General features: G+C 42.2%; 1 long non-coding RNA gene across 1 annotated transcript; it reads left to right on the top strand.

The window, feature by feature from the left end:
• The first annotated feature begins 36,340 nt into the window (after window positions 1-36,340).
• Window positions 36,341-121,674, top strand: LOC138513073 (uncharacterized). Its single transcript, XR_011281688.1, has 3 exons — window positions 36,341-36,992; window positions 38,187-38,325; window positions 120,870-121,674. It is a non-coding gene; the product is annotated as an uncharacterized lncRNA (long non-coding RNA).
• The last annotated feature ends 16,086 nt before the right edge of the window (window positions 121,675-137,760 follow it).

Here is a 137,760-nt window from a genome sequence, read left to right on the forward strand (position 1 = left end):
TTTTTGTAGACCAGCTGTCTGTGATTATGTGAAATTCTGGTGACATCCTCTGCATAAACTTGGGACCATCTTTGTCTTGATTTCACCTTTAATTTTATTATTTCAGGACATTTAAGTTATGCTAAAACAGCCTGTTTCTTGGCCAGAATTGTGGGGTGAGAATGTAGAGAATGTATAATTACTGGGTGTTACTGGGTGTTACTGGGTGTTAGATTGGGCTTGTCCACCTGATGTACATATAGGTACGGTAGCGTCCATGTAGTTATGGTTAAGTTGGTGTTTCCATAGGAAGAGCATTTTTTAGGCGGCTTATAACTTCGCTCCCTCTGGACGAATCCTCACCAAACTTTGCAATGTCATCTTTGATGTCCTGGGCGTTAGTGTTAGCAGTGCACGGTGGCGCGAGTTATGGTTGCTTATTTTACCATAACTGCCGAATTTCAGGGGTTTTTCGGTTTTACTTTGAACCATAACGTCCCTTTAACAAAGTTATTTTACTGAATTTGATAGGTTTTTAGTAGCGCAACTTAACCATAATGTCCCTTTTAACAATGTTTTTTCATTGAATATATCTATATATATATATATATATTACACGGCCACAGTAGTGGCCGTGTAGTTATTGTTGAGTTGCTGTTTCCATAGGAAGAGCACTTTTTGGTTTTTGGGCGGCCTATAACTCCGCTCCCCCTTGACGAAACCTCACCAAACTTTGGAAAGTTTGGTGAGGATTCGTCTAGGGGGGGAAAGTTATAGGGGGGTCCCAAAACGTCTTTTTTTCTATAGACATAATGGGAAAAAGCTTTGCTCACACCTACAGCCCAAACCACTGGACGGATTTTCACCAAATTTGTGGCGGGAGCGGCGGCTTGGTCCCGAAAGCATGCTTTTGTTAATTTGGTGTAAATCCGTCCAGTAGTTTTTTTTAAAATGACCAAAACATAAAGCAGAAAAAATAGTGATATCTATTTCCCCTCCGCGGTCACATTTCCCTGTTTGCTCCGTGGACAAGATACCGATTGGCTAAAGGGCTGACGTCATGACCGTGGACACGCAACGTCTCTGCCGATTGGCTGCAGTGAGCCGTGTTCTGCATCAGATTGTTTGGATGCGCCCGACATCTTGGATCCGCCGACAGCGCAGCGGCCCCCAGCAACAACATGCTATTTTGAAAACTATTTTGCTGTGTCAGAGTGCTTGGGGAGGTTCAGACAGTAAGAGATGGGTGAAAAACTGTATTTGTTTAGGCGGTAGGTCTTAATGATGTATTCCCTATGCCCGCCTTGTTTGGGATGTTTGTAAGTACAGAAAATGAGGGGTCTCATAAGGGTAGTATTTCAGTCTGTGCTGTGCGCAGGCAACTTGAAACTGTTCTAAGGACACGAGTGGTGTTAGTGAACATTGTAATTGAGTACATGCTGTAATTAAATTATTTTTTTTCTATGGGTGTGCTATTCATTTGTACGTCGCCATGGGTGTGACATGCTGCGGTGGTTGTGGCCAGGGCCTAGAGTCTTGGATGCATGGCCGTAGGCCATACTTCCAAGACTGTATGCCCTGGCCACAACCATCGCAGCATGTCACAGCAATGGATACACCTGTAGTATTGCTTATCGATCAGATGGTTGTTTCACGGGGGGAGTGTGTAGAGTCTTGGGCACTGGAGGTATAAGCCACTGCACACCCATACATTGTAATATCTATGGACATACAGCTAGGAGTCTAGCCTCTGGCCACAACCACTGAAGCATACCACACCTATAGATACACCCGTACTACCGCACATCACTCAGGTGGTTGTGGGGAGGGCCTGCAGTCTTGGGTGCATGGTGGTTGTGGGCAGGTTTCCTGCCACCAAATTCATACAGTAAAGTGGAAGTTGGTTCTCAATGTACGGAGAGCAATGCCTGAGTCTGTGTTGTAATGTTTTTAGATTAATATTGAAGTCGGACTGGCGTCCTATGTTTTGAAATCTGAGGCGGCCACCTGGAGTGTTTGATGGAAACAGTGGTTTACGCGCCATATGGGAGTAGCGGTTCTCATGATAGGATTCTCATATGTTGTTGCAAAGTGAGAATGTATTTGCCTTCTGAGTGAAGGTCAGTTGATTTGCTTTTTTGGTTGCAAGCTCAGTAGGCCCACGCATTCTAGTCAATTCATAAGGGGCTATTGTTTTTTGACCTTGAGCGAAAGGGGAAACTTTAAAAGCTACGCAAGGAATCCAAGCTTGGAAAAAAAATACTATTTGATAAGGTTATAGTTTAAAAAAGCTTGTAAGGAACATGAAATATCAGTTCACGAATATTCTTTGATGGAAACAGTTTGCTGTCTGACTTTGGCAAAAATAATGGAGGCTGTGAAGATGATGTAAGTTTATTTTTGACGACTGTACACTAATTGTGACAATGTAACTGAAGTATTATATTTTTGCGGAGTTGTAATTTTCCTCCAATAACAGAGAGTGTACATTGTTCGCATTTGCAGGCTAAGACTAGAGTCACCGTTGGTGACCATTATTTCTTTTTCTTTGAAATGTTATGCTTGCCCACATAGCTTTGTGTATCAGTTTGCACGTTCTTTTGGTCTTGTGTAACATTACGACATGTAATTTTTTCTTACTTGTCCATTCATGCTGCCTCCATAACTGAATTACCATCTCACTGTGTAGTTGTCCTTATTTTAACCTTTACGGCGAGTGCTGTTTATCTGCGTTTGTAGGGTGTCATTATATGTACCCATGGTGAACTCCAATATTTCTTTAAAATGTCATGTTTGGCCACTTACATTTGTGTAGTATTTTCCACAATCTTTGTGTCTGTTTTGGAAATGTTTCCTAAAGGTTGGGTATTGACACAGATTTTCTCTTACGTTTTCCGCCTAGCTACATTTTGCCGTACTGTGCGTGCCACGGTTTTCAGATGCCGAGTGACGGCTTCATTCCACGCCAGATGCAACTGCTGGTGACTGGGTGCCTGTCCATTATAATGTTATGGGATGACAGGCCAGGGCCGCTCTGTCCCTATGCTGAACTAGCGACAAGGAGCAACTTAATATCATTTATGGTGGTGTAAAGCAACGGTGATGCCGCCGTGTTGGAAATACCTGTGCAAACAAATTGAGTGCTTCAACAGAAACACATACTTTGGCTATGCAAAATTAACTGCATGTGTCTCTCCATGAACATTTTCAATGTTGGCCTTAGAGTCATTGCTACAACTTATTTGGAAATTGAATTAGTCTGTTCATCTCTGACAGTTGTTAAATAAAAGTACTTTCCAAATTCCAAAATGTTACTGTTTTCTTTTAAAATCCCCTCTATAATTTTGAAATGTAAAGTACCACGTTATACATCCCTGTATGTTTATTTACAGGTTCTGCGTCACGGTACATACCGTTGCTTTTTCTTTGCTGTCATGGAAAGCGAAGAGGGGCTATGTATGGAACAACCACCTTTCCTTTCGATGGTGGCCATCTTGAAAACTGATTTTGTTTAACCAGAAATCCTATTTTTCCATAGCACACGTTAATGCTTTGCACATCTATGCTCTTCCATATTCTAAAATGTTACTGTTTTCTTTTAAAATCACGTGTATCATTTTGAAATGTAAAGTACCACATTATACGTCGCTGTATGTTTATTTACAGGTTCTGCGTCACGGTACATACTGTTGCTTTTTCCTTGCTGTCATGGAAAGCGAAGAGGGGCTATGTATGGAACAACCACCTTTCCTTTCGATGGTGGCCATCTTGACAAAGGATTTTGTTTAACCAGAAATCCTATTTTTCCGTAGCACACGTTAATGCTTTGCACATCTATACTGTTATTGTCAAATCTTATTGTGTCTATGTCCTTTACTGTGAAAGGTGGTTCTTAACGCAACATTTACTTTGTTAACAGATGGCTTTCTTTTTTGGTAGGACAGCTAATAAGGCCATTTGCGAATGGAAATGAGGAAAGACGTATCAAACTAAACTAAACTGTGTATAATCTACATGATAGGATTCACGCGCAAAAATTATTGCTGTGTTTCAGCCCTGCTTCTTCCACTAGATATGTACCTCAAACGCTGCGATTACATTCTAAAGAAAGTAGTGTAAGAACATGTGCAAATAGCAACATTAGTAAATGTAATACCTTTTGAAAGTGAAGTTTCTGACTGTCAGTAAATAAACCCACCTGGCCTAGATATGGCAGTGAACAAAAACGAAGGGGCTACACATGTGATGTCATCAGTGATGTCATCAATGACATTTGTGATGTCATTTTTGATGTCCTGGGTGTTAGTGTTAGCAGTGCACAGTGGTGTGGGCAGTTATGGTTGCTTAGCCTACCATAACTGTCGAATTCCTGTCAACGAGTTCCCCCCTTCTCATCTGGGTCCATTCTTTGCTGGAGTCATTGGTCGCTGCCTTCTTGCGGACAGACCTGCTTTTGAACAATGCTGCCCGAGTCTCTTCCGACTCCAGAGTGCGTTCAGTTTCCGGGACGTGGGTCCTGGAATCCAGGGAACTAGGAAAGGTGCAACTAGCACACGAGTCCAGGAAATAGGAGGAAAGGAAGGGGCAAGGATCGGGTAGATAGACAGGTACAAGGAAACAATACTGCGAGCTATGGAACACACGTCAGATCGCTACTTTGCAATAGCTTTGAGACGCGCGGAGCTGCGGAAGGCGTGGTCTATTAATAGAATACGTTACATCCAGCGCGTGGAGCGAGAAAGGGGTTTCACGCTGGACGACCATGTTGGGAGTATTATGGAGTACAAGCCCCGTTGTGACAAGGACCAGGAAGTCCAAAAGGGACGTGTTCTGTAGTTCATGACAGCTTGCCTCCTCCGAAGACCCTTTCCTCCAGGTTTGCCCGGGTGTATGAGGTGAAATCTTCTGAGCAACTGAGGGGCCTTGATATTAGAAATAGGTTCCCAAGTTCTTTCACTAGGAGGGTATCCTTTCCATTCAACCAGGTATTGAAGCCGGCCTCGTTTATACCTGGAATCGCAAATCCGGGATACCTCATATTCCAGTTGGTTGTCGACCAGCAGAGGAGGAGGTCTACAGGATTTCCGGGAGGATGGAATGTAGGGTTTCAATAAAGAGGTATGAAAAACTGGATGAATTTTCTTCCAGGAGTCTGGTAGTTTGATCCGGTATGAGACAGGGTTATTAATTTCCTTGATGGGAAATGGACCATAGTACCGGGGGGCCAATTGGTTTGGTCTTAGATGTCGTGGTAGTAATTTTTATGACAACCATACTTGGTCACCGACTGCATAAGAGGGGTCTGGTCTTCTTTTGGAATCCCCATATCTCTTGGTCTGCAATCTGGCCTTCTCTAAGTATTCCTTGGCCTTCTGGTGTATGCTGACAAGGGTTTCGATCCAGGAGTCAACAGTAGGTACCAGTGTAGAATGAGGAAGAACAGAGGGTAAAACCGATGGATGGAACCCTTGACTACAATAAAAAGGACTGGTTTTGAGCGCTGAATGTTCGGAGTTGTTGTAGGCGAATTCAGCAACGGGTATCAGGAGTGACCAGTCATCCTGGACCTTGGTGGCGAAACATCGAAGATACTCTTCCAGGGTCTGATTTGCACGTTCTGTGGCTCCGTTGGTTTGGGGGTGGTACCCTGAAGAGAGGGCACGTTGAATTCCTAGAATTCAACAGAGATGTTTCCAGAATTGTGAGACGTATTGAGGTTCTCTATCAGATATGATCTTGGAAGGTAATCTGTGCAGGCGGAATATGTGTTCCAGAAAGATTCGAGCTAGTTCGGAGGAGGATGGTAGTTTACTGAGGGGAGTAAAATGAGCCATATGAGTAAACATGTCTATGGTAACCATGATAGTAGTGTATCCTCGAGATGGTGGTAGTTCCACAATGAAGTCTGTAGCGATGAATTCCCATGGCCTAGTTGGCAGTGTTGGTTGCAGTAGAAGACCCACCGGTCTCTTGTTATCATGCTTATTTTGAGCACAGACAACGCAAGCTTGGATGTAGTGCTGCACGTCAGTCTTCATCTTAGGCCACCAGAACTGTCTCTGTATAAGACGGAGCGTATTGGTGATGCCACGATGCCCGGAGTGAAGTGTGTCATGACAGAGGTTTATTATTTTCTATTGTAATTTCTGTGTAGGAATGAGCAGTGCATTGTCCTTGAATAAATATCCTTCCTTGGCTCTTAGATTCCATTGATTTTTCCTTGACATATCCTTCCATAACTCAGAGGATTGGGTTTGCGCTCGGATTTCTTCCAGGAGGTTGACTGCTTGAGCTATGAAGATCATGGGGGAAAACATCTTAGGATATGCCTTATCTTCAGTGGTTACGTAGTCAAGACGTTGAGACAAGGCGTCAGCAATCAGATTATGTGATCCAGGGACATGAGTGATGTGGAACTGGTACTGGACAAAAAAGTAGGCCCAACGCGCCTGACCACTATTTCTACATTCTAATGACTGTAGAATCTGAAGATTCCGATGGTCCGTACAGACTTGGACTGGATGTCTAGCTCCCAGAAGTAGATGCCGCCATTCAGTGAAGGTTTGGCGGATGGCTAACAATTCCTTTTCCAGGACAGAGTAGTGTGTTTCACTCTGAGTCAGGGTTCATGAAAGATAAGCAATGGGGTGTTCCAGCTTATCTTCTAATTTCTGTTTCAACACTGCTCCTATGGCGTAATTAGAGGCATCCGTTTCCACTAGAAATGGTCGGCTTATGTTGGGTTGGGCTAAGATAGGAGCTTGTGTAAACTTGGTCTTCAAACGCTGGAACGCTGTGTCTTGCTGTGTGGACCAGATAAAAGGGGTATCCTTCTTTAAGAGAGCAACGATCGGTTCAACAATCTCGGAAAAGGTGGATATGAACTTTCGGTAGAAATTGCCAAGTCCCAGGAAGGATTGAACTTGTTTCACGGACGTGGGAGCAGGCCATGCCAGAATGGCCTTTACCTTTGAAGGGTCCATACCAATTCCCTCTGGGCTAAGGTTAAATCCTAGGTAGTGAACAGAGGTAACGTGAAACAGGCATTTTTCGGGTTTGGCCAAGAGTTGGTGTTCACAGGGTCTTTGTAGTACTGCCTTTACATGTTCTTCATGCTTTTGAGGGTCTTTGGAAAAGATCAATATGCCATCAGATATACAATGACGAACAGGAACAACATGTCAGAGAACACCCTATCCATAAAACGTTGGAAGACTGCCGGGGCATTAGCTAGTCCAAAGGGCATGACTAGGTATTTGTAATGGCCAAAGGGAGTTCTAAAGGCAGTTTTCCACTCGTCTCCTTCCCAGATACGGATCAAATGATAGGCACCCCGGAGATCCGACTTGGTGAATATTACCACGCCTCTTACGGCTTCCAGGATATCTGAAATCAAGGGTAGTGGGTATCGGTCTTTGAGGGTGCATTGATTTAGGCCACGATAATCGAGGCAGGGTCTGAGTTCCTGGGTATCCTTTTTGGGAACAAAGAATAAAGAAGCACCTGCTGGAGATTTTGAAGGTCTCATGGTGCCATTTTCAAGGTTGGTATCCAGGTATTCTTTGAGGGCCTTTTTCTCGGGTTCAGAAAGGATGAACATCCTGCCGAAGGGAATCACTGCCGTTTCTATTGCGCAGTCTTCAGGCCTGTTTGGGGGTAAGGCCTGGACTATGGCAGTCGAAAACACATCAGCGTAACCTTGGTAGGCCTCAGGGACTTGTATGATATTGGAAACCACGAGTGGTGTTTCTTGGTCTTTATGCGGTTCCTTAGGGGGTGTTATAGAAGGTTCCAGGAATAGGCAGTGAAACATACAAAACTCTGAGCCTAGGAATAGTGATCCTGCTGTCCAGTTGATATACAGATTATGTTTTTGTAACCAGGGCATAACCAATACCATGGGGTAGTGGGCTGACTTAATGATGTCGAACCTAATCAGCTCTTGATGGTGATTTATTGAGAGCTGGATCTCCTTTCTCTGCAGGCTTATGGGCCCTGAAGTGAGGGGTCTTCCGTCGATGGCTTCCACACACAGGCTGCAGGGAACTTCTTGTCTCGTACAGAACCTGGTGACTAGCAACCCAATCATGATCAATGAAGATCCCCATAGCTCCGCAGTCTCAAAATGGGATAGGTCTTGCTCTTGGAGGGTGATAAAAATGCCTGTAGTATGACCAATTTGTTTTGTCCAGGAGAGTTCAAGGATGGAATTGATGTGGAGTAAACATCTCTCTCCCGAAGCTCTGCTCCATCTAGGATCGGGAGCTGGCGTTTCCCGAACGCCGAGGGGGGGCTAGAGGACATTCCCTAACCAAATGTTTGTCCGAAGCACAATACATGCACAACCCCGTATGAATCCTTCTCATCCTTTCTTGCAAGGATATGGGTCCACGTAAAGGGTCCTAACTGCATGGGTTCTGGTTCTGTGACTGAGCCTGGGTTTGTGTCCATTTTGACAGTGCTCTCAAAGGACACCTTGGAAGGATTTTTCCCTGGATTTCTTCTTTTCAGCCTTTCTTTCCTGGATACGGAAGTCTATTTGAATGGCAAGGCCTGCAATGAGTTTGGTCGAGCAACTCTGGCCAACTCATCCTTAATCTCATCATTCAGTCCTCTCCTGAACAGGGTGAAACTCGCCTCAGAGGACCAATCAGATTCCTTGGCCACTTGTTTGAATCGGGTGACATAAGTGAGCATATCCTGGGAACCCTGCTGAAAGTCTAACAGACGTTCCTGGGCACTAAAGACCTGCTCAGGGCAATCAAATATGTTTTTAAGGGCCTGTATGAACCCGTCATAGTCATCTAGGAGGGCGTCGCCAGAGTTAACGAGGGGTGTAGCCCAGGTTAAGGCATTCCCGGAAAGGTGGGAAATTATGAACCCCACCTTAGCCCTGAGAGTCAAAATGTAATGAGGCTTAAATGTAAAGTGGCAAAACAAAAGAGTTGATGGCTGGAAGGTTTAGAATAAATCTTGACCTCTGGCATTGCTCTGGGCAACCCTCCAGACCATCGTTCTTCGCCTGCCAAGCCATTACAAAAGGGGAAAAACCTAAAGACTCTGGGTAAGTCTCTCGTAACCCGGACTAATGTCTGGCAGAGGGACTCCCAGGACCCCTCTTGTTAATTTGCATATTTAAGTAGCTTTGGGTCTCACCCTAGGTTACTAGGGGAATCCAGACGTGGACCCCTTGCTCACTATTCTTAGAGACTATAAAGCATGAAAAAGGAAGGGAGTGTCGCTATGCCAAAAATAGAGAGCTAAAGTGGGGGTCATTTAATTCCTGGACCTCCCCTGAGTAGCTATATGTGCGAGCAAATAAATGCTGGGTTCAATTATTTAAAAGAAGAAAAATATATATAAGTGCTTTTAGTGCAATGTACAATCGTGAGGCGTTTTTCACATAACACACATTTTTTTAATATATATATCAAGCATTTAAACAAGTGAACAATCAACAAGGAACTAACAAAAAAGCAACAAAAAACAAAACTTTTTCGCAATTCTTTGAGCGTAAAGAGCAAATTTGTGCGGATTGGCACACACCGAAATTCGATCTGTTATTTAATCATAGAAGGAAATGCACTAAGGTCAAAACCGGTGGTGTCAAAAGAACAACAATTATATAAACCAATAAGGATTTGAAAGGCTGAAAAGATATAACCGGAAATCCGGTTGAGTTTGGCAGCAAAGTGGTAGGGCCTGGATATGTCTATCTGTCCTACCAGGGTCTCGGGAAAAATTCTATCCGGGACAAAAACCTTTTTGTTGTGCTGCTCTAATCAAGGAGTCTATCCCTAATATTCCCAGTGTGCGAATCTGAAAAAATAAAATCTAGACAGAAATGGCCTGGGATTATTGTTCAGATATATAATCTGTTTTCGAGATTTTGCCAACGCAGTGGGGGAAACTGTTCCAATGGAGGCGAAAGGATGTGTTGGTAGAAGAGAAAAGTCCCAACACTCCCCTCACATTCTAGCGTTTCGGCGGAGGCTGGTCCTAAAAAGATTAAGGATCAGTTTTAATGTTCCGCCTTCTTCAGGGCTGATAAGTTCTGTAAAAAAAATGAAGAAAAGGAGAAATTTAGGTTTAAAGCTGAAAGGGGACAGACTGTAGACAGGTGAGGTAAGAGTTCCCTATCATAAGTGTCCTAATAACTAAATAAAATGATTATTTTATAATCTTTTTATAAAAAGATATTTAGAGTGCAGTTGTGAAAGTTGCACTTGGCATAAAATCTCCACAGTCAAGAAAATAAAATGATAATACAGCTATTTAGAAAGTCACCAAGCACTTCCACCTGTGTCTGCCTAAAACAGGGAAGTGGTGGAAAAGAAGTAATGTGATTCTAATCCAGCATGCTCCCAAATAGTGGTGCCCCACAGACAAGAAATTCCCTGCTAATGTCAAGCATGTAATTAATTCAGATGGATACCTGGAAGGTTGAAAGGAAACACATCCAGTGTAAATGGTGGAGCCGTGAAGCTCCCGAGAGGAAGCGCTGTCCGGTTCCAGGCGGGTCTGTTCCAGTCAGCCGCAGTCAGCCGCGGGCAAGGCAGCCGTCAGCTGGGGAAAGACAAAAAGAAAAGAAAAGAAAGGAAAAGGGGGAAGGAAAGGGGGGGGGGAGGGGAAAGAGGAATGGGGCAGGGGGAGGGAAGAGACAGAGAAAAGAAGGGGGGGTGAGTGGAACGCAGCCACATGGAGAGTTGTGCGCCTGGATGGACAGCGTCTCACCTGTAAATTCAGTGTGTCGAGTACGCGTCGGAAGTGAAAAGCTTGCTTCGTAAACAGCAGGGCGAAGCCAGTCCGTGCCGGAAGGCGTGGATCTGGAATATGAGTGTTCCTAATGGGCGGGCCCAATGTAAGGGAAGACGTGTCAAAGCACGATTGGTAGTTGGTGCCGGGCCCCCATAGCTCGGCATGACTCAACCAATGGGTCGACGTGGTTCTACAAAAAGTGAGGCCGTAGAATTGCTTGGTTGCCAAGGACACTAATAGGATGTGCCCGTAGGCGGGGCGGCGTCGTGACTCAGGGCGTGCAGCAACCGCAGGGAGTCTACCTGCAGTCCCACAAGGGGGATAGATGCAAGGTCCGCAGAAACGGTACCGGTGGGCAAGATGATCCGGAGAGGGGGTGTGGAGGAGTGGGGGGGGGGAAGCAAACCCCACATGTGGATATCGAAAGGTTATAGGATAGTCTGATGTTGGGTTGTTAAACCACAAGGAGGGGACTACATAAAATGTACATGTAGGAAAGGGGGACAGTCCATAGGGGGCAATGGGCATGGATCGATTGATCTAAATCCAAAATGTATCTGTTTAGAACTGGGCCGTATTAAGTTCATTTAAACCATGTTCGTAAGTATCCAGACGATGTATCCATCTGGCTTCTAATGCGAGCAGTCTGGTTTGTACGTTGGGACCTGATTCGACCTTTTCTAGTACCCACCACAGGAGGTCATCTGGTGTATGTCGATGTTCTAAGTAATGTGTCACCATCGGTGATGTAGTAAGCTTGCAGCGGATCCTAGATCGATGTTCGGATATGCGGGTTCCCACTTTGCGTGTGGTCTGACCTACATACCTGTAACCACATGGGCATTGAACACAATAGATTACCTGGTTGGTCTTACAATTCGTGTGGTGTTTCAAGGTCCATGGTCTCCCATTGATCAGGAAGAACTTGGTTTTCATGGTAAATTTACATACTGAGCATGTTCCACACGGGAAATGCCCAGTGATTTTGCGTAAATTCCATGGTCCAGTGGTAAGAACGTCCCGTGTGTGCACGGAGTGTACTAGATGTTCTTTAATATTTCTCCCTCTCTTGGAGGCAAATCTAGGAAGCGGTTCCTCTGGTAACACTAGCCTCACTATGGGCCAAAATTTTTGAATGGATCTTTTAATTTGAAATGAATTAGGTCCATGTGTGGTGACACATGTGATCCTGTCTTCAGTTGTTTGTTCTCCTAATGGTTCAGGTGTCACGAGACTGTCTCGATTGGTGAACCTGGCTCTTTTCTGGGCATTAGATACCAGTTTTTTAGGATACCCTCTCTGGTGAAGTCTTTCCGTCAGTTGATCCGAGTGTGTATAATAATCTGGTAACAATGTACAGTTCCTTCTAATACGAAGGAACTGTCCGTATGGTAAATTCTGTTGGACATGATGAGGGTGGTCACTTCTGAAGTGGAGCAGAGTATTTCGATCTGTTGGTTTCCTGTAGAGATTGCATGCAAGTTTGTTGGTGGTATTGGATATTTCTAAATCCAAAAAATGGATAGTCTGGTGATCAGATTCCATTGTGAACTGAATATTGTTGTCACAGGCGTTAAGCCATAGCAAAAAATCCCCTAGGGAAGATTCATCCCCTGACCACAGAAAAATGATATCATCAATATATCTCTGCCAGTTGTGTATGTGTGCCAACCATGGATTAATTTGGTTGTACACATATTTATCTTCGAGAGGCACAGATCCACCCTACTGATGAGGTCCAACCAGACCGAAACACGTGTCTGGGGTTTCTGTTGGTACTCTTGTTCAGAGGAGAATTGCCTAGCATTTCGGTGCTGGACTGCCCCAGGGCAGGACAAAGACTGATATGTGTGGGATATTTCTTCTCTGTGAAAGATAGTGAGCTAACGACTCTGGGTAAGTCTCTCGTAACCAGGACTAATCTCTGGCAGAGGGACTCCCAGGACCCCTCTTGTTAATTTAAATGTAAAGTGGACCAAACATGAATCCAGGAATCCACGAAGGGTTTTTGCCAACCCATCGTATTTGTCAACAATGCCGCCCAACAAGGTGCTTTCTTTTGTGGCCGAATCCCGGGATAGGACCAATTGCTTGAGTGTGGCGATTTCCGCCTTTAGATTTTGGACCTCGGTTGATAGTTCTTGCATTCCACGCATCAGGTCCTGAACAGAGGCTTCCATGTCGCTATCGAGTTCGGTCGGGTGGCGTCTCAAACTGTCAAGGAGTTCCCCCCTTCTCACCTGGGTCTGTTCTTTGCTGGAGTCCTCGGTCGTTGCCTTCTTGCGGACGGACCTGGTTTTGAACAAGGCTGCCTGAGTCTCTTCCGACTCCAGAGTGCATTCAGTTTCCGGGACGCGGGTCCAGGAATCTGGGGAACTAGGAAAGGTGCAACTAGCACACGAGGAGGAAAGGAAGGGGCAAGTAACGGGTATATAGACAGGTACAAGGAAGCAATACTGCGAGCTACGGAACACACGTCGGATCGCTACTTTGCAATAGCATTGAGAAGCGCGGAGCCGCGGAAGGCATGGTCTATTAATAGAATACGTTATGTCCAGCGAGTGGAGCGTGAAAGGGGTTTCACGCTGGACGACCATGTTGGGAGTATTATGGAGTACAAGCCCCGTTGTGACAAGGACCCGGAAGTCCAAAAGGGACGTGTTCTGTAGTTCATGACAATTCCAGGGGTTTTTCGATTGTAATTTGATCCATAATGTCACGTTTATAAAGTTTCTTTAGTGAATTTCACAGGTTTTCAGTAGTGCAACTTAACCATAATGTCCCTCAAACACATTTTTTTCTAGTGAATATATATATATGTATCAGATTTCGTTCTGTCAAAAAACCTGTTGTCGGAAATGCCGCATTGCACAGGGTGGGAGTGAAACAAATATCAATTCAGGGTTTCCTTGAAAAAAAGGGGGTTGCGATCCATCTGTTTTGAGGTTAAAACATATTCTTTATTTCAAAAAGTCCATTTGCGGCTACAAAAAAGTAATTAAAATCATGGGTTCACAACCCTAGCCCGGCATCAAAACACGGGAGGCCAACAACGGGACGACGCGTTTCGCTACTTCCTGTATCTTGATCACATATATATATATATATAATTCAGTGAAAAACTTTGTTAAAGGGACGTTATGGTTCAAAGTAAAACCGAAAAACCCTTGAAATTCGGCAGTTATGGTAAGATAAGCAACCATAACTCGCGCCACCGTGCACTGCTAACACTAACACCCAGGACATCAAAGATGACATCACAAATGTCATTGATGACATCACTGATGACATCACATGTCTGGCTCTCCCTTTTTTCCCTTTACTGACATATCTAGGCCACATAGTTTTCTTCAGTAACAGTCAGGAAATTGAAAATGTACTATATTTGTAGACTTAGGGTCAAGTCACATCATATGAAACATATACATAGCGGAAGACACGGGCTTGAAAGAGAGCAATCCTTTCTGTGCATGAAGATAATCATTAGGGTTATCAGCACTTTCTCATAGTTTTATTTTTATTACTCTACCTTCCGTGTATATGCTCATATTTGTATGCATTGTACTCACTCTCCTTTCCTTTGGGTGCAGTCACATCATGTGATACACATACATATGGTAAGTAGCAGCTTTGAAACAGAGCAATAGTTTCTCTGCATAAAGACAATCAGTTAGGTTATGAACTCTTTCTGGTACTACTTCTGCTTTTTTGTTTCCTTCACCGTCCCGGTATATACTCATATTTGTATGTGTTGTTGTCTCTTTGTGTTTTGTCTGTAATAATTATGTATTAAGTGGGTTTTATTATCTACTTATTACATGTTTCACAGTACGCAAAACTCTAATAAGAAAACAGTTATCATTTCACTACTCAACATGGCAAGATTATGAATATGGCACCTTCATCATGTATGCTGCACACACTGCCTATGTTTCTGCATGAGTAGCTTAGTATACTGGATAGAACTTCATAATAGTATGCTATTTATATCAATGCATTGCTTAATGCACTAATTAGCTCATGAGATTTATCCCAATAATCCTTGACAGTTTTTGGTCAGCATTATAAGAATCCCTTGTACAGAGTTTTCATGAAAAGTAAATGCACATGTGATGTTATCAGTGATGTCATCAATGACATTTGTGATGTCATCTTTGATGTCCTGGGTGTTAGTGTTAGCAGTGCACTTTGGCGCGAGTTATGGTTGCTTACCTTACCATAACTGCCGAATTTCAGGTGTTTTTCGGTTTTACTTTTAACCATAACGTCCCTTTAACAAAGTTCTTTTACTGAATTTCATAGGTTTTTAGTAGCAAAACTTAACCATAACGTCCCTTTAACAAAGTTTTTTTACTGAATTTCATAGGTTTTTAGTAGCACAACTTAACAAAAATATCCCTGACTTTAAATACATGTAAAATAGAACATACTGAACCCCTAGCTAGTGATTTCGATGTCCGCGGACTACCGCCATGTCCGCGGACATATTGAAAATCTGAGCGTGGTGAATGTAAATTTAAATAGTGTGCCCCATTTCCCCTTTGAGGTTGGCTCTGAAAAAAGCCGTTTTTTTAGTTTTTTTGCAGATGCTTGACAGACAACTGTTATTTTTTATTTTTTATTTTTCTTACATTACTCCTAAAATCTTCACATAATCTTCTCCAAAGCAACCCTTACATTCCAAAACAGCATGGCATTCCCCATAAAAGATAAGGAAATGCCATCTTCTTTAAAATAAACAGCATTACTGGAATCAATATTCTCATTATTACAGAAGAACATACCAGCTCTCAGCATGAAGGCACACATGCCTCAGTTGATTACACACCTACCATTGTTTTGCTGAGGACAAAAAACTGAACTATTGTCCCATATTGCCCTAGGTAGTAATCCAGAAAAAATTACTTTGGCATTTGGAAGGATGTTCATTACTGCTTGAACCAAGTGTTCCAAATCTGCCAACAAAGTAGGGGCACTGACATAGCCCAAATGGAAAGCACCATAGTGCAAAACTACCACATGGGGACTGTTCATCCTGCCCATATCTTCACAAACTTGTACAATTCCCTGTACATTGCAATCAGGCACAGTGCTCCACACCACCTCCACTCCTTTAACATCAAAATTCTTTGCAACATGCCTGCATTGAGCATACTGTTGTAAACCATGCACAAACATATCTCCAAGCACCAACACCCTGACTTTCTCCACTTCTGCCATCATCACTACACACAGTCTCTTTCAACACAAATCCAAAACCTCAACATCTGATTGGCTGATCCCTACAGTCTTTTTCCATGCTGGATTTGCTGGAATACCCCGGATGTAGCACGCCCTGTCCACGGATAGCCGCGGTGTCCGCGGCCCGCGTAACTCTTGGACAGCCCTTCCACCATTTCCACTACACTCTCTGTGCCATTCCCTCATTGCATACAGCTAAGCAGTCACACAATACGGAGAACGTCCTCAGAACACCCCCATTTTGCTTATTTTCGAACATTTCAGGACACCGCAAGTGTTCTTTTAACACATGCAACTTGCCAGCGAACAATACGGACAACGTCCTCAGAACACCCCCATTTTCTTTATGTACGAACCTTTCAGGACACCGCCTGTGTTCTTCTGGCTCACTCTTTTTTCTTTTGCTGACATATCTAAGCCACATGGTTTTCTTCAGTAACAGTCAGAAACTAAAAATTGTATTTTATTTGTAGACGTATCCTACAAGTAGGTTCTTATAGTAATTCCCTTAGAGTCCAGTCACATCATATGAAACATACACATAGGGGAAGACACAAGCTTTAAAGACAGCATTATTTTCATGCAAATAAATGATGACTTCTCGGTTTCAATGCTGCTATTTACCCTATATATATGCATATTGGTATGTGTTCTTTTCTCTTTGTGTTTTCTCTATAGTTATGCAATTATGTAATACATGGGTTTTATTAGTTACTTATTACATATTTCACAGTACAAAAAAATCTATTAAGAAAACAATTATCATTTCATTATTCAACATATTAACATTACGAATATTATACCTTCATCTTGTACGCTGCACACAATGCTATGTTTCTGCATTAGTAGCTTGGTATACTAGATAGAACCCCATAATAGAATGCTATTTATACAATGCATCGTTCAAAGCACTAATTAGGGTATGGTATTTATTGAAATGATCCTTGACACTTTTTTCGCAACATTATAATAAGAATCCCTTGTACACATATTTCATGAAAAGTACATACACATATGATGTCATCAGTGATGTCATCAATGACATTTGTGATGTCATATTTGATGTTGTGGGTGTTAGTCTTAGCAGTGCACGGTGGTGGCACGCGTTATGGTTGCTTAGCTTACCATAACTGGCGAATTTCAGGGGTTTTTCGGTTTTACTTGGAACCATAACGTCCCTTTACCAAAGTTTTTTTCACTGAATTTCATAGGTTTTTAGCAGCGTAACTTAACCATAATGTCCTGTGGGATGTATTTACCCATGCATCCGAGCCCTACCTCAAAACTGTGCAGTACTGACATGGAAAACATCATGATGGCCAGAGCTTCCCAGAAAATGCACAGGGAAATGCATGAAGAATAGGCTGCCACTCATTTTTGCCGATGTTATGGGCACAGAAGGACACTGCCTAAAACCACCAGTAGACTACCCACACAGTAGTCTGAAACCATTGGGAGTGGCAATGCTGATTGCCAAAAGCAAACCCATAACTGTTGGGAATTCATTTTCTTAAATCCCAAAAAGGGGTGCAGTACCAGTACTCACCACTATCCAAAAGCCGGCGTTTTAAAACCACCAGATTTTGTAGAAAACTGAATAAATGAACCCAAAACATGCCAAAGAAAGACATTTTAAGAGGTGGATCCAATGTAAAGTTATATTCTGAAGTGACTTGAAGGTTTATAACAAGACTGGCTGAGCTGTGGATTTCAGCAGTTTAAGTAAATGTGGACTGAAAGACACTAAAAAAATCTAAGTGTTTAATTTGACTGAGTGACCTACTTCTGAGTGTCACATAGGTTGCAATTGTTTAAATGTCATAGTTTTAAACTTAGAATCAGCATTCTAGCTGCATATGTAAACATTGTCTTGACTTAAACTGGGTAACAAAAAGTGACATTTTATCTGAATTCTGGCTTAAGGAACTGGATTCTGCCCACCAGCCACCCCCATCAGGAGTGAAACTTGAGTCACAGCTGTATTCCCAGGCCTATCTGCCTTTTGCTGGCCACACTAAGGATATGCCATGTCTCTGATAATTGAATTAAGGGGAGCCCCACAGAATACAGGAGCTCTGAACAAAGCCCTGTCCTGACTCAGGCAAAGGTTTTATTCCGGGGGCTGTAAAAGTAGCTTCCTCCTGAAGCAAAGGGGAGGGGCACTGCCTGTGAGAGCAAGCTGGCTTGGCAGAACTGGAAAAACCAGAAATTCAACCTTGTGCTGGAGGAAAACCACACCCCTTTGGGGCCAGAACATAACTCTAAAAAGATGAATAACTCATAGTACGGACTTGTGAAAATTATTTAAATGACACCATAATTCTTGTGATTTTTCTGCCCACATTTTAAGAGGTTTTTAGAACCGGTGGTATGTTCAGGGGAGTTTTAGCGGAAAAGAGAATATTACTCAAAATGTGTGCATGTGAAAAATCTGACACTTCATCAACTAATGTCCATACTCCTTGCGCACATGTGTGTAAATTTGGGGTAATGTCCGGTATTGCAAACCAGTTAAAAAGTGCAAAATATTGCCATTTCTGAATGCAAGCTCCCAGGAAGAGCAGAGTTTGAACAGGGTGTACCTCCTGTGATATGTGATTGGTGCATGTAATTTCAAACCACTGTGTAGTTATGAAATATGTATTTGGTTCAAATCTAGATTTGTGTTCAAGTTGACAGGAGGAGTGGACTTTCTGCAGGCCGTAAAATGACATCACTCTGACACAACTTAGCTTCCCCAATCAGGGGAGAAATGAAAGCTTGGCCAATGATAAGTGGAGAAGGGCTGGCTAGTGATGCTGCTCACACACACCCATTTTCAAAACACATAAAAGCAGAGAGACAGGACGGATAGGGACCTTCAAATCCATTTGCAGCTGGAAGCTCTGCCGGGAAAATCCATACTTTACCTCCCTCAACCTTCAGAGAGCAGACATAGAGACTTCAAATCTATCAAATATCCAAAACCAGAGAGAGCTGAACCGGAGTCCAGTCCAAAACCTGACCAGATCCGTGGGAAGGCATATTTCTAAATATATTGTGAGTACATAGCAAATCTGTGCAGAACCCAACCTCTTAGTTAAAATAATCTAATGCAAGCTATTTTAACTTGAGTAAAGCGGTCACCTGTCATTTTCTAGTTGCAAGCTGCACTTGTCTTTTTGAACTTTAAAATTTCAAATCTGAAAAACGACCTTTATTTAATCGCTCATATCTCCGTGACCGTTTGTGCTAGAGACTTGCAGTAACTTTCCTCAGAAAGCTGAGAATCGTGGCTTTCCTACGAACCTAGAACCGCATTCCTACCCCCTATAGTTTTGCCGCAATCGTGAAAAACGCATTCGCAAATTTTGCCGCGATTTGCAAATTTCTCCACGTGTAAAAATCTGCTGCTGCTTGCGTTCCATTTGCCAAAAATTCGTTTAACCTGCTAGTTACACCCTAGATCCTTGCTAAAGTGAGCCTGGACTAATATTAACTAGATACCACTCACCCTGCACCCCTAGAGGGAATTAAAAGCATTTTAGCATATTTTTTCCTTCATTGCCAGCACATATCAAAGCATTTTGCCTGTGTTTTAAACTTCTGTAGTCTAAGTTGCTGGGTGAACTGAATTACATTTGAATTGCATTTCTGAGAATTGTGTGCCTTCCTTCCATTTCCTTGCATTGCATAAACGGGGGGGGGGGTAAACTGTCCAAGAAAGTGATTACATTGTCTTTTGCTGAAATCCTATCAAGTGATTTTCTGTACTGCATTTCATTCCACATTGCATCCATTTGAAACCATAAAAGTATTGTTGCTATCTTATCCATTTCATGTCAACTCCTTAGTGATTATAAAGAAGTGTGCTAGTACCAGATTCTCCGTTGTTAATCTTTATCATACCAGATTAAGTGTGATATTCAATTATTAATTTATTATAAAGCGTGATATAATATATATTGTTTAAATTATCAAATAAACCTTTAACTTGCAAAACAGAACTACTTCTTGGCTCAGTGGGGTCAGGAGGATTCCAAGAGAGGGTTGTTATATAGGGGTAGTCATCCAGAATGCATGAACTGGACATAAAGATATATCAATAAGGGTTTTCATTCAGTATTCTAGACTAGGCGTTGACTTGGCTGTAGTGCTGAATTGAATCCTCTTACAAATTGGGGGCTCGTAGCCGGGATTCTGGGTTAGAATACCACTTGTGCAGCTTAATACAGTGTGCTAACTGACGGGATACATACATCCAGTCGGATCACCACGCTGCATTACGCTGTGAAGCATTCCTCAAAAGGGACACTCCAAGAAAAGTTCTGTTCTGCAAAAATAAAATACTAACTTCTGTAAGTCAGGACAGAGACCAATCTCTAGAATGACGACCTTGGTAGATATGAAAATAGCCAGAGAGCACTTCTTACATAAACTATTTGTGAGAGGTGAATGGGCTGAGCAGGGCCAGGATGCCTGGTTGCAGGCCATCATGCGACAGGCCACTGAAACAGGGTCAGACTTATGGAGAGATCAGGGTCCATTACATGTGGCCCTGAGTGAACTATATATGGCTCCTAAGGCCAAAGATGAACACGACAAGATTGTTAGGATAGCGGCATATTTATATTTATATATGGGAGCCATACAGAATAAATGTGCTGAAGGCCATGATCTGGCAAAAAGGCAACAGATGGCGTTAGAGAAGGCCCAATCTGATCTGGACTCTTCTGAGCAAAGGCTGCACAGAAGCCAGGAGTCAGAAAATGAGACCAGACAGTACATCACTAAAATAAAGGAGGATATGGATGTGCTGCAAAAGGAAAAGTCAGAACAGGATACCAGATTTCTGGCCTTGCAGAAGGAACACAAAGAAGGTTTGGACTCCCTACTGCAAAGCCAGAAAAAGCTGGAGCAACAACTGGACTTCAACAGGGTATGTGCTGAGCAGGTAGTCACCCTGCAAGGCCACCTAGATAGGGAAAAGGCAGAAAGCAATAAACTGATTCTGAAAGACCTGGATACCCAGGCAGAGTTTGATGAAGAGCGCCGGAAAGCTGGTGCCCTTCAAAGGCAGAGGGATGACCTGGCGGCACAGATGCAGGCTCTTAGTCAGGAAAGGGACACCTTAGGCCAGGAAGTCTGCCAGTTAAAAAGAAAAACGGAAGAAAATCACTTGGCCCTCCAGGGGCTGGGTGATCTCCAAAAAGAGCATGCAAACTTGTTAGAGCACACCAGAAGGGTGGAAGATGCTCTGGCAAGAAAGGAGCAGGCCAGTAGGGATGGGAATCAGGAGGTAAACCTCCTGCAGCAAAGACTGGCCAAGTTCTCCAGGACCAACCAGGAAGCACAGAGGGAAAATGAGGCCCTCTGTCAACACAATGATAGGCTCCAACAACAGGTAGCGATGCAGGAGAGACTGATAGAGTCTAGTAAGGCCTTGACTGAGGAACTGAAAGCACAAATGCAGGCTCTTGCATTGCAACAGGGAGCAGGGGCGGATAGAGATGAGGTCCGCTGGGAAAGAGAGACTCCTGACCATAACCTCAGGAGCCCTAACACCAGGGGCCTTCATCTCTCCCAGTCCCTGGACTCTACCACCCCCATGTCCCCTGGCACACATGAGCACAGGGCCACAGGGATGGCAGATTACTATCCAGCTAAAAGTATGGGGCTCATAGGCCAGTACCACTCAGGAATGGAGGGGTGGGCATCCGGGTATGGGCACCCAAGTACAGTACAGTTCAGTGGGGAACCCCAGGAGAGTAGGCCCCTTAAGGGCATCCTGAAAACCTCTGCCCAGTTAGGTCAGTGGGGGGGGTACCCAGCAAATCCTGGCAGCAAGGAGGAATCTGAGGACTCCTCTGAGCACCACAGGAAACAGGAGACCAGGTCCCCACATTCTGCCAGCCATTCCCAGGCTCGCAGAATCCGGGAAAACCTGGAAGAACAGACAGGAACCTCTGGGAGCAGTGCCTCTGAGTCAGAGGATGAATGGACAAGGGTTACCCGAACCAAAAAGGCCAATAAGGCAAAAAGGGCCTTGCTTAAGGACCCCTTAAAGCAGATTAAGGCGATCAGCAGCGTCATCACGCCTTACCATAAGAACGCTAAGTATTCTGTTTGGGAGCACTTAGAGTTGTTTGAGCAAATGATGGAGACTTTCCATTTGAAGGACAGCCAAAGCTGTATCCAATATGTAAAGTGGACATTCTCCCCGGAATACTCCAGTTTCTTTGCGGGGCTGGAGGACCAAAATCATTTAAGATGGTCCACCTATAAGGCGGCCATCTTGAAACATTTTTCTGTTCACAGAAATCCTCAAGAGGCTTGCAAGGCAGCCTACAATTTACAATGTGGGGAGGATCAGGCCCCACAAGAATTTGTGCAGGAGTTAAAGCGTGCTTTTGCGCAGAAAACCAGAAGGGTGCGCACAGACAGTAGAGAATTCATTAATACATTTTTTCATGCCTTGCCCAAATACATAATGACCCAGCTCGTGAGGGATTTTCACGAGAAAATATCTTTAGACTGGGTCATTGAACAGGCTACCCGGATCTATGAGGTGCAGAAACCGGTAGATAGCAAAAGTAATGCCCAGAAAAACCCCAAAGCCAACAGCACCCCTGCTGCTGCCAAGGTGGCAGAGGTAAAGGTCATCCCCGTTTTGGATTTGGAGATGGGGGGGCCTAAAAACCTACCTGCACCTAATAATGCTAGGCCCAGAAGGTCCTCGGGCCAGTCACAGACAGGGAGCCAGGGAGGCAGCCCCACAAATGGGGTCCCTCGCTCTCCTGATTATGTAAGCCCCCGTTACAAGGGAAACAGACCCATCCTGGGTTATGTGTGGACTCCTCCAGCCCAAGGGGGGAGATCCAGCCAAGAACCTAATCCAGGGAACTTTCCTCCTAACTTCCCACCGGAGGGCAGAAATTCTCCGAATCCTGGGCAGAACTTTTTCCCCAGGTATCCACCCAATTTCCAGCCCCAAAATCCTCCACCCTTCTTTCCCCAATTCCCTGAGCCCAGACAACCTAATCCGGGAGAGGGGAGGCCAAGGGTGGAGGGGTACCCAAATCTTCCCAACCCGGGGTATTACCAGAGGAGGGACAGCTACCCTTCCCGGGATCAGCCCAGGGGAGAAAACAGGGCCCCGTATCAGCCTGAGCGGGTTTCCCAGTTAGAGCGCCAGGTTCAAAACATGGCGCGGGATCTGGGTCACATACTGAGGGCTCAACAGAACCCTCAGATGGGCGTGCCGGTGCAGAATGCACCCAACTCTGGACCTGGTGCCCCAGAACAATGACGGGGGCAGCACCCCGATAACTCACCGGTTCCCAGGGAGGAGGCACAAGGGGAAGGGGGGTGTAAAGCCTTGGAGGAAGCTTCCTTCCTCACTTGTAAACAGCCCCTGGAAACCCAGGAACCGGAAACAAAATCTCTTGCCCCTGAAAGTCTGCCTCCTAAGGAGCAGAGGGGGGGTAGGAGAAACAAAAGACCCACACAGACTCAGTTTGAGGAGGAGGTACAGATCTTCCAATTTGAGGGAGAGGGATCCTCAGAGGATCCTGGGAAAAGGATCTTCTCCTTCAGAGAGGGGGGAACTCCTCCCAAAGAAAAATGGGTCCCTAGGGATGCAAATCCAGACTGGGGAGATGTGGAGACTGAGCTACCGCCGCCCACCATCTCATCCCAGAAACAACAGCAAGAAAATCCCCTGGTTCAAACCCATCCTGGTGACTGCCTCCAAAAAGGGGGGGGCGGCCCGGAACCGGAGCCAGGGGAACCCACAATGGCTCTGATCTCCAGTTGCCAAATTTTTCTTTCAGATTCCCAGGGCTCTCCATAGAATTCTGCCCAAATGTCTTCGCTAGCGATGTCCAAAACCAGAAGGTTAGCCCACCAGTTGTCCAAAAATGTGCATTATCTATGCCCCCTTGAGGAGAAGGAGGGAAGATACTATGCCCCGGTACAAGTACAGGGGCAGGGTACAATTTCAGCGCTGGTGGACACAGGATCTCAAGCTACCCTTCTGTCCAGAAGGGCCTTTGATGAACTGAATGCAGGAAGGGGAGAGAATTACCAAATTCCTCTCACCTCACTTCCTGGACTACTCCAGAACTTTGACGGGAAGGAAATTCCCGTCGAGGGGACGGCAGACTTGGACATTAAAATTGGGCGACACAAGTTGAAACACCCAGTCATAGTTGTGACTCCAGAGGGCACCCCTTGTTTACTAGGGAATGACCTCCTGAGAAGGTTGTCACCCCTAATAGATTGCGTAGCCAAGGTCCTCTGGACCCAGACTAGCCGACCAATAAAATTAAAACAGAGTGTCAACCATGTTAGTTTAAACGGCACCTGCCACATGGTTGAACAAAAACCTGACCAAGTAGAATTTCACTTCCAGAATAGCCAAATTCCAGACGTGACAGTAATAGCAGTAGGACAAGAGACTGGTGATGGAGGGTCCTCTCTATTTCTGAAAATCAACCTTCCTTCCAGTCTAAAGTGGTACTCCACGCTGGAAGGAAACACTCTGAAATTCTATACTAATCCACAATCAGAAACTCCCACTCCTATAGTCCAGAAAGATGTGAAATCAGCTCAGAGCCTGGCTGATATTCAGCAAATTGGAGAGCAGTTGTTCATCCCTGTTCAGTTAAATGATGGGAAGGACTCTGTTCATGCTCGAGTGTGTGTGAACAACGGTAAGAACTTCATCAGCGAAGCCATGTTTCGCCAACTCCCAAAAGATCCAGCCATTCCCACCTTCAAACCGATAGACAAATGGGAAATGGACCTGGAAGCACCTAATTCCAAACATCTCCTGCCAAGCAGGTGTATGCTCAAAATCTCCATTGGCAACAAGAGCATAGTCCACAATTGTTGGGTCGTGCGAGACGTCCCTGCCGCCTTTTACTTAGGCAGTGACATTCTCAATCGCTTTGCCATTAGTTTGGACCTAATAAACTTCAAAGCTTGGTCCCGATTAGCGGATAATCCCATGGGCTTTGATGATCCAGAAAAAGCATTTAGGTCAGCTCAATTGCTACCTTATGCAGTTGAAATTCAGATCAAAGAGGAAGTCACCATCCCAGAAAGGACTCGACAATTCTCCCTGGAAGTGAAAGCTAAAAGAGGACAATATTTGCAAAACCCTGATGCTTACATACATCTAAATGCTTCTCTCCAACAGCAAGGGTTAGGGGTAAACCCAACACCATTAGTCAACATAGAACATGACACCATTCCAATAGAGGTGGATAACAACGACTTGAAGAGTATTACTCTAGCCGCAGGCACCATTATTGGAATGGCGGTTGATGACCGACATTTTTCCATAGACTTAGGTAATGAACTGTTAGGACCAATCCCCAAGGACTGCTTTGACAGTGACAGTGATGACAATACAACACCAGACAGGATTTTTACCCGGCATGGGGGGAACTTCCTGGTGTACACTTCCTGCCCCTATGGTAAGGAAGATGTGACTTGTGACTTCGGGAGGGATGAGGTGATTTTCCAGGTCCATGAGGGATGCCTTTCCCACCTGAAGCCTCCAGTCCAAATCAGCACTCTGACCAGGGACTTCTCCACCCAGCTGGAGGAGGCCGCTGAGATAGCCAAACCAGAAGTCTTTCCAGGCTTCAGGCAGATGGTGGAAGAGAGAGTCAACCTAGCTGATGCCTGTGTGACTCTGGAACAGAAGCAAAAGTTGAAACAAGTTTTCTTGGATTTCCAAGATCTCTTTGCGGTAGACTCATATGACTGTGGTCGCACCGACATCCACACAACAACAATCCCCACGGACCCTGGCATGACTCCTGTGTTTGTGAAGCAATATCGCTTGCCTCTCGCATCAATGGAGTCCCTTACTGAAATAATTAAGAACCTTGAGTCCCGGGGAATAATCCGTCCAGTCCACAGCACCTTCAATAATCCGGTGCTGGGAATATTAAAGCCAAACGGCCAGTGGAGACTCTGCGCCGACCTCAGGGAGCTCAACAAACGGGTCCATACTTCCCGATGGCCTCTTCCCTACATTGACCAAGGGCTGGCCCAGATCCAGGGGTCACAGGTATTCACTGCAATAGACCTGACCAATGGATACTGGACCGTGCCTGTCAGTAGGGGTGACCAATACAAACTGGCTTTTACCTTTGGGGGCCAGCAGTACACATGGACCCGGACTCCCTTCGGATACCTTAACTCCGGTAATGAGTTCAATATTTTCCTACATAAGGCCATGCCCGACCTGGGTGCGAGGGGTAACCTGGCTTATGTAGATGATGTCCTCATCAAAAGCTCAACTGTTGAGGAACACATAGCGGAGATCCGTTATGTTCTGACACAGTTGAGGGCCGCCGGAGCAAAACTTTCCTTTCAAAAAGCACAGTGGTGTAGAACCCGTGTTAATTTCTTGGGGCATGAGATTACTCCTCAGGGTCTCTGTCCCCAGGAAAAGAAAGTGGAAGCACTTCAGAAACTGAAAGACCCCACAACTCTGCGGGAACTAAGGAGCCTCCTTGGACTGACTAATTACAGCAGAAAGTTCATTGAGGGCTACGCAGAGATCACCAGACCCCTGATTCATCTACTGAAAGGGGGGGTCAAGTGGGAATGGGGTCCAGAACAAGCCGAGGCAGTAAGACAACTCAAAAGAAGCCTCTCACAAGCGCCTTGCCTAGCTTACCCTGTCAGAAACAAGGAGTTCTTCCTGGAGACAGGGTTCTCTAATACGTGCTTGACGGCAGTATTATACCAAAAGCATGACAAGGTCAATAAAGTAATCTCCTATGCGAGCAAAACTTTATCCTCTGTGGAGGAAAAATTCAACGATTGTGAGAAGGCACTCCTGGCAACGGTGTGGGCATTGAATAATTACCGCCCGTTTATCCAGGGGGAACACATCATAGTGGAGACTCCACACCAGCCTCTGCAATATCTCCAAAGTGACAGAATCCGGGCCGGAAATGTGAGTAATTCCCGAATTACTTTGGATTCTGTCAATGCAAGGCTTTCCTGTGGAGGTCAGATATGGCCAAAACAAGAAGAGTCCCCTCGCGCAAGGACTGGCTGACTTGCATGATTGTGCCAGAGAAAACTGTCTCGAGGACGAAAGTCTAAAAATCAAGGACAACATGGAGGCATACCTTAATTCCCCACACAAAGTCTTTGAAGAGGACAAGTGTGAGGGAATGCCCACTGTCTATGTGGATGGATGCTCGTACCATGTTGACAACAACGGGGAGAAAGAACTGGTGGCCGGCGTAGGGAATGCCTGGGTGAATGAGTCCCCAGGACCCTCCGCTGGATACAAAATCGGTCCCCGAAGTAGTCAGGTGGCAGAATTGATGGCTGTGCATCAGGCCATCCTCACTGCTGTCCAGCATCAACTCCACGAACTGGTCATAATCACAGATTCGGATTATGTACGGAACGGGTTCGTGGAGCACCTGGTTAATTGGAAAGCCAGGGGCATGTTATGTGCTAACAACAAACCCTTGAAACATGGGAAGTTGATCCAAAACATCGATGATCTGGTCACCTCGAATGAGATGACCATCTATTGGAAAAAGATCAAGGGTCATTCCAAAGTAGAGGGACCAGACAAAACTGGAAATGACTTAGCTGATCAGCTGGCCAAAACCGGGGCCATCCAAGGGGATCTAATTGAGATTGAGTCCCTGTTGGGGGAAATCCAGGTCACTGCTATCACTAGGTCCCAGACAAATGCTCACAACGACCTTTCAATTGCACAATGGAGTAAGGAGACCCCTGATGCTGATTTGATTACCGCTCAGAAGGGGGATCCAATTATTGGTAAGTTTTACCAGCACCTTGAGGACCCTGAGAACTTTCCCCTGACGGATACCGATTACATTGGGAAAGAGGACCTAAGAGTGTTGATGAAATGTCCAAAAATGTTCCGAATCCAAGTGGGTTTGCTGGTAAGGAAGTCCAAAGCTGGCCACGATCAGTGGGTGGTTCCTACCTCATTCCGAAGCCTGATGTTAAGTCACGCCCATGATGCGGCCACCGCCGGTCATAGGGGGTTTCACACAACATTGGAAATCTTAAGAGAGGTGGCATACTGGCCACACATGGGGCAGGACCTCGACCAATACTTGAAGGGGTGTCTTGTGTGTGCACAATTTCAGCCATCATCCCTCACGCACCGTGCGTCTCTCCAAAAGAGGGGGATGACCCTGCCATGGTCAGATTTACAAATCGACTTTGTAGGCCCCGTGATTCGCTCTGCTAGGGGGAATAAGTACATGTTGACTGTGACATGCTTGTTTACCAAGTGGGTGGAATGTCTCCCAGCCCCAAATTGCAAGGCAGAAACGGCAGCTGCCCTGATGATTAACCACATCTTTTCCCGTTTTGGTCTACCTCAAAGGATTGAGTCAGACAGGGGTAGCCACTTCACCAGTGAAGTAATGACAAAGATGTGGGAGATACTGGGGGTCAAAAGGAAGTTGCATATTGCTTACAGGCCAGCTTCTTCTGGGGCAGTAGAGAGATATAACCGGACAATTGTGAGCATCTTAAAAAAGTTTGTGGCAGATTCTGGGCCAAGTTGGGATATCCGATTACCTCTGGTCCTAATGGCCATCAGATCTACCCCTTCATCTGCAACCAAAATGTCACCATTTGAGTTGATGACTGGGCGCAAGATGGTGCTTCCGCAGCATTTGCTCTACAGGACCCAAGAGCAGACACTGATAAATGCCTCCACTACTCATGAGTATGTGGAGAATTTAAGGAAACACCTTCAACATGCTTTTGCTTATGCTCAGCGGAATCTAGAAAGATCGGCTGATAGCATGAAGACCCATTATGACCTGAAAACTTCCAGGAAGGAATATCAGGTGGGAGACCGGGTCTATCTATACAACTTCCAAAGGAACCAGGCCAAGCAGCGCAAATTTTTGCCTACATGGAAGGGACCCTTTGAGATCATCGACAAGATCTCCCCTGTGGCCTACAAAATCCACATCCCCAAAGGTCCTTTGGCAGCGGGGGAAGACAAGTGGGTCCACATAAACCAGTTGAAATGTTGCCATCCCAGGCACACTCTGCAACAACTGGAGGAATCCACTGGAATCCTAGCGGGTACTGTCTCAGACTAATTCAGTTCCAACCATAAAACATACCACATCTAGTCTCTAAAATATTGTGATTTGCATGAAACTGTCTCTTAGTTATACTGTTTTTTTTTCAAAATAAGAATGTAATGTTTCGTTATGATGAAATGCATTTGCTGCCCCACTATCTCAACAGTGGTGGAAGAAATGTCCATGAATAGGTATTGCCGCTCTTCCTTTGTCGTCCTAGGAGAAAGAAAACCTGGAGACGGGACAAGGAGGACGATCCGGAGACCGGTAGCAGAGACGCAACGGGCCCGGGGTACCGCCCAATCTTCCCATCAGGACCGGCGAGGAGAACCGATCGATCAGTACCGGATGGAGGAAAAGATGCTGAACTGTGCCATCTATTGGAAGAAGATGAGGAAACATCCCAGGTCTTGCGAGTCCCATTCGTGAAATAGAATGGCCATCGCAAGAGGGGGGCTTGTGGGATGTATTTACCCATGCATTCGAGCCCTACCTCAAAACTGTGCAGTACTGACATGGAAAACATCATGATGGCCAGAGCTTCCCAGAAAATGCACAGGGAAATGCATGAAGAATAGGCTGCCACTCATTTTTGCCGATGTTATGGGCACAGAAGGACACTGCCTAAAACCACCAGTGGACTACCCACACAGTAGTCTGAAACCATTGGGAGTGGCAATGCTGATTGCCAAAAGCAAACCCATAACTGTTGGGAATTCATTTTCTCAAATCCCAAAAAGGGGTGCAGTACCAGTACTCACCACTATCCAAAAGCCGGCGTTTTAAAACCACCAGATTTTGTAGAAAACTGAATAAATGAACCCAAAACATGCCAAAGAAAGACAGTTTAAGAGGTGGATCCAATGTAAAGTTATATTCTGAAGTGACTTGAAGGTTTATAACAAGACTGGCTGAGCTGTGGATTTCAGCAGTTTAAGTAAATGTGGACTGAAAGACACTAAAAAAATCTAAGTGTTTAAATTGACTGAGTGACCTACTTCTGAGTGTCACATAGGTTGCAATTGTTTAAATGTCATAGTTTTAAACTTAGAATCAGCATTCTAGCTGCATATGTAAACATTGTCTTGACTTAAACTGGGTAACAAAAAGTGACATTTTATCTGAAACCTGGCTTAAGGAACTGGATTCTGCCCACCAGCCACCCCCATCAGGAGTGAAACTTAAGTCACAGCTGTATTCCCAGGCCTATCTGCCTTTTGCTGGCCACACTAAGGATATGCCATCTCTCTGATAATTGAATTAAGGGGAGCCCCACAGAATACAGGAGCTCTGAACAAAGCCCTGTCCTGACTCAGGCAAAGGTTTTATTACGGGGGCTGTAAAAGTAGCTTCCTCCTGAAGCAAAGGGGAGGGGCACTGCCTGTGAGAGCAAGCTGGCTTGGCAGAACTGGAAAAACCAGAAATTCAACCTTGTGCTGGAGGAAAACCACACCCCTTTGGGGCCAGAACATAACTCTAAAAAGATGAATAACTCATAGTACGGACTTGTGAAAATTATTTAAATGACACCATAATTCTTGTGATTTTTCTGCCCACATTTTAAGAGGTTTTTAGAACCGGTGGTATGTTCAGGGGAGTTTTAGCGGAAAAGAGAATATTACTCAAAATGTGTGCATGTGAAAAATCTGACACTTCATCAACTAATGTCCATACTCCTTGCGCACATGTGTGTAAATTTGGGGTAATGTCCGGTATTGCAAACCAGTTAAAAAGTGCAAAATATTGCCATTTCTGAATGCAAGCTCCCAGGAAGAGCAGAGTTTGAACAGGGTATACCTCCTGTGATATGTGATGGGTGCATGTAATTTCAAACCACTGTGTAGTTATGAAATATGTATTTGGTTCAAATCTAGATTTGTGTGCAAGTTGACAGGAGGAGTGGACTTTCTGCAGGCCGTAAAATGACATCACTCTGATACAACTTAGCTTCCCCAATCAGGGGAGAAATGAAAGCTTGGCCAATGATAAGTGGAGAGGGGCTGGCTAGTGATGCTGCTCACACACACCCATTTTCAAAACACATAAAAGCAGAGAGACAGGACAGATAGGGACCTTCAAATCCATTTGCAGCTGGAAGCTCTGCCGGGAAAATCCATACTTTACCTCCCTCAACCTTCAGAGAGCAGACATAGAGACTTCAAATCTATCAAATATCCAAAACCAGAGAGAGCTGAACCGGAGTCCAGTCCAAAACCTGACCAGATCCGTGGGAAGGCATATTTCTAAATATATTGTGAGTACATAGCAAAACTGTGCAGAACCCAACCTCTTAGTTAAAATAATCTAATGCAAGCTATTTTAACTTGAGTAAAGCGGTCACTTGTCATTTTCTAGTTGCAAGCTGCACTTGTCTTTCTGAACTTTAAAATTTCAAATCTGAAAAACGACCTTTATTTAATCGCTCATATCTCCGTGACCGTTTGTGCTAGAGACTTGCAGTAACTTTCCTCAGAAAGCTGAGAATCGTGGCTTTCCTACCCCCTATAGTTTTGCCGCAATCGTGAAAAACGCATTCGCGAATTTTGCCGCGATTTGCAAATTTCTCCACGTGTAAAAATCTGCTGCTGCTTGCCTTCCATTTGCCAAAAATTCGTTTAACCTGCTAGTTACACCCTAGATCCTTGCTAAAGTGAGCCTGGACTAATATTAACTAGATACCACTCACCCTGCACCTCTAGAGGGAATTAAAAGCATTTTAGCATATTTTTTTCTTCATTGCCAGCACATATCAAAGCATTTTGCCTGTGTTTTAAACTTCTGTAGTCTAAGTTGCTGGGTGAACTGAATTACATTTGAATTGCATTTCTGAGAATTGTGTGCCTTCCTTCCATTTCCTTGCATTGCATAAAAGGGGGGGGGGGGTAAACTGTCCAAGAAAGTGATTACATTGTCTTTTGCTGAAATCCTATCAAGTGATTTTCTGTACTGCATTTTATTCCACATTGCATCCATTTGAAACCATAAAAGTATTGTTGCTATCTTATCCATTTCATGTCAACTCCTTAGTGATTATAAAGAAGTGTGCTAGTGCCAGATTCTCCGTTGTTAATCTTTATCATACCAGATTAAGTGTGATATTCAATTATTAATTTATTATAAAGCGTGATATAATATATATTGTTTAAATTATCAAATAAACCTTTAACTTGCAAAACAGAACTACTTCTTGGCTCAGTGGGGTCAGGAGGATTCCAAGAGAGGGGTGTTATATAGGGGTAGTCATCCAGAACGCATGAACTGGACATAAAGATATATCAATAAGGGTTTTCATTCAGTATTCTAGACTAGGCGTTGACTTGGCTGTAGTGCTGAATTGAATCCTCTTACAGTCCCGTTAACAAAGTTTTTTTATTAGCACGCAAACAATATACAAAGATGGAGTGTAAAAAGCAATTTCTAAGAGATGGCTGTACACAGAATGTTGCAAACTAAGAATTTATGGTCGTTTACAGTGAAGGTCAGATGCTTCCATTTTTTGCTCGCGTGCCAGAGAGGCCCACGACTCGCACTATAAGGTTCTATTGTTTTTTGACCTTGACAGACAGGGATTGTGCTAAAAGACTTCTTTTGAAGGAGTGTTGCAAAAACGTAAGACACGTTAGGATGAAATTTCTGAAACGAAACCACTTTTATATGATATATCACTATGAGAAAGATCGTTGGCACAGACGGAGTCGTATATTGGGACTGCACTACACTTAGACAATGGAAAATGCCAATATAATGTAAGTAACCCTTTAGATTATTTTATACCGGAATATAATAACAATAGCATAGCGTTAAAGCCCGGTTAAGTTGTACTTGTTCGTTCAATGTGGCATAGTGTTTTCTACCGCGCACTATCACCGCTAAATTGGTCCCCTGTCACTTAGAGGGCTCTGAAAAAGGCAGAGGACAGAGGGTGGGTTAATGGGAATAAGTTAACATACTCCGTTGCACTATCCTCGCCAGCAAATAGGTTCATGCCCTAATAAATAAAATGAATATTGTTAATGAAGATCGGCTGGTGAGACTTATTTATGTTTTTTAAAAAAGGTACGTCCTTCCCTACTGTCAATGCCACGATTTTCAGACCCCGGCCGACGGATTTATTAACTGCCAGGTGCAGCTACTTCTAAACAACTTCATGACCCTCACCATTTTATGGGACAATCGCCAAGGACCAATATGCCCTTACGCGGTACTAGCGGCTAGAAGCAACATACCAACCATTATGGTGGTCTAATGCCTCGTTTTTGGAACAGCCTTCTGATTATCAGTGCGACCATAGTGCTTCTTTTATCATAAACCAACACCCTGTGTACCGCAAAGGAACAGCGCGTGACTCAAGATGAACATTTGCGGATCGACAGCAAAGACAAATGCAAATCGCTGAATATTCTCTAAACATTTGATGTCAAATAAAAGTACTTTACGAAATGTACAATCTTGCTGTTTGCTTTTAAATCACAGTTTCATATTCCGAATTGTTGCACGCTGTGTTGTGAGATGATCTGTGTTGTTTTCCGGGTTCTGTGTAAAGTCGCGTAGGACTGGAGACGACTGGGCGCATTTGGCTGCGCACCCTGTACCGACACGGAGAGAGACGGGGAATAGGAATGATTTGATAATGTCAGGCTTAGGTGCGGGAGATATGATTTAGTGCCGCAAAAGCAGGTCAGCCAGGTCGATGGGGCAAGTGATAGGATTATCACATAATGTCGGCGCACATCAGCCTGATTTATCGTTTGTTTAGTGGACAAAAAGTCGGGTAAGGCCCATAGGAAATTGTAATGTCAACGGACATAAGGAGGGTTCTTAGAACACTTTCAACCTGACAACGAACAATACGAACAGCGTTCTCAGAACACCCCCATTTTGTTTAATTGCAAACATTACTTCCACGTCCACTCTTCCTCGTCCCAGTACTTACTTCATGAGGCCCCTGCCTCCGACACAGGACCTTCTTCTATTTCTTTAAATTCCTATAACTCCTCCCCCACATCCACATCACTCAGTTTCATATTACCAAGCTAGAGCATGGGACCTTCCCCGCAGGGAGGGTGAGGAGGGTCGTCAGTAGTGTGATGAGGTAGAGTAGGACTAGGAGTAATGAAGATTACCGGTAAGTAATCAGAGCATTTCAGGACACTGCAAGTGTTCTTAGAACACATTCAACTTGCCAGAGTACAATACGGACAGCGTCCTCAGGAAACCCGCGAGTGTTCTTAGCTCAATTTTAGCTTGCTTGCGAACAAAACGGACACATACTCCGTCCTCAGAAAACCCCACCATTCAGTTTATATAGAACATTTCAGAACAGCCGTGTTTTCCGCAGACAAATCGAACACAACAAAAGTGTCTAGCATATAAAAAAAAACAGAACATTGAACCTATCTCATACTCCCCCACCCTCCCCAAACACTCTTACACACCAACACACTCCACTAAATACAATTTTTAATCCAAATTTCACCGCGCTGTCCGCGGTCATCGCCGAATGCAAGATGGCGGGCGCCACAGAAAATCTGACGCACTTCACGCACCACGCCGTCCAATCAGCGAACACGTCGCTTGTCCGCGGACATCACGCAAGCTGCTCGGCCAATCAGGGCACTGTCCGCGGAGCGAACCGGGAAGTCCGTCCGCGGAGCGAAGGGAGATATCACTAATTTTTTTGCCTTACATTTTGGTCATTTAAAAAAAACTACTGGACGGATTTACACCAAATTTGCAAAAGCACGCTTTCGGGACCAAGCCCCTGCTCCTGCCGCAAATTTGGTGTAAATCCGTCCCGCGGTTTGGGCTGTAGGCGTGTGCAAAGTTTTTTCCCATTATGTCTATGGGAAAAAACAAATGTTTTGGGACCCCCCTGTAACTTTGCCCCCCTGGACTAAGCCTCTCCAAACTTCGCAAAAAAATTCAGACTTGGCCATATACTTTTTTTGCAAAGTTTGGTGAGGATTCGTCCAGACGGAGCGAAGTTATAAGCCACCCAAAAAATGCTCTTCCTATGGAAACACCAACTTAACCATAACTACATGGATGCTACCACGTCCATGTAATGACCAAAACATTTCTTCCAATCTCCAGCAGTACACTCATTAACACAATACCCTAAACAGTGCTTTGTCCATTATTGTCGCTGAAAGACATTTAGGAGGGGGTTTCCAAAGCTAGTCAGAGCTTCACTTAAGCGCTGCAGTGGCAGCTGGAATCCTGCTGTGTGGGGCCTCAAGCAGCAGGCATTATGATGCATCATTGCAGGTAAATAATTAAGTCACAACTGTAGTAAGAAAAGTAGGTAAATGTCATGTATCAAATGGGGTTATATCTACTACCTATTTATATATCGGTCAATCTGTCTATAGCTGAATCTATCTGCATATTCATGTGTGTGTGTATATGTAGAAGTGTGTGTATGCAGAAGGTAAGAGAGGGAGGGAGCGAGAGAGAGCGGGAGGAAGAGAAAGAGAGAGAGAGAGAGAGAGAGAGAGAGAGAGAGAGAGAGAGAGAGAGAAAACAAGGTAAAGTTGTCCTCTGCAATTTCTTTATGAGCTTTGCAGAAGGCAGGTTTATAGCTTCCAGACTGGTTATAGCACATTGACTTCTAGCCGCCCTTGTGGGGGAAGCAGGCAAGTGCTTGGAAGAGACGCACGTCTGCCTGCCATCTTTGCAGAAGCACAGAGAACAAAAGTGAGCGGCGGGAGAGCGTCTTCTCTGGGTGATTAATAGAAGCCGGGTGTGGAAGTGTCTGCTCGTTATTGCGTTCTGCAGCAGTCTCATCCTTCACACGCTGGGAGCCACCGTGCAGCGAGCCGCGCTATTCCGTGTTATTACATGAACAATGTTTTTAATAAAAGAAAAGTAGCTTGTTATAAACTGCCGCTGCGTTGCTCGAATAATAACATTGTTTCAGACCGAATTATTCTGCAATAAACTGAGCTATGTCTTGATACAGGAGAAGGAACACAAAAACATTTATCCTGGCCCCTTTTCGCAGCATTTATCGGCTTACATTACCTTTGGCAGCTTGCACTACTCATGGGTTTAGCCATCCTTCATATCGACAGTTGGGGGCATAAGCCTCGCAGCACACAAAGGACAGCGGCTCCACAGCCAATCTCCGGGAAGGAGAGTAATGAAATCTCTATGGTAACTGCTGCTGGGATGTAAAGGCATTCTGTATAAAGCATATGTCTGATGTCTGACTGTTGAAGCAAAACAGCCATAGACCCGTCTGGTCTCATAGTTTAGTAGTAAGTGCTGTCACTGAAAATGCTAAATCCGAAACTCCCTGTCCTGATCTCAACTGTGCTGCTTTTTTTCTCTGGAATGCAAGCTGGAGTGGGGGGTGGTGGCAATCTAACGTACTTGTGCCAATTTCCTTAAATCTGCAGGCTTGGGGAATGAAGAGCAAAGCGAATTCACCAGCGATGCAGCGACTCGGGAACGGCGCAATATCCAGGAAGCTCGGCGGCAACCAATTGCAGGCCAGCCTTTGATCTTGAACTGAGAATCTCCGCTCGGCTCCCTCCAATCCAGAGGCAAAGGCGGTGAAGGAGGGGAGGCAGCCCTCCTCCCCCCTCCCCCGCACGACGTGTGGGGCCTCCAAGACAGCGAAATGAAGGCGACTGTCATTATAAGAGCTCAGATGAACCTGTCTGGGTGTCAGACGGCAAGAGACGCCCGTCACTGCAGACCAGTGTCAAAGGACATCCCGGGTCTCCGGAAAGCAGAGGTGGGGATCTCTCCGAGAAGATAGCTGAGGTTTCAGTGAGTCACTGCCCTGCTACACACCTGCAGCCCCGGCTCCGAGGGGTCAACCCAAGAATAATGAATCGCTCCCATGTTAAACCCATCGCTTCAACGGACCCGCTCCGGCGATCAGATGGACGGGGCAGCGAGGTGAGTGCCGTCAACTCGCCGCCAAGAGCGTTTGCGGACCAATCTCAAAGGGCAATCGTTTTACTCAGATTGCATTTTGCGTTTTTCCGTCTGTTTTGTAAATGTGAAAACACAACTTCAAAGCTTATATGAAGTTAATATTCACCGTAATGCCCCTGCTCTGCTTCTTCTCTAAAATGATACCATTATTTACTTTTAGCTTTTAACCCATAGACATGTCTAGTCCCATTTTTAATGCAAGTTTATCAAATGTGCTTAACTACATGTCTTGGTAATGTATTGTAGGACATAACATTGCACTTACTACGAATCTGGAGGTGCTATTTAAACTTGATTGTTGCCCTTTAGAACTATTATATTTTGTATATTTGGTATAGCTCGGACCTGTGTCAAACAGGCAGCTGGGCACTTCACCAATAGCATGTATTGTAGCAGGTGCATTAAGCAGGAGGGGCTGTAGACAGAAAAGTAAGATGTGTGGGAGGTTCGGGCAAGAACCGCTTACAGAGACCGATGTGGGGACGAAACACCAATAGGCGAGTATGCTATTCCGTAGCTTCTACATCATGGATATAGACAATTTGGGCACCAGTTGATCCTATCATTTTCCCTGATTCACACAAGTTGCAATCAAGTTCCTCAGCATTGGTTAGAGCCAATCTTTCATTGTGAGTGCGTAAGTATCGAGATCAAATATCCCTAGAAAGACGAGCCACTGTTACTAACCCTGAAATCTTGACTTCAGTTGTCTTCTTTCAGGAGACATTTTCCCCAAACTAGTATTTGTTGCTTATTGAAACCCCAGTTTATTGAACGTATCCGAGATGACTAGACTATCAAAGCAAATGAATTGATCTGGTTGACTAAATAAATAAATAAATAAATAAATATATATATATATATATATCTTATGTACACACAGCACATCACTACATATAGCACATATGGACATACGATGCAAGTAGAATAACAAATTATACTTTGTCATTATGCCAGCATGATATCACCTCCTGCATTTACTGTAATGAAAAACTATTATGCATGGGCCACATCTGACTTTGCCGACTAAAATGAAATTGCCTTTTAAAGACTTCCATCAACATTTGAAGCTATGGAAATATCCCGTTATCTGTTCCACTTCGAATGAAAACAACTTTTCTCTGCTAATAAACCATTCTTCATTTTGACTTTCAGCAAAAGATGTCAAGGAGGACGACTGCATGCGGCATGATGATGCCACCGTGGCAGCGGTGGCCGTAGCTTTTCCTCCACCCTGCGACTCCACTCATAGGCTCCTGAGACGTTCCCTCCCGACAGAAGCATCGATACAGAGGTAGGTCGATGTATGCCTTTGATGATGGCATGTGGTTCTTCGATTTAGCCCATTGTGACCCTCCGTGCATGCCCATGCATGAAGAATTCATATATAGTCGACTTGTAGACCATTGCATGCCGCTCTTTTCTGTTGCCAACAGCCATGTTGTCCCTGAAGCAGCATTTGACAGATGACAGCAGCTGTGTGCTGAAGTCGCTGTATGAACTCTAATCACATCCTAGTTATTTAATTTCTCTTCTGTGACACACATTGGGCTACATTTGAAGTTGGACCACAATTCTGCAGGGTTACCCAAAGACTCCAACTCTATCGGTTACCAGCTTCCCTATCCTTGTTTTTCTTTTTCAAAACATTACAGGCTGGGTTACTTATTTGAAGAGATTAACCTTAAGCATCTGACTACAATGATTTCTGAAGGAAAATACCAGGACTGGAACAATAGTGTCCCTGTGACATGGCAATGCCTGGTCCCCTCATGCTTGACTCTGCAAAAAAGTGAACTATCCCTTTTCATTTCAGAATCGCTGCTACATTAAAGCCCCCAACCGCCTCACTAGGGGGTCTGTGTTGGAATGCTCATATCTGCCAATCTCAACATCTTGCACTGATCAGACCAACACACATTTTGATATCATCCCTTTTGATAGTGCCGATCAATCATGCCCGACATCTCTTTTACAGACACGTGTGGATGGAGTCCACCAAATGAATATCCAAGATACCCATTCTGCTTCAGTGGTTAGAGTAGTGAGCTGTCTCTCTTCACAACAAAATGAAAGTAGAATCAAACAATGCTCTCCCAGAAGCAACATGTTGAACATAATCAAGCCAGTGCATTTTCATTCCATACACAAACTATTTAAATAACATTCCTGCGTTGGAAGAAATAATTGTACCGGTTCTGTTTATGTACATCTTAATATAAAGCTCAGCTTGCTTTAAAGAGGTCCCTATTTGGTCTCAATGTTTTTTCTTTTTTATTTGGCCAGGGATCACACACCTAGCTTAACCAGGGAATCTGTCCCAAGAGGCCAAGTCTTTCTGCCCCATAGCTGACCATTTTGCAAATACACGAAATCTCGGCAATTATTATGCGTGATCGGCCATTGCGTGCTTTGGGATCATTGGTTTGGTAATAGGTCACAGTGACATGTGATATAAATGGCAGGGGTGAGTGTCACATTGAATAGACTCTCTGCTCAAATCCTTTTGCATCGCAGATGGATTCTCTGACATCAACACTCGATTACAACTCAAGCCAAGCAACACTTTATTTCAGCAAATTCACCATAAAAGAGCGATTTAAAAACAAGTCAACCTATGGAAGCAAGCGTGACTTCCCTCTGAAAATGTTAACTTCTCCCCTTAATAGTCACCCGTATCAATGAGTCGCAGCCTTAAGCGACTCCCCGCTGATTAGCTGGTTGCATTCGGAGGAAATGAAGCATTCAGATCTCGGACGCAGAGAGCCAAGCTATTTTGCACAGAGCCCTTTCCTCCAGTTAGACACTCTGCCTGTCTCCCTGAATCTCAGATTATTTACACTTTCGATCCCTCCTACTTCAGTAGAATACTTTTGCTTCAACACAATATCCTTCAGCTATGTGATGGCATACTTCTTTCCCAGACTAAGATCCACATGTAACACTAGATGCTGTGTTCAGATGACGTTGTATCTAATCAGCTACTGCAATGCATCAGTGTGCAGCACAATGCTTCCCCTAAATCCCACCTTACAGCATGCATGCGTGTGTGTGAGTTTCTTTTTTCAGAAGTGTTTTCACAATCACAGTTCATTGCAATAACGTAATTTACATCAATTCGTGATTTTCAGCTTTTGACAATAATGAAAAAAAAGCCTTTAAAAAATAGTCAGTGGTACCCGATTAATTGTGTTTCCTCAATGCTATCTCGGGGTTCCCGTAACCTTTGCACGCATGCATAGACACATTCTTGCACTTCATGTCTGAAATGTTGCTCTTGCATGATCACACAGAAGCTCTGCACAACACGATTTCACATTTGAAAAGCGGTGCAATCTTATGGGGAAATCATTTTCGAACATTTCAAATAAATGACTGCACTTTATATTTGGAGATCACTCTCCAGGACTTCTTTGCACGCATTCTCTTCATTTTACTCCTGCAGGTTTTCTTTTAACTTCAAGATCAAATAAATGTGCAATAAAAAGGTGAAAGCAGCACATACAAGCCAATGGCATGCAGGAATCGAATGTGGGCTTCCACAACGACGCTCAGTGCTACCAGACTGCATGGAGCACACCCTCATAGCTGCAGACAATGCTGTATGGAGCACAGCCTCATATCGTCAGCTGTAGGCTAAGCTGTATGCAGCATAGCCTCATAGCGTCAGCTGCAGGTAATGCTGTATGTAGCACACCCTCAAAGCGTCAGCTGCAGGTAATTCTGTATGCAGCATAGCCTCATAGCATCACTGCAGGTAATGCTGTATGTAGCGCATCCTCAGAGTGTCAGCTGCAGGTAATGCTGTATGCAGCAGAGCCTCACAGCGTCAGCAGTAGGTAATGCTGTATGCAACGCCCCCTCATAGTGTCAGCTGCAGGTAATGCTGTATGGAGCACATCCACATAGCGTATGGAGCACACCCTCATAGCGTCAGCTGCAGGCAATGCTGTACGGGGCACACTCGCATACCGTCAACCGTAGGCAATGCTGTATGGAGCATACCCTATAGCATCAGCTGCAGGCCAGGCAATGCTGTTTTGAGCAGACCCTCATAGCGTCAGCTGTAGGTAATGCTGTATAGAGCACGCCCTCAGAGCACCGGCTGCAGGTAGTGCTGTATGGAGCAGACCCTCTTAGCGTCAGCTGTAGATAATACTGTATGGAGCACACCCTCATTCTAATATGTAGCATCAGCTGTAGGCAATGTTGTATGGAGCACACCCTCTTAGCGTCAACTGCAGGTAATGCTGTATGGATCACACCCTCTTAGCATATGGAGCACACCCTCATAGCGTCAGCTGTAGGCAATGCTGTATGGAGCACACCCTCTTAGCGTCAACTGCAGGTAATGCTGTATGGATCACACTCTCTTAGCATATGGAGCACACCCTCATAGCGTCAGCTGCAGTTAATGCTGTATGGAGCAAACCCTCATTCTTATATGTAGTGTCAGCTGTAGGCAATTCTGTATGGAGCACACCCTCTTAGCGTCAGATGCAGGTAATGCTGTTTGAATCACACCCCATTAGCATATGGAGCACACCCTCATAGCGTCAGCTGTAGGCAATTCTGTATGGAGCACTCCCTCTTAGCGTCAGATGCAGGTAATGCTGCATGGATCACACCCTCATGGCATATGGAGCACACCCTCATAGCATCAGCTACAGGAGCACACCCTCATTCTAATATGTGTTGTCAGCTACAGGGTATGCACTTGGGTTGCAGCACTGAGCGCAGGTATGCATGTGGACTACTCAGCGGCTCGAAATTAAAAATGTAGAAACACACGTGTACCAAAACCAGCTCAAAATCACCTTTAAAAGAAATGGGTTTTGGTTTAGCAGAATTGAGAGTGAAAATTAGACGCATGTTTAAACTGTTTGTGAGACGCTTCCTAAATCAAAAGTGGCAAATGTCCATTCAGTTTAGACTTGGTTTTATTTAGTGACATGCGTCCATGTATTTCTGGGTCCCCCGCAGACACGGCAAGGTGGCCGTGTGCGAAGAGTTGAACAGAATGACTGCAAAGTGTCCACCTGAATAGCAGTAGCCGCATGCGGTGCACAGGCGACACAAGGCAGACACATATAGACACAATGGCCAACACGTGGTTTTAACCTAGAGCATTGTCTAGCCCACAGTCTGACTTCGTATTTCGTGATTTAACCTTGTTTTTGGTAATCCAGAAGCAGGGTCTTGGAATATATCGCCATAGTGTGGTGTGTGCAACACATTCTGCACTCTAGGGACTAGTGGGATATTGCATTTCCTAATGTCATTATTTGTAATGTAAACTAGGTATGTCTGAAAAGAACAGCAACAAATAGCTAGTTAACTGCAGTTGATAGACCACTCCAATGTATTGGGCTCAAGTCGATGGTACACGCAGGTGGACGGAGTCCCGCCACTTTTTTCAGAAGTTCCCTCACTTTTTTCAGAGGGCACCTTCACATTAAATTGGTATGTTAATGTACCCCCCCACTTTTTTTAAATGTGTTTTTTAGGACTTGACCCCTGGTATTACATGAGTATGTTGTAAGACCTGTTCTTATGCTTGTGCTTTATCCCTGTTCTATTGTTTTTAAAATTGCAATGCTCCTTTCTTTTTCTCTTGAATCTTGAATTCTCTCTCCTTCTTCCCCTCTTCCCTTTCTCTGTTGCTCCCTCTGTCTCTTCCCCACTTCCAACCTCTTCTTCTTTGACGGTCACCCTCTACTGTTCACTCCCCCCACTTGTACCTGTATTTCTCTTTTCTCCCCTTTTCCGCTGCCTCCCTCTCTCACTCATCCTTTTCTCTTTCTATCCTGCTCCTCTCTGTCTCACTTCACTCTTTCCAGTTTCATTTCGCTCCTTCTCCTTGCTCTGGCTCACAGTCTCTGCCTTTGAATCTCTGGTCCTTCTCCCGAATCGTTTCTATCTTTTTCTCCCCCACCCTCTCAAACCGTCCATCATTTACCTGTCCTCCCCTCTCTGTCTCACTAGTTCTCATCTCTTCACCCCACTTATTATGTCTCCCTTTCTGTTTTCATCTGTGTAGCCCTAATTTTCCCTGCATCTCTCCACACAGGCCTGCCCACATTAGTCGTGTACAGAGGATTCATGCCAAAACTAAAAGAAACCATTTTCAATGGGCCCTTCCGACCTGTCAGCGCCTGGGTTGCTGGCTCCAAATCTGCCCCCTACACAATGGGCACCTTTTCTCTGAACACACCGCTTTGGCAGGCCGCCCGCAGCCGGAGAAGGTCTGCTTGTGTCGGGCACTGCTGAGCGGCGATCCCCCGTGACAGGCCCAGTCTTCAGTGCAAAGCTCTCCCGTCGGCCCCCTCGACGAAGGGCACCGCTTTGATGCCTTTTCACTTGTCATTTCCATTCAGCCATGACTTGGCCTGAGGTTGGCTTTCCGAGTCTAGCAGGCAGCTGAATGCCCTCCCTTCCCCCCTCGCTCTTTGCTGGTGTGCAGACCTATTAGCTTCATGTCTGCAACCGATGCACCGAGCACTGAGCATACAGGAGCAGCATACAAGGTGGAAACCGGGGTTAGGGGTGAAAGCAGGCGAGGCGCAGATAGGAAAGGACACACGCAGTCATGATCAAGCATTTCTACGTATCTGGATACGTTAAAATGTCCGCGAAAAGGAAGCAGACACCACGTTGTACAAATGGCTTCGCGCCTCTGCGGTGTGCATGGGGTGGGGAGCACACACCGCCTCTTCTTGTTATAGCCGGTGCAGCGCCACATTGAGGACGGCCTCTGCCTCTTTTGCTCATGAATACTGCATGCAGCGTGCTCATATTAAAATGTCACCGGTCCCAAGTCTAATTCTAGATGTGAAGAAACATTCATTTTAACCGGCATAAATGTATGGATAAGCACAAATGTAGTGGGGCTGATAGTTCCCATGCAATATTAAACAGTGTTCTTCTCACCACCCAAATTTGTAATTATTTTTACACTCTGTTAACTGCGCTAGGGTCAGGGAGTTTTAAAAATTAATGAGCCTCCCTGCTGGCTTCAAATGGTGTTGTCTACACCGAGCCGGCGCGGAGCGGAAGAATTATCCAGCCCTCTTTTTAATGGCCAGTGCTTCTGCCCTTACTTGATATTCTTCTTTGAATAATGTTCCCGATCCGCAGAGAAAGTGTTCGTGAGGCTTTTTGCTGCGAGCTGGCAATGTTTAATGTTTTGAAAAGAAAGCGAGCGGAGCAATACGCGGCACCATATGGCCACGCTTTCTCTTAACCGCTTTGGACGCCAAACCCCCCCCCCCCAAAAAAGCTCATCACAAACAAAGCATGATATTTGCAGGAGATGGGCATGGCGGCGTTGCAGAATAAAACCGCCAACACTATTTGGAAATGGCGTACTAAGGAAGGCATAGAACATCTCTGGCATTGGGCATGGCCTTATGATCAGATCATGCAATATGCATTCATTATTGTAACAAGAACTTTGCCATTTTATGGGAAGTTATTGCTCCAAAAAATGCATTTGTGGCTCCTTAGCTAGCCTAGCGGGGAAAGTAGCCCGCCAATTTCACGCATTTCCTAAGGAACTAGGATATTTGACTCACAATGCACAGCAACAGGCCCCATCCCCCCAGCGCAGTCAAGAGCTTATCTTTGCAAGGTCGTTTCTCTGCTTCCCATGGCAAGTTGTTATGTAAATACACCGGTGCTAGGACAGGCAGTGCTGCAGAAATTCAATTTACTTTGAAAGTTGTTCCCCATCAAAGGGATGGACGTTATTTATTTGATGTGATTCAAAAGATGGACATTTCTTCTTCCTTGTAAAACCCTCTGTGATGGTGCCAGGGTGACCTAATCTTCTATTTTTCCACTTCATTTTGGCTTTCACAATGGATCTAAGTTCTGTTTTTCTAGCTGCTAGGTCGTTCCGGGGCCTAAGTGCTGTTCTTGGTTGCTATGGAGAGTGTGACCTCAATGCTTGCATTTCGAGTTGTTAAGAGTCCCTTTTCCTCAGTAAAAGGCACCTCGATGCATGTCCACATTTCTGCCCATACTTGATTAATGGATGTGTGTAATTCCCCAGTTTGCACAAGTAAACATTGCAGTCTTTCTACAAATATGTGTTGTTCTTGTTTAATGACACGGAACAAGGCTGTCTCCACTAATGGCTACTTTCATTTTATGAAGAGCCTCAGTAACTTGAAGTAGGAGGAAGTGGCGTACATTTTTCATGTGCAGTGCATTTAAAAATGTGCAATGCGATTATGTGTCTGCCTACAGATTGACACGGCATGTGCCATTTACTCAACTTCTCATTTTAGTCTTAAATGAAAAATGGCAAATTGAAAACAAATGGTTTGTTCTATGATGATAGTAAACCATGGAACGCACAAATTGGCAGAGTGCTCACTCCAGCAGCATAACAACATTTGAAGTGGGAAAGTATTTAATTTCAATTGCATAGCATCTTCTACTTGTCTGTTATGCAAATATATTCTTAACTGTATGTCATCAAAATTATCTTTAAGAAGGAGATGTTGTTGCTTTGCCTGATAACTTGCCAATAACCCTGAATCTTTAGTAAAATATGACATATTTCGGTGGAGCTGGTAGTCATTGTCTGCATGAAATCAATGACCTGTACATTTCTTTAATGTATACCACATATGCGCGTGCGCGGACACACACACACACACACACACACACACGCACGCACGCACGCGCGCGCGCGAGATAATGGGTCTTACGTGAAAGACAAACGGACACTTTAATTGTATCACTGACTTACATTTGCAAAAGGTCTCGATAATGTAGAAATATATTTTAAATATCAATTCTGATTCACAATGTTTGTCAAATAGGGATCAACCAAGACCATGCTGAAAAAAGTGCAGGCTTCTATTCCATGCCGAGATGTATTTTCTATCTCAAAGATGCCAAATCACTCACAATCAGCATTCGCTCTACTCACCTGAGACTCTCTCAAGTATGCACTGCATCTAAGTACTAGTGTTTCTACGTTAACCCATTTTTGACTTTTTCCTCACCTACATAATATGGGAACGCACTCTCTCAGATCACTTCATTGTCTTCAGGTATCACCTCCACACCATCAAAAATGGCCTCACCACCATCACCACCTTGATTGCCACCGACTTCCTAAAATGGAAACCCTCCAAAACTCAATACCTCCTCGTCAGATACCGCATACCTCACCCCCCAGATCAATGAAATCCCTGCAGATAACACACAAACATATCCCTTTTAACACCAGTAGAGTGCAGCGTATCTGCCATGACACCCTGCTTATCTTTCACAGGCCACAAAGCTGCTGCCACTAAAGCATGCAGCCTACAGCTACACATTCTCTGCAAGTTCAGACCTATCATTTCCCTTGATAAATCTACCACTGTAGTACAGCACTCATCCTCTCCAAGCTGGACTGGGGTAACACAACCCTCACTGGATTCACTGACAACACCCTCACCCCAGTGCATGCCATACAGAACAAAGGAGAAATAAAATGCTACACTTACCCCATTACTTACAGATCATCTCAACTCGTTCACAAGCTGCACTGACAGCCACAATCACAGAGAATTGATTTCAAGGGTCTCGGTATTGTATACAAGGCACCACAAAATCTCCTCATACCTCCAAAATAAATGTAAGCTATCACTTATACAAACACCAGATACGCCAACCAAAACCTCCTACACATATCCCACTGCAAGCTAACATCCACACAAAGACAGGCCTTCACCAATGGGCACCCAGATCCTGGAAAAGCTTCCAAGCCCACCTCCATGCCTCTGGGTAGGGCCAGTGCTGTATGAAAGCTAAATAATTAAACTTCAATCTTCAATGTTCTTGTCTCAATCACAACTTTGGAACCTGTTTAGAACACGGGTTTGGAAGTTTAGAGTTTGGAGGAAAGGCATTCCCCCTGCGCTGTTGCTGTGTCGTGCAGCCCGACACATGGTTTGCTTGGGAACCAAAACTCCAAAGTTCCCGGCGGTAATGGTATGCTGGTGGCTAAGCAAACTTTGTTAGTATCAGCGCTGGAAATTGGTAACAACCATGGTTGCTGTTGCTAGTAGAAGGACGTCAAAGATGACCATAGTTGTGTAGAACACCTTGATTTTTGCAGTTGAAAAAACATTGTCCTGGCACAGAGTGTGCTAGGTGCATGTGTGGCTACCTGGACCAGCGCTGTAGGACCGCAGAATCACTGCACAATATCTCATCACATGGCTACTCAGCCATCCTATTCAGGAACTGGCACTATTACAGCCACGGGCTGCAGATATCCTTAATGAGGGATCACCAACGACTCCTCCCCTGCCTTGACAAAGACTCAGGTCGAAATACGTGTTGGCTTTCTGACATGAACTCAAGGCGGGCTTTGATAGGTAGCCAATGCACTTGTCGTCTGGATGCAGAAATGTGGTTAAAGCAGCTCAGGCCCAGTGCATCCACAAGGGCTTTATTTTGGAGGAGTTGCAGTTTGGCTAGGTTGGTTGCTGAGGGTACCATGAGGAGCACATTGAAATAGTCAAGTTTGATGCTGAGGATAGCTCTTGCCTGCGTGAGGCAGTTAGTAGTTAGCAGTTAGTTTGTGACAGGAATTATCTACTCAGGGAAATTAGTTTCGCTGTGTAGGCAATGGAGGAGGCCAAAGTGTTGATATTCTTGGTCATAGTCAGCACAGCATCCAAGTAAACACCCACGGTTCTGGGATAACAGTGCCATCAATGGAGAAGGAAGAGTAGGCTACCTGGAGTTTAGTAAGGCAGAATAGGGATCACACCATGAGTAACTATTTTTTATCATCATTTAAACTGAGACTGTAGTTGGCCATCCAGTTTTGGATAGTGCTGTAAATCCTATTAAAAATGATAGTGTCCTCGATGTGGCAGCTGGTGAGGGGATGAGGATGTGCATGTTGTCTGCAAAATTGGTTTATGAGATATCAAGAAAGTCCAAGATGTCAAATAGCGGTTTAGTTTAAATGTGTGCGATAGACAAGAACCTTGCGGAACACCCAAGGGGACAGAAATGGGATCTGCAGCCGAATTCCCAGTGAAGATTGTAGATGTGCGTTCACCAAAGACTGACCGGCTTGTATGGTTCCTGTCCTTCTTTGTAAACGTTATGCAAGGATTTTATTGATTGGAAAACTGTAATTAAATCGGTCAATATGGGTCAGGCAAGTCTCAGATCAGGAAAGATCACAGGTGACTGACTGGTTTGTATGTGGAGTGCCCGCACATGTTTCCCCAGTGTGCTTCTTCAGGAGTTTATACGTTCCTTTGAAGAACAGACATCATACAATATCAACTCAATCATGCAATGGGTGTAATCATGAGCAAAACATGTGTCTGCCAAGCTCCTCCTTCCCCTCTCTGTTGAACCACCTAAACAAATCTTGTAATACCATGAAATAATATTCTTCTAAAAAATCATGATTTCTCCACTACTCCGAAATACCACACCTCCTTCAGCTAATTTTCTGGTCCTATCAAGAGAATTTCAATGCAAGTCAGCCCTCTGTTTTGAGCAGGTTTGGGTGATTTGTTACAGCACTTTTATCCTCTTTAACCACTGTTCCATCTATAGTTATAATCAGAAAAGGTCCCATTGTGATAAAACATGGATTGAAGCCAAAAATAGATTCATTTCGGCCCTTTAGGACATAAAAACATACAATATTAAAAACATTTTATGTGAAAACGATGCAGTCAGAGAAACAGTACAAACTCAGTGTTTGATATACAATATATCACCATATTAAAAACAAGCTATTTGTGATTCAAAAAGTATAATCAGCGTTTATGAAACTTCTTATCAAGATAAAAGTAATTACATTTAAAATAACAAATAACCAAAAAATCACGACTAAACCTATAATCCATCAAATAAAGTTCATTATGCAGGTATACATTGGGGGTCATTACGAGTTAGGAGGTAGCCATGCCACTATTAGTGGCATGGCTACCCCCTTACCGGGTTCCTTAAATGAGGAATTACCGGGCCATTCCAACCTTGGAGGGCCCGGTAATTCTTCATTCAAGGAACCCGGACCTGGTACATCCCCATTCCCATTCGAGCCCCCATAGGGCTCAATGGGAATGGGGAACATACTAACAACGGGCCCGTTAATAGCGCACCCGCTGTTAGCATGCTGGTCTCCTCGTGGGACCCGCTAAGGACGCCTGGTTTTACCAAGCAGCCTTAGAATGTCCCGCGAGGAGACCTCGTAGTAGGGTGATAAGGGGTTGACGCCTCCGGCACCTTTACCGGCACCATTAACCCCTTACCGCCCAACTCGTAATGACCCCCATTGTGTATATTGTGCGGAACTCCTTGCATGCAGCAAAATAATGCAGGTATTCAAGCAGTAATCACCTGGGCTTTGGAGAATATGCACAGTCTTCTCCTCCATGTCCATTTGAGGTAGTTTGTCACTGAGTGCACCGCTAGGTAGTCGTTTGATGTGCAACATAAAACAGTGGCTTTTGAAGTAGATCTAACTGCTATTATCAGGAATACGTGCTTCAGAAATGTCTTCCGTATCTCCCATTAGCAATTACAGATAAGAAAAACGTGTAATATTTTCAGACTTATCTCTACAAAAGGAACCTTTATCAGACACTACATTTGTGAGATAAGGCAGCCAGCGGTAATATACCCATACATATCTTGGTATAGAAAGTCCTTGTTCATTTGGGGCAGACTATGTCTAGGTACTCCTCATAACCTAAAGATTGTTTGATCTCCTACTATCCTCTCAGGCTTTCATTACCTGCCACTGCTTCCTTTACATCACGTTCCGTTTTACGTAGAAGAGCATTTGATAATAGACTTAGTACTGTGGTCTATACAGTATGGTGTAGTGCAGCATTCGCAATGGCCCAGGCTATTCAGCAATGCTTTTATGTGCACAGCCCAGGGTAGGGAGCGGCCACCGTCCTGGGATAGTATGTCTGCCATTGCCAGCCTATACTTCACAACCTACCTGTGGACCATGCCCTGATCCAATGGAATACTGGCTGTGATTTACAAAAATAATCTATTTTCTGTATGTTAGTCTCCAAAAAGACAGGAAGATTCGGGGCGTTAGTGGGTAGGCCTAAAGTGTTCCTAATATATATTTTCTCAGTTATTGCCAGATGACTAAAATTACATGCTCTCCACAACTCCACCCCATACAACGCGCCCTGTCTCACCTGGAGAATGTATGCATCAAGGAATACCTTAATGGCCCCGTTTCCATATTCACAAGCAAATCTGGTGATAGCCCCATTGCATCTGGGCAGGACTGCTTTAGCTTTGGTTGTTTGCACTGAACAGTTGGTGTTATCAGTAACTCTAAGTCCTAAATAATCGCATACTTTCACCTGTTCCCGGAGTTCCTTATTCAACCTCTGCTCAATCTTGCTGTTCTTTTTGTTCCTGCTTTTCTTGAAAACCAAAACCTTGCTTTTCTGTACATTAATCATTAGTCAATTTTCCGTGCAAAATTTTTAAAAGGCTAGTATTTGGAGTTTTGAGCCCGTTGGTGTCCGGGAGCTGAGCGCTGTGTCATCCGCGAACATTAATATATGACATTTTCCCCCTGCCAGAACTGGTGTGTCACATTGCAAATTCACTAATTTAGCTATTATACCATTAATGAAAAGACCAAAAAGTTTTGGTGCCAATATACACCCCTGCTGTACCCTCAGCTGGATCAGAACCTTTTGAGAAATACTGCCATCCTTAGAAAGGCCGGTGGGATGTCCATACTAACTAAAACACTCCACACCTGGCCCTTCGAACCCGGTCACAGGCCATTTTGAGCTCAATGAAAATTGCATACAAATTCATGTTTCTAAGTGACACATATTTGTCACAGAGCATTGATCATATAGGCGAGAGATGGCTTCTTAATCAGCTGCTCATCATTTGGGTGTCAAAAAACAAATGCTCCCATTGAGGCCTGAACACCATAGAAGCCAGCAGCCTTTCTTTGTATGCAGCCTAGTACACACTGAAGACTTGACAGCATTATCACTGTCATTTAATCTTAGTGTTTGCACATGTCTTCACTACCTTGATGTGGAATGTGCCCTTTGATGTACCTCTGTGATCCACCATTTGCAGTCCACTATCCATTGTGTTGTATTTGGACAATCAGCTGACACCCAAATGTTAGCCACCTGACATCTTTCTTTGACTATCTGATAACATTAAATATGTGTTCATTTGTTCTCAGAAGTGTGCCTTTCCTCACAGCACCAAGGCTTACCTTGATGCCTTCCTCTCAGATGTTGTTGATCATACCTACTAGCTTCCAAAATGTTTTCGGTCCTACTGCTCCCCTCTAGAATATGAATAGCCTTTGCCTTTTCATTTACACACCTCAAACATACTACTTCACTGTTTGTATAGATTCTTCTTGATTTTACAGGTGCACACTAGAGTTTCTTCTAAAGATTTGTATTTTAAGGTGAATTGGCAAAATTATTCCATGCATCGTTTTCAAATAATCCTTGGCAGATTTTTCAGAGAAAACTTGAAAAGATATTCTGTCACATTTTCTACCACTTACACTGTCGTCATTGTTCAAAAACTCTGCTAATCTTGTACGTACTGTTGATTTCTCATGCTCAATGTTATTTGCTTCTATTATTTGTTCCATCAAAGTTAAAGCTCTTCTCTTACAGTGTCTGATGCAATCTATTAACATTTTAAAAAAGTGAAATTGGTGATGTTTAAACTTTCTGATTGGGACACCCCAAAATGTATTAAATTAACACCCAGAGGAAAATCTTTTATTTGTGTGGTTTCTGCTTTAATTAAACACATAGATATCTAGATTTTCCTGAAATGTACTAAGTCCTATTGAAGAACAATACTTTGTTTGAAAGTGGGGCAAAAAGAAAGATATTGTGATGCTATGAAACATTGTCGATCAACAGATGCCATCACACTGTCTCTTAATGCACCTGACCCCTTCTTCTGCATATCTTGTTTCACTGTCCTGAGTGATTCTGAAAAACTTGGCAATCAATCAATCAAATTTGATTGCTTTAACATCTAATTCGGTGTTGATCCAATAGACTTCACTCTTTGATATTTTGACCAGTAATTTTTGAACATCCTCTTTCTGGTAGTTAGACGGGTAGGTCTTGAAAAACATTTAACCTGAGGATGAAACTAATGATGACCGTATATATGTTCCTAGTTAGGAAAGCCTGCCTATTTTAGTCTGTTTTAGCTTAATAAAATACTTTTAACCAATTGATTGGTTATATCTTTCTCACATTAAATGTGTCAGAAATTCCAATTTTAACCAAGAAATACACTCTTGCATGACCATCAATGTGCTATAAGACTCAGTTCCAAATCTCCTTGGTCTGCTGCAGCCACTTTCCGCTCACCCTTTTTTATAATTTCTCTTCCTCAACCGCGACAGGTGACCATGGTAGCTGGATGGTCTGTGCAGTATCTATTTACACTATTAATGATTCAATTGCATGGGTCAGCTGTTGAGCTCCTTCAAATCCTTTCTGGGCTAAGGTAAATATTTAATTAATTAATGAGGTAACTTGCTACATCATACGTTTGGCATACATTATATAGTCGTTGCTGAGGAGAGAAGTATGTCTGGCATATGAACAATGTCTATGGAATGTATCCTGTTTTAATAAGAAAGCAGTCAAGTCTGCTTGGCCAAATTAATCTGGTGGTGGTTCTTCTTTTAGAATTGCTTTCTCTATTTTGATTAACTAAGGAGATAAGAAAACCTAAATCTTGTATACAATGTGGTATTTATTTGGCCCATGCAGGGGCTTTATTTCTTTTCAACCCTATCATAATTCTTTGGAATTCTTCTTCTTCTGTAACTGGCTTTTTACAGTTCTTGTCTTTTCTGTTCAGCTACGCTCAAGGAGATTTCAAGTTAGTAAAACCCATTTTCAAATTTAAAATCTCCACAAATATCTTCTTCTTACTAAAAGGTCATTTAACATATTGTAAAAGTTTTCTTAGCTAAATCTGTACTTTACTTATGTCTGGATTATCTATCCTTTTGATAATGTTTTATTCTCTTCCACCTTTTGTCAGTCCAGATAACATTGAACCATTACACCCTCCTGCTTTAAGGACTGGGCCTGAATCACGAAGAAACACATTTTACAATGGGTACATCCAATTGAAAACCCTTTGTGATTCAGCCCCTCTTTCTTTGTTTATTATTATTCTTTTTGTCACTTTTTCCATGAATTTATTAGTATATTCATCCACTTAGTCTATATATATATATATATATATATTGACTTTCAAATGCTGCCACAATAATTAGGCAACACTCTCTGGACATAATATCCGGGAGATAATATAAAGTGGGCAGCCACATCTTCAGTCCAGAGATTTCTCGGCCAAACACTCTCCTTTTCTTTATTTGGTTGTCTGCTGCATCAAAGCTAACCCTGGCACTAAGGTACCCACAGACCCTTGCAAGGCCTGTCTTTTGTTCAAGTTACTTCTTCCAATATATTCCAGAATGGAATTTAACAATTTATTACTAATCATGATATTCTTGTTTCCTTATTATTTGTACTATGCTATAGTACTAAACGACAAGCCTCGTCATTGCCACATAGTTCATAACACAATTACTTTTGCAACATTTAGACTTGATTTATTTCATGTTCCTTTTCCATCCACATTTGTCAATCTTCAGCTAAACAGCTGTAAGGTCTCCTGCCTGTGTTCAATGCTTCCTGCTTACAGCTACCTACGTGATCCTTTCCCGCTCTCCTTCATATGGGTCTGTGGGTAAGCCAGCTCTCCTCTTCTTGTGTTGTCTAATAGCATTAGGCCTCAGTTAGGCTCACAGCATAAAAGTCCTGAACCCCTTCTTTAATCTTTTCTCTGTTGTAAACCATACTTTGTCTGTTTTAACTGTATATGTATATTTTTTTGTCATCCATCACATTTGATATGCCTAAAAGCTTTCCAATTAATGCTTCAATTCTTCTGCAAATCCATCTCCTCCTCCAATGTTCTTCACCCCACTTCTCTTCTGTATCTAAAGACAGTCATCAAAGTTGATTCAGTGCCTCATATTAATTTCCGTCACCTCTAGTTATTTTGCTACTTAGACTTCATTTTCATTCTGAGTAATCACCTATATCCTACTGTCTTTCTTTTCTATGTCAATGCTCTTCATTTTACATCATGTTAAAAACTGCCACCATCTTTACTCTGGCAATCCTCTAGAGTATGATCATTAAAGGAATAGTACACTCTAAACGTTTATTGGCTAAAAAGATGGCCTATAATCAAATATATATATAAAAACTATTTTTAAACAAAGTTCCTAACAAATGAGGCTCAAATTCAGAAATGTCAAGCACTAGGAGGCATCCATTTTGTGAAATGAATGAGCCTCCTGTGCTTGTGCTAAGCTCTGCTCTTGCGGCAATAATGAAGCAAAAGCCAGCCAGCTGTAATAAACAAAAGCTACCAACAGGTGGCTTTTGCTTCATTAGTGCCAGAGAGCAGAAAATGCAGGCAGGAAAGCTGCATCCTGGTATATTGTTATTTACAGTGTTTTCCTTCCTTTTATATTCATGGCAATTATAAATACAACTGTGTTGTATTTATGATTGCTGTGGTTTTCTTTCTAAGTTTCCCGGGCTCCTCCGCGTCAGAGGAGCCGGGAAACTTAAAAAGAAAACCACAGCAATTAGAAATACAACAGTGTTGTATTTATGACTGCTGCGGCTTTCGCTTTGAGTCTCCCAGGCTCACCCAGGCCGAGTGAGCCCGGGAGATTCAAAGTGAAAGTACCGGCATGTATAAGTACGACGTTGTATTTATAAATGCTGTGGTTTTCTTTTTACATTTCCTATGCTCCTCCGGCCTGGGGGAGCTTGGGAAAATTAAAAAGAAAACCACAGCTTTTATGAATACAACTGCGTTGTATTTATGATTGCCGTGGTTTAGTTTTAAGAGCCCGGGAGACTCAAAGCTGAAGCCACCGCAATCATAAATATAACGCAGTTGTATTTATGATTTCCTTGTTTTCTTTTTAAGTTTCCCGGGCTCCTCCGGCCAGGTGGGGCCTGGGAAACTTAAAAAGAAAACAACAGCATTTAAAAAATACAACTGAGTTGGCTTCAGCTTTGGGAAGCTGAAGCCACTGCAATCATAAATACAACAACGTTGTATTTATGATTTCTGTGGTTTTCTAACCATGGCAATAATAAATACAACAAAGTTGTATTTATAATTGCTGCGCCTTTTCTTGTAGGCAAATCCAGGCAATTATGAATACTTCGCCGGCATCAGCAGAGTATTCATATTTGCTGCGACTTTCTGTTCTAGTTACCCACATACAGAAAATTAGAAAAGAAAGTAGAAGCAATTATGAAAACTCCACCGAAAAATATTTATAATTGCGCTGCTTTTCCTTTTACATTTTTGTGCCTCCATGGGCTTGGGGAGCACAGAAAACGTACAATGAAAGTGAAAACAGCCTCCTCTGTATGTTAAACTCTGCTCTGGCTGCAGCAAGCCAAAGCTCCCAGCAGGGGGCTTTTGTTGCTTGATTAGTGCCACCAGAGCAGAGCTTAAAATGCACAGAGGAGCCTGCTTGAAATCACAAAATGGATGCCCCCAAGTAAACACTTGGCTTCCCTCTTGGAGTCAATATATACTCTTTCTTACCTTCTCCATACCACTGACATGTCTTTTTTTATAGAGTGTCTGATACACTGAAATCTGTGACTGCTGGGGTAGAAGGAATGTTGGTATGGATAATTGCTCTACTTTAGATCTAGTGAGATTCTCCTGGCAGGTAGAGTGCATGAACTCCTTCCAACTGAATGCAGTACGCATTACAAATATGCTTTATTCTCTTGAGTGAGTAGACATTTTGCAGTATAACCTTACATAATTGTCAGTGTGGCCTATATTGCAAACCCTCACTCATGTTCTTATTTTAAATATGTCCACTCCATTCTTAATAATAGCCACCTATTCTTTTCTCTCTTATGTTGCTCTTTTTCCCTTCTTCCCTTGAGTGATATCCAGCTCTTGTTATATATAGTCTTCACCGTCCACTATAAAATATTACTGAGGAGTCTTTCCTTAGTTGGTGTGGTACTTAAGGGTTCGGAAACCCCTACAATGTTAGCAATTTATATCTCCTCGTTGAGGACATGTTTCAGGTGCTAAGCTCAAGTGTGTAGACATTTTTCTTCCTTTGACCACTCCAAAGAATTTCATACTCAGCCTTTACTATAAAAGATTCTAGATACAGGTGATACATACTGACTAAGCTGTTTCTGGGTAGTCTGTGACCAGTGTTTACAGACAACGGATATCTTATAGGCATTCAGATGTTTATTAAATCTACCCATCACCACTGCCAAATTGGCCAATTTTGGGCATTAAGGTAGCTTCTTGCTGGAGGTTTGTCCACCACCTTATCCCCAAACTCTTAGTTGGCAGTGCAGTAATGAGGCGGCAAAGGTATTACCACCTCATTTTTACAGCACTGCCCACTTTATAATGAGGCCCAATTACTGACGTTTCTGGAAATACCACCTGCACTAGCACTAAAAACCAGAACTAAATGGGTTGCGTTTGAAATAGGGAACTATATCATGTCTATGATAAGTCTCATTATGTATTAACGGACAGGATTCATAATAAGGTAAAACATCATGTCCCAGCTTTAATATCAACACTGATGATGGAATTTAAATTATAGCCAAAAGTAAGCTTATCACCTGCTCAGGCACCCTTTGTCCTTCCTAAGTGGTCAAGGAATTTGCCCCCTCTCTTGACTCCTCTGATATCCAACATAACTCTTTTCACAAATGGTATTATTATCAATATCCACAGTGTTATACTTTGCACTCCTAAGCAAACCATTTTACATCCATCTCCAACAATACATTTCTCATGAAAACTCTGGTGAAGCTAGAACATTCCAAACCACAGTAATTAAATAGTCATAATCTGCTCAGAAGCAGGCAATTTAATTTCTGACCTAAATAGGTACAGAATCTGCTTAATTATGGTTTGGGAAAACATCATACACAAAGCAGATGTAACCGAAATTAGTATTTTGGCAGTTTTGTATTTATTTGTGACTTTCAGTGTCCGAGACCAGCTACATAATATGAAAAGAAAGGTACTGAAAAGCAGGCAGTATATCAAAAGGCAGCTGAAACTTAATTCTACAACTTTGAAATAGGTGTACAGCCTTGAATTACCAAGGATGGCACATTGCAATAAAGACACCTTAGGGATATCACAGTGTTCAAACCTATTGAAATATTTGTGTACACTTCTTTTAGACAATTCATGAAATTATATCCCAGGAAGGTGTCCGCCTCCTAGCCTAAGTGTATGATACACAGCCATGCAGCATCCTATAGGTCACTGAGATACTAGTTAGCAGATAATCAGACAATGCTCACATCCTTACAAAACAGAGGTAATTCTGCCTGGAGTCAATATAAGCAGAATCAATTCAGATGTGTAAACTCTGCATTTGTTTGAAAGACAACCTTAACAAAACCCAAAATGAAGCCAAAACCTTTGACTGTTACTCCAAAAGACAAATGCCCAAACCAGTGTCTAGATGATTTATTTCTGCAGCATTATCTTTTCCTCTCCCTGTCTCAGGCTCCTGGATATGTTTCCCAATACCCTTTCATCACTTTCTTCCTCAACAGGTTATCACATACCTCAGTGCTTGAGTAACTCTCTTGAACCTCTTATTATCTTCTCTCCAGCCTGTTACTCCTCATATACCTGCTTGATTCTCTGCCATAGTATCACATCTTCACCCTTCCCAGGTGCACTCTGTTAAGGGGGCTGGCAGGGTTTACCTCCCCCAGTTTTCCTCCTTTACTGCTCCTGACACCTTCTTCCAACCACCTCCTGATTTCCAATATATCTTCCAACCTCTTCCTTATAACTCCTATTTCCCTCTCTCCTGTATCTCCTCCAACTTCCACTTTGTTCCATACCTTTTTTGTGAACCAGTCTATGCAGAATCTGGCTGACCCGGCCTTCTCACATCCTCAGTTTCTATACATCGTACAGCTAGTTTTCCTGACCTGGGCCACCTTATTCGGAGAATGACATTTTGACCAACAACTAGGCTTCTTAGTCACTACACAGGCATGATGGGTACGTCTTAAAAAGGAAGGCATCAGCCGAGCATATCTCACATGAAAATCCCTTGCCATTGCTTGGGCAGAGGGAAGGACTACCTGGGGGATCCCAAGTATACCTCCTTTGGGCCCAGCATCACCATGCAGTTAAAGGCACTCTATCCCTGTTAATACGCCACCCACCACCACCAGGCACAGGCAGGAGATTGTTTCACAACACCATACCAATTTCTTTCAATACATAAAGTAAGTAAGAATACATGCATGTGCACAACATTCTGACATGGCTTTGGAGTGGCTCACTAGTGAATGGAAGAAGGTAAAGCTAAAATATCTTATTTTCTGGTGATACATGTTTTACTTTCAGGGATGTGTTATAAGCATTGGTCAAATATTCCAGATGGAAATTGCCTATCCCATCTTACTCGCTACATGTTTTCCTTTGGCTTCTCATATCATCATTTTGCCAATAACAAGTACATATTCTCATTAACGTCATTCACCTTTGATTCATCTTCTTGCAGCACTAAGTGCCTGTGTGGTATACAGCACTGAATGGTCCTCTACTGGGTGATGATTAACTCCTTCAAAACTGAGGTGATAGCCTCCTAGCTTCCAATGATTCATCCATCTTCCCTTCTCCTCAATACTTCTTCATGGAAACCCTCCACTCCATCAACCAAGGCTCACAACACGGGGCTTCTTTTCAATGGCAACCTGAAACTACTGAAATTCATTAATTCCACCTCAGCAGCTGCCAGGATTAACCTCCTGAACATCCATACCATACCCGCAACTAACCTTTCACTCCACCAAGACTCTTGTTTCCAATCTTGCATTAATCAGGCTGCACTACTGCTTCAGTATCCCAATGGAGTTCCGACAGCACTCGTTATTGTGTTTGAAAATACACTGATTCTTTTCACCCCCTCATTCTCTAACCTCCCCTCATCCTAAAAAACCTCTGGAGGATGTCTCCATTCAAGTCCCATCTTTAAATTCTTCTTTTTTTCACATCAATCCCTGGGTTATCCAATGCACTTCTCTAGCCTGCTACTCACCCCCATACACTAAGCTCCTAAACTCTTCTTAACTTCTTTGTTCCATATTTCCCCTACACCATCCTCCACTTTCTCTCCTTTATTCTCCCTACTACCTTCCTCTGCTACTCTCTTCTTCCTAAAATCAAGTCCATCCCCAACTTTTCAGGATTCAAGACTGCCCTGAAAAATACTGGGAAAGAACACCCAAATCATTTTAGCAACATCATCCCTCGCCCATAATAACTCACGCTGCACACAATCTGTACATATATAAATACTGCACATTCTGTAAAGATGAATCTCTGCATTTGTGTAATTGTATGCTTAATTTGTCAATATTATTCCTGGAATTGTTCCACCATACTGAATTTCATGTTTCATTTACTGAGCTTTATGTTGAAGCTCGTATTTGTTTGCTAATAAATAAAAATACAAAATAGAAATACACTTGGATGAAGATCATTCCTTACTTCAAATGAGACAGGAGTCACTCTCGCTTAAGAGCATCTTGAAGTGCACAATGTGCATGGGCTGGTTCACTCTAAGAGGGGCAGAGACTCTGACAACTGTTTGTCATATGAGACAAATTCACTTTAAAGGGGGCTGCAGACACCCTCTCACTATTGTCCTGTGTACATAAAGAGGGTGATTATGCGAAGGACAGGATATCAAGAGGAACTCTCTTGCATCTCCTATCCTCTCCTCTACAGTCTGTTTCTCCTCATATACCTCCTTCATTATCTGCCATATGATCACACCTCCACTCTTCCCACCTTCACTTTGTTAAGGTGGCTGAAGGTTTTTCTTCTGATTTTCCCTCAGTTGTTCTCCTTTATTCCTCCGGGCACCTTCTTCTAACCTTACCAGAGTAGCATACTCTGACAGCGGATCAGAGCACACAGGTTGGATTCACTCCTATTCTCTTTCAGATCATTATGTAACCTTTATTGATTACAGCTGTTTGCTGTGTGGAAAAATCCATCATTATTGTGATAGTAATCACATAGAAATGCTTTACCTGCCTATAAAACCCGATTTCTACCCATTTCAATGTGCCAGCTGAAAAATGTGCTACTTCTTGAATTTTTGCAGAATACATCCCAGAATGTGCAAAAGGGAAGCCCCTCAATTTCAAACAGCTGCAAACAAAACGATGCCAGAGCGTCAAACCATCTTTAGCATTATTAACCCACCAAATCTCAGCATATGCATAAGCATATTGGAATGAGCTCTCAACCAATTGGCGGTAAAAGAATGCTGGCTCTATTCAACAATCCATGTTCTCTCGCCTTGTTTGAGCATTAATTCAATTCCCACCCGCTTGCCAGTTGGCCCTTTCCCTACTTAGCCTACCCTTTTCCTGCTGGCAGCAATCCTCCATTGTCTGCCTCTGCCCTCCTTATGATAAGACCACAATGAAAAGTGTATAGGGGCTCCTTACCAAGTCCCATAGTCCTTCCCAGCTGCCATCTTTAGTCAGAAACTGTTTTTGTGGTGTGAAACTGTGCACTGCAAACAGTGGCACATACAAAACAAAACATTGTATACTTCCCCATTAGCAACCCATCTTGGCATTGCGGGTGCTACTGGCATTAATTATCAAGATGGTGGGATGACCCTGCTGCCCACTTTAAGGGACCCTCACTTAGGAGTTAGACTTTATTTGTCAACCTTCTTGACTAATTTCGTTTTTAGTTGGGACAACATCATGAATGCTATCTGAGTCAACAGTAGTGTGCACTTCACCAGTCTGGTCAGGTGAAGTGCTATGTTTCCAATGGGATTCTATATTATATATAGCTATTTAGTGGGAAAAGTGGAAGAAAATAAACATGACCGTAACCATGTATTCTAAGACATAACATGAAAGAACATTACATTTCAGGTATTTACAGGTATTTACCTACAACAGAGATGGTGAACTCTAGGCCTAAAGGACTGTAGACATGTTAGGCTTTTGGGAAATCTTTCATTAATACTCATAAGATAACTTTACATACAATTATTATAAATGCATGCAAATGTATCATATGAATATTAATAAGTCAAATCTTGAAAACCTGATATGTTGTAGCCCTTGAGGCAATGAGTTGGACACCTCTGACTAAACGACTAAAAGACTAATACAATCTTTCTATCATAAAAATGTTTCTTCTTCCCAGTCCTTACTGTTCAACCATGTTTGTGCTTAATATCTAAAGATTAAAATCACATACTCCAGGATAATCAGAATTGTCAAGCAGAACCTTGGCTCCAAAACACACTCTAGACATTCATGTTTGATATGATATGATAGTAGACTTTGAAATGAATGTGTGGCTGATGTATTGTGTTATTGTTCATTTACTACTAAAGAGAATTCATATATGCAACATTATGGCTATTTTTTGAGATTGCACTGAAATTTGGAGAAAGTGAAATATGTTTGAGTAGCTTACTGTCCGTTGTTTTGGTTAAGAGCATGTGTCACACCACAGGTCAATAGCATCATACAACACATACAACAAATACTCATACCATTGATTATTCGTTTACTGGCCGATCACAAACTTTGAATGAAAATTTAGCATTTCTGGTGTGAAATTGGAACTGCAACTGCCTGCACAATAGCGGGTGTGAAATCTACTGCAATACTTTATGCATCTGATAACTAAAATACTCAATAACTGTATGGAAATCCGGCTGCTAGAAAAATAGCAACTCCAGGTCTACTTCAAGTCCAAACGCGATCAAGCCCATGATGTATTTGGACCTGGTTGCGAAACAATTTACACAGCAGGACAAATGTATGATCTGTGGATTTAGGGGACTGCCACACCAAGACAAACGCTTCAACTTGAGTTGCAAAGAAAAGGTGTGAGTGGGAGAGGGAGTTTGAAAGCAAATTATACAGAATACTTAAGACAGTCCAGACATTTTCAAGAGAAGCAAATAATTACCTCAGTTTCATTTTATAGCACTTGTCTTGCTTTCTCCATGCAACAGAGACCCTGCTAGAGAGCCTATAAAATAAGTAGTACAGAGTTAAAGGAGGAGATTTTCCTCCTAGGGGAATGGGATTACTTCAGCAAAAAAGCCTTGTTTACACAATGCAAAATATTGCAATTTCAGCTCCACAGTATCACTTGATTGAAACATTCACACATTTCAGCGTTATGCATTATTTTTTAATTAGATTTTTTATGCATCCTTTTTTCATTTAGCACCCATGCTGATCAAATATTTTCTAGTGCTTCCTTTTTAGTCTTGTCTATTAGGAGGTGTTGAAAGCGCTACCTTTAAAGCCAAAACTATTGTCATTAAAATAAGAGCTTTAACATAAGAGCTTGAAATAGGGACTTTGGATGTAGGTTTGTAATGCTTTTCAATGCAGATGATAGATGAGGATGCATTTATGTAGTTTGGCTATGTGCCCCATCCATTTAATGCCCACTGCTAAGTGAAATCTGTAGGATTGTCCTCCCATTACTACCCATTTTCCCTCCAACCACACCTCATGTTGTATTGTGTGGTTAAATTGTCAGCCATTTTTACTTCCAAAATGGCGGCCACCATATTTTAATGTTAAGAAAACATTATTTGACTTTATTGATGCTTTTTAACATATTCACTACAGCTTTGAAGTTATGGTAGACATTTTTATGTATTTTGTATTTAAAGTAAACAAGTCTATGTAATAGTTACGTTTTGGTCTAAATTGTCTTTCAAAATGTTCATATTGTGATTTGTGGGGTGTTGGTGTAGGGTTTTTGATGTAAGCAGCATCTGATTGGCTGTGCAGTGATTGATGTCAGTATGATGTGGATGGTTCTCCAGTCTGTGTGTATTTACTAAGCCATTTTATTGCAGACTCCAAAGCAGTCCCTGTTTGTGCACAATTACCCCATGCTTCTTCATTATAGCCAGTGCTACACAAGCTCACAGCGCTTGGAGCTTGCGAGCAGCTTTAATTCATATGCTGGTATACTGAGGTATGTGGAATGGGTGTTTCGTGTAGTTAGCCTGATTTGAAATGCTTGGTTGTACTAATTCTGCCCTCCTGTGTCCCCTATTGGTTGCACTTTAGAAACCACATGACCAGAACAGTACGAAGCCTTGGAGTGCATTTTAATTTGCAATCTGACTTTGAACACTCCATTTATTGCAGCGCTACAGGAGTGTTAGCAGCCTTAAGCCTTAACCCATCCGCTGTTATATTTGTGTATTTTTAATAGGGGAGTGCATTGTGTAGTAAGCCTGATTGAAAATGTTTGGTTGTACTAGTCCCACCCTCCCATGCTGCCTATTGGTTGCACTTTAGAAACCATGTGACCGGAACAGTAAGGAAGCCTCACAGTGCTTTTTAATGTGAAATACGACTTTGAAAACTCAATTTCCTACAGTGCGTTGAGCGTGTGAGCAGCCTTAGGCCATCAGCTGTTATAATTAGGTGTTTTGAATAGGTGAGTGTTTCATGTAGTAAGCCTGATTGAAACAGTACAGTGTTTTCCCTCAAACACAGTGACATCTGCGGCTGAAAGACATTTGCTTGCACAGAATGAGTAACTGATCACCTGACACTTAACCACACAGGTGCAACAGACAGCTACTCAGTCACCCACATAGAGAAATGGCATTGCTCCTGACTCAAACATGAGCATAGCATCTGACAGCAACACAGTGGTTGACATGAAGAGAGCAACCCCGTAGACATAAGCAGAGACATTAGAAAACCACATGACACCAAAATATGGTGGGCCGTATAGGAACAGGGTCAGGAACCTATACCAGTGAACATCTTGCAGTGGAAGACCTAAATATCCTACATTTATAAACCTACGAATGCCAGAGAATTTCCATGTTCCAGTCTCATTCAGGGCCACAAAAACACCTGCATTAGACAAAAGGGTTTAAGACATCAAGTATACCTTATTCCATAGATGTATGCGCTTGGATCAACTCACAATAATGTGACACTCAAGAGTCACACATAAGACATTGAAGTGTCACAGAAATACAAAAGGCAAACATGAAAGTGTCACAAATAAGCAAACTGAAAACCTGGCAGGAGGGATGTACGTGGGACATAGTGGAGTGTTACCAAATTGTGACAGTGCAGAGCAGGTTATTTGTGGGTGTTGTTAGGGTGGCCAACATTCTAAAAATCACTATGCAGGCTGCTATATCACACAGCTCAACCATTTGAGCAGCCACAGCACGTGATAAAAGAGGAGTTTGTTTTTTGCAGAAGACAGCCTGTTCATTTTCAGTGGCTGAGAGCTCATTAAAGTGAATGGACATGTAAGGAGCTTTTTGGGTGAACTACCTGATCCCAAGGCAGTTGACACCTGCCAAAAGTGTGTGAATAAAGAGCTGTCCATTGACAATGCCAACAGTATGGGCTTTCATGCAGGCATGGGAAAGGCACTTGCCAGGCAATGCCATAGTGATATTAACTGGCTATTGATGGTAGCAGGTGCTACATGGGGAGAGTACCTGGGCATCTTACAGCGGTGCCTGGAAAATGCCTAACACCTTTAAACAAGCCAAACAGCCGGCTTTGCCAATACTTGCTACTATTGTAATTTACTATTCCCCACCCCCTGCTTTTAATTTGCACCTGACCCCTCAATGCAGGTGTGGTTGCAGGGATGTACCACACAGTCTTCCCAGCCATGCTCGATTTCCAATGTCACTCACAGGCTCCTGTGTGCATTGTCAAAATGACCACTACTTAACTTTCTCCTGGGCAACTGCACCACATTTGTGATACAGGTGTTACCTTCAGATACCATTTCGAAACACATTTTGCAAGCTCACACCTTTTCAGTCATTGAATTCAGTGATTACTGTAACACACAGATGCACCTGCTGCTTGTAACATTACTGAAGGGTACCACCTGCATGGAAATTGGTCTTGAGCATGCTCTCCATACCTTAAACAAATGTAATGCGGACATTCAATCAATAATAAAATATCAGTTATACACATTTGTACATGCATAACAATAAATCCCAATTTAAAAATGATCCCTATAAGTTAAACATACCAATCACCTACCTTTCATATGCCTTTATAACATTTATAAGTGATATTCAATATCTAAATATATATCAGTGCTCAGTTATTTCTATAATTGATCTATTTAGAGATTACTTTAAAAAATGATTCAAAACCTCCATTAACAAATTATCTTTCAGCTACTCATTGATGCAAATTTGTTGGCCTTAGTCGATGGATTCAAATTTCTTTTTTTAAGAAAGCAGTCAGATTATTGTTTTGATCAATTGATATTTTGGGCAAATAGATACATTATGTATTGTATTTGGGTAACTACTGCCCTTTCCTTCTACTGAGTTAAAAGTTAAATCCCAATTGTGTTAAAAGAAAGCTCCCTTGTGCCAAGCTAATCCATATCAAATAACCTTCTGGTCAGCATACATTTAAAATTCCCTTGTGTGCTAAAATCATGGGTTCAGTCATCTCCTTTTGGTCTCTTACCATACTATATTCCCCCTTAATAATTATTTAATTCTTGATTGACTATGCTGATGGTGAGAAGCCCCAATAGATGTCAACTCATTTTAACATGAGATAACCACATAATTTTTATTAATCTGGAAACATTAACAACATCATTCAAAATGTCCCACATCAGGGATGCCTGATGTTCATTCCATGTAGCTAATCATAATAACATGGGAATCCTTGTAAATCTGACTCTGATATAAACAGTGTGCTAGACCTGCCAGTTCATTCCCACTCTGCAGAGCAAGACAACCCCAGGCACAGTGTGGTATTTTGTGCATTGTAGTGTTGATGCTGATAACACAGGGAAGATTGCCTTAACCAGTTAATTTTAAACACACTAATCACAGTGATTGAAGTGCTTTCCAAAGGGTCAATCAAGTTCATGTACATAAGGCAATCAAAAAAAGGAAATAGATGAACAATAACAATTCATATTTCTTAGTGTGCAGACAAGGTATTTTTATTCAAAGAAACATATACAATTGATCCCCGATTGGAGAATGAAGTGATGTATCCATGAACAGAAGAGGTTTAAAAACGATATATATGAGAACATAATTCAGTGATCCTGCAGTAAAACAATTGCATAGGAATAATACATAATTGTTGAATTATGTACATGAAATGTCATACGTCATTCAAAGAATCAAGTCAAGATAGAAATTAGTACATTCATTTGAAATCATGCCAATTGCAAAACTGATCGTAGATGGTCCTGTTCAGTAACATATCTAGAGTGTACAAAGCTATCAATATTCAAAGTAAAATTTACTAGGTACCTTAAATGAAGGTTTGTGAACATTTTAGGGGCTGATTTATGGAATTATGTGCGCCGAAAAACAGGCTTTGTGCGCCATTCTGCCCGCAAATCCCTGTTTCACAAATGGGGATTTGCGAGCAGAATTGCGCACAAAGCCCATTTTTCGGCGCTCATAATTCCATGAATCAGCCCCTGAAAGTAACTAGAATGTCTAACATATCAACTCTGATATATCATAGATTGTCCAGTTTATTTATTCACTAAATTGTTCAAGCCTTTAGCAAAGTATAAAAAGTGTCGATGTAGGCAAACACGGAATTGTTTTCTTGTTATGTGTTGCCATGAGGCCAGTCAATGTGCTCACCTTCCTCAGCACACGTAATGGTTAATTAGAGCCATGAAGTCTATTTATACCCATCTTCAGTCATGGGACATATTGTATATACATTCCTCATGAGTCATGGGATGTGAATATGACATCTCAGGCAAGTCATGAGATATGAGACCCTCTTCTTCTTTCTAAAATCAAGGATTTTAATTGTTGCCTGAAATATGTGTGAGGAGTCAGGAATGAAACACAGACAATGATTTTGGTTAAAGACTTTTATTGGAAATAAAAAGGTTTGGCAAAATCCCTCTCTGGCCCTGCTCTCAGAGGAATGTGCCTACTTAAACCAAAAACCAAGGATCTGTATGTGTCAGGATGTTAAAATCGAAACTGTCCCATATCCAACATTCTAGCATGTCCCTTAGACTATATAACTCAACTCTAAGGTGAAGAAGGAAATGTCTTTAATCTTGGGTGGTTTTGAAAAGTTTATGTAAAGAAAGAATAAAATGTCTCTAACACAAATGTGCTCCAGGGATAAGGGTTCTTGCTCCAGGGAGGGGTTCCCTTCCTCTGCATTCCTCTTTACTCCCTGATGTTTTAGACACAGAATAGTTCCTTGTGTCTTTCTTGACCAATGACAACACTGTTGGACAAAGCTGTTTAGCTTTGTAGTTTTTGTCTCTGTCAGTACACCTGAAATATTGTAACATAATTCCTTTTTCTAGTCCTGATATTCCACTGTGTACCTCTTTGAAATATTGTTAATACAGTTCATTTTTCAATCCTTCCCCCAGTTCTTCTCAGGACCTCTTTGTTTTATATATATATATATATATATTGCTTATGACCGCCTGCTATACTTTCCTGCCAGGGATTTTTGTATTCACACACTTGCAATCGCCTGGTGTACTTTCCTGCCTGGGATTTTTGTATTCACACACAGGTAATTGCCTGGTATACTCTTCTGCAAGGGCTTCTTGTATTGTATGGTTTCTCAACCATCTCGCAGAGTTGCACACCTACATTAAAGGATAATGTGTCTGCGTGATATATTATCATGTTTGAGCCTCCTCTGTGCTAGCACTGCATGCATTCACATAATCAAGGGTTTTGCTCGCAATTCAATTACTTCTTTCACAGTCAATCTTTTCACTTCTCTCTCTGTTACTTTATTTACATTTGGTTTCATTTGGTGTGGCTGCTGATATGCCATGGGGTCCCTGCTGCCTCTGGGCGAACTCACCGGCTTTTAGTAGCATTCCTCAATTCTCCTGCAGTCAGCCGGTGAAGGTTCTCATCTGTTTCCATCTTGCAACCGCTTTCTCTTTGTTCATTCCAGACTCTGGTATGTGAAGTGCTGATTCCTGTCTCCTGCAAATGCCCAGGAGTCTCTAACTGGCTCCTGGCATTCCTGCAGCGTGTCTTGCTCTCGCAGCAGCTTCTTTCTCTGTCACTGGGTCGCTTGGCTCCACCACGCCGGTCTAAGCCTTCCAGTCCTTGCAGAGAAGTTCAGCTTTCTTCCGCCAGCAGTGGCAGCAGCCGAAGACTCTTTGATTCAATTTTTTACATTTCCCGGGCACAGGCTTATGCGAGTGACAAGTAGAGCACTCGCTGGACTTGTGGCCTCCTTTGACCTGCTTTCCTTGATCCCTCTTCCTCATTCCAGTATTTTGGTAATTCTCGGAAAGGAAGTCAATTTTTGATGATTGGATTGAAGAACTTGGAAAAGTGTTTTTAATAGTCTAAGATGGCAAATCAGTCTTGAATGATTGATAGGTGGAACTGGTGAAGGTGGCATCATAATTTTCACAAGACATACCAAGGTTGGCCTACAGGTGTGGAGAAAAGGTTTTCCTTATTCTTCACAGGCGAATGAGTCGATGTATGACAATAGGCCACAAGGCTATTAGACATGGGAGGGATATTTTCAAGGGAAAATGGGGGATACCATGTATCAACCGATGAAGCCATAACATCTCTCCATAGGTTGTCTTCCCATATAGCCATGCCCAGGGTCAGGATCAGATAGCAGCTGCCGTCCCCTGGCCACATGGGAGGGGGTCACTGCCAGGATATCAGCGATAACTCCTTCAGATTCATCTTATGTGTAAATCAATTACATGAATGAATTACTATGAATGTGATCCACTGAGCTAGGGATGATTGTCATATACTTTGTCAATATGCCTTAACTATCTTCTACATTAGATTCTGTTCTACATGGATAGAGTGCAACATTGTCATGTGTATGATTTTAGCTCTAAAAATTCAAGACAAGACAGTATGAGGAGTTGTCATTAGCACATAACCACAACATACCTATTGTTCATGTAGTCATTTACCATGACAGTGTGCACTTGCCCCTATCTTTCATGAGGAGTTGGGTACAGGACACCCTAAAGTAAAATTAATGTATTGTAATGAGAAATATCAATTATCATTAATCCTGAAATAAGAGACCTTAAAGTGTGAATTATTAGGGCAAAGAGCAGCGTTCCTGAATATCATTGCCTATGTGTTCCCGGCATCTAGAGAATTGTGTCTGCCCTTCAGAAAAAAGGCTGTAACTTTTATTTAGAGCCAATGGTGACATCATCACATTATGATGTTGCTGAGCAGAGATAACTAATCTGTGTGTGGACCAATGGAAATGATGTGTCCTCAGTGATGACAGGACGAGGGGAAACTAAAACAAGTGAGAAGCATGTAAACATTGTAATGTGAATATGTTTATTTACAATATAGAAGGAAAAAAAGATATATACATTAAATGACTAACAGTATGGGGTTTTACAAAATTCGACCATTTTTGTATTAAGATATACTAGTCATGAAAAGCAAGAATAAGAACCTAGAGAAAGTAAAACAAAAGGGGACACTCCATCTGATAGTTGAGCCTAATCTGACTTCATCCTCTTTGTGTTGGAGGGCTCTGTCCATAAAAGGGACATGTTGTGTGCAGTCCACAACCCACCACAGAAAATCATCCTAAGTTTGGCCATAGTCCAGATACTGTTGGACCATAGGAGAGGTGTGATTTTACATCTCATGCTGGGCCTATGTTCAGAAATCCATAGATTAACTTCTTGTGATGTTTGGCCAATACGCCGAAGTCTACATGGACATTCAGTGCAGTGAATTACCACGCTATTCTTCCAATTGATAAAACCATGTATGTCACATTTTCTGTCCTGCAACATAAATGAGTTTGTTGGTTTGGTGAAACGCAAGATGTGCATGCACCACAAAGGTAGTGTCCATTACCTGAGTTCAACATTCTGATAGCATTGTGTATGACATAATTCTTCCTTAATGTTTTTTTCCACTTCTAAGTGTATACAGGGGGCTGCTTCCTCTGTAATGCTCAGATGGACAATGCGTACCCTCAGTAATGACATGAGAGGGGAAATAAAACAAGTCAGAAGCATGTAAGCATTGCAATGTGAATGGGTTTGTGTGGTATATAGAAGGGAAAAAGATTATATACATTAAATGACGAAAGGAATGAGGTTTTACAAAATTGGACAATTGTTGTATTAAGATACACTAGACATGGATAGACATGAATAAGAAGAATAAGAACCTGACAACATTAATCCAAAGGGGTAGCTCCACTTGATTGTTGAAGCTATGCTAATCCAACCTTAGGCTAAAAATCCAAATGGACTCTTTGTGCTATAGCACTCTATCAATATGAGCACCATGTTGTGCGCAGTCTACAACCCACCGCAGAAAATCATCCTCATTATGGCCATTGTACAGAAAGTGTTGGAACCGAAGGGCAGATGTGATTTTCCATCTATTGTGGTAGCTATGTTCAGAAATCTGTAGATTAACTATACATAATGTTTAGCCAATATACCTACGTCTACATGGATATTCAATGCAGTAAATTACCCCTCTTGTCGTACAATTTGTAAAGTCATGTATGTCCGATTTTCTGTCCTTAATCATAAATAACTTTGGAGATTTGGTGAAACTGCAAGATATGCATTCACCACACGGGTAGTGTCCATTAACTGAGTTCAATGTTCTGTTAGTGTTGTGTGATAGATATGGGGAAATTAACAAATTCTTCTTTAATGCTGTTTCTTCTTTCAAGTGCAACCAGGGTGACTAGTTCCTCTGTAATGCTCTGTTGGATAAGTGACCATAATTTTCAAACAATGTTCATCATATTCTGTATTTGGGTTGAATGTGGATACACAGATTAACTCTTTCTCTGAGATCTGCTTACTTCTGGAAGTTAATATTACCTTTTTGGGTGTATACCAGGCTTTTGATTTGATCTCCTGATCAATTTGGATGGATATCTGCAATTACATCTAATCCAAAGATACTGTCCACAGGGAAGGTTGTCATGGATGGAAACTCTTGTAATGCAACAAAGTATGTTGATCCCAGTGTTTTCTCTATATAACATTGTTAGGCAGGATTGTATGCAGTACCCTCTGGGTGCACTACAATAACCTTGACCTCCTGGCCCAACCTTTGGTATAAGTCTAAACTACACAGGTTGGTAGGTTGGCTGAGCAGCCAGGCTTATTTCAAGAGGGGTCAATGTGAGCAGTAATTTTGTGACACAGAGTTTCACAGTACAGTTATTCAAGTAAACACTTATAGTCAAGGTTTATTAATAAAACAATTATTAATTTATTTCAAAGTAAGTTATATATGCCTTCTTCAGAAAGGGAGCACAATCATGTAACACTTAAATACACTTCAAGACACACTCTTAGTTTCTCTAAATTAGATGACATCCATTGTCAGGTGACTTAATTAGCTAGGACTCTGTGGCCATTAATTTATCACTGGTACATTTATAGCAATACTGAGTTTGGTGTAAAAGATATAATAGAGGAATAAAACAAAGGTTAACAAATAATTAATCAACGGGTATGTACTTCTGAAAACTTTCCAAAGCAGAGTAAATTAACCCTTTCCTAGGAGAAAGTCCAAAACACAAAATCAGAGGTAAAATCAGAGGTCTCTCAGGAGCCAGGACAGCCAATGTTATTTGCACAATGTCAAGGGGAGCTGAAGATTGTCTGTGCAGGTAGGTCAAAAAGTTTTCCACAACGTTTGTTGAAATGTTTGTAGAAAAATAGAACACTTGAAGGGCCACAAGCTGGGAGGCTTGTGAGGGACAAAGCGTTAGCAACTCTGCAAGGTAACCAAGACAGGTCTCAGATGAAAGCAAGTAAGGCTTCACAACTTGAGGTAAGTTCTCTTAGACTCTTAGACTTTACAGTACCTCTGGTTAGAAGAAATGGTTCCAGCTAGCTTTTGTTCCGGTACAGCTCTGCAGATCCTGTTGTTCCTGAACCTCAGTCATGGGGACAAGAGGGAGGATGTCTGGGGACTCCTGATGTGCAATGCGAAGGTCATTGGCAGCAATGGGAAAACTTCAATTCAGCGGTCCTTCAGTGTTTGAGCTCCTCGCATCTGACAGCAAATAGCAACACTGCAGTTCTCGGATACCACTTCAGACTTTCCTCGCATCTGGGGTCCAGCACTCTGTTGGGGTGGCTCAGTCTTGGTCAGTCCTGCATCAGGGCAGCCCGGAGGATCTTCCTGGTGATCGGGTCTGACTTAAAAGCAAAGCACACAATCTAGTGTTCCTCTCCCTGGCTCTTCAGTTCCAGCAGCTGCAGCAGTGGAAATGCAACCAGCTTCAAGAGGATGTCCGGGCAGACTTACTTTGGAGTTGATTGGTCCCACCAACTCAAAGGGAGGAAGTCGTCCTTGCAGGGCTTCTCTAATTGAGGCAAATTCAGAGTTTCAGCACAGCATTAGTGCTTCACCGAGCAAACCAACAGTCCAGGAGTTGCAGCAGGTGTTTCTTCCAAGTTCTTCTTTGGATTCCTTCGTCCGTTGGTCGACTCTGTCTTCCAAGCCAAAATGCCTCATCTTTTTATGCAGGTTTCTCCCATTCATTCCAGCCTAGCTGTCAAACACACAGAAGGGTGCATTCACCAGCCAATCACCTTTGGGTGCATTCCTGTAACTAAGGGGAATAAGCACAGGGTCTTGCAGGCACCTCACTCACTTCCTGCCCCTGACAAACATACTGGAGCCAGAGACGGGCTTCACTCGTGAATCCCGCCAAAGACAAAATGAGCAAAGGGACCAAACCTGGTTTGTCGCGCAGAGTAAATCTCAAGAATGACCTTTCTGACAAGAAAAGGCAAAAAAAGGAGACAGGGATCATTTTGACAAAGTGGGCACCCATGGGTGCCTTACCGTGGCTGCGAACCCAGCCCGCTGTAAAAACTCACAATGGTAGTAAAAAGTAAACCACTGTCACCAGCCATTAATTGTAGAAAGGGTAACATAAAAATGTTACATGAGAAACTAGACAAAGGGGATACTAAGTAACCCCTCTAGCACCCTATGGTAAGATAGTGTGTGCTGGGTCTAGAAAGTTACAAAATGTAAGTAAAGTCATTTTCACTTCACTGCTCTTGGAAACAGTAGTTTGGCCAAGAGAAGGTATTTAAACCTTTGGGAAATCTAAGAGACTTTGCTGTGCCACTGCACTGAAGGTGCTGTGTGACACTATGTAAAGATGATTCTTATGGAGTTTGTCAGACTCCAAAGTCAAAAGAAACACAGAGAATAAATCACATTAAAATGACATGAGATAAAAATTCCTAAAGTCCAGCAAAAGAGATGGGGAACTCTAAGGTAGAAGGGAATTAGCACATTTCTGAGAATTTTCCCTAACAATCGCATAGAATGACTTTCATCTTGATTGTTTTGTTGATGCAGCTTAAATCACAGTGCACAGCAGCATCAGAGCCCATGTGTAGGAATACCCACCTTGCCACGTTGGATTTGATTTGCCTGTATTCTGATTTAATATTTCATGGACAGTTTGGGTGAGATTTCATAACATGATTACCTCACCATGCTTCTCTTCTGAAAACTGCCAAGTCATTGTTGACCAAAATTGACTGAGACTGCCAAGTCATTGTTGACCAAAGTTGACTGAGGCACCTCTATGCTCACACTTTCAAGGGGAGGTGGTTAACCACTCCACATGTGTTGTTGTGGGCCAGAATGGCATGCACATGCTGCTACAACAGTTTTTCTTTAGTTGGTGGCCTACTAAATTCTACACAGTTCTATTTTCCTCATACACATTAATGTTATTTAGCTCCTTGTGACCACATCGGATCCATGCCAATAGGAGAAATGGCCAGAGTGGTCATTATACATTTGGGAGGAACACCTTTATCTGTTGAATCCACAGATACCAAAGTCTGAATACATAATAAATAATGACCCCTCAATCTTCCATCTTGGCGCATGGAGAACATAAAAGGGACCTCAAAACCATAACTGTGGCACATCCAGATAATATTTGGGGTTTCACTGCCCTCATCACAGAGCAATAAGAGATTACAACTGAAAAATCATATATAGGTGTGACACTCTCTAAGATCAGCTAATAAAAAGACTGTCATTAAGTAGTCTGTCCTAGTATGAATCTTGCAAGTCTTTACAATTCTAGGGAGAAATGATTGTTTTACAGATGATATTCATATCGCAGCTCTTCAGATATCCAGAGTCCTATCATCCCTCACCATTAGCTATAATTGCTCGGGCTGATGGGAGTTGTAGTCCACAACTTCTAGAGCACCAAAGGTTGCAGAACCTTGTAATAGAGATTTGAAATTTCAAATCAACGATGGACTTGTGACTGCCTTCATGTCTACCCTGGTTTCATCCCCATCAACTACAAAGTGGCAAGTTACTTCAAGTTAGATTTAATTGTGGGGGGGGGATAGAGAGATAGATGGAGATCGTGGAGATTTTGGGGGTGGACAAGGGTGGGATGGCCGGCATGGATTGAACCCTACCATTAAAAGTAAGAACTCACATAGAAGCCTGTCTTCTGTAGGATACAGCCCTGATAACTAGTTATCAATCATATTATAAACTAGTTTGCGATCACATCTGTATTGGGTAGCCAGCAATATTTTTCCTTTTATTTCAAGAACATATCTGACGTTGATGGGTCAAATTCAGGTAAAAAATAGTACTCAAGACCCAGTTATATTTTATTCATACAATACGATTATTGATTGGCACATACAGATACATCTACATGCTCCATTTCCTTGTAGAGTTTAACACTCCTTTGGCTTTCTGTTCAACATTGGATTCTCACTACGGGTGACTTAAACATTTTATTATTTTGAATTTCACTAATTCTCACCTTATTTAATAAAGCATGTTCATTATTTAGCATGTGCTTTGACATCAGCAAGAGATGTTGTGCACCATACATGTGTTTGAAAAGAAATAGGTACATTACTCTATACATTCATCTTGGCAGCTGAAGACGATGCCCGGCTGTGCAAATTACATCCTGTTTCTTCTCTGACCCTTTTAATGAGTCTCCTTGGAAATAATTATGAATTTTAAGCTCAGAATTAGAAACTTGTTATTCCAAGGTGTGGAAGTAAGTTCTTTTTATTCCAACATTTCAAGGCATTTAAAGGATTGCTAACTTTGTTTGCTATAACTGCGGCACAGTTTGGCAAAAATACCCTTTCTATTGGTATTTGTTGTTTCATATGTTCACTATAGATGGACAAAATTCAGCATTTGATTTGAAGTATTGACACTGATTGATTGACAGAGGCAATAACCCTAATGGAGAACACAAAAGAGGTTAATAAACCCTCCACTACAGCTACACAATACTCAGAAAAATATCCTTCTAAGCAATTTCATTTATATATTATAGCCAACAGCACGATGAAAAACAATAGCAGGATCAGAATTCTTTAACAAAATCCCCTGCTGCTTAATGAAAAGCATGTTTGAGCGAGGAAATCCTTTAAGGATGTCTGGGGCCCTTTAAACATACAGACAAAACTGGAAAAACAGCACCCCCATGTTGAAAGTCCTACCAGCCAAGCTCTGCACTGACACTATGTCGCAGAAAACATCGAGGACTGTATCAGCCGGTAGACTCGCATCAGGTTTTTGGGGGCATTGGAGACCATCTTTTCTTCTGCAGGACCTGGAAAAATGACAGGATCAGCTAGGTATATTGATAGGATCTGTAGCACCTATGAATCTACTGCCCATGCTCCAGAAAGAAGTAAAGGTGCTTTCCAGTAATAACCATCAATCTCACTATCTCAGGTAAGCTTAAATATTGAGAAATGAGAGGGTAGTATTGTATCAACAAGGAGACCTCCCTCTGTGATGGTGGGTTTTAGATTGTTGCTATGTCCTCATTTGTATGTTGTTGGGGGACCTGACGATTTAGTGATTAAAAGGTAAACAAAGGGTTGAGGTAGTCCCCAAATATTGTGCCAATTGTCATCCTTTCCAGGTATATCTGGTTTATATAAAACAAGACAGGCTAGGCTAAGAACTGCTGAGCTTCTAGAACTAAGTGCTCAAAACATTATTTTGGAGTTGTAGTTTTGCGAGATGGAATGTGTAGTGTGCTGGCAGTTGTGGCATTAGTGTCTATGTGCTGGTGAATTGTGCTGATTTGAGTTAACAGAGGCAGATCTTTTGATGAAGTGCAGTATGGGTGGGTTGGGCAGAGGGTTGATACAGTGCTTGGTGGCTCTGCTATCATTGTTGGCGTTGGCTAGTGTGTTCTGGTTGTAGTTGGCCCTGGCAGTGGTGAACAGTCATCTCTATTTAGCACAGAGTACCTTGAGAAGGGCAAGATCAGATGTACTGCAGGATTTTTGCACATGCTTTTCTTGTTTTCTGATTGTTCGTTAGTAGAAGTTGAGTTCTTCAGTGCAGGCGATTTAGGCATGAGGTGTGTTGCTTCACTGGTGCATGATGTCCGGTGCTGGTTGTGATGGTGGTGTTGAGTTCTTGGAGAAGTGAGTCACAATCCTGGTTCATCTGAAGTAGATTAGCCCATGTGAGGTGGAAGTTTGTGAGGCCTTCTGTAAGAACGCTCACTGGGAAGTTTATGAATGATCTGAAGGCATGCTTGTTGGGTTTCCGATGAGTATGCTTGACTGCTGTGGTGTAACTAATAGTCAAGGGGATTGCCAGATGGTCCAACCAGTGGAGAGAGATTGGAGAGCAATGATGGATGTTGGTCAAGGCAGTTTTTGTTAGGTATGAACACAGAGGCGTTAAATCAATACAGAGGTGTACTTTCTAAGCTATATACATCAGAGTTACTATAGAGCAGGGGTCTGCAACCTCTGGCTCTCCAGATGTATTGGACTGTGACTTGCATGTCCCCCACCATTAACTAGGCTGGCAAGGGCTGATGAGAGTTTTAGTCCAAAACATCTGGAGAACCAAAGGTTGCACCCCCCTGCATTCGAGCACGGGTAGGCAACCTGTGCATCTCAAGATGTTTCGGCCTACAACTCCAATTAGGCCTAGACAGTGCGTGATCCTGGGAGTCATAGACAAAACCTTTGGAAATCGTTCAACCTCTGGAATAAAAGGTAATGAGAGAGATTGAATGTGAGCTTGATAAGAAGTTGGTCTGTGAGTTATGAGGTGAACCTAGAGAGTCTAGTTTTAGTTTTGACCAAGATGGTCAGTCTGTTCAGAAATGGGTTTTCACTGACATTACAAAATGTAATTGATTCACCAATGAAGATTGAGACAGTTCAGTGGCATGAAAGATCAAACTGAAGACATACAACAGGGTAGTCTCTGTTGAATGTTTTTGCAGAATGTAAATACAAGCTGCTGATTTTGTTACATTTGTGGCATTGAGTGAGTAAATTAAAAGTAAACTTTTCACAAATTCTGGAGACTGGAGTTTGAAAAACACCAATAGTTGGAGAGGGAAAGGGCGTTACTGGAAGGCTTTGTGAGCATTGTGATGACAACAGCAGTTACATTCCTCTGCCTGCATTATACGGATTTAATTATCTGTTCCATTGTGAAGTAATTATGGGATATGAGACATCAAAGCAGCTTGTTATCTTTGTGGATCCTCTGAAACCTTAACAATTGTATTGGAGGTTAGTCAATGTTGAAGGTATGCCTGATTTTAGATGACAAAGGTGTATAGAATTCCTGAAATACATTGATTTGTCATCTATGAGTTTATGCATGGTATTTTTGTTATATTTATTCCTGAAGTTAGGACCAATTGGATTAGTTTTTGTAGATGAGATTTCTATAGTTGAATGATTAAAGTATGACAATTCTTGTTGGTATACTACATAACATATGTAGTGTTTGATTGATTGATGGATGGATTGACTGATTGATGAAGGCTGTCTGAAAACACAGTGGGGAATTGGGAGGTCCAGTATATACCAGTACTTTGAACAGGTAAGGTGGCTAGCTTACCATTTAAGCACGCACCACTGACATGGGGCAAACCTGCACTGAACAAAGTTTAATTCCGACAAGATCAGTTCAGACTTTCTGTCTTCTAGGCTTGATATATTTAGTATCATGTAATTGGCTAACAGTAATAGCTATTGTTGCCGAGATAAGAATTGGGAAGAATCTGACATAAAACAATATTTAAAATTCTAATATTATTACCACTATTAACCACGTGGTTGCAAGGTGATCTGAAGAGATCATTGATGGTGCAAGAATAGGGCAAATGAGATGGGATAAATCATTGCCCCTATGGTCATTCTCGTGAAGTTTATGCCCCTCTTTGCTCAAAACACCTCCTCATCGTAACTCTTTGAGCTCGCTTTAATCAAGCCTTGCTATCAAACATTGCACTCAAAGTGCCTGCCATTATTTTTTCAAAGCAATCTTCTGAGAGTTAATGACGTATTTGGAGTTGTAAATCCGCAACTGCTGTAATCAAAATTTCTCAACCAGGTTGCCTTCAGCCACTCGCTTTAAAAGCTCTCTGCTAGTCCTTCACTGAAGTCCTGTTAAAAACAAGCATTGGTAAAGCCAACAGTTTTGGCTTGTGTATAAATATTATGCATTCTGTGCCCAGGTAGGCGCCCCATTTTGCACCTGTTACCATCAATGGGAAGTAAATGCCACTACAGCTGTTCCTGGCAAGTGCCTTTCTCATGCCTATGCAAACACCCAAACTAATGGCATTGCCAATGCTTGTTTAAAAATGTCAAAAGGTGATCTGTGCTTGAGTCTGGAAATTGAATGATTTAGCAAAGTTAAAAATAGAGTAGGGAGTGAAGACCGAGAACCTGATTTACAAAGTGTTTTTGAAGGAGATTGTGCCATTGAAAAATGCTTTTATTAATCAGGCCCAGGCCTTCCTCACATGTAGGACCCGACATGAAATGGTGTATCCTCCCTTTCCAGTTTCAGTCATGATACAAAGTGGTCAATATTATGGATCTGAATTATACTTCATGGTATGTTTATTTAATCTGCCGGGTGAACCTACCAAGATTGTATTTTGTTTTTGTAGCTTATACCTCATTACTCCTTTGCAGTAAAGCTGCTTCAGATAATCGGTTTGGTTTCAATATTATATTTCGAGTCAGACAATCTAAAGCCATATTAAACAAAATGTGCCCCCTTGCCAACTTTACATATTACTAAACCAAACTGTGCAGTGTGAAGTTATAGATTGTTCACAATGAATTGATAGATAGGTCTCCGTTTTCTCAGTGCCATGTTTGAGAAGCCCATCCAGTCGTGTTATGATTAGAATTCTAAGGCTTGCAGTTTTTCTAAATTAGAAACGGGAAAGAAAAAACTACCAGTCCTAGAATTTGAATAGAAGAACGAACAGCAGTCGCCTTCTAAGGCGTGGCCACAGAAAACTTAAGGCGTCTGTTTGATATGTTTCTTTTTGTAGAATAAAAACATGTTAATGCAATAAATATATGAAAACAATAGGTTTTGCAAAAAGAGCACAGGATCACACCATATGTTAACAGGCTTATGATTGTTGCCCGAGAAAATAATGCATCCACAAATGTTTCATTTGTACTAAGGATCAGGAATATAACAATAGCAAGGAATATTTTATTATGTTTCTGTAGCATGGTGTCCTGTTGTTTCCCTGGCATTTAAAGCACAAATAGAAAGACATGTACCTTCTTCGGCATACTGCATTTATACCTGACAATGATTTAAAACGTTTTACTCATACCATGCTCCTCAGAGAATTGCATTTGGTACTTAACTACACTACACATTCCTGTAATGACACTCCAATGGCCCATCCATGCTGACACAATGGCTCATCTTTTATCACTATACATTATTGGAAAGTGCTTGAATTTCTTTTTTTGCAGAACAAAATGAGACTGACTCACTGACGAGTCAGGTATGGATAGGTCTCAGCATTTGCCTCATAGATGCTCCCTTTTCATTCCATTTCATTCCATTTTTCTTCAGATTTACAGCTGGTTGCATTTATTCCTTATAGCGTAGAATATGAGTGGTAACCTGCAGAGACCATAGAGAAGACAGCAATACCATTATGTTTGTAATTGGCAAGATTCAAAAGGAGCTGCTGCATTAAGACTGGACATCGCAGATGATTTTCAAGTGCCAGAGCTGCAATGAAACAAACGTAGGTAGTAACAATATTATTTTCCCAAGGATTACTGTCCAGCTCTTGGACTCCACATACACAGGATCTGAGAAGCAGAAAAATGGCTCATGCTGGATGCACAGTGACAAGCATCCAATACCCTGGAAGACATACCTATACAATGGCAATCGCATGGTCTTCACATTAGCTAGGCCCACCCCATCATCAGATTTTGGTAAAAACTGGATATGGTGTTAGATAGCCCGTCCCCTGGCTTCCAGTGGCACGAGTTGTTTCTCGGAGTCTATGCCCAACCTTTTTTTTTTTTTTAAAGGTTTTCAGATTTTTACAAATAAAGAGTAATGTAATTGAATAGCCACGGTTTATGTGGCACATGTTGCAATAAAAATGAGAAAAGGGGGTAAGGATGATTCTATCCATAATGAGTACATTTCGTTTTTCCTTTTTTTGTGATTTGGTTTTAAAATAAACACAAATCAATGCAAGAAACGACTATACACTATTAATTTTTTTCAAAGTTAAATACATAGATCATGAAAAGAAATGATAAGCTGTCAACATTTAAACAATGCATTCAATACCTTACATTATACACATGATACCACAAATATATTTTTAAGATCCAGTACAAAAATGTTCTATAAAACATTTTATGACGTTGGCACCTGATTACATTTGAATTGCATATTGATTCTAGGTGCCATATTATATGGAAAACGGTTTCCTAAAGAATTTAGCATACTCCTAATCCATAGCATATGTGTTTACATGCTCTACAGTGAGCATCCAGTCATGTGTCTATTTCCTGTTCCTGTGACTCAAATCATCCTGTTGCTTATCTTGTGGCACCTTATTTCTTGAGTGCCAGAGGTAGTAAACCTGAAACATTAGGATAAATCAATGAGAGCCAATAAAAACATTACGGATACAATCTAGATACTACAAAATAATGCCTTGAGAACGGCCCTGAACCTTCCCACTAGGGAACATATATCTAATATGAGAAAAGAACACCATTGGCTAAACATCAGAGATTGAATTTCACTCAAAACAGCTTCACTAACTTTCAAGTGCCTTAATAATGCAGCCTCACCTTACCTTATGGAAAGAATAGCCAGAAGAACTTCAACTCGTCCTACTAGAACTGCCAACTCCTACTGTCTTCTAATACTTAGATTTAGACTAAAAAAATCAGGTGGATGCCGCTTCCCTGTTAAGGCTGCCCAGTACGGAACGCACTCCCACTTGACCTCAGAAAAGATCAATCTTACTACAACTTCAGACGAAACATCCTCATATGGCTACGCTCCAACGACGCCTTGCTTGACAATGCACATTGTACCTGTGATCATCTGAATTTGGCACCCTCCTGAATCCACCCCTATGTATATTTATGTACCCCTTCTGTATAGCCACTAGCTAGATTTGTTGATTATGTATTGCCTTTATGTATCTGTCCTCACTCTGTAACTAAGCTTGAAGTAACCTTGTATGCTGTGGCGCCCAGTTACCTAAGGGTCCGATGCACTTGACAAATTAATTAACAAACAAACAACAAACATTAAGTGGGGAATTTACCCAGAGAGTGTTTGCAGAGAGGTTATGGAGCTATGCAACAGAGAATATGCTAGTCATTAACAGGAAAAAGACCCAGGTAATGCTTTTCAACCAAAAAATAGTGGCTCACCCCGTTTTGTTGATTGAGGGAGACCAGAGTTGATTACACTGAAAGTTATAGGTACTTGGGGGTGGAGCTGGAGACCAGTAGGAACTACCCCATATGTCAAGCTGCCGGAGAAAGGAAGGAAATGCAACTAACTGTGTTGATTGCTGCATTCAGTAAGAATCATGTAGGGTTCAGCCTTAAAGGCATATTGGAAATGTACAAACAGTTCTTCTGCTCGGCTGTCCAGTACGGTCTAGAATCTCTTACCCTGGCGGATATGTCCTGGGTGGCCAGAACTGAGGCCCCTTTCTGGCATCGAATATTGGGACTACCTCCATGTATCCCAATAGAAATCATTGCCTGGAACTGGGCATCTGCTTGATGGCTACTATGCTCCTGCTGAAACGTGGGCAATTATATTTCAAGGCCCTTACTAACTCATAGTGTGATATCTTAAGACTGTTGGGTTTGGACATGGCAAACAGAGAGAATTCTGGGTTTCTTAAGACCACATTAAGCCTTTTCAGTTCTATTGACCGGTCGCCTGATTCAGAACTTGGCTACTGGGAGCTGCGGAAGGAGATCAAGGAATTTCTTTTTGCCTGTGTTAGACTAAAAGACTACTCATATCTTCAGAGTCTGAAGTCATATGAGTTCACATCATACATGCTGTGTACCCCAGGGAGAGCACAGCGTTACTTCATGTTATGTCCATCAAGAAATCTTTGTAGGTTCTTATTGCTTTTTTGAATAAAAAAACTGCCAGTATTGGCGAATCTTGGGCAGGCTAAGAAATTGAAGTGGACTGAAAGATTCTGCCGTGTCTGTAAAAATCACGGCTGCCCAGAAACTGGAAAGCATATTCTAACAGATTGTCCCATTATGCTCCCTGCAATTGTGTTAAATTTGGGTGACCATGTCCATAACCTGACTTCGATCAGTGAGAGGGTCTTTTGGCGCCAGTGTTTGAACACAGGAAGTAAGAGTCTGTAGTTGGCCCTCTACCAGGTGTGGTTATCATTTGAACAGCTGTTGTTGACATGTGTAGAGCCGTTGACATGTGCAGAGCCATTGTCTCGAGTGATGTCTGCCGTGGAAATCTTGTCTGTGTAATTGTCTGCTTGCTTGAAAACTTTGTCTGAAATTCTGTCTGAAATTTTGTATGAATTTCTATTTTATAATGCATTTTATGAATCGTATGTATGTATAAATTGCCTGCAATATCTTTTATCAGACAACCAAACCAGACATCTTTCCCGGGTCCTGCGAGGAGAAAAGGGGAGGTAACAACGGGACACTTGTAATGTGCCCTATGGGGGCTCAAATGGGAATGGGGAATGGTTCCTGCAAGGAGGACTTACTGGGTCCTCCTATGTCAGAATGACCCGGTAAGTCCCCATTGTAGGAACCTGGTAATGGAGCCTGGTTTGGAGGCAGCCATGGAGCTAATAGCTCCATGGCTGCCTCCAAACTCAAAATGAGGCCCAATGTCTGAATCACAAATGGAATATGTGTGTAATGTTAACTTGATGGAAGCATTGTTGCAGCTGCAAACATTGTGCTTAAGTGGTGTGACAAGTGGTCTTTGGTGACTGCTGGGACATATGTTGGAGAAACAGTCTTTCCACCATTTCTACCAGCGCTGACGAGGAGCCTTCTTTTGAACTTACATAACCTCATCTGATGTGCGGAGAACCATGCAGAGAGGTGTGGGGAGTGCTCTTCAGTGGCTGCGGGGACATATGTTGGAGAAACAGTCTTTCCACCAATTCTACTGGTGTTGAGGAGGAACCTTCTTTTGAACTTATATAACCTCATCTCACACGCAGAGCGCTGTGCAGAGTGGTGTGGTGTGTGGTCTTTGGTGGACTGTGGTGGCTCCGGGACGACAGGGCTTACGGTAAATTGATTTAACATCTTGATAACCTTGGATCAGATTGAAGGACCTACCATTGCCCTGCATAAAGCCTGGTGTCCGATGTCCTCATTATCGTAACTGATGGCTTGTCCGGCACAGTTGGATTGACATGTCAGCTTTGGTTCTCTGGGGCTGCAGCATGGGATGAAACCTATTGTTACAGGCACCTATCCTTTACGGATCCTCGCCAAACGCCTGCAGCTGCCTAAACAAAGACAGCAGACTGAGAAATGCTGTATTGAAGCAAAAATAATGTAACCAAGTGCAATTGACAAGAATATGGAGGGCAAAAATGTGCTCTCTGCTCCATCACTGACTGCGTTGGATACCACAAGGGTAAACAAAACCTTGGATATGCAAAGTATTACCGACTATTTGATGCCCATTAATCAATCTAAATCGACCTGAGCACCCTGGCAGTTTTGGAAACTTCAAATTCCATTAAGGCAATTGACAATAACAATTCACTATCAAACATGTGTTTAGACCTTCGTAGGAGGTCTCTGGGTGAACCAAAATTATGGGTCAATGCTTTTTCTGGTCTAATTGCTACTAAACTCTCAGCCAGTCCCGACTTAACTGGGATAGCTGCTGGGGTCGACAGTTCTCCTTAAAGTACAATTTTAACTTCCTCTGAATGCTCCAGTGCCAAACTATTAGAAGCCCATGAAATTTAATTTGCGCCCACTTTAAGTTCTATTGCCTTTACCATGGATGCAATATTTGGACTATGTTCCAAGATTGCCAGCGAGAAAGATTAATTTAAGTGAGTGCTGGTGTTGGTGGTAGGTGTAATTTTAGCCAATGGTATAGATACACCTTCGAACTTGCCAGTAGCAAAACAAGACGAAGCCAAGAAATCTCAAACCGCACTGTCAATGGAGTATCCGATACTTGACTCTCCACTATCAATATCGATATCCACTCCTCCTTGGGAAGTCTCTAGGCACATCCGGGTGGGTGACATCTTCACACTACAGCCAAAACAATCCTCACCAAATGCTCAACATCAACGGCCAAAAAACACAGCTATAAAAAGATCGCAAGCAGAGGTGTGAAAAAAAGGATATAACAGATTTACCTAGCACAATGCCTGCATGCACTGCTCAAATTAATTGGGGGCCCCCGAGTTTAAAATACAAGCCTAGTGATTCTCAAAAAATAGAGATGAGTGGAAAACAATCTACAGCGTACATCAGAAATACAGAGGCCAGGCATCATCTGCAACTCTCGACACATGGCTGCAATTCCATTTACTGGATCACATTCAGGGAGGCGTTGAATAGGCTTCAAAGTTTTTCCCGAAGTGTTATTCGAAACAATGTTTTAACACACAAGAACACTTGTTGGGATCCACCTTTTCAGTGTGGAGGCTGATCCTTATTTTGGTACCATTTAATGGGTGACCTCAGAGGATAGGTTTCACAGAAGATTCCTCATAATGTATGGGGGCTCCTGTCCTTAGGCATGGGGTGCCTGGGGCTGTTGCCTATTTCAGAGACAATTGTGTTGTTTCTTAAGAACTTGGGGCCACATTTCAGTGAGGAACTATTTTTTCTTTTTATTCGACCTTCATAAGAAGTGTGTGGTCCCTGAGTTATAGATCACTCTGTGAGTCTTCAAGAGTGAGGTTTTTGTAGGAAGAATTTAAAAACGACGAACTTCATCCATAGTGCAGAGTTATATGGTGTTGCTCACAGGGTATCCCGGGTAGATTTTTGGGATATCCTTAGTTAAAAAATGGTCGACCGGTTTCGATGAATTTAATTGATCATCTTCTTCAGGACCTTGATTTTGGCTTGTCTCTATGAGATCAGGAGTGTGGGAAGGGCATAGACATCATCATCCCTTTTACCTAAGAAAAATCAAACCGAAATGGGTTTTAGATCTTGGGGTCACAGTGATTCTTGAAGTTTTATTCTATAGTACTTTCTATTGAATTAACATAATTAAATTGCTAACTTTTTTTTTGACAGTCATTTGGCCATTCGGGCTAAAGTGGACATAGGAGGCAGCTGGCGATTTCCTTATATATATAGAAGGTGACAGCCGGGTCTTTTTTGTATCATGCATGTCTCCAGTCCTGCAAGACATTAACAAGGTGTGTTTTAGAAGACAGAGAAGCCTGCGTGAGACCTCGCGGTGCTGTATCATAAGTGAGTCGTAAAAGGGTTATAGTGATGACTGGCACCGTCTGTTTTAAAGGGGGGGGCCATCCCGGTCATATGCGCGTAGGACATATGGGAATATATCTGCCCACATTCATGCGCGGTGAACAAGTGTCCATAGAGCGTAAATATGCGCCCGAATGCTTGTAAAGATACCGATCGCGTGCGCGGCTGCTACGGTTTGATTTTTCTTAGGTAAAAGGGATGATGATGTCTATGCCCTTCCCACACTCCTGATCTCATAGAGACAAGCCAAAATCAAGGTCCTGAAGAAGATGATCAATTAAATTCATCGAAACCGGTCGACCATTTTTTAACTAAGGATATCCCAAAAATCTACCCGGGATACCCTGTGAGCAACACCATATAACTCTGCACTATGGATGAAGTTCGTCGTTTTTAAATTCTTCCTACGAAAACCTCACTCTTGAAGACTCACAGAGTGATCTATAACTCAGGGACCACACACTTCTTATGAAGGTCGAATAAAAAGAAAAAATAGTTCCTCACTGAAATGTGGCCCCAAGTTCTTAAGAAACAACACAATTGTCTCTGAAATAGGCAACAGCCCCAGGCACCCCATGCCTAAGGACAGGAGCCCCCATACATTATGAGGAATCTTCTGTGAAACCTATCCTCTGAGGTCACCCATTAAATGGTACCAAAATAAGGATCAGCCTCCACACTGAAAAGGTGGATCCCAACAAGTGTTCTTGCAATTCCATTTACCCATGGTTTCTACATTGTCACAAGCCCACGAGCGATGGTGCCCCTGAAAACCAACGGTGCCACACTAAATGTTAAATGTTAAAGGTATTTGTACCGCGCACCGTCACCAACGGAATTGGTCCCCAGGCGCTCAGGCGGATCTGTAAACGATAAAGGTGGGATGGGTTAGTAAGGTGAAGAAGGGAGTAGGATAGTGAGAGGAGTGGTGTTCTGTTGGCAGCTTCAACTCAGTATACACCGGGTGCTGAGCTTTGGTGTGGGTATCGGATCGGAGTCAGTCTGCGTGTGCTGTTCCGGCTTATGTGTTGTTGCAATGTTGTGAAGTGCATGCGGCTTGTGCAAGAGATGGTTTTGTGAGTTTTTTTGAGTGAGATAAGTATGCAGAGTTTGAGCTTATATTGGTTAGTGGGTTACCTGACCTTTACCATGCTAACATTCACAGTTCTGTCTGTCTAGCAGCATCCATCGAGTTAATCAAGCCATATTAATATCAGACACAAAAGCAAGGCTGTTTACTAATGTATCAGGCATCTATCGTTGCGCGGGTTGCACCTTACATAGCCCCCCAGAGATCCCTCAAGGACAGGGATGGCTTGATAATGGAGAGTCAACCATCGTTGATGTATAATAGATGCAGCTGTCTATAGCAGGGAATGCATCACATGCCCCCTTGTGAATGAAATAAATAGGAAATAATATGGGTATGGAATCAAGACTTCATCTGATACGTGGTCCTTCTGCTTACTTATCTGACATAAACTTTATTCCTAAGAATTGTTCTAGTTCTGGGAGGAATAGCTGTATAGTTTACCCCAGTAAGAGCAATAAGAGTGTATGCCTAACATCAAGGGAGGGGAGTCACGGCTATGAATCGAGAACATTGATCCGTCAAATGATAGTCCATTCCTGAACTGTAAGATTTTGATGGCCCTGTTTAGTCAAACAAAAGGCCTTCAAATTCTAAAATCTCGTGATAATGAAGCAGTGGAGCTACCTGCCATTCACAGCACCACAAACTGGGTTATTACAATGTATGTCTCTCTGGTGGCGAAATAAAGGATTCTATTGGTAGTCACTGATCTTCAGAATTAGAGTTTTGAGGTTCAAATTAGCAAGCGTGATTTGATGAAGACTGAATCGCCTAACGATAGCAATCATAAGGGAAAGTTGGCATTTTTGGTATACACCCAGCATACGAGCTTGGCAACTGGAAGATTGCAATCCAAGCAAAATCCTAATATGGGTCAGAGAGAAATGGTTGATAGGCAGCCAGTACAAGATAATTGCCAATATTAAATTAGGGCGATCAATAGATACAGTGCTGTATTATCCTGGAATACCCGAGGTTCCAATTCCTTTTCCTCTCATTCTACGAGTATTGAGACCCTTCATTCTGTAGACATTTTTCTTTTACAGGAAACATGGTTTAATGTGGACATTGGGCCTCATTCCGAGTTTGGAGGTAGCCATGGCACTATTTGCGCCATGGCTACCTCCAAAACCGGGTCCGACTCCGGTTTGGTGAGATGGGGACTTACCGGTCCATTCCATGCCAAGGCCGTTATTTGCGCCCTGGTCCCCTAACGGGAACCGTAAGGTACGTTTGATCCGGCCAAACGTACCTTACGGGTCCCATCGGGGGACCTCGGAACAGGGCGCAAAGGGATTACCGACACAAGTGTCCTTACCGGTGCCCGGTATCCTTTGCGCCCGGGTCAGATTGAGGCCGATTGTGCTGGAATGATATATGTACTACACCCAGAATGCTTCATCCAGCCCTAGAGGTCAGCTGATGGGGGGCCTTTGTATTGGTGTTCTCTCTTCATTTGCATTCTACAAACCCACTGATGGTTAGCATTCTGACCAATTAAGGGAGTGCATTAATTGTACCATCGAGAAATGGGGCAGCCTTTTTCCAGGGGGTGACATACTGGTGGCAGGGGATTTTAATACACATTGTTTAACATGTTGAGATTTCCAGCAGTTGGTGGGAGATCCATCCATTCTAAAGAAAAATCTGTAGCAGCACGTTTATTTGCACATTTCTGCATGGGTGGATAACCTGTTGCAACATCAATTGGAACCCCTTGTGCCCAGTGGTGAGTCTTCTCTTATCGACATAGTTACAAGGCGGGGGGGTGACTAAGTCTAATTTGGATTGTATATTTGCCACTAAATTGCTGCATAGCCTGCTTTGTAAGTGTGTGATTCATTTTACCAGCGTAAGTTATCATGCCATGCTGGAAATTAGGTTGGACACTAACTTGCAAACTCGGCATATGCCGCTATTGAGTAGGGATGAAGTATCAGCAGAAGGTAATCAAATTAAGTGGTCTGAGGCAAACATCCTAAAAATTGGTGAGAGTAAAGAAAAGCTGGGTTGGATACCATATGATCTTTATGCCCATTGCAATGGTCAATTACGCTTCCTTTTGCAAATGATATGGCCGAGCAAGAATAGGCCGGGCTGTGTCTTTCTATGGAAAGGCATTGGGGCCAAACCATTCCATGCAGGGATACACGAGAGGAAAAAAAGTATTAAGAAATGAGTTGGCTAATATTAAACATAATATAGCTATAACTTTGGCCCAAGAAGCAACAGAGTCGGCTATTGTGAAAGCAAGATACAAGAACTTGTTGGGGCAAAATAAAAACAGTGATCTAAGTGCCAATAGGAAACTTTTTTAAACGTATTAAAACCAATGACTCACACACATTTTGATCCTTATATCGAATTCATATGAACAGTAAATACCCCAAAGAATTATGCAGGATTAGTGAATTTTACTTGTCCCAATATTTAACCGCAATTTATTGGGATAGTGTTGGAAATAGCCAAATGGTTACTAAGCATATACAAACTGAGGCAACTATAGGTGGAAAGACGATTAGTGATAATGTGGCCACAACAATCATGGGATTGAAATCGTCACAAGCCCCTGGGCCGGATGGACTACCTAATGTTTTGTTGAAAATGAATCCTCACTTCTGGGATGAAGTTCGCCATATAATGTTTAGGGAAATACTGCTCAGTGGCAATATTCCAGATAGCTGGCGACTATCAACTTTAATTCCTGTGCATAAAAAGGGCTCATATCATGACCTGCGCAATTACTGCTTGCTAGCTCTGCTGGATTCAAGTAGCATGGGTATGTGCCACTATATTACTTAAGCTGCATGAAGAATGGGCAAATAAAAATCAAATGCTTCAGCCCCAACAACTTGGCTTTAGGAAAGCATGTTCTATAGTTTTGGCCATGTGGGCCCTGCAGTTGATATTTGCTGATGTCCACAACTGATGGGGACCTATATATATATATATATGTTTTTTCGACTACTTAGCAGCATTTGATTCAGTAAATTGAGAACATTTGTGGAATAAATTAGCTGCTTCGCATTTTGATCCACAGCTGTTAAATCGTATATGCCTCTTTTATACTGATACATCTGCCTCAGTACAAGTCTCCCAGGAAGGTGCCATACTTGTCACCACTAATAGAGGATTGAAGCAGGGGTGTGCTTTAGCACCCCTGTTATGCAGCCCCAATATTGCGAACATGGGGAGGTCTTTGGAACAATGCAGAAACCATCTCCCTCGATTAGGGAGCGTACCTATCTCTTGGATAGGTTATGCGGATGACATTGTTATACTTAATCCCACACCTCTGGGACTACAACTCTTTCTGAAAGCCCTTGTGCTGCACACAAAAGATAACAGCATGGTGATTAACCAACAAAAGACCAAGATAGTACAACTGCAGCACAAGGGAAAAATCTTAAGAGTTACAATTGGTGGCTAGATGGCATTAGGCTGAATCAAGTCAAGAATTATAATCTATTTGGTATGTCCATTGCCTGGAATTGCTTTTTCATCAACTGTTGGGGACCCTGTTACTGCCAACCTTATGTGTAAGTGGCAGGTTTTGAGAAACTTCATAAAAGTTAGTGGAGACAAGTATAGAAGGCCTCATTGAAGTTCACAATAAATCTGCCATTCAAACACTGTTGTATGGCATTGAATCCATGAGGGGTGTCAACACTAAATGGCTGAACAGAATTGAGAGGAAACTCCTGAGGTCGATTCTGGGGGTTCCCCGAACGGTCTCAGTTGAAGCCCTAAGAACAGTGTTAGTGCTGACTTCCCTCGCCACGTTTTGGAAGATGAGATGTACCCAACTATTTATGAAGATCTTCTAAGGAGAGTTTGGGGTTACCTCTAATCCATTTCTGTTGGTGTTGGGGTGCAGGGCAAGTTCACATCTGGCAATTAAGCCAATTGTAGTTTGTTGAATATTGTCAGTACATAGGTACTGATGCTACGTAAGCGCCATTTTAAATTTATCAAGCAGGTTTTCCATGGGGTAAGCCCTGTACCTATCTCATAAAACATTGTAGCCTATCTCTACGCCGTTTTGTGTTGTATTTGGGATTGAATATATTGTCAGTACGTTAGGTGACAGGGGCCTTGAGTACTCAACCCAGAGTTACGATATTGTGTTCTATTCGTGGGGCAGAGGTTGAGACAAGCAGACATATCTTGACTGTAAATCCTGAATTAAAAATGTTGTATGCAAAAGGATATGATCAATTTACGGCAAAGTCTGGGGGCCATTACGCTGATCAGTTTTGGTCTATGCTCTATTCTGCAGAGCCTTTGTTGTATTAGCTGTGGCTTATCAACATTTGGGCTATAGCTAAAACTATGTTGAATTAAGTGTGGACAAGGGTTTGAGTGAATGAAATCCTGTAATATAACAAATTACATGTTGTATTCAAATGAATTCTTATATCTTAATTGCAAGGCTTTCTTTTATCTTTGTAACATAAAATGTTACAGTGTTTTTAAGGTGGTTTATTGGTATGCCTTTTTTTGGTATTGTAACTGTAATGTTTTGGAATGCTTAAGTCTTTAATTAGACAAAAACATAATAAAAAATAAATAAAAAATACATGTGTAAGTCAAAAAGAAAGTAATCTTCAGGAGGATCTGCTTGCATAATCACATGCAGAGAATGCTGAATAGGTTAATGTGGTGGGCCGGAATGGGTGAATTGCTAAAAGCACCCTATTTCAATAAGCAACATTTTAAGTTTATGTTCATTTCAAAGATTCAAAGGAAGGAAACTCTCAGGTTAAATAGCAAGCCCAGAGAATGATTTGTAATCCACAGAACATTAGAATTGGTTATATACGTTTTTGCTTTTTGAAAATCGAGAAGTGTTTTTGTTCTAACCTGTCCTTAGTCAGCTGCACAGTCGAATAATGCAATTTGTTTAGCAATATCTATAGAGCGATAGACACAGTCAGAGGGTCAGCAACGTGTCGCTGAAGCTTTGTTCTCCTCCATCTGCCTTTCACTCATGCTAAATTCATCAACATTTTCACATAGAAAATCCTTGACAAATGCATGTTTTTTGCATTAAGATTTCTTTTAAGGCTGAAAAATCACATTTTTGACACGCATACCTCGAATGTTTCCAGTTTGATTTTAGAGATTTTTGGACACACATCAAGGCCGCATCCTGAAATTGAGAATAAAAATACAGATAGTTATCTACAAACTTATATACCGCCAAATTAAAGTAATTCTGACAAATGCACAAAGTGTTATTTTACACCCAGTATGCAGTAGGACGGGAGGGACAAATTCAATCAAAAATATACTGCAAAATGAAAACAAAAGCTAAATGCACCAATGATTTGGTATGGCCCCAGCATTCTATGGGGCTGCTTTACATATTCCGCTGTTCTACAGCCATTACGGGTGGCTAGTGGAGGTAGGGCATGGCTGAAAGCTATTCCCTGGTTAAAGTTAACCCTGTCCAAAAATACTAGACAAGTCCAGGCTTCATTATGGGTCACTTGGGGCATGGTTGAAGCATGCCCTGCGTAAACGGAAACAGGCCAGGCCCACCTGTCAGGTACAGTGACTGCTCTGGGTCAGTTACTGGGTCCTGTGGGATGGCTGCAAGCCATTTCTATTCGCTTTTGGTGCAGGCTATGGGCAGTGTGCCTTTTGGGTGATACGGGGGAAAAAGAGGCATGGGGCAATTTACCAATGATTCTTGAATTGGAAGATTATCTCTATGAGTCAGTTCAGAACCTTATGTTTGTTAGCTGCAAGAATTGGAATAAACTAAACAAAGTTCTGTTAAATATGCACATACTATCAACCGTCTATAGTGTACAGGCCACATCTATATGAACCACACAACAGACTACAAAATAGAGGAGATTGATGGGGCTTGGGTCTCCAGAAAATATGACAAATAGCTGAAAGATCTGTTGCAGCCTCTCATTGGGTTAAAACCATATTGAAACCCTCTTCTTCACCAAAATATGGTTTATTCCATCCTCCTCCCCATGTTTTTGACATTTTCCTACGGAATCCATCACCTTCCACCTCATCTACAGCCCACCTCACAGGAGTGACTCTTTGATTGCTGACATCCCCAACTTACTCTCCTCTGCCAAATAATCACACACTGATGATGTCTTAATCGAAAATCCCGGAAGCCTGTAACAGGAGCAAAGCCTGCATTGAAGTAGCAAAGCACTGTACCAAACCCTCACCCGATGTAAAAATGAGGCTGCAACAGTATGAAAGAATCGATAAAATCTGACAAATTATTGCATAAACCTCCCACAGCAGTAGCCACCCCAAGCCCCATGCACTCTATCATGCTATTGCTCCTCTGTACTGAATTACCTCCTCTCTCTACCTCAGACTTCCCAAACGCAATCTCCTCCTTCAAACCAACCCCCTACTCTGGCGATATGATCCCGGCATCCATCATTAAACATCTCATCGGTCCTGCACTTAACACAATCCTCAGCACCATTAATGTCTCCCTCTCAAAGTGGTCTTATATGGCCACTTTTGAAAAAACCAACCCTAGACCGCAAAGACCTGGTCAACTACCAGTCCATTACAAACCTCGTGTTTATTGGCAACATCATGGGAAAAGTAGTCTCTAGACAACTACTCACCAGAATCGAACAACTACATCTCTGAATGGTAGCATTGAAACAACCACTATCCAGGTGTGAATGATGCCCCTAAATCATGATTAAATGTGTGACTCATGCTGTGAGGAATTCCTATCTGGCAAGGGTGCTAAACCCTGTATTCTTTTGATTTGCATAAATGCATAAAACGATGCGAGCAGTTCCATCTCCAAAAGGGCAACCTGCTAACCAGATCCCACTTTTGTCAACTCTTTGACAAAAACATAGTGTACTTGAGCCGTGCTGCATCATCAGCCTGGTCTACAGCACCTACTCTCCTTGTGGCATAGAGCAGGTTCAAAGGTCACAAGATGCCCAATTGACAGCCACAGTCTTTAAAGCATGAGGAGGGGCTTTAGCATATGTACCAAAACTACGATGATCATAAGTAACCCATGCTGGTGACAGGGTAATCTCTAAATAAAGCTATGCCTGAGATTAGGTATGCAGCATGGTACTATTTATGATCCTAGCCACCACATCCAAATTGATCTTGCGGATCTGTCAGCTCATGTGTGTCAGCTCTGTTATGGAATGTGATGGGTTCAGAATGCCAAATGACAGGACAGCAACTTGGAAGACTGGGCATCTTCTTTCATCTCATTGTGAGGGTCCATAACACCCTCCACCAGAGACAGCCGAACAGGTGGCAGCTGTCTGAGCCCGGGCATTTTAAAGGAGTAGCCACAAATCAGGGTGCTGCATCTCTAAAAGCCTTTGTTCTTAGTGAGAAGAAAAGTGGTGGGATTAGAGTAAGCAGGAGTGCTCTGGTTAATGGAAGGAGACTTGCATCATCTTTTTTTTCGCTGTCTCTTTCTCTTTCCTGTCCCCTCCACTTTCTCTGGAGATGAGCCCTTTGGGTGCAACATCAAAAGGGCAAAGTCCACTCTGTCCAAGAGCAGGTATTGGACAGATAAGTCAGGCTAATTTTAGTCCAATCACCTGAGCATTTGCTGTTAAATTACTGGACTTCCCGTGGAAAAGGTGTACTTTCCAAATCCCTCAGCCCGAGGTGAAGAAGGAGCAGTCCAAGGCAGAAGGGGTTTCTTCTCCCCTACCCACTCCCAGAGCCCACAGTGACCTTTGATATGGACCAGGACCTACCATTCTGCATTCTGCACAGGAAACTCACAAAGCTGGGAGAGCAGACTCTGAATGGAACAATCTTGTCCTCGAGTCTGCCTGAGTGGGCCTCACAGAACCCAGACGGTCAGGCTAGCCAAAGCCAGCTGTTTTACTGTACCAAACCAACCACTCCAGGATCACCACACCTTGAACAAGAGGGAAGGCACTGGCACTGACCTTTGAACTCCTCCACCAAACCAAACTATTGCTTGCTCTTCAGACCAGCTCGATTCCACATTATGCCCTAGCTGAACCCGTCACCTGGTAGACCTGTATTGATTGTTCGATGCCGTAACCTCATCTGTTTATAGAATCTTGATTGGACTTTCCATTTATTTTGGACTATGTTACTGTGTTGGTTGGGTCACTATTGGTTCACACCCCTCTTAATAGCAGCATAGCCTTCCCTTGGCCCACTTACTACAAAAGGTGAAGGAGGTATATCTCTTAACTGGCCTGTTTTGCCTTCAGGATTGTGTTGGGTTTCAGGATTGTAGCCGTGTGAGGACTGAATGGGCCATTTTACCCCTACTCATCCCTATACTCATGCGGAGCAGTATCAAATACAACACACATGCTTATCGTCCTCCTTGACCTCCTGGCTGCATTCCACACTGTTGACCACTGCATCATCCTCTCCCGCCTCGCGGACAGGATGGAATTCTGTGGTACTGTCCTGAAATGGTTTGCCTCCAACCTCTCTGCAAACAACTGGACGTCCAGGTGAACATGTTGCGTTCTAACAGATTCCGTCTATTGCAGAGTCCTTCAAGGCTCCATCCTCGTTCCAATCCTTTTTAATCTCTGGGTACACTCCTCAAAGTTTCAGAAATAGCCATCCACCAATACATGGACGGTGCTCAGATCTACATCAGAGTAAAATGCCCACAGGATATCAGTTGTCTCCGCAAATACCTACCCATCATCCAGTACTGGATGACGACTGCCTACCTCAAGCTTAACCCATGCAAGACCAAATCCATCCTGATCAGTCCCACCACTAAACAACAACTTGTTCAACAATGGCTCAATGATATGTGCCTAGAAGGATTTCATCTGCAACTCTCGGATTCATCTAAATCTTTAGGCTTCACCATTTACAGCAACCTGTCCTTCCAGAAACACATAGCCAAGAAGGCCTAGACAGCTCAGCTCCAAATATCTGCCCTTCACTAAATCAAACCCTTCAGGACTGTAGTGCAGGGGCTTGTGGTCTCACACATCGATGAGGGACATGCCCTCTTGTTAGGGCTCCCAGTCGCTCACATTGCTTGCCTAACTAAACTACATTGTCTTTCTCTCCATGCCAGGATACTGTTGAAGACTGCATGTGTCATCTACAAAGCAGTCACAAGTAGCACACCAGCATATCTGGCGACTAAACTCCACATATCTGCTGGCACATGCACCTCACTCAGAAAATCGGTGAACCGGTTTGAATCACAGCTTTCCCGTCAAGATAGGACCCACAAACAATCCTTCTTTTGTCATGCACCCTCCCTCTGGAATTCTATCCCAGTATCGGGTCAGAATTCCCCCACAATTCTCCAGTGTCATAAGGCTTTTTCAACAACACCTGACCAAGGACCAATCCCATTGGATGCAAAGACAACAACTTGCAGTACTACCATACTGGTAAAAGATGCCAGCACAAATGCTGGCTACCCACAACCTGTACAGTGCTCTGCTGTTGTCAAGGTAGTTCCCTTCTTTAAACAATAACATTAAAATCAATAACATGAAATAATACCATTTATTTCTAAAGACCAAACAACTTGGGTGGAAGAACTGATATTGAACGTGCTTGTTTATACAATTTAATGTTGTCTCGAGCTGTTGTTGAATAAGGAATCTGCAGATCCGGATTCCAGTCTTGTCTTCCTGACATCACCAAAATGGTTGGACCCTGGCAAATAATCTAAGCTCTCAGTATATATATCTGGCAAAATTGTGTATACATTAAAATATGTAAATGCCATATAAACAAACACACAAAAACAATCCCTGGGCCATTTTCTTTAGCATGACGTCTTATGGACTGTTCCAATTAGAAGCTTTTAAGACTCCTGACTAACACCATCAAAATGCTCCCCTTTTAACACTGGCCCTCATTACAACACCGGCGCTAAACCATGGCGCTATTATCACCATGGTTGGTGCCGGTGTTTTAACGGGTCCGCCATGGTTCAATGGGGAATTACCACCCCATTCCAAGGCTGGCGGGGCGGTAATTCCCCATTGAACCATGGCCCTTCCCCATTCCCATTTTCGTCCCATAGGGCTCTATGGGAATGGGGAAGGCGCTAAGTACGGTACCGCAAATTGCAGTACCGTACTTAGCACCAAGGTCTCTTTGCGGGTCCCTACTTTAACGGCTGGTGTAGACCAGCCGTTAAGGTCGGGTCCCGCAAAGGGACCTCGTAGTAAGGAGCTAAGTGCTTAACAGCGCCGCAGCCTTTTACGGCGCCGTTAAACACTTAGCGCCAGGGTCGTAATGAGGCCCACTGTTTTGAAAGAGATTCTCCAAAGCGAGCGGGAATTATGGCAAACAAATCTACTTCGTGAATTGTGTCTCTATATTCATGGAATCCGCATGTGTCTCTGCAAACACAATAGTCTGATGCTGACAGAGAGTCAGCGATCCTTGCGATCTTTGTCTTATGTTTTTAAGTGCACCAAGAGCAGGCAGGGTCCATTGTGATCCCTTGTGATGGCCACCGCCATGTTTTTATTGGTGGCTGCCATTATCTCTACCATTGGGGCATTTGCTCTCGCCAGAGATTGAAGCAGAATGGTGCATGTCTTAGACTCTGTAAGCCAAAATATGCCCGGGTGCCCATGCAAGACAAAGCTTCATGTGGCGAATCATCAGATTCCATCTTGAAGAGCCTGCACAAACAAAATGGGTTTGTATGTTGCAGGATCACAAATGCCAAGGGAGGTATGTAAGCAGAAGAGAGGGGATACTAAATGTGCATGGGCATGGGTCCAGACCCTCAACATGCTGTTAGGTTGAGGTCTTTAAGAGCGTGATGCTTAACAAAATAAAGAATGATTTTTGTAATGCTTTAGAGTCTGCACACAACGTTTTTATCCTAGTGAAAGCACTGCTCCCAAGTTTATTTTAATCAGCAACATGCAAAGTATTTTTTTACAATAAAAGGGGAGAAGAGAAAACAATAGAAAAGCCTATAGTAGTAATAATACTAATAATAATAATAATTATAATAATAATAATGTATTTCTTATATAGCGCTACACGCACATAGGCCTCAGAGTGCTGAAATAACAGAAGACATCATTATCCCACATAGGGGTAATATAGAACATAATCTTGTTCATAACATTTAAAATGAAAGCTTCCTATTTGCTTAGTCTACAGCCTTGCCGACTCTCCACCATATACACTGAATGGTATGCAGTCTTTATAACGAAAATGTTACAAAGAATGAACATATTTCGAATCTTTTATAACAAAACATTATATGAAGAATGCACTTAGGGGTGGGGTAAAGGGTTACATCTTGTGGGGGAAACTGTTTGGGAGGGTTTTTAGGGGTGGGGAAACAGGGGTTTGGGATGGAAAGCCCCAACAAAAAAAAGAAACAAAGAAAACAGATTATTTAAAAAAAATATTTTTCGTTATAAAAGTTTCTTTATCAGTGCATTCTTCATAAAATGTTTCAATATAAAGACATGTAACCACAGTCTATGCACAAACTCATTACGATTTAATTGACCAGAACTCTTTTTCATGTGCCTTTATCCTGGTCATATATCTAGCTAAACACAGTCCAGAGAGAACCACTCCACGAACGATGATGCCAGCTTTTAAAAGTTCCGGTGTTGTCCGGGGGGTTGTATTTTAAATGTAAACACTTTAGCCATTTAAATGTGCTGCTTTTAACCACTTCAGTCTGCATTAAAACATGACGGTCTCCTGGAAACGGGGAGGTTCAAGGTGAGCAGAGTTAACACAACAACAAGGTCTGTTCATAGCACAGTCCATTCTAGCATTTATCGTGCCTATTGCAGACTATCATTGGGCAAATCTTGCAGGAACATAGGGGGCCTCAGGAGAGATTCATACAGAGATTTCGAAACCCACCGAGGTCCTTGCTCAGCTAATCTCACAATCTGAACTGGCCTAGAGCAAGGTACTGCTCATTTTATGCGTTCCCCTGGAGTGCCAATTTTGTATCCAGATGGGTTCATATATCTAACACATTTATCTCAAATGTCCTTTCCGTCCTTTTCAGTAAAGGATTTTGCTAAATAAAAGAAGTTTGCTATCATTACTCAGACTACATAGTTAAGCCACAGATTTTTATTTGTGTGTTTATTTAATCCATGGTTCACTAAAAGAAACGAATGCCCATTAATTTTAAAGTGTTCTCACTGCACAGAATTTGATTTGCAATCCACAAATTCAGTCAATTAAACAATCAAATCAATGTAACATGGTTTATTCACCTATAGCAAAAATGAACTGTTGCGACAATTCAACCATATTGTAATGTAGAGAATATCCCAGATTACTGGTACAAAACTACTATTTGCCTGCAGCTTCCCAGGAATTCATTAAGGTGGCTGGGGTGGTAGGCACACACAACTTAAAACCCTCCAAAATTAGGTTGTTGGTCTGTATCCTTGTGGCAAAATGGTAGAACATCTAACTAGAAAACTAGTAACTGCTCCGAGAACCTTCCGAAAGTAGCTGTCCCTTCTGTCTCTGCCACTGTCCCTCTTCAAGAATTCAACATGGGGTCCTGAAGCACTCAGCAATTTTCGCCCATAAAATGGAGCGACTCGGAACCCCTCTTGCCAATAACAAGATCCACATCCAATAATACGAAGAGTTATTAAGCCCTATGTGAAAATATCATGCAGAGACGACATCTATTAACTCAAGTTGTGCCCTAACATGATCCAGGCATGGATGCCCAGTATCTACCTCAAGCTGAATCCCACCATAATGGAATGCCCACTCCTTCTGAATAACACAAACACTGTCAAATCCAGACCTGGTACAAACCCCACAGGCAAACACCCTGAACCAAGTGACTGGCATGCCATATAGACAGACACATTTCAGTGTAAAAACAAATAGTGAAGACAACTCAGGCAGCACAGCACCAACCATCCTGCCTGTAGAAAATGCAACCTTTGCTACCAGACTACTTCAGATTTAACATGCATGTCCACATCCTATTTCACTTAGGCAGAGGAAACACACTGCTCATGGGCCCTCCCACCACATCCCTACCAGTTGTGATAAACACCTGCCGCACTGCTATCTGATTAATTACAGGTCACTGCAAATTTGACCATAAAAAACCCACACCCACCAAGGATTACTGCTACCAACACCAAAGACCGCAGCAATGCATACAATGTTGTCTTCATGTGCTCTGTTTTTTGCATAGCAGACAAAGTGAGCATCGTTGGTGGTCAGCGCAATGCCATAAATCACAAAATGGCTAGAATGGAGAAGCAGACATATAAATAAGAAACAACCAGGAAACAAGCATTCTTTTTTTTAATTTTTTTTTATTTAAAAAATGCATTTGGTTTACATCTTAAACCTTACATTTATGGTTCAAATCAATTTACATTGTCCTCTTTTACAATACTTTAACTTTACTATTCCTGTTTGCTACTACTGTTTTCCAAGATGATGTTTTCCCAGAAGTGGACTATTGTAGCGAGCATCTTTCTGCTGTTTCCCATTAGGATTTGACTCCATCGTTCTTCTATTTCCATTTCTACAAGGGCACTTTGATATTTGGCGCTGTAGAGCAGTCTTTTTTGATTGAGTACCTCAAATTCCATAATTACATGGTATAAAGTTTCAGTTTTTCCAGATATTAGACAAAATCTACAGTCGCTGTTTGCACTTTTGTTTTGACTCCATTTCCCCAAGACGTATCTTGTTGGGAGTAGGTTCAGTGTTCGGGCCTCATCACGACTTTGGCGGTAACCCTTAAATCCGGCGATCGCGCTATTACCGCCGGATTTAAGGGTCCACCAAATCAGGTCTTTAGCAGATTTCTCCCCAGCTCTTGGCTGGGAGGAAATCCGCCGAAAATTCACGCTATTTCCGCCGGCGGGAAATTTTCCCCATTGAGGAATGGGGCATTCCCGAATGGGCTCAATGGGGAATGAGGAATTACATTACCGCCGAACTCGTGATCTGGCGCGAATCTATTACTATTTACTATAGAATATATTACTATTTCTTCATGAAATTTTCTCGGTTTCCAGTAGACATTAGTAATGTTTAAATATTTAGCACTTGTTGCCATGGCAGAGCTCCGTAGTTGCATCATAGTTTGCGTATTAAATAGCGTGTTTTGTGCCCAATTTCCTATATTTTGGTATCCAATCATTTCAATTGCCAATTCTTGTCTGATTAAGGTAATGAGACCAGATGATGGTCTACCTGCTTTGGTGGTAATTGCAGGATGAATGTAGGTGAGGAATCCTTTGCATACTGGTGGTTCAGTTAACCATGTCTCCTGTAAACATATCACATTTGCTGTATTCAGCTCTGGTCGTTCCATTTGGAAAAGATGCGAATGTCCCCTTCTATTCCACGAGCAAAGTATTACTGTGCGTTCAATGCTTTCCGATGCTTTCCGATGCTTTCCGTTCATTGTTATTGCATCAGTTTTTCTATCTTCTCTTGCCTGTTCGTTGAAACAAGCATTCTAAAGCTATGTTCCAGAACTGTGGAATCTCATACCCATCGACATCAGACTCACCCCTATCCCAATGCAACTCAGAAAGTAAACCAACACCCTATGCTTCAAGAAACATCTTCTTCACACTCGATGAGATACACCACCCCAAACCCACCCACCCAGCATCTCTCCTGCCTTTGCAGCCACCCCATTGGTGCACATCATGACTCTTCTGAGGTCTGTTACCAAGTACACCACTAACTGTAAACATTAACTACTTCCTGTAAATGAATGCAACAAAATATCTAAGGACTTTTCCCCACGAAAACCATCTCTTGTATCATCTGATGAACAGTGCATCCCAAAGTTCATGCTCAAATAATGCACAAAATATAATGAAATACATTATAAATAAATTAAGCATATAGAAGAGACAAGTTTTATGCACGTTGACTATTTTCTTTATTTGAAGAAGTAAGATTTTTTTTAACACATTCATAAAGTACGCCAAGCCACACATCGTCTGTACCTACTTCTCAATTACATTGGTTCTCTAAGCATACAAATATCACCTTCCATAATGACATCCTTCTTTGGACACTGCCCATCAACAGCAACCAGCTGAAGTTACAACATCAGACCCATAAGGTGCTTCGCCCACTCTGGCCATTTCACCCGCTGCACACATCAAAAATAACATTAAAAAGAATGGTAGCCAAATAAACTGCGCAGAAGCTACAGCGACAAAACAAAACAAAATAGAGGGTGGGTGAGAAGGGAGAGATAATACTAATGTGTCATAGATAGAATCCCTGTTCTCATGTATACATTCCCAAGAGTAATCAACATTCCAGTGCATGACATGCAGGCTTGATATTATGCAAGTTGAAAAGTGTGCCGCTACGGCCGAATCAGCATGTACAATAGACTTGCAATAAAGCATACGTAACAAACAATCCAAACAATGTCCACCAGCATGGTTCCTGCCCAAAAAGCCTTGTATGTCATGACCCATCTATCAAAATGAGCACCAGAAGATTGGCACATCCATACCTGCCAATGACGTGACCAATGTCAGCCTCCTAGCTAGAGAGGAAAACATGTAGGGCAGTCAAGTCTGCAAAATACGATCTGTGACTGCTCCCAGAACATCCTGAAGTTAGCTGTCCCTGCTTGGAATATCCTAAAACAGTGTTGGTGTTGTGTGTTACATATACATTACTGCAGAGATGGAGGAAACATCCCTCAATGAGAGAACAAGAGTAATAAGAGAAGTTTGCAAAAATACCGTATCTGGAGTGTAATACCTGACAGATAAACCCAGATAACTATCAATGACTACTCTTCTAAATGACAATAGGCAGATAAACATTGCCAAATTGGCTGACAGTTCCTCATTATCTGGACCCCCCTTGAGCATGGGCAGAACCAGGTCAACATTCCAAAGAAGCAAATACCTAAGACCAGGAGGTACAGAGATCCTACTATCCATAAGCAGCCTACAAACTGAAGATTGAGAACCTACTGGCCAACCCTGAACCAATTTGTGAAAGGAAGAGATAGCCCAAGGATGCAGGTCAATGGTAAGATAAACAAACAAAGGTGTTAGTGCATCTAAAAGGTTTACAACCTGTGTAGCAGCTGCCCAAATGGGATCCAGATGCCATCCAGCACACCAATGTACTCATGCTTTCCAAGCAAAGTGGTATCACTTGTTGGTGATGGTACCAGGATATACTGATATGGATCAAGTCATCTGCTAAAGTATGAGCAATCATAGGAAAAGGAGGAAACACATAATGGGTGTGATATGTACACTTTTGGAAGAAGAGATCAATTGCTAGTAGTGCTAATGAAGCTGTCTCCCAACTGGAAAATATCAGATGTTGATGGTTGACTCATGGAAGGAAATACGTCTATCTAAAGAGGACCCAATTGCTACCACAGCTGCCTAAACACTGACTAGTTTAACATTGAGCTGCTAATGTTCTGCCAATGATGGCCACACCAATCTGCTACCCATGTATGCTTGCTGGTAGATATTGTACCCACACCCTGACCTGCAACTAGAGACAGAATACCCAAGAGCAGAAACCAAGTCTTATAGAACCTTCAAAATGTATCTTTTGAATTGTTTATGTATCTACAGCCGATATGTTGTCCATGTGTGGACTAAGTACAGTGTGACTTATCTTTTGAGAAACTCTGTAAAACAAATAACCATTTCTGGAAACTCAAAACTGTTAAAATGATGATAAGATACCCGAGGTGACAATGAACCCCAAGTTAAAATAGATTGGCTGAAGAATGAAAATTGCCCTCTTCCTCCAAGTCTTCAATTATGCTGACTCTTCCCTTGTATCTATGAAATTTGGCATCCAGCTTGAATAATCTAACCTCGTTCTTAGTATCTGAATCTTGAGATTCTTCAGATCCCTGTTATGAAGTGAGGCTGGAAAAATGCCTTGGATCATGGAGTATGGAAGAATATATATAGAATTCTAGCAAGGCACATGGCTGATACGATCAAAGGCCAACCATCCTCTTAAACTCCCTCTGGATGTCATACAGCTTGATAATGGGAAGACAAAAAGTGGACATATCACAGTTCTTCAGAGGTAATTATGTAAAATAGGGTTAAACAAGGGTGTTGGAGCCTCTCTACTGAGAACAAACATGAGTCAAATACCCTGTTATATGGAATTTCCTCCATCACATTTTATCTCACTGCACCATTCATAGAGAAGACATTTCCATTTGCATATCAGTCTGGTCCTACCAACAAGGGCAATCCAGCACCAAATTGCTAGGATGCTAGGAAATTCTCCTCTGAACAAGAGTACCATCAGCAACCCCAGACATGTGTTTCAGCCTTGTTGGGACACCTCAGTAATGTGAAGGTGAGCCTCTCTAAGGCACAGTGAGCAAGAGGCCCATGTCTGAATTGCCCTAGGTTACTTAGGGTGAAATCCCAAGTTTTACACATTAAACAAGGGTGTGGGAGCCCCTCTACTGAGAATGAACATGGGTTGAATGCCCTGCTCTATGGAATTTCTTCCACTCAGGAGGGTCTACCACCTTGTCCACTATTCCTTTGAGAGGCTCTGCTTCATCTCACTGAGGAAGCCCATCAAGGCCAAAACATGTGTCTTGGGTTGCTGATCATACTCACATGCAGAAGAGAATTGCCTAGCATTTTGGTGCCGGTCTGCCCTTGAGGGTGGGACCAGACTGGCTGTTGAACCTCCTAAGTGGATGAAATTCCATAGAACAGGGTATTTGACCCATATTCGTTCTCAGTGGAAGGGCTCCCACACATGTGCCTGCACCACTAACCCTTTATCTTACTATAAGTATCCGGATACAGTTTGCTGCTCTTCACACTATCCAAGTATACCACAATCAACTGCACAGGGAATTCTTTTTTTTAGAATTGGGTGTTCTGCCGTTGTAGGAGCAAATACCCCTGTGTATTCAGAAAAACAGAAGAACCCTCCATTGGTCATCTGTAGCTCCATAAAGGATGTTAGAGGGATCCACTCAATGTTTCCTGGAGAAATAAGAGGGGAGTTGGTTTGGCAGGCCCAGGCGATGGGCCCAGAATCAATCTGGTCCTTTTGTCATTTAACAATACTTACCATGTCTGGAGGGCCTAAAAAAGTGCACTATGCACATCTTTCAAAGACAATCACAGTATTGTCCCTGCTCTGGTTTTGGCAGGCACTAGGAATGCACTAGACAGAGCTGATGAGGAAAAAGGATCACTCATGACTCTGTTGGTTTGGTGAACATGCTTATTAGCAGAAAGCAGTGACAGGACAAAGTCAATGGCAACACGAGACACAAAGCTCCCCTTCCCTCCAAACCCCCAAGCTTAAAACTCACCATGATGCATGTCCCAACAGGTCAAGTCTGCACACTAAATTCATCATGCTAACAAAGAACAAAGCCTCATTACATCAGCCATTCACACGAGCTGCGCTGGTTCATGTAAGCCAGTGTAATCACTGAGGTCACTCTGTCGGAACTCAGTTAGTCAAGCTGCTCACACTCCTTAGAGATTCTCATACACTTTGAGGCAAGTGAGAGCATTAGCAATATGATGGCTTCTGATCCTCTGTGCTGTTTTTATTAAGAAAGTGAGAGCTTAGATCCTGCTTGCATATGCAAAAAAGGAAACACGTCAGAAGCCAGAGATGAGGAAGCGAGCATGCCAACAAACTAGGCATGAGGCCTTCATTGAAAAGACATGTGCACTACTTTCTACATTGTCTGCCTCGCATAAGTAAGAAAAACTGTTTAAACAGGGCAGGTCACAGGGCCTAGCCACTATAATACTGCAGGGCCAGACCTGGCGAGTACATAACATTTACATTTCCCAATTTTCTTCCACAGAGTTCCCTCATGTGAATTGTGTTTCCTTTAGGGGTTTAAAGATAGCAATGAAGTACACCCCACATTGCCAGCCGCAGCTTCCTCCACCCTAGAGGAATCAATAGGAAGAACCATAGTAATCTTAGTGTCTTAATTATAACCTGAAATAGCTTAGTAGCAGGTGCAATCTTTTTGTGCTCTCCTTTTTTTTTAAAAAAGATCCTTTTCCTTGCAACATTTACTGATGAATTGACAAAATAAATGAATTAATTTCTCCAGTCTTCAGGGTCATTCTTTTAATGAGATGGTTTTATCTGCCCTACTCCATCCAATCCCGCTTGCACTGGTTCTGACCCTCCATAGTACTAGTTAACAAAATAGAGCTTTTGTTTTGTAAATGGCTAAGATTGGCCCCAATTTTGAAAGCAAACTCAAATGTCTTTAATGTATCTCGAGGAACCCCACTGTGTGTCTTATAGAAGGGAGCAAAGTGTCTTTGCTTCCACTAGTGATGTGGCCACGCACAGAATAGTTAATTCCTCTAAACACCTGCAGCATGTGGCAGCTCTACTCCAACCACTTTGTTACCATGATGCCAACCACTCAGAGAACCACAGTGAGAGAGAGGAATCATCGGCCAAAATCGACCAACTAAGGATATGGTAACTGGAGTCCTTTTTGATCTTGTTCAAAACATTTTTCTCACTGCTTCCAAAATAGTGACCATTAATTGCGCACATTTTATTGACTAAGAAGAAATCACTATCAATCTATAACTTGCTGTTGTACTCTTCAAGATGCTCAGACTGCAATCCCTATATATGTTATTTGCCAATTGGCTTTCTTTTATGTATTCATTTTTAGTGCAAGTAAATAGACCAAAGTTGATTTCCTGGTGATTACCAGAAGTATTCCATGCATGTAGGGCCATGATGTTGAGAATGAACAAACATGGTGTAGTCTCGACAATGAAATATATTAGATATCTAAAGAGTGTTTGATAATTTGATTCCTTTTATAGATCTCATTCACAATCCTGATCTTTCACATATGGTAAACATATGCTTTGCTGATGAAAGAGGAGGCAAATATAGGACGTCTGTAAATTATATCAAACTAAAAAACTGACCATTGCCATGACTTTGTGCTGCTAATGACAACAGATACAAATCTGTAGCCAGCCATTCAAACATCTGCAAGTCCAGAGGACATAATTCACTTGAAAGAGAGCAGTGGGATGGTTTCTTGGATTTTAAAATCTGCAGGAACTTGAAGACAGGAATACAAATGTCTTACAAAAGATTGGTGTTGCTGAAATCCCAGTACACTTCCCCTTAAGATACTTTGCTCAGTTATCCATAATTAAACCTGAATATCCTACAGTAGATTAATAAAGGAAAGAAACACTCATGGAGGAAATGACATGACCTATTCAAGGTTAGGCCAAAATGACCGAAGTTAAAAGGTCTGAGCACCAAAAGTCTGACCCCCATTTCTTTGCATAGATATATGTGGGGGGGGGTAATGGTAATATAAAATGTATAGGCATAAGGTGGGGGGCTGTGGTGGGTCTCCCCCCACGTATATATATATATATATGCAAACAAATGGGGGGGGGAATAAAACATTCAAACGTTTGGTGGCCGGATTTTTAAACTCAGTCATTTCATGCAGATCCCAATGAGAGTTTCTTCTGTGATTATCAACTTCTGAAGGGAACATTGGAAAGGTCCATCAAAGATTATGATATCAGATGACACTGTATGGGAACATATAACATCTATATAAGCCCAAACTCAGAGAAAGAAGGGAAAGTTCTAAGATTCTGTAAAGCCTCCTCTGGGGAATCTATGCCTACGTGGATGCGTGCTGAATAAGATGTCACCTTAACATGATGGGAGAACTCTTCATGGTCATCTCCAGAGGAGGCCTGAAGCATACCTTGCTGAAATAGGACATGAGTCTGAGCCTGGAGTTGTAAGATGCCATGCCAGTTCTGGGCCATAAATGAAAAACTCAGAAGTGGGTATAAACGCCCCAATGCAATTAGATCTATGTCCTCAAGAATCCTTTATCAGTAGGTTCACCGCTAGCGCCGGGGAGTTCGGTGGTAGGGCTAATACCGCCAGCGGTATCAGTAGGTTCACTCAATGGAGTGGTACTGCAAGGGAAGTTACTTGGAGAATGGTATAGCATTCAATGCTGTAGCATGTTTTAGCGCAAAATGCACTTTGCTCGCCGAAAATAGCCACAACTGGAGAAGTGATTTGACACAGCATTTCTGTGTGAAATGCACATTGTCTTTTGACAGTAGCTAAGTAAATTAAACCCTGTGTTTTCAAAGGTGTTCTTTGTGACTGGTGCTGTCCAACACTAGATACAATTACAGTAGGTTCATACATTTCAACCCATTGAAGCCATAGTTATTTAAATAGAGACATACTTAGAAATAAAAACCCACACCAGTTTGCTTAGAGGGAGATTCTCTTGTCCACTTTCAGTCCCTAGAAAATAATGCAACTTAAAATTACCATTTCAAAACAACTAAAGAAATTACACAAAAAGGAAAGGACCCTATATTGCGCGGACTAGAAATGCAATGTTCCTATCCATTCAATAAATCATAATCCCATGCCAATATGTTGTTTGATAAAACTAAAGGTTTTTGCTCTCTAAAAATAAATGCTCAGATTTGCTAAATCTTACTAATGCAACCCAGCACAGTTTGAATTTTGCATACATGCCTAACTACAAGTTTATCACATCATATACAGTTAGGGGAATACTTCATAAATGAGGATTTGTATTTTAATGGTATGTATGTGTGATGTTGATTTTCTCTGATGCCAATACTTGTTAATGGTATGAGAGAAACTCCAATTGAAATTGAATTCTTCTCTCTGATAGAACGAAAGCAAAGCTCATTGTTGATGTTGGAGAAAATTAAATAAATTAAGTAAATTGTCTTTCAACAAAATAAACACAAATTATTATTATTATTATTATTATACTTTAATTGATTTGGTTAAACATTTTAACCTTTACAATACAAATTTAAAATCACATTAATACATCAATCGGTCAAGAATACCAAGGAAATTCACATTTGCCATTCACCTTACATATCCTTAATAAGTTAAAAACATCCCTTCATTCACAAATCTTTAAAAATTACAATAGTACACTAAAATACATGTCAAAATTCATCAACTTATCCTCCTAATTTTAATTGTTTTAAAAACAATATCACAACCAAGTTCAAGGATATATGTTCAGCATTGAATATTCTCGGCCACATCTCTGTATATGATCATTATTTAAAAGCTCAAAAAAATGTATAAAAGCTCACTCTTCTCTGTTGTGACACGGCTGAACATTCTGTCAATAAGTGTGAAAGAGTTGCAATCATTGCAGGTTCGTTACAAAAACAACATGTGTTGATATTTTGAGTCTGGCACTTTGCTCGAGTTGCCAATACTGAGCTAGTCGTCCAGAGGTTAAAACACATTCTTAAAATAGCATTTCGGTATTCTGGGTCGGGAAATTTTTGTAAGTATGTAGGTAATCATTTTCTAGCTTAATCTTAAAACATCTCACGCGTATTAAATTATATTTTTGACAGGTATCCCACAGATTGATCCAGTCTAGACAGTACAACCTTTTCTTAACTCTCTCAGGATGCTCCAATCACAGGTTTGTATCAGTCCCAGCTTTTAACAATATCAAATTACAGTGGGGGATCCAATGGTAGAAAAAAATTCCTTTTATAATGTCAGTTGTTGCCATTGTTATCCTAGTGATGAAAGTATTTTTATGATCATCTTGCAAGAGACATTTCTGATAGAAGCTCATGCTCTGCCAATCTACCATCATTTGTAGGGAGGTTAGCTCAAGTTCATACCTAATAACCCGTATTGGTATACTCATCGGCAGGCCCAGGACTGCCTTCCAGAATTTGCCCTCTAAGTAATCCCAATTCGGCTGATCTTTCACATTTTTAGTGTGAGCGCCTTAAGTAACCACTGGAATTCCTTTTTGTCTATTGTTTATTGACATATTTAACTCACAATGGTTGACAAGTGGCAATGTTAAAACTGAACTGCATACTTTTATTTTCAGAAACATATTTAGATATAGATTTGATAACATAATTGGATGTATATGTTTTGTAAAATAGCGAGATTAACACAAGCATGCTATTATATTTGTTGATAGATATGCTATCTGCGATTGTATAACATTGTTGGTGGCTGCACCTGTATAAAGTTAGCAGACCTTTTTAGGTTTTGATATAATATTTTAATAAAAAGAGACTGAAAAGCCCACATATAGCCTGTTTTGCCCCATAACTTTGAGATGGGATTGTGTAATAGAGGGTGTTAGATTAGGGTATGCAGCCTTAGTAGAAGACAATATCGTATCAATAGGATACAATACAGTCAGCGTCCCATAAATAGTGTATGAACAAAAAATTCCAGCAGGTGACAGTGCTTATGCAAAAGGGATTATCGTCTTATTCCTGAAAAGATTCTGAGCTGTTCTGTAGTGTATAATCTGCGTGAGTGGGTGGCAAAATATGCAACACCATCACAAACCAAATGCAAGGGAAGGACACTGGCCCCCTCTGTGAGATTTAACAGGAAGAACCGACCATAATTTCTGTAACACAAATGGCTATGGACTACAAATGTACCAACTTTGTGGATGCAACACAGAGGTTCTCTCTGGGAGTTAACTGTTCTACCAGGTACACCATCCAGTTTTTCATAGTCATTCTGGTTTATGTGAAAGCACATTGGGTATCAGACATGACACAAACAGGATAAAACACACCTGTGATTGCAAGCATCCACTCTAAGAAACGTCTCCTAGTTATCAAAGCCAACTTTTAGGGAGTCAATTTTGAGCTTTTCCTTGCAATAACATAATAAAGAAATTGGCATCTAACAGTGAATATTTCTATATTTAAAATTGAAGTCCAATTAAAATAAAATTTGAAGTGATATTTCCGATGTGGTTAATTTCTGAAGCAAAATACTGGGGTTTCCTAGTAAGAATGCGCATACCTTCACTCTGGGGAAAGAATATTGATAAGGGTCTGCAGTAGAGGAGCTAGGCAGTGTGTTCATTTAACTGCAAATGTATCCTTTCGACTGCATGATTCACTGTGTGGGTTTTCCTATTTTATTGTATTTCTTGTCTCATCATTAATATGAAAGGTGCATACCTTCTTCATTTGTCTCTAATGAAAATCAGTTACATCACAATGATGACCCACAAACAGGTAGAAGTCACCTGCCCTTGTTGACTGTCTTTTGGGAAATTCAACCTTTTTGATGACAATGTTAAATTGAATGTAATATGACCTATAGATGATGATATTATTCTGAGACTTGTGTGTAAACTATATGAAAAGTGAGAATTGTTTGCATATCTACAGCGTATGCACTTACCTTGATAATGGGGGAAACACACTGATGAGGTAAAGCAGTGAGATATTGGAGTTTGTGGAAAATGCTTATGTTCCATAAGTTCTTTAAAGCCTGTTATATTTTCTGCATTATGTGCTTTTAGGCAGTGCTCTATGCATCAGATATGAAAACATACAAGTAGAAATAAATAGAAATATGTAGAAATATACAATGAATAACCCATGGCGGATCCTTGGTTTAATGACTAAGGCCCCACTGTGCACATACAGTATCTATGTTGACAATGTGAAATTGAAATGGCACGCCCCCTGCATATTCAGTATTCAGTCAAAATGTGCAAATTTGGATGCATCTGAAAATGTCCTTGTCATTTAGCTGAAGCTAACTATTTAATTATTTGACAATTTGAAAGTAGTACGGATGAGAGAGGAAGATGATTAAACATTGGATGACAGAATTGTTGGATAAATAGCAAACTAATAAACATTGTTTGTGAAAAGAAAGAAGGATAAGGATACGGATGAGCAAGCGGTGTATGGGAACATCACAAGTGTTCACAATATATGGAGGATGGTAGTGTTTGGGATAAAAACATTATGTAATCCCAATGAGATACATATGCGGCAAACTCTGCCTTGTCCAACTGGCCTATCAGAGGATCATGCTGTTGGGGAATGTCACCCAATTTTTCTACACATCCTATAAGTAGTAGAAACCTTGGACCTCTGTCTTGTATGGAAGACCATGGAAACTACATTGTGGCTCGTCTTTTTCCTACTCTCTGCTACCTAATTGTATAAAACAGCTCCTGAAGGCAGTTCAAGTCTCAACTGCAAGTACAACAATCAAAAGGGGCAAGACGCAACTATCAAGAAACTCTTCTCTGTCGCATAGCCACTTGTGAGCATGTACAGGCTTACAGTATGTTAATTGCCAAAACCTCCCATGGTGCTACTTAGGGCAGACACAACAGTCCCAGCCAATCTACTGCCCATTTACATCTTCAGTGTACCCACGTGCGTTGTTCTCCCTATCCTGCCCAGAGCTCTCAAAATTCACTTTCTACCACTTCTAGTTTTTTTTTGTATTTTTATAGTGCAAAGGTCCAACTGTCAGTCCCTTGGAAGGGCACTGACAGTGCATATGCATGGTATGTCTATGGGCTGGCATTTGATTTCGTTTTTTATTTGAAGAACAGGGATGACCATTTTGATCAAAATTGTTATTCAATAAAACACTTATAGATGGCACAGGCATTCCCCAGAAGAGTGCCGGTACAATAGCTCAAAGATGAGAACAAGTGGTGAGCCAACTTATGATGGTGTGCACAAAGTGGGACATAGACCGGGAGAAAACAAAACAAACAAATAGTTGCTGCCTTATAGTTAAAGTGAAATCTCTTAACTTAGACATTTCCCAAAATATTGCATTTTTTTACACACTGGCCAGATTTGAATGACATTTCTCCCCAAAATAATGTTCGTACCGGACCACTCTAAACTGGTAGAAACATTTGTTATAAGATGCAAAAGATATTATTAAAACAAAACAAATTCTCTTTTCAGCCTGGTTCTATTTATTTTTCCATAGAGAAACAGCTATTCAATCGAACTCCCATAACATCATGACTGCTGGATAGATTTGCAACAAATGAGAAACAACCTCACAACAAATCATTGCAGATGTGCCTTTTTGTGGTTTGGGGTAAATCTGTGTATCAGGTTTTAATATATTCACAAAAAAGGGGGTTCCACCTGCTCCCAAAAAAACTTGATATGTTTCCCATGGTGCTGTGTGGCAGAGAGGCTAGTGGCTATTCAGAAATAAAAAAAGCCATTATTTTTTTGCTCAATGAAATTGATTCCTGTGGTAATATCGAGGGAAGCTGAAAATGAAAAGGGCTCAAAATGTTATTTTGAGGAGAAAAGGGGGCATTCATGTCAGGCTTTGCTGGGAAGAGGGAAGAGGGACTTTGGTGTGGGCCAGGTTCCTATTTGTGGAAGAACATTTTCGGCTTATCGGTCGAATCCCATGAGATTACTGCAGAAGCGACACAAGCCATGCTCCTAAAAGAAAATGCATCACACAAACCATAGAAGGAAAGGGGGGTAGTAGAGGGAGATCAGGGAGGTAAAACAGGGTGGATGGGGTTGGGTGACCAAAAAAAGAGGACAGGGTCACATGGTTAGTGCAAGTGAGGATGAGGAAGACTGTTTTCCTGTTACTGAGGACATCTGAAACTATTATGCTACTGCGGTAATCAGCATAATCTGTATTATCAGAAATGATTATCGAATGATATATGCAGAAATAGGTGACAGCATTATTGTGGGAGATAAAAGAGGTGGAATAAAGGGGTGTAATCAGTAGCCTATGGACCACTGGGGCAGAGGTGGGAGAACTACTCAGGAGGGGGATATGGGACTTTTTTGGAAAAATTAGTTCAACATCTACAGTGGACACACAAAAGGCCATAGCCAGCGAGCGATTGGCAAAGGGCAGGGGACCCTGACACTACCAGCCATGGACTTGATCTATGGCTTGTGATATCTGGTTAGTTACAAAGGCAGGGGATATAGGCTGGTGGCCTTCCCTCATTTAAATTATTGGTGCTACATGTACAGTGGCAATAGTCATAAAGTATTTTTTTTAGAACTGGATGTTCAGTAAAAGATTTTTGTTAAAGGAGAGCTAAGGTGATCTGATTTAACAAAACCGTTGAAATTCAGCAGATGTGGGATGTGGTGAGCATTATAACTCGGTGTCCCTGTTCCACCTGATGGAATGCCCATGACCAGATACTTCAAGTTGCAGAGGGATTCCAAGTGAGATACAAAATGACACCCTGGGGGATATCATGGGGAAGACACAGAGTTAAAATGTATATCACTTCCAACATCCGCTGAATTTCAACGGTTTTGTTGTGATATATCAGATCACATTAACTCTCTCTTAACCAAACACACACATATATATATATAACAGGTGACTTGAAGGGATACTATTAACTGCGGGAAGGGGCAAGTGCTTCAAACTTAAGCAGAGTTTCCCAACAAATATACGAAATTGCATTCTGGCATGGCACTGAAGGGATTGGTGGGATCTGTTTGGGTGAATGGGGAACAGGGCAGTTGGTGAGCCTTCATCTGCAAGAGATTCACAGTTGGGCTGGCTTCCATCATAATTGGCAGCTGGTTTCAAAGGCGTAGGACGAGTAGGGAGAAAGAGCATTAGCAAGAGGAGGCAAAGGGTGTGCATGGGACAGTGAGGTTGAGTGCAGAGGAGGAGATGGGAAAACAAGATGGCGAGTAGGCTGATAGAATCAGAGCAATAATATATGTAACAGCTTTGTAGATGAGGAAAAGGAACTTGAAAAAGGAGCGGTTGTGCATCGAGAGCCAACTGCATTGTGTTGGTGAGCAGAAGAGGGGCATGATCTGCACAGGTTGTAGATAGTGGGAGTGGAACAGTTCAGTACTTTGTCTTGATGGAGGAAGGAGTAGAGATAAAGGCCACAATGTAAGCTTGAACAGTAGTGGAGTTTGCTGAGCATGAGGTGGGAGATGACATTTTTCAAAGACTATTGAGTAGGAAATGAATATATTGTCTGAATGTTGAGAAGGTTAATGCAAGCAGCAGAGACTGTGGTAGCAATTCATTTTTTTGCAGTCACACAATGCTATCAAAGGGCACCCATGATTGGGCGCCTTCGGTAAGTGACTGATAAGGTCACGTATTCAGAGTGTAGGAGAGGGAAGAGTAGGAACGGCATTGGAAGCCAGGAGAATATTCACTACTATTTTTTGAAGAGTTCAGCATGAGGGTGCAGAGAGCCAACAAGTGATGGATAGCAGTGAGACGTGACTCTAGGCTATCTACTCTGAGTTGGCTGTGCTGAAGGAGGGAAAGGAGAACACAATTTAAGTGCCATCAGCAAAGAGGTGCTAGTGAAAGTCAAAAGACAAGGAAAGTCTTTGTAAGGCAGAGCCCATTCAAGGACCATTGAATAATGGGAAGGATTGACATTTGCGTAAGCAGAGGATTTCTTCAAAAAGGGTATATGACTGTTGCCGATTTGAAGCAATCATGGAAAAGTCCAGAAGGGAGAGAGAGGGGTTAACGATCTCAGATGGATAAGGACAGGTGTTTTATACTATGTCTTTGACCATTTGTGGAGTAAACATGTTGGTAGAAGTACAGGGTGGGTTGGTGCTGCCTAGGGTGGGTGCTATTTTGTTAGAAGAGGTAGGAGTGAAGTGGTTGAGAGTAGAATGGGTAAGGAGGAGGTTATGTTCTGAAGAAGGGTGATGGAGGGAGAAAGAGGTGGGCCTTAAGAGTGTCACACATTTTGAAGATTTTAGATGAAATAGTGAGCAAAGTAATTAGAAAGTGAGATGGCAATGGATTTTAGCTTGGGAGGTGTGAGCAAAGCTTGAAAGGTAGATGACCGTTTACATGGTGATTCTGAATGGCGAAGATTAGGTTTGTGAAGAAGGAGGATTTGGCAGAGTTCAATGCAGAGGAGTGGGTACTATGGGAATTTAATAGACTAGGAGTAGGGAGGAATCTATGATTTGCACCAGCATAAACGGTCATGAGACATGTATTTTTGAGTGTTTAGAGGTGACCCAGGCTGAGGATGGGGATGGGAAGATGTGACTGTGTGCACAGAATAGTGTTTATCAAATGGAGTTATAAGTGCATAGTGAATGTCAGAAACATCATGGCAATTGGACATGAATAGTCTAGAAAGACAGGTGTTTACATCAATAAGTTAAGCGGCAAGGGAGTTTTGATTGAATGTCCGCTTGTCACTGAAGAAGGAAAAGGAGTACATGATCAAGGGCCTAAGATGTTAAAGTGAACAAATTGAGTGATCAGAGGGAGAGAACAGGGGAGGAGAATGAAGTAGAGAGAAAGGCATGGTCAAGTGAGTTCCCACTAGAATGGCTGATCACAGATGCCGTAAAGTGAGTAATCAGATATGAGGGAGTTAAGCTCAAAGCTGGTGCCCATGGAAACCTTTGGAATGTTAGTCTACCATCATGACAGTGGGGATGTCAGTGGGAAGTGACTCAAAGATACGTTTCCAATCAAGAAAGGAGGAGAAGACCAGGGGTTGGTAGAGAGCAGAAAGTGGAAGAAATAGGAAGTAGGATTTGGTATATTCAAAAGAGGAAGAGGTGATGACAGAGGAGGCAGGAGGGCAGTGACAAGGGCCTTATTGATAAGAAACCCCACATCACCACGCTTCCAAACAGTTTAGAGTGAGTGACAGTTGGTAGCAGCGACATCATGGAGTGTTGCAGGTACATCAGAGTTATGAAGGGATATTTAGGATTCTGTGATACCAAGAAGTGAATTATGAGGCTGTTGCAGTGGTCAGTGAGGTAGGTTGTGTTGTTGCACAGGGATTGTGCATTCCATAGGCCAGGTGAAAGAGTGATAGGTTGTGGAGAAGAGGAATAGATGCTGTGCCATAGTTGAGGGGAAGAGATGAGGTTGGAGATCATTAAAGAAATGGAGCATGGGTTTGAAGGACACTGGGTATAGGTGGAGGAGGAAAATAGCTACAAGGTTAGAGAATGAGAAGAGTGAGCGCATGGTGCAATGCAGTGAAGTCAAGGAACATGTTGGAGTGTAGACAACATAGGGGAGTTAGGACAGTGAGGTAAGAATGCAGCCAAAGAGGGCGATGGTAGATGGACAATTGTAGTGAAATTAAGCAATTAAAGGATACTATTCCTCAAAATATTCTCGTAAGGGAAAGTACACTTTGAGCCACATCTTTATGCCATGAGCTTATGCCAGTGAACCAAACTACAAAATAGCAAAAACATTTCAAATGGTAGCATTATTCAGGAAACAACATAGAAAAATCCTGTTATAATATAATTTTAAATCATCAGTGGTTCTCACTTATACGAGTCCACATTAAAACAAGAATGTATTTCTCAGGTTGCATGTTTATTTTCAGTGGTAATATTATTGGTTCTTACATTTAAATACAGACGGAAAATAATATTTACAGCAATGTTTACTTACTAAGATCCATATTCTATTCACTACAATGTTGAAACTTCTTTCTATTTTAGAAAAGTACGTACCATCAACCATGTACACATCAATGCCACAGTGAATAACATGCTTTTGATACTGTAGATGATGCTTGCAAGAACTTTCAAATAATAAATTGCTTTGCAGGATCTTGTATTTGGTTTTTGTATAGAACAAACCTAGCAAAGAAGCAGAGGGCTGCTGCACATGTTGTTGTGATAAGCATATGATGTAAGAAAGGGTATGTGGCACAGTACATTCTGGTCATGCCAGTGGGATGTGAAATCAATGAACCTAGGTGACACCTAGGTATTGACTGTAAGAATAATGTCTTAAGTTCCTTCTGGAACTACAAGGACATTGCCACTGTCCAGATTACCACTGGGATGGTGTTCTAGTTGGCAGGATCTTCCTACTGCTCATGTGTCCTACTTTAAAATTGATTGGCTCTTCCAGGAAGGTGCAAATCAAGACAATTTTAAAGGTGGGGCTTTCTCAAAGTCCTGCCCATCCTAACATTATTTCTGTCAACTAAATAAAGCAATTAATTGTGAGACAGTCAATTTACTTACCAGATCCTTGCATATCATACCATGTGAGATCTGATGAACACCAATAGGGATGCAGATGTTAATGACTAATCACAAGATTGTTGACATATTTTTAGCAAGTAAATTAAATGTCGTGTAAAAAGTAAAACTCATTTATATAAATAACTATACACATAAATCAATCTTTATTATCATATCAACAGAACTAGAAACATTAGATGCACATTTTGGATAGGGGCTACTGATGCATTCCTCTTCATAACTCATAAAGCCGATCGATGCCGACACACTCCCACCTTGCCTGATTTGACCACAGGCCTATTTGGCATAGGGTTAACTCCTAAAATTAGGCCATTAAAACTTTAGATTTGGGCTGAGTTCCCAAGGGAAAGTCTCTCCTGAGCTGCCAAATACACAGCAGAAGACTCACTCGCTGAAACTCTGTGGAACGTCAAATGCAATTTCAATGTGCATCTTACCAACACCTAAAAATAGAAGATACATAAACACTTATATGCAATTTCATTATTAAACACCAACCATATGAATGAAAGTTCTCTGGACTGCTAAGCAGATTTCATGTGTTTCACACTATTCTCAAAACGCACACTTTTAATCGAGATTAGAATATTTGCAAGAGTCTTTTGCTTATAATCTTTTTACAATTTTTTGGGGATAATTTTCCGAACCTGTAAATGATTATACCCCTGATAAAGAGAATTGCTTCTCAAAATGCGTTGGGTTCAGTTGTCTTTACTTATAATTGGGTTCAGCTGTTTTTCCTTTAAATTATTAGTACGTTTTTGTTAATAACAATTAGGATGCCAAATACATTTTGTTCTCAATATTGTATGATTACTTGATACTCCAAAATGATGTAAACCACAACATCATTATTATGCATATATTGAATTTTTGGTCTTTTTTAGCCACATATTGCAGGGGACGGGGTTAAAAAATTGGGAACCTTTTTCTCTTTCATCATTAACGATTTAGCAGGTAATGGGTAAATGTAGTGGTATTTTCTAAATTCTGCTAGATTTACATAAGCCCAATTCTGGGTTGGGAGGTAAATGTACCTCTGGCGATATTCCAAGGAAATACTGCAAGCATTAAATGGGGCATGTTTTAATTCCAGAAAGCTATCTATTTTTAATCACACCTCAGAGGTGGAGATAAAAATTCAAAATCTGCCCTAAATAAATGTGTCACTTCTTTCATTGCACAGAATGGAAGCACAGGGTCTTCCGTTCTTACAGAAATAAAGGTTTATAAATGGTAGGGGTGTGAGGAAGTGGGCTTCTCTGACGCCCCCTCTCACAATCTTGCAAACAAGTGTCAGTATTGACCCTTTTCTGCATTAAACCCATCGCACAATCAGATTGAATGTGCTTATTTAAAAGAAAAAAAACCCTCTGGGGTTACCACTAGCTGAGGTGACATTTCTGGAATACCTCTGGCAGAATTCCAGAATTCCCACACATCTGCCAGTGGCAATCTCTGAATAGGGCATACCAGCAGAACTACCATTAGACTAGCAAATAAGGTAGATGACACCAGTGGTAGTTCTGCAAAAAATATCCAACCAACACCCTTCTCGTAATGGACTCCCTAAACGCATTGTTCACTGAGTATTTTAGCTCGTTCCCTATTCACCTTACCTATTAACAGAACACTAGATTCTTCAAAAGATTACTATGCCCACACACAGGGGTAACCCTATCCTGTTCCATAGTCACCCTGTCACTGTCAGTATGCCCTGTGCCCTGCTCAGACTCTGCCACTCACTTGCCAACCTGCCACATATTTGTCGGTTCCTCTGCCATGTTTCTCATGTTCACCGAGTTCCTGACTTTTAAATGAGATGATCATTGCTAATTAATATGCCTCATCTTTTGCTAACCGGGCAAGGATTTTGTTGGTCACTGCTCCACACTTGACCTTTCAGGGATGGTCAATGTTTTACCTTATAACTGTATTCACTCTCTCATATGCCAGTGTACTTAATTTGGTGGTGCCATGTCTAGGTTTTTAAAAAGAGGAAAGATGATTTTCCCCCCAAAAATGCATCAATAACACAAAATATTTTTTGTGTTCCTTTTGTACATTCTGTGACTGACATCTGACAATTGATTTCCAGCTTCCATTGAAATGTTTGCTTTTGTACGTAGGCAAATGTAATTAAAATAAAATTAAATCAGTTTTATAATTTCTATATGATTTGCCATACAAATATAAATGCTGGGACAAAAGCAGATTTACATTTGTCACCTTTGTTTTGGAGGCATTTCGTTCATTACCGTTTTTTCCAATGGATATCAACATTCGCATGAATTAGAAAAGACACTGAGTTAGTTCTAAAGCACATGCTTTGTTATGTTTTTACTAGAAAAACATCAAGTTAGATACTAGGAAAATGTAACACCATTAAGTGCTGGCATATACTCCCTCATGCGGTGATCTAACTGAAAGTTCCTTTTTTCCGGGCTAAGAACATAAGCCTGCTAAAGCTCTAGGAGTAGGACGCATAATGGCGGGCCGGATCCCACGACACAGCAGGCATTCCCTTCTAACGTCCATTGTATAGCTCTATGGCATTAGGCAGTAGATTTCCATCGCGATACCACATAAAGGTTTTTCTATGATCTGGCATTATTGGCACAATGACTTAGTTTGTTGAGTGTTCTTATTTGTCCTACTTCTATATAGGGATTTTCTCAGCATGGGACCCGGTTTCATCCATTTAACCAGGCTGCTCCCTGTGTTGGAAAATAACACCTTTTGTTATTTGTGTTTCTAATTTGCTGATGGAGCTGCAAACACACTGAACACATCTCTGTTTTCAATCTGCAGGTACCATGAGCTCATTGAACAATCCATCGACCCCTCTGTGGTGTCCCCACTTGATGAAGAATGGCTTCACAGAATCTATTCAGACATCCCGGAAGAGCTCTGCAAGCGGCGGAGGAAACCACTTCAAGATTTGACCCAGGTGCGAACGGGATGCTGGGCACTCAATCCATTACTCTCAATGCGTAGCTGTCCATCAACTGCAGCGTGAGGGGAAGAGAGGTTGACGTGTTTGAAGAGGAGCAGTGTCATTAGTTCTGAAAGTAGAGCCATCTAAACATTGAGCGTGACCTTTATAAAAATGAAAGTGATACTTAGTTGAAACAATGGAACCAAAGCAGAGGTACATGAGTACATGTGTATGTCTGGTAATTATGTACTGCGGTTACTTCCTTAAACATTTTTTATTTATTTTACTTCTATTTTGCAATGAGTAGTCATGGATTAAAAACATATATATAGCAAGCGTCCAAAATTACCATTTTGTAACCTAGGGTCCTTAGTTCTAACATAGGCTTTAGAACACGACGATACAATTGTGTCGTTCAAGGCAAATCACAATCTCTTTTTTGCTCAAGTGAAGCATTACAGCGGGTAAAGTGTTAAGGCTGTTAGCACCCCGGGTTACCAAAGCGGCAACCAAGCATGCTAAAAAAAAATATTTTTCTTCCTATAACGGTACACCTGTAGCATTCCGTTGTATGAAGGAAAATCCTTTACCAACATGGCCATCATGGAAAGGGAGGTTCTGCGCAGAGAGGAAGGTACGGCTGCAACGGCGAGTGCCGCTGCAGTAATGTAAATTGGAGACGGGGGCACGAATAAAAAAAGGGGTTGGGGTTTGGGGTAAGATGGCGGCAGGGGAGCCCATCATCAGGCGGCTTGGAATGCAAGCTTACACCAGCGGTGCAAGCCCGCTTACCTAGCCACCTAATTGGCTGGCACCTCCCGCCTGGGTGCTATGTCTGGTAGATTACTGCTGCCCAAGTTAGTGCTCCTGAGCGAAGGTAGGGGCCTCTAAGTAGGCTTCACAATCACTTAGCACGCAGTGTAGCCCAATGTTAAACCTATCAGAGCTTGTGCAGGGACAAATAACATAACACAATATCACAGTTGGCTTCTTAGGCCAGAACATGCGCATGTCTCTTTTCCCAGTGAATATACATAACAAAGAATGCTTGGAATGCAGCGTTTATAGGTGATAGACTGCATTCCAAGCTTGCTAATTGCCTAAATATCAAGCACTGGAAACACTAAGAAGCATGGAATGCAGGCTTCTGTGAGCGGTTAGAACTTCCATGCTATATATTTTGATTGTCTAAAGAAAAGAAGACATACTTTAATTGTAGATATGTGCTGTAATTATGTGCAGTTTTCATTCTCATACTGTTACTATTACATCTCCTTTCATCCATTTTACCATCAAATCTTGTTTTATTTGTCTGTTATTAAACCAGATCCCATGTATTATTTGCGTAAAGAACTTAATTTTGAGGTTAATGTTTAGAGTAAAGTTAATCCCTGTTTCTGGAGCTATGCTCAATCTCTACCAAATACAGAAAACAAAAATCAAGAAAATAAAGCCTAGTGAAAACTTTTTTTCCCTGTAAGTTACTTTTTGGAAATGTCATTTGTCCTGACCAATCAACATCCAGTAAAACATTAATAATGTAGCTCTGATACATCAGTGCTGTTGTAACAAACGTGTGAAGGATTGCCATTTGGCAAGGGTGTAGAAGCCCTGGTGTTTTTTTATTATTTTTTAACTATAAAATGATGCAGGTCATTCTCTCTCAGAGAGGGAGGTCTGCTAACCAGACCGTCTCCACAAATATTGCATTTGTCAAACTGCAAGCTGTCAGGCATAGTCCAATCACATGCTGCACTAACTTGAGTGTCCCTTCGGCATGCAGAGTTGTTTAAAATGTTGAGTCCAATTTGCTTCAGATGGAGAATTGATCTGATATGGCAATTGGGTAAAATGGTTCACTGTGTTTAGATAATCCCAAATGTGGGCTGTTTTTTGAAGCTATGGCATTAAGCATTACTGCTGAATCTCTTTGATAAGAGATGGTGCAATGAGATTTGAGCCAATTCGTGTATCGCATTCTGAGTATTTTGATTATATTTTATCTTCTGCTCTTAGGTAGATGACGTAAACCACTAATCTTCTTTTGTAATTGAACTTTTCTATTAGCAACTTCTTGATCAAATGTATGCTTATGCATACAGGCTGGTTTGGGGTTCAACGAAGGTTGCGATTTGAATATACTCATGACTGAACAGTAGTTGTCATCTCGCTCAGCTAACGTAAGATCCTGTTTATTATAGCTGTAGTTTAAGCATGATTATAGCTCTGCGACTGATTCTGCTGACCATTTAAACCTATTACGTCCCACCTGCAATTGGAGTGGCGTAGTGTAATAGGTTGGTTGAGAAGGTGTATTGGTCCAATGCCATGTTAAGGATAATAGCTCATGGTCTCTATGAACTTGTGATAACACTTGAAAGTCTTGGATTGTGTCCACCATGTGTCTCAGAACAAATATATAATCTATAAAAGCTGATGAGTTCCATCTCCTCCAAGTAGGTTTAGGTGGTATGTCTCCTGTGAGAGTTCCATTTAGCATGACATATTGTCTGTCATGCATACATTGTAGCCATCTCTGAGCTACTGTAGATAATTCACCAGTGCGATCTGGTAGACAGTGTGTGTTCAAGTATCCTGCTACAATTACAGAGGTGACAGCTGGGTCAAGAATAATTAGCTCAAACACCTGCTGTAGTTGTTTGAAAAAATCAGATTCAGTGATCCCTAAGTGGTTCCAATAGATATTCAAAAACTGCTAATGTATTGGCAGCTAATTTAATTTTAACTAGTTGCATGAATCTATTGGGAGTCACCCATGGTTCTAAACTGAGCCTAATGCTTATTTTGACAGCTACCAAAAGGCCTGCCAAAGGTCTACCCTTCGCAAGCGATCTTTGCCAGGAGCAAGGTAAATATATAGCCTTGCCATATGGGTGCTTCATTAAGCCAAGTCTTTTGCAACAATACAATGTCATATGAACCTAGGGGATTATGTTCCTTCTGCAGCAAATGCCTAAAGCCTCTTGTGTACCAGCTAGCTAATGTATAGAATGTCTGTTGCTTGGAGATGGATTGGTACACCTCTACTGAATGTTCAGTATCATTAAGGTGTCTATGAACCCATGTGGTCTGTTGTCAAATATCTGATCCAGATTCCACCTCAAGGGGCCCATGTGAATTAGTGATGTTAACCATAGGATTAGGGCCAGGTTGCACATCTGTCTGGTCGTTTTATTTTGTCATTTCGATCAGGGTGAAGAGTGTTTAAGAATAAAGCCCATTTGGAATAGGTCATGTTTGGCTTGCCATATGGTATTCAAAACAATGCCCGATTGTATCCATAGTCTAGCTTCTGTAAGATCCTGATGATTGACGACTCAACTTGTGAAATATCTGAAGTAGGCGAATCTTCCAGTACCGGAATGTCTCTAAAAATGCCTAATATGCTTGATGTATTTAATGTATAAAATTGATACATTCTACCTCTGCATTGTAATAATAAAGTGTGATGTATAGGCAGGACTGTGTGACATGTCTCATGTGGAACATGTGTTTTTGATATCATTGCTTCAGTTCTTGTATTAGTCTTATGGCCAAATTATATAGGTACGGTGATGCCGTAATGTTGTGAACTACTGAATTGATCTATCAAGGGGTTCACTTTGATAGGCAAGGCCATCTAAAGGCCAATTGATTTAGCAATCTCATTCCTTCTCTGTTCCAGAGTCAGAAACAGGTATTTATTCACCATGATCTTCTTGTTCTCCACATTTGCTACAGGAATTTGATTGCCTATTTCATTATTGACGATTTGCGATTGAGCCGCTTGGATAAGATCATCCAACGGCACATATTCCTCAGAAGAGGACATGACGCCATGCTCAAGTGAGTCCAGAGCAGATTGTTTGAGATATTTTTTTGCCTGAGCCATTTTGGCATATTTCTTGATAATTTGGTTCTTTGTCCGTAAAATCGGTTTCTTAGATGGTAATGTGACCGTCTGTATGAGGTTACGCGATCTTGTTTGCAACGGCTTGAGTGGTAACTTCTGATTTTAATTTTTTTTTGTCGCTTGAGTAGGTAATCTATTCTTATTAGGGAAAATTGTAAAAGTTGGATGTGTAGTTGTTTCTACACGTCTCAACAATTTCAGTCAGGTCCTGCTTTCCTTGTGCATGGTTTCCTTTCAATGCATCCATATCTGTGTTTCTTTCTAAAGATGTTGGTTGGAGCACATCTACCACCTTTTGTGTACATAAATCAATAATATTTCTACTAGGCTGCATCCTTGTTACCAATACATCATTTGGGGCTACAGGTATGGGTTGGAGCAAATCTAGCACCTTTTGTGTACATAAATCAATAATGTGTCTGCTAGACTGTGACCCTGTTGCCAATAAGTCATTAGGGGCTGCAGTCAGCTCAGACCTGTAGGCTGATCTTTCTTTTTTATAAGCGCCTTGATAAAGTAACTCAGCCAGTAATTTGTTATTTGTTTGAATTTTCTCATCCATCACTTTATATAGTTTTGCCAGCATGAGAGGTGAGAAGGTAGCAGATGAATTGAAAAACATGGCAGGAGATTGAGATAGACTAGAGAGTGGTAGGGGTGGGGGGGGTGTCCGTGTCTGAATGCAGACATTACATGGGTAACTTTGTCATCATTCAAAGTTACTGGTGCAGTTGCAGCAAGTGTGGATGCATGGGATAAAACTACTATTGGACAGAAAACTGTCTCGGAGTTGCCATTATGGATTTCTCTATCAACTGTGGTGGGCACAGGAGTGGTCTCAAGGTTTCCATGAATATGATTATCCGGACGTTCCATGGACCCACGGCAGATCTACTAATAGGGGGTGGTAAATTTAGAAGTGCACCCATTTCTATGGACTGCTGATCCGCTAATGCTTGGACAGGCATGTTCACCATAATTACACTAGTGGCCTGTTGTGATGTTACATCATCACTTCATTCCACCCGGAATGAAGAATGCTTTCTCCCCCACGTTCCACCAGGAACGTAATAACTCATTCTCCCAACCGACCGCCCTCGCCTCCGGGGGCCGTAGAATAAAGCTCCCTAACTCACCCATTACTGCCTCCACGCTTTATTTCATTGGCGACGAGGCTTCTCCCTTTCCCCGGTGAGCTGCAGCCGGCCCCCGGAGCTCCTCTGCTTGCCCTCCTATCATCCTCCAGCACCAGCGGCGGCCCCCGCGGCTCTTTTCCATTGCCGCTCCCGCCTGCCTCCCCTCTCCCCAGCCCCGAGAGAGAGGGGATAAGGGGCCACCCGACAGTCACAGAACACCGGGAGGGAACAGCAGGTACCGATTTCTTTTGTATTTGGGCCGCAACAGCGTAGCGCTCTACGCGCGTCTTACAAACAAACACCAACGGCCGTTTGAGGAAAGCACCTCACAACGTACCCTACGTGCCGCCATTTTGCATAGACCCTCTTCCACCGCGACCACGCTACGGATCTCCAGCAGCTGATCACAGCGGCCCCAGGGATAAAGCCGTGCACCACAGCGCCCCCACTGGCTGCAGGAGGCAGTGGAAGGGACAAAACACCTAAACACCTTTCACTCTCAGTTTCGCTCCCAGAGACTCCATAAACCACCATACTCAGCAGCCCCAACTATATAGCCGCGCACCACAGTGCCCTCACAGGCTGCAAGGAGCAGTGAAAGGAGCACAGAGACACATTGTGAAGAGTGAAACACATGTTCAGAACGGAAACAAATTGTTGAGAGTGAAACACAGTATAAGAAGTTTCAGTTCGCCCCAGAGTCTCTGTGATTCAGACAATTGTGCACATGCCACATAGTGCATGTAACAATTTGCAAACATCAGACAACTGCACTCAAGCACACTGGGCAATCACAAAAAGGACAAACTGAACAGTGGAGTGACTACTCTTTAGAGACACAGCAGCTCACCCCGCACGCTCCACTCACAAGCCAATCATGCAAAACGTACCACACCCCACCAAGTTTCTTCCTTGCCCCGGTACCCCAACATGCCCCGGGAGCAATGGCTAGACAGCTTTCAGATATATCTCAGAGCCATTGGTGGCGGTAAATTCAATGACGATCTCAAGGAAGCAATCCTCCTGAACTGCATAGGGGCCGAAGGCCTAAGGTTATTCAGGGCACTTCCTGAGCCAGATGATGCAGGGGGCGACGGCAACTGAAAATTTGACACTGCATTGGCCAAACTCACCAAGCATTTCGGCAGTAAGACAAAAGTGGTTTTGGAGAGGTACAAGTTCTTTTCCCAGAAACAGGCCAAGGGTGAACCAGTTGATACCAACCTAGCCTCCCTCAGTGTGCTCATGTCTACGTGTGATTTTACTGGTGTTGGGGATGAATATTTGAGGGACCAGCTGGTACTCAATGTAGCAGATCCCCGTATACAAACTTGATTACACTTTATGTTGCATTTCTCCAGCTTGAGGGTGAGTCCACTTCTTTGGATTATCTGTAATACGCCCATTAGTTTGGCGTCATGCTCTTCCTCAGTTTTGGCTGATATGAGAATATCGTCCTGGAAACATTGTACTCCATCGAGGCCTCCGAAAAGATGCGACATGAGTCTCTGGAAGACTGCTGCGGCGGAAGCGAGCCCGAATGGCTTTCTGTTGGACATGTATGCTCCCAAAGGTGTGACAAATGAGGTGAGGGCTTTTGAGCTGTCGTCTAAAGCAATTTGGTGGTACGCTGAGGAGAGGTCTAAGGTGCTAAAATAGCTTGCTGGTTCCATGGTTGATAGGAGTTCGGATATGTTAGGAAGTGGTTGTCTGTCGACCCATATGTTTTTGTTGAGGTCTCTTAAGTCAACACACATCCGTATGGAATTGTCGGGTTTCTTTACCAGGACGATGGGGGCAAGCTATTCAGAACTCTCTATGGCTTATATAATGTTCTCATTGCATAGATGTGTGAGTTCATCTTTAAGTGCTGCTTTAGTCCCAAAGGGGACTCCACGCACTCGATGGACCACAGGGACAGCACCTCTTTTCATTCCGGGTGGTGACGGAGCCTTGGTAGCAGCTGTGAGGAGTGTACCTCAAAACACAAGGGGTAACTCCAGAAGAGGGAGAGTTTCAGTGTATGACAATCAAAACCCCACACGCTGTCAAAAGTGTGGGTGGTATAAATGCCATGACGCTGGGAAGATGTGCCCTGCTAACAATGTCGAGTGCTACAAATGTGGCTTGTTAGGTCATTTTGCCAAAGTCTGCCGTAACACCCGAGGGAGACCAGGAAGATCCGGTAATGCCAACAGACAACCCTTCAACAAGTATGGGTCTGTGAAGACAGTGGACTACGACCAAGTGTCAGACAGCATGTTGTCCATCAACCAGACATGTCCACAAGTGCAAATCCTCACGGTCACCTCTTTCCAAGAATCGAGCGGCCCATGGGTTAACATGTACGTCAACGACATACCCTTGAAGGTAATGGTAGACACAGGGTCCCCCTATACCATGGTGGATCTTGAGACCTTTGTGAAAGTACTTTCTGGTAAAGTCCATGATCTATGGAACTCCTTGGTGAGAGCCAAGGGGTATGGAAAAACCCCTATTGACATCATTGTGTACACATGGATCAAACTCAGGTTTCACGACAGACAAACATACTGTAAGTTGTTTGTAGCCAAGAACGGTTCCTCTGTAGTAGGATGGGAAGAGCAAGCGGCCCTCCAAGTGAAAATCCACCCTCGGGAAGATATTCCTGTATTGAGTGTGCTCAAAAACAACACTGACATCAAATCCAATTTGGCTCAGCAATTCTTCAAAGTGTTCTGCAATAAAATCGGATTGTTTAAGGGTTTCCAACACAGAATCATATTGAAAAGAGGTGCTGTCCCCGTGGTCCATCGAGTGCGTGGAGTCCCCTTTGGGACTAAACCAGCACTTAAAAATGAACTCACACATCTATGCAATGAGAACATTATACAAGCCATAGAGAGTTCTGAATGGCTTGCCCCCATCGTCCTGGTAAAGAAACCCGACAATTCCATACGGATGTGTGTTGACTTAAGAGACCTCAACAAAAACATATGGGTCGACAGACACCCACTTCCTAACATATCCGAACTCCTATCGACCATGGAACCAGCAAGCTATTTTAGCACCTTAGACCTCTCCTCAGCGTACCACCAAATTGCTTTAGACGACAGCTCAAAAGCCCTCACCTCATTTGTCACACCTTTGGGAGCATACATGTTCAACAGAATGCCATTCGGGCTCGCTTCTGCCGCAGCAGTCTTCCAGAGACTCATGTTGCATCTTTTCGGAGGCCTCGATGGAGTACAATGTTTCCAGGACGATATTCTCATATCAGCCAAAACTGAGGAAGAGCATGACGCCAAACTAATGGGCGTATTACAGATAATCCAAAGAAGTGGACTCACCCTCAAGCTGGAGAAATGCAACATAAAGTGTAATAAAGTCTCTTACCTTGGCCATTCCATCGACGCCAGGGGCATCCGTCCCAAGAAAAAACTCCTTGACACAATACTGAGTTTAGCTGAACCCACCAACAAAGACCAATTGAAAAGTTTTTTAGGAATGACGGAGTACTACTCCAAATTCGTGAATAACTATGCCAACAGGACACAAAACATGAGAAATCTCATGAAGAAATCCAACAGATTTGAATGGTCCACAGAATGTAAGAACAAATTTGAGAACCTCAAGTCTGACATCAACCAAGCTCCAGCCCTCAGCATGTTGATTATAAAGCCAAATCGATAGTGTCAGTAGATGCCAGCAAGATCGGCCTTGGCGGAGTACTAGAGCAAAAACAGAACGGCAACATCGTAACCACCACATTTGCATCCAGAGTGCTAAGAGGTGCTGAATTGAACTACTCCACCATCGAGAGAGAAGCTCTGGCTGTCAAGTGGGCCCTACAACTTTTCAGAAATCTAATTTGGGGTCTACCTATCCTCCTAAAGACTGATCACAAACCTTTAGTCAACATCCTACAATCCAAAATGCCACACCTTATCTCACCGAGGATAAGGCGTTGGTTTCTAGACATTATGCAATACAATCTTCAAGTTTGCTACAGTCCTGGTCCACAAAATCAAGTAGCAAACTGCCTTTCGAGGCTACCCACCATTCAAAGTAAACAAGATGTTGAAAATGAGGATCAAGAAGAGGATATTATAGCCACCATAAATCCTGCCATACCCTCCGACGAATGGACATGCATCACCAAAGCCGACACAGAACAACAGGAAATCAGAAAAGCCGTGATGAACGACTGGCTTGGTGTTGGGGAAGAGTTGGCGAACTTCCCTCCATTCAAAGATGAGATATCCATGAATGAAAATCACATCTTTAAGGGAAATAGAGTGATTCCAGCCGTGGCCCTCAGAAAGAAACTACTTGTCCTAGCCCATGAAGGACCTCTGGGAAGGAGTTTGACTAAGAACAGAATGAGGAACAGCTACTGGTGGCCCAACATGTGGAAAGAGGCAGAAGAGACAGTAAAGAACTGCAGTGCCTGGGCTTCCAGTGACAAATCAAAAATCTTAAGGAAAACTCCACTTCAGCCTGTAGAAACACCCAAACATGTATGGTCAAAGCTGGCAATAGACATTATGGGCCCCTTCGAAAATCTGGAGGAAGTGAAAATATTCATCATTATAATCGTCGATTACACCTCCAAATGGACCAAATGGGGTGTGGTAGATACCAGCGCAACCACAAAGAAAGTCACTGACTTCTTAACTGAAATATTCAACAGGGAAGGTGACCCCAGAGACATAGTCTCAGACAACAGGTCCCAGTTCACCTCATCAGAATTTCAAGAATTCCTCGACAAAAAATCCATCAACCACATCACTAGGTCACTTTACCACCCAATGTCCAACGGGTTGGTGGAAAGAATTAACAGACTGATAAATAGCGTCATCCAACTGGCCACCGCCAATGTTATGCCTTGGAGAGAAACCCTCAAGGAGGCCTTGTACGCATATAGAACAACGCTACACTCCACCACCAACGCAGAGCCTTTCACCTTGATGCGGGGCAGAACCGCAACTAACCAATTGAGACCAGCATGGATCTTCTTAGACACCGGTGAGGCAAGAATGAACATGGAACCAAAAATGGACATGGAACAAATCCACAAAACTATAAAGGAGAAGCAGAAGAAGTACAAAACATACTACGACAAAAGAAACGGAACAAACCAGATGTTCTTTCAGGAAGGAGACTGGGTATGCATCAAAGAACCCAGGAAAACACTCAAGGGTGAATCCAAATTTAGATCTCCACAAAAGGTCATACACTGTACGATGGAAAGAGATGGTCCCACGATGACCTCGTGAAAATAACCAACGACACCTGCAAACCTAGCACTTCCAAAAACTATTTCAATGACGCTTGGTCAGGAGAGAACGTGAAAAGAACAACCAACGACACATGCAGACCTGGTACATCCACAGACTCACAAGATGGCATAAGGTCAAAAAGTGAACATTTCTCTGAAGAGACATATGACCCCAGACATACAAGAAACAACGAACCCTGTCACACCAATGAGGAAAAACCTGCCAAGAGTCTGTCGAAAAGGAATCGCAAGATTATCCATAACTTCAGCAACAACGGCATCTACTATTGACCACATGTCAACTTTTATTAATTTAACTTAGCCAATCATCCCATCCCCCTTTCCGTGTCCCCCCTTTTTCCGTTCCCTTCTTTCCCATAGATAAGGAGATGTTGAGATGTTACATCATCACTTCATTCCACCCGGAATGAAGAATGCTTTCTCCCCCACGTTCCACCAGGAACGTAATAACTCATTCTCCCAACCGACCGCCCTCACCTCCGGGGGCCGTAGAATAAAGCTCCTTACTCACCCATTACTGCCTCCGCGCTTTATTTCATGGCCCCATTCTCTTAGTCCTAAGCCCCTTTAAATGTGCATAACTGATGATGAAGTAGCTACTACATATTCCATTCTTCTACTTTAGATCTCCTACAGCACCTAATCTCTACTCTGCCTCCTAACATCTGGAATGTGAGGCAGAGAATCCATCACATTAAGGTGACATCATCAAAGCTGGTCCAGAGTGAATGTTATATGTAGCCTGTGTATTTCTGCCAGGAAGCTACTATGAAGGTCTTGGTGGTTGACATAGAGGTGTAGCTGCACATTTTCAGGATATGTGCATCCTCATTGTTTACCCTGACTGACAAGCCCTCTTTATTGCGACCCACATCAATCCATCAGACTTGGATTAAAACATGTGTGGGATAGCAAAATGGTGCACAATTTGAAGAAGTTTGCTTTACTCAGAAAATGGAGCTGCTTCTGGACATATGATTGTATGATTGTGTTGAGGGAAGTCATCTTAATTAGCGATGACACCAGGACATGTTAGGTCTGCAGAGGTGTACATTGTAGGCTTAATTTCACAATGCAGAAGGGGTTAACAATGTTTGTGGCATTGTGCCGTAGGTCTAATCCTCATAATCAACGTTTTAAATGTGTGGGTCCAGGACGAGAATACAAATTAGGCAATTATTGTAAAGGGACTTGATTTTCCCTGTATCCGTACAAAAGCAAAATCAAATGGTCCAATCACATGAGCTTAATACCGCATCACACACAGATTTAAACACACTGTCTATGCCTGAAATAATAATACTCAAATAATTCAATCTTCAAACTACACAACTACCTGTCATTAGACTATACTGATATGTTTCTTGATAGTGGTCAATTTGATATGGCATTGTATTTAATTCTCACATGTCCTAACATGAATTAATAGTGTAGCTATTTTCCATTCAACCAGTTAAATAAAATGCATTTAAATATAAACTTACTTTCAGTACAGCCAATACATTAATATAGTAACTATTCAAAAATAGAACTAGTTAAGTAGCCTTCTGCATTACATGATCAATATGCATGCCCTGTAGGAATAGCTGAAGCAAATTTGGGGACACACAATGGATAACAGAGTAGAGAGCCTATGATAATGAAGGACAAGTAGAACTCCATACCTGCACTTGGGAATTTCTTGTTGGGATGCAGAATATCTGCATGGTATAATGGAAACACTTCACTTTAAGTGTACATACAATTTCCTTGTGGAACACACCTAGTATATCACAACTGAATATTGTAGATTAGAATGTTGGCTTGTTTTTAAAACATGTCTAGATGGTTTGATTGACATTTTATCTTACCTTCACCAACAATTTAATAGGTGGCATGTCCATATCTATGATCATCCAGCTGACATGAGATACCAGTTGTTGTAAAGATACACTCTGACCTGTACTTTCTGTGATATATTGAACCCTGACACCTATCTGCTTCTATATCCTGTGGTCTATGTAATGGTGGCAAGCATATAAGGTGCAAACAATCAGGTATGAAACAGTGACAAACATGTATATATAATTACATATGCATAATTGCATTTTGTTTTATAACACCCCATCATGTCTTCTTATTTCCATTGAACAGTACTCATTACTTTGCTCAGGGTGAAACAACCTCTTCTAACAATTAATGTGATGCAAGTCACCACCTCTGATCTCAGTCAGTGCAGGGTTTGTGTGTATGGTTTCTGGGACACTGGCCCTTTTTGAAGTGGTGCAAGGGCTCTCGGTAATAGTTACATGGGATATCTATTGCTTCCTTGATTGCTTCCTGGAAGATCTCTGTTTTCAGGGCTCCCTTGTAGAATGACTGGTTGGGTTTGTCATGTAAACGTAACATTGATGAGCCAGAACTCTAGAAATAGGGTCTTTCATCCTCCATGTGATTATTCATGAGATGTATAGCTCATCATCGATAGATCATTTATCCAGATTTATACTACTCCAAATGATTATTCATGAGATGTATAGCTCATCATCGATAGATCATCTATCCAGATTTATACTACGTGAAATCAGCTGCTAAATTGTGCTTAATGGAGCAGATTGCCCAACTTGTACAATACCATAGCCTAAAAGCTTAGTGGAGTAAAAGTTGAAACTAGCATGTCTGTGTGAAATGGGATATCAATCACTGGTACTTCAAAGACTACATGCCTGGGGGCAAATGATTGTTGTAGCTTTGATATAGGACCAACTAAACCATCTTGTGTAACATGCGTGAGGCACTTTAATGCATGAATGGTCCATAGAGTCCAGAAAAAGTGTTTGATGTCACTGTATCAGAAATTATATTTGGCATAACCAAGCACTATTATGAATAAAGATAAGAATCTGAATGGGTGGCCTTACAGGGATTAATCAACATATGTCTTTAACCAAGGGCAGTACAGAAACATCAGTGAACAGGGGCACCTCAACTCAGTCCAGTGTTTAGAATGATGTATGAAGGGAAGAACATGATTTTCGAAAACTCAATGTGTTCCTGTCTAACGGGAATGTGGAGTGTTACTTGAAGACACTGGACCTCATTACGACTGAGGCAGAATGGGTTAACGGGCTCCGCTAAAGGAGGCAGACTTGTTAAACCCGTTCTGTCTCATTACAAGCTCCCCTCGCGGGACCTGGTAAGTAACGCCTAGTCAAACCAGGCGTCCTTACCGGGTCCCACGAGGGGAAGAGGGAGCAAACAACGGGCCGCTCGTAATCGGCCCGTTGTTTGCACCCTCTCCCATTCCCATTGAGCCCTATGGGGGCTCAGATGGGAATGGGGAAGGTCTGGGGCTGGATTCCTGGAGGGAGCAATTACCGGGCCCTGCGAACTCGGAATGGCCCGGTAATTCCCCATTATGGGAACTCGGATCCGATTTCGGCGGCAGCCATGCCGCCAATAGCGGCATAGCTACCGCCAGAGTCGTAATGAGGCCCACTGTCTTAATTTGTATAGTTTAAATCTGAGTTTTTAGTTTCTATAAGATTACCACTTTTTACTACATGATTTGCATTCATGTTTTTGAATCTCATGGTCTAGCAAAGACTACATGTATTGTTATTATATTATGTTAGAAACCTTCATATGGATAAAAATGGTGGGATATTAAGATGCAGTGAGATTAACTACTTAATACTACCAAGTATGTTGGTAAAAGCAAGGGGATGCAGGAGTTATTGCACAATAGGCCACACATCTCAGGTCTAATCTTTCCTATGTTGTAGCTCATGAAGGGAGCAAACAGTTTAGTGCATTCAATGCAAATGATATAGGTGTAAGAAGAGGGTGAACAATCAGCATCTTCATTGGGATTGATTTTGGCAAGTTAGTGACAATTCTGCCTAGGAAGCAGTGGATAGAAAAACAACAAATGAGAGGTATCTACTACCAAAACCAATCAACTCTTCCACCTTGTAGTGCAAAAAGCCAATTTCTCCCGTCACAAGCCATCTCTGTATTCAAAGTAACACATAGTTCCAATGTTTTTGGTATCAGACCTAAGCATTGGGAAGCCTTCTGGAGGATGAACACCCTTTAGCACCCTGGAAGGTGGTGCTGGCCAATCAGGATGCTTAAACCACAAGCTGTATTGTCTAGTACAAGCCCGCATTCTGAGCATCCTGGTTGCTGCTAGCCAGCGCACCCTTCCCTTCTTTGCTCCTTCTTTTCTTCCCGCTTTCCCAGTTAGATCCTATGAAGTTGGTAAGGTTGAAGCAAACTATATTTAAAATAAAAGAAATCTTACAATCAGGCTTGGCGCTCCCCTCTTTTTGTGGAGTCCATTGCCGTGTTGATGATTTCACGGCCGTCAACACAGAAAACGGGCTCTAAAAATCAAACATGGGGCAACACATGATTTCTTTTTTGTATAAGTTATAATCACCGTTAGCACACGCATAGGATGTACATGGGTGCTAATGGCAATACAACCCTTGGGGGTGGCCCGACTGCCGCCGGTAATGCCTCACTTCACTCTGGCCCTTAACTTGGCTGGAGGGCCGTTAGCAGCTGGGTCGGTCAACCCCCTTGTGTTATATTTCCCAAATAAAAATTCAGATATCACAACATATTGCAACACCCGATTTAGAGTCTAACGTTATGTGAGGCTACTCATGATTTCTTTTTTAAGGTAATAGACCAGGTTAGATTTCAATAGCCAGAATATTATTACGTTAGACAACAAAGGCCTTTGCAATGTTTTCAGGATACATGTTGATGAAGGAGACATATTCATTGAACATAGAAAAGGTATACAAACATCAATAACGGTAATGTTACTCTTTCTTGGTGAGGAACATCCTTTCACAGCTGTATAGTTGGCCCTTGAATGGCTTATGTTTGAAAATAATTAGAAATGTAACCAATGGCTGCCTTTGTCCTTGCTGACACCAATGATGATCTGTTTCATGATCATGGGCTTGTATGGGCTCAGCAAATGAAGGTGAGTGATTTTGCTAAACTCATGCCACAAATATCAGTATATCAGATGAAATTAAAGATAATAGAGCACATGTTTTGAGGAGATGCCATTCTCTAATTACCAGGTAATCTTCAAGTGATTCAGCAATTTACACATGTAGCATACATTTATTGACCTTAAAACAAATAATAAGGTGGTGCTTGATATCAAGACACCGTATTGTGTACTGGACTTGATATTGAAATCGTAATATTGGAGCCCGCACTAAAATGAGATTGATAGATTGGATATATGTACCTTTCCGTGCTCCAATCTCAGTTTTTAGTTTCCACATTGCTGATAAAAAAAAATACCTATGTATGCATGAGTTTGTTCAAATCCCTCGATCCCTTAATGCTATTTTGAAAGTACACTATATGATCTGTACATCATCAATTCTGCTGGGGGTGGAAGTAGGCTTCTGAATATGTTAATCTGTTATGCATTTAATCATATGCCCTTTGTTAATGGAGCGTTTTTGTTTTTTTTTGCGTCAAGAGATGGACTAGTACATTCCATAACTTATGGCAAGAAAATATTTCAAAATTGGCCCCTTTCTCTCTCATGTGGCCCTCGATGAAAAAAATAACCTGTCACCCTGCCCACAATTGCTTTTAAAAAGGACCATGAATGGCTGAATTAAGATCAACATATATCCACAATATAATTTGTAGGTCATCAAGTATTCGTTGATTCCATGATAAAATAGGCTTTCAAGTACAGTTCACACGCCATTTCAATGGATTTTTTCATGTGAACTTTCTGCCAGCTGTGCATTTGCGTCATATACATGAAATGCCTAAAACCGGTGCGTTTGGTCGGTGTTAATTTCAAATACACACAATCTCCATCCTCCCTCTCCCATTCTGTCTCCAAATTATAGACACTCCTTGCAAAAATGAAACATACAGTTGAAAAGTGATTGACATAAATATTAAAACATTGATTGTTTTGGGGTCATTTGTTTACATTTTTAAGTTAACCACTTTTTAGATCTTTAAGATTTTCTTTCATATTACTGCCAGTCTGATTTCTATTTGTACAGAATGGTGCCTATTGGTGTCATTTTCACCTCCGGTGGAGGGCAAAAAGTGGTATAAACACCAGGCGTGATAGCAGTATGCCTGGTTTAATATCACTTCTCTCGCACGAGGCGACTTTTCTAATGTTGGCAGGTGCAGTGCGGGTACTGAATTTGATTACTATTTGTGCCTAACATTAACAGTCTTGTGACGCTTGTCAACACAGGAAGTTTTCCCGCTATCATGTCATTTTCATGCTGTCAGAAAACCGCCTGTTTTCCCAGAGGATTCCATTAAATCTCCCTGGCACTTTGCATACATTGTGAGAAGCATGTATCCTTCCTTGCATTGCAAAGTGCAAGAAATGTGTGTATGTTAGCATTGATCTGCTAGATTTATCACACACGTAATGC

The sequence above is a fragment of the Ambystoma mexicanum genome, chromosome 12 (genome assembly GCF_040938575.1).
Source record: "Ambystoma mexicanum isolate Mex_15411 chromosome 12, UKY_AmexF1_1, whole genome shotgun sequence".
In the NCBI taxonomy this organism is placed as follows: domain Eukaryota; kingdom Metazoa; phylum Chordata; class Amphibia; order Caudata; family Ambystomatidae; genus Ambystoma; species Ambystoma mexicanum.